The 141,055-nt window shown below is 41.3% G+C and overlaps 1 protein-coding gene across 1 annotated transcript; it reads right to left on the bottom strand.

Annotated features, from left to right (window-relative positions):
* Positions 1–54,433: 54,433 nt before the first annotated feature.
* On the bottom strand, positions 54,434–128,521 carry fbln2 (fibulin 2). The gene is made up of 17 exons (XM_035151997.2): positions 128,406–128,521; positions 124,004–125,963; positions 99,555–99,678; positions 97,641–97,770; positions 96,043–96,229; positions 90,725–90,934; positions 87,581–87,694; positions 85,544–85,645; positions 72,640–72,774; positions 69,652–69,789; positions 67,945–68,088; positions 66,283–66,411; positions 63,321–63,446; positions 62,068–62,184; positions 60,323–60,451; positions 58,778–58,901; positions 54,434–55,927 (listed from the first exon to the last, which is right to left on the bottom strand). The coding sequence occupies exons 2-17, from the start codon at positions 125,856–125,858 to the stop codon at positions 55,567–55,569; spliced, it is 4,125 nt and encodes a 1,374-aa protein (XP_035007888.2). The 5' UTR covers positions 125,859–125,963; positions 128,406–128,521; the 3' UTR covers positions 54,434–55,566.
* Between the last annotated feature and the right edge of the window lie 12,534 nt (positions 128,522–141,055).

The raw sequence follows: 141,055 nt of genomic DNA, 5'->3' as shown, positions 1-141,055 counted from the left end.
AAATGAACAGACCCATGGTTCAGTTTGATTCGGATCCAGACCTCTGACTTTTTGGTCGGACTGTGGTCCGAGGCACCTTTCACACCGGTTATGCTGAATAATCTGATATCGGTGTACTTGTCTGGCATTGGACTTAACATTTCTAAACCAGGGCGGACTTTTAAATCTCAGCTGAACAGATAAATCTATTACTCACAATCAATAGTCGGCACTGCACTGAGTTGATGTTGAGCGTTAAATGAAAGTCAGGTGTTGAAATCAGTGACAGAATCACTTCTGAATATTTTTGAAATCCTTCAAATGCACACATTGCTACCGTCTAACCTCACCGCTGCAAACATCACACGTTGTCTACATTTCAATGTGGCTTATGGCAGTGTGTACATGTAAATAACACAATGTAGTGAGTCAGAGAAGCTCTGCACCTGGTGACTATAAAAAGTTGAGCAACCATATGTGGGACCTAAGTTCATATTTATCAGAATAAGAAAAATAAAGGCAGAGTCTTCCTCCTGCTCCCTAAGATGTGCGTCCTGCTTTCCCATGGCTGCCTCATGTTGCTTGTTGCTGTCCCCCCTCAGTCATTGTTTAGACAGCTTGAGGCCTCCTCCAGAAGGGAAAGTTGATATTTATGTTGAGGCTTTCAGGCTGACCATAGGCAGGAGGACTCTTTGTCAGGACACAGGCAGCCTGCCACTGATGCATACTTTTCTTCATAGCAAACGGACAGGCTCATCCAGTGGCCCTCACATTTAACAGGTGAGGCCTTTTGTATCCCTAGGAGCACTGGCAGGTTGCATCAGCGCACACTCCACCAACACATATTTTCCATGGAGCTCCTTTGGATGCTCCTCCTTTTTTCCTATTGATCTGGATGGAAGTTCCATCTGGAGTTTAGCCCTCAGAGTTATAGCTAACGGCAGGAGCGGACCTCTGCTGCCGCCTGATTGGCTGAGAGACTAGTTCAGCGTGAGGTCAGAGGTGTCCGTTGGTGTCATCCTCTGCTCAGAAAAACACAGCTGGCCAGACCAGTGATGTCAGAGAGGATGATAATTAAATAACTGATGCTGATTGACATGGGGCTTATATAAGGACAGTGAGTGAGCATGAAGAGCTACATGAGAGAGTATCTCTCATTAACTGTTAACTTAACTGTTGGCCCTGATCAGTCAAAGGTCAAGGTCAACAATAATACACTCAGTAAAACTTATATTCTAAGACATCTTCACAAATAGAAACACATATTTGTGAACTTCTCATCTTATTGGCTTCACACTTGGCATGTTAGAGGCACAGGGAAGTGCAGTGTGAAATCTTGAACCAGTGATATGTTCAATATTAATAAACATTGAATAATCAGGCGACCGGTGCTCCTTTAGCAGTCAGTGGGGGCAGGGCCTTCATTCTGCGGACTGAGTAAAACATTTCTTCTTCTACATCCTCACATAAATTTCAGCAACTGCAGGTCTAAATCACCACCAGCTCATTATCATACACTCAGTCCTTTTTCTTCACCATATCGGACTGACAGAGATTCACATGTGTTGCTGGTGCTGATATCCATCATGACAACAAGCAATTTGTTTCCATAGTAAATCACATTTGTTATGTTGCATCAATGCTTTATATCCAGCTGAAACCTCTGAAACTGCTGACATGTAATGTATGAAACGACTGTAGTTAAGTAAACCTTGTATATAAAACACATGTAAATACTAATAAAGCAAATTCTGTTTCATTTGTATGAAGAATATTGACAATGTCATCTTTATTGCGGATAAACCAGGTAGGATGAACATGAAGTTTCCTTTCAGGGTTTCACACTCAACTCTGCACCATGGAATTTTAATAAAAACTCTGCACACAACATCCAGCACTCAAAGTGTCAGTATATTGTAGAACTGTTTGAGGAGGACTCGCTAAAAGCAAAGGATCATTCTGAAGTAGCTCCCGAGCATTAACACAGGTCAAGAGAACATTTCATTACAAACAGGCAGGTTTAAAAATGGCACTACACTAGTTAAAACAATGAGGCTGCCAAACCAAACATGACCTTAGAAATGCTAAAACTACTACTTTCACATCGCACCTTGTCATTTGCTCTATTATTTTTGATAAAAGGTTTACACAAGCATTTATTTATAGATAGTCAGTTTAAAAGTTTAGTACAAAACTTAAATATCATCTCAGAATACTAAATTGCATTTTATAAATTCGATATGGACATCTATCTCCAGAAACAGTGTCCTGACTGGATTATCCATCTCACGCTGGATAGATTACGAACTTCACCACAAACAGCTTTCACAGAAAAGAAAAGAGCTGCTCTGATCACAGTATGGGTCTCATTCCTATTTGTGGGACCAGATACCTCCAGTGGTAAATGAGAACATATCTCCTGATAATGTGAATTGTTTGGTGCAGTACATTACAATACTCCTGCAGACAAGGCCATCTAATCAAAGGTTGTATAATAAGTTGTCCCATAAACACACTTCAATGCCTTTGTGAGATTAGACACACTGTGGACTACAAAACAAACTGTACACCTGCAAGAATGTTATCCCCGGTGGGCACCTGACTTGAAAGAGAAAATCTGATCAAATCCAGCCATTTACAAACTCATCCTTAATTCCTGGGCCACATGATAGGCTGACCTAACAGAGACACAATGGCCAGTCCTCCCTCTGGAATACTGTAGCGCTGCTCTGGAATGCTCGGTCGGTTCCTGGAGGCCATTCCCCATTCAGCAAACAATCACTGCCAGGTAATAAAAGGAGCATTTGTGTTTTATGTCAGCAGTGTGTGCGAGGCTTAAAAGCAGAGAGATGGTGTGGCGAGATTGCATTCGCTTCTTTCTCCCAGAGGGGAAAGCTATACTATTATTACCAGTGGCCACTGACACAACTACAGTACTTCACTGAAACAAAATGTGGCAAGGGCACTGTCAGATGATACTTGTGCGATCACAACCACAGTAAATTGCCGTTCCTGAGGTCCAGTGACTCTCTGGTTACAGGTGGAGGTACAACAAAGGATTGTCCCCAGTCGAAATCCTTCCTGGGTCTTAACAGCAACAATTACACAGAAAACTAGACAGAGAAATAGACATAATTCAGCCATTAAATCTTATTTGACAGCCAACTGTCTCTTTCGGAACTACAGAAGTCCAATTGATCCAAGAATTTATACAATGACCCCAGTAGCAGCGCACACACTTTTGCTCAGTGCTTGAAATGTGGTATGAAGAACAGGCTACTCCTCGTTTGAACCACCATCACAGGCAGCCAGTTCAGAGACAGCCAGGGCTGAACCCTGTCTAAGGAGCGTAGTGGTCCTGAGCTGCTCGAACCACTGGTGTCTGTCTCAGCCAGTGGTTCAAATAGTGTGTGCGAGACAGACAAGTGGCAGGAGAGGATTTTGGGTGGTCTCTGAATGTTAGACAACGTGCTGGTTAAGGAGTTTAGTTTCAACATTGATCTGAATTTGAGTAGAGCTTTCCATTCACACTCACAAGTGGTTGCTGCTGGTGGGGGGGACACCCACCTTTGATTAGAGGGTGATAACTTTTTCACACACACACACACACACGTGTGTATATATATGTGTGTGTGTGTGTGTGTGTGTGTATCTGTAAAATTAAAGATTAACCCTAACCCTTTTGATAGAATTTAGGCAGACTGTTGAGACTTGGTGGAGGTATGCACCATTCTTCTTGCTGTTGTTTGTCCATTGCCCTTTCCATAAATCATCAGACTTTGTGTGCTTAGGTTTTCTTTCTTGATATCGTTGGAGTTTTTGCTGTAATTTTTCTTTCTAGCCATGGTGACCATTGCTGTTTATGCTTATGCTTACTGCTGTTGTTAAGGCGTCTCAATGGATTTCTTGTGAAACAGGTGACACTTGCTTCTCTGATTTATTATTCACTTATTATTTATTATGATATAAAGCAGCTGTTAAAATCCGAATACAATCTCTTTACTTCCTAAGTTTGTGTGAAACCTTGATGTTCACAGGCTTGGGACCCATGAGTAGTCTGAGCAGACAGGAGAGCCATAAAGCCAGTCTGTGCATGTGTGTTTTCTCCATGCTCTTCAAAACACATAGAAACACATGTTTGTTTTGTCTCATCTGCCTGTGGTGTAACCGTGAGGTGAAACCTTATTAAAGCCATTCATCATTTCACCCAGCGCAGCCTGTCACAGCGAGGTGGTAGCTGGAGGACAGCACCAACGCAGATGTGGTTTGGAACAATCAGCACTTGTTGATATTTCCTTTTATTCCGCCGTGATTCGGATGTTAATCATTCATTCTGCTGACTTCTCTCCATGAGCTGCTCTCGTGTGTGACCTTTCCCTCCTCAAACCAGTGTTTCCACTGCTTAGGAAGTACTGTATATTTGAATGTGTTGAAATGTACACAACCTAATGAAACTCTTGAGCTGCTCTGTAGATCTTTTGGGATTTAAGCTTCTTGCGGAAGAACTCTTCATCTCAGAGATCACAGGGAAGGCACATAATTTATACATATATACTGTATATATATACACATACTGTAGCTTTATTAGTCCACTGCATCACAATTTACTACTGAGCCTCCACATCTGCTAATGCCCTCATCACTCGGTCAGTCTGCATTGTGTGTTTGGCAGATCAATGGTCAAATGGTCATTGTGTTTATAACACACTCCTGATTTTCTTTACAGTTAAGTCTGACAAAGCTGTTCTGAGGCTCATACACTGTTATCAGTGGAACAAGCACATGCAGTGATGTATAGGCTGCACCCAAATCAGGATGTAGAGGTGTAGAGCGTCAGAAATTCCTCTGACACTGTTGAAAATGGGAAAATGGTCTTGAAACATCTCTACAAAGGTGGAGATTATTTACAGAATTGTGTTGAAATGTGCAACAAAATGTTATTTTACTATTTCTATTCAAGAGCGTGGTCTTCTGGTTTGAGAGCAGATTTTTTTATGTTTTCCCTCAATACCCCGTGCTTCCACTCAAATATAGATTTCCTGTGATCTAGCTTCAGCTTTTCTCCTTGGGGAGATACACATTGAAGATCCACATAATGCACCTCAACTCGGTCTGGATCTCTGGCATTCTATTGGTTGGGTAATTTTTACCAACTTGTTGCAAAAAAATATAATCCAAGCCCAGAAGAAGAAAGGGGAAAACCGAGAGCAGACTTTTAATGTGCTCACAGAATCAAAGGTGAGCGTGAGGAAGAGAGTTGAAGCTGCAGGCAGGAAATCTAAACTCAAACATTTGAGTGTAAGCGCAGGGTTTTACAAATTCTGAACATGAAATCAATAAGTCCTTTTCTCAAACTGAAAGACCACATTCAAATCTTAATCAAACATCTTTACATCATGTAACCCGGTTATTTCACATACAGCATTCCAAAGGGAGGACTGTCCGGTTATTTAGGTTGTAAAAGTTTTATATGAATGAATGTATGCAAATGTCGACCACTGGATTGTTGAAGTTAATCCTCTGAGCTCCAACGCAATGTTTAACACTGACAATGAGTCTTCCTAATGGGGCTATCAGGAGCAATCGCATGGCTGTGGAGATGCTAAACAGCCTGCTGTGTTGGGTTAGGCCCCCAAAAAGCAGAGCGCGCCTTGAAAGAGGCAATATTTTTCAAATTGTCTGGCTGGTGAGCAATGATAGAGCTGCCTGTCACATTTTTCTCCTTGACTACAGGGGTTCCCTTTCAGAGGAGCTCACAGGCCCTCCGATGTGACACACAAGCACCCTTCCGGCCTTGTTTGCATTCAAATGTGATAAAACTAAGAGGTGACTTTCCCCCACAGCTGGGCCGAAAGCGGATTAGGTCAAAGTGACAGGCTTCTTGGAGATCCTGCCTCGTCGGCTCGTCACACTAAGGAAGAAAAGAGGCCTCACTAAGCTCGGCTTTGGAAGCCAATTGAGAGGCTTTGCTATCCCTTTCACACTTCCAGTGTTCCCAGTGGCAGCTCGCCAGCCATGGTGAGCGGCTCACAGACAAGGTTAGTCATTCAGTACAATCTGCTCCCAGTGCCAGGGTGCAAACCCTCCACAGCCCCGCGATTTGACCGCACTGAATCAAGGTTTGATTTTTAGAAAAGATATTGCCAATGCGATTGCTATTTCTTTCTATGTCCGACTAGTTGCCACAGTCAAAATATGTTGCTTAATCAGCAAGACCTCATAGGTTTCTGTTGTTTCCATATGTTCCAAAAACTCTATGAGCAACATCATATAGATGAGCTGCTGTTTTATTGTATTGCACTGTTTATGTTTGCCAATGTAAAACTTTTCAAGGTGTCAAATATAATACTAAAGTCAGGGCAGAATACTGCAGAGTACTGCACTTGATTCTGATGCAGTCTCAAATATCTCAAACGCAGCTGAGTACATTTTAGTAGAAGTGTGACTCTCTGCTGCTCTGTATGTGTTTGGTCCTAACTTTTCAAGTGTGAGGAGGGTTGGAGCTCTTCTATCAACAAAACTCTTTCTAAAGAGATTCACATATTTCCTGCTCTGCTATTAATTTCATCAGATCTTTACCAAGTTTAGAACATGGTTTATTTTCATAGATATGTGTTATGTTTTAACTCCCTCAGCATTGTTCTATTACCTGTAGCCAAATAACGTTTTATGGAAATTTGATTTGGCTTCTTTGCAGCCAACTTTATATGGCACACACATTGTCATTATATATGTATTGATATATATATTGATATAAACATAGAAACACACACACACACTCTCCACAGTTGCTAATAGTTACTCATTGTGGAATCTATTGCATTTACATTTTCAAACAAATCTTTTCCTATGTTATGTTGTTTTCTCAATTAGGGAGACGTGATAATAAGACCGATTGCCACGCAGTGAGTAAGCATTTGTTTTCTAATAGACCGGACTCTATGGCTGTTGGTCCCAGATTAGAAGCAGTTGACTGTCCCTAAAGCAGAGTTTGTTTAAAGCTTAGCTCTCTGTTGACATTGGCTTAATCCACTGCAACACACAGGATGCTTCAATTTGAAAACAAGCAAACACAGTTCAATTTACATGCTATGGTCAGAAGTTCACATCACCACATGAACATCATTATTTTGTGTATTTGTTTTGTAACCATGTAAAATTCTATACCAATATTTACCTGAAGCCTGTAATAATGTTCTGACTGCAAATATTGAACAGAACTATGATTTTAATAAGAACTTCTGGGTACAATGAATATATTGATCTGTGTGGCAGAACAATACCAAACTTAAGTGACTTAAATGATCATGTCTCTATGATGCCAGTATATGTTAATGCTACAAGCTCCTCAGCACTGAAGAGCTCAGGAGCTGCAGCACCACCTGCAGGCTCATGCTATCTGACAACATATATATGGACTGATGTGTGGTTTATAATAACAACTTTCATTTGTTATGTCAGTGCATGATGGGTATGATATGCTCATTGATCCTATTTTATTTTAATTGATCTCACAAATCATGGAGACAAGTGAAGAGGATACAGCAGTGATAAGACAAGAGCTCTTCAAAAGGCTGATTTGTCAATCAACGGATCAATGATGGGAGAATTTCTATTTAAGTTCATAAACCAAATTCAAATTCTCACCACTTTATATGTCGTTGATGTTGTTCTGTGTGTAGAGTTGTTTAATGACAACATCAAGCCAAGTGAAAAGTGTAATCTTCACTTCAATCTCACAGATTAATTATGATGGTGTCTGTTTTATAAGGCTTCAAAAGGCTAATTAAACATTATTTAGTGCTGCTATTCAGGTGACATTAAATCTTAAGGGACAATCACACTGAGTTAACTCTCCATAGGGCCTGATACTATTACCTGATATAATAATTAAAATAAATAAATAAAACATTGGACCATGACTGAAGGAAACACTATTCTCCATTAACCTTTGAGACTGGAGGAGTTGGGCCTGTGTTTATTTGATTTGGGGCAGATGATGACGTGTGTGTGTGTGTGTGTGTGTGTGTGTGTGTGTGTGTGTGTGTGTGTGTGTGTGTGTGTGTGTGTGTGTGTGTGTGTGTGTGTGTGTGTGTGTGTGTGTGTGTGTGTGTGTGTGTGTGTGTGTGTGTGTGTGTGTGAGAGAGTAGGGCTATGCAAACAAGAGCTCTTCAGTTTCCTCTTTCTTCTTTGTTAAGTACATTGAGGAGGAGCATTTTGTCATTCAGACCGAAATACTTGGCAACTTTCGAAAATGTTTGTGAGTGAGTCATAAACCTTTATCCTCTGTGAACAGTGTGTAAAGGTCTTGAGTATTATCATGAGCGAAAGAAGAGAGAAAACCTTGATAGGTGATTAAATAAAACACAGATGATAGGTTTCAATCAATGTGTGGTTAACAAGACATAAGTTAATAAGTTAATAGATGATCAAATCGTAGAGTCAAGGTTTGCATGTTCATTGTGTGTCTTTCAGCTTGGAGTTGTAGGTTATGAATTTATTAAACGTTAAACACCTGCTATAACATCAAACCTGCCAAATGTGTCGAAGTCAAAGCATTGTGATCACCACCTGCTGGCTGCCTGCAGTATCTTTCATAAATTCCACCTCCTCCATGTTAATTGATGGGACATTGGACCAAACTAATGAGAAATACCACACTCCTGTTGTATGCCCCCAGCAACCAGTGCAGATTTCTGATCAAAGAAATTCCTTCAAGGTGGTCTTGAGATATTATGTTCACGGTGCCCTTGACCTTTGAACACCAAAATTCAATCAATAAATATGCGAGTTCAAGTAAACATTTGTGCCAAATGTTAAAGAATTCCCTTGAGGTGTTCCTGAGATATCACATTCAAAAGGCAAAGCATGTGTTTTGAGAGGTCACAGTGACCTTTGACCACCAAAGAGGAGCCATTTTCAACACTAAACACCAAGTGGTCGACTTCCAGATTTGGTGACTTTTATGTTGCAATTCATCAAACAAGTTCATTCTGTGATTTAAGAAACCGTATAAGTGAATATTAGCACATGTTAAAACCTATTAAAGTGAAGTTTTTACCATTTGCACACAGCAAATATTAAGTCAATATAAAAACAAGGAACGTTCTGAGAGATCAAGGTCACAGTTCACATCTGCACCTGGAGGAATTAATGACATAAATGATGTGAATTATAGGGCAAGAGTTGTATCTATTCTATCATCACCTGCATATTGCTGCGCCTTGAAGCTAAAATGTTGTCTTTATTATTGCATGTGCTGAGAGAAGGAAGCTCGCAGGTGAACGCTGTTTAAAAGGGGTGACGCACCAAATAAAGAGCTTCACATCATCCCATCCACAACAATGAGGTGTTACTCCACACCTGCTGTTCAGAGAGCAGTTAAAAGACGACATGTTTGTGGTGAGTGTCACAGTTTAAAACCAATGTTTGCCCTTCATCTGAAATCTATTAAGTTAATGATGTCTTCTTGTTCTCTGATGACTCAGAGAGCCGAACTGTCCCGCCTGGGTGTGACGCTAAACCACAGCAAACTGAGACGGACTTGGAGCACAGGTCCTGCCAGGGGGCTGATGAAAGAACTGTCACTTTCCTAAAGCTTCTGGAAGAACAGTGGCTGAGAGATAAGTGATAACAAAGACAGTGAGATAAACAGTTATCACATCAGAGCTGCGTTACACTTCATGCAGACAGCAGACGAGATAAAGGCCCAGAGCTGATCTCAATCATCAGGCATTTAGAGGCAGGTGGAGGTTCTCTGTGAAAACAGATACTTTCACGAAGATGTAGAAGGGTGATAATTAATAAGAGTGGTGAACACCAAGCAGTGGTTCACCACAAATTAACAACACAACAGATACAGCTGGGTTTGAGCTGGGAATCTGGGAGACTGACTCTGTTGTATGTTGCAGGATGAAAGAAGTTTACATCCAGAGGCAATACCTGTACTGGATGGTTGATTATAGCTTATATTACAGCCAAAACAAGGATTGAGTGTAGATAGTGGTGGAGGAAATACTTTTACTTTTACTTTTACTCAAAATACAAAACCAATAGACAAAATTGTATTCAAAGTATGAAAAGTAAAGGTACTTGCAGAGAGTAGCCTATTCCCTCATGCAACGATATACAACACCATAAACGGTATTTACTGTGTTTTTTGTTTAATACAAGGATTTTTCAGACTTATATATCTGTATTAAATACAATGAGCTATATCTAATGTCTGAGTCTCGGCCCCTTCTGAATCAATTTCAGATATTTGATTACAAGTGATGCTGCTGCTGCTGCAGGAGGCGGGGTCTAATGTGCCCGCTCTGATTGGATCAGTGGACCAATTCCCTTGTTGTTGATAACTTTTTAAAAATGTTTAAAAAACAATGTGAACATGTAATGCATTGTAAAAATGTAGTGGAGTAGAAAGTACAGATCACTGATATATGTAGTGGAGTAAGAGGGAAAAGTACCCGGAAATAAATCAACTTTAGTGTACTTTAATTACAGTAACAAAGTAAACTTCATCACATCCCACCACTGGACAGACATAATTCTGCTACATGAATTCAAGACATGGTGGTGCAGTGGTTAGCACTGTCTCCATATTCTCCTGGGATGAGGATTTTCTCTGCATGCCACTGACAACATATGCACTTCCAAAACTGAAGCAGTAATGATATACTTCCTAAAGAAGGTAAATTAAATGAAGACTAATTTGTCTTTGATACATTGGGTATTTTATTGAGTTTGATTAAGGCAAATATAGTGTATAGAATTTAGTTGAGACCGATTGGTTGAGATTGATTAATTGAGGCTGCACTTACAAAGCACTTGACCTTAAAGTTGTGGTTTATGTTTTGTTTGGTGTCCTCTAACCATGAAGATGATTATTTCTAAACCCTAACCAGGTAAATACATTTCAATAAACTTTACTATACCTCAAAGGTATAAAAATACACACTGTCAACAAAATACTGCTAACAGTGTAATTGGGAAACGTATCTATATTTTATATAGTACATTGAATAATTGCAGCTTAAGCTACTGGGAAATTAGATGTCGGAAAAAAAAACTTCCAACAATTTCAATCACTAAAAAGGTGTAGTGAGCAGTTAAGTGCTCCCTGATCAGTTCACCAAGTGAATCATTTGTATGGATGAGGGACGTCTGATTTGTTCGAAGCTCATAATACATCTCACCATGTGTTGGTTTATGGATTGTCAGCCAGCAGGTAACTTGCTAACTCTGCATCTGGCAGTTTAAGAAGTTACCACAGGTGTGTTTGTGCCATGCTCTGGACTGGCCAACTCTGATTTGCACACAGTGGTAAAAACACAGCTGTATATATGTGTCTCTACCTCTGGCTGGCCGGGCTAACCTGGAGGAGGTATTTGTGGGTAATGAGAGGGAGGGTGACGGCTGTTTCACAAGCATGCCCAGTGTCTCTATTCAGGAAGTTCAACACCTGTTCTGTGCAGTTCATTGCCACAGTGAGAGCATGCAGACGACCTCCCTAAATGAACATGTCTTCAGAGACGTCACCTCACTGATCCGACCTACCTCCACATTAAGTCAATAAGGTCTTAACCTCTCCCATGCAGGTTATTAATAGACATAATTTGGACTTAATTACATGTTTATAATTCAGCAGTAATGATAGGAAGGGCTGAGCCTCTCTTTGAAGTCAGATCCCAGTTTTCTAGAAGATGGATCCGCAGCAGCCCTCCAGATCAAGCTGATAGCTTCATGTCAGCAGCCGCAGCCATCATCAAGAGGAACGTCTGTTAATTTGTTCTCTGCTCCTTCACTTTGTAAGATCATAGAGCAGCAAATATAGAAGAAACAAATATATTGCAAATAGCACTTTTATGTTCCTGTCTTTAGATCGTTGTTGCTCTTGGCATGCAGAGCGTTAAACTTACAAACCATGTTTGAACAATGCCTGGTATAGATAATTCTCATTTTTTGATTTTAGTTTTGCTGCATGTTTGGGAGGCTAAAATCCGCTCTATGTGTAAGACTGAGTAGTTTCATACACTTCAGGGAAGCTCAGAAGCTGTATTTCCACTGTCACCAGTTCATTTATAAACACAGATATACAATATGAGTGGCTGATTCGGAGGAACAATGTTCCCTTTATGTGTCCCCTCCTGTGATCATCTGTCAGCGCCCCCCCTCCCTCCCTCTCGTGTGGGTTTCCCAGCACTCAGACAGCTCCAGGTCAGTCTGTCAGGTACGTTTTACCTGCAGCTGAACTCTGCACCACCTCCACCTGTAGCCAGCAGCACCGGCAGTGCTCTCTTATCCACTAAACAAATGGTGAATTCCAGGTTCATGTCCTCAGGCTGTAATATTTCCACCACACATACACTTAATATGTTTTTACACGAAGCTCCTAATAGTGACAAGGGAGGATTTGCTGCCGTGCTGCAGCTCCTATCTAGGAAAAGATCAGGCTGCTGGTTGATTGTTTTTTTGCTTAAAAAGGACATTTACATTCTTTTACGAGTGATAAATTCACTCTGATGAAATTATTCTTCACTGTTTCACACAACTGAAAATCACTGGTCATAGAATTCAATGTAAATTAACATTTAAGACAACTAAGCAAATTCATATTTCTGTAAAAATATATAAATTTCATTTTATAGTTTATATTTTTAACACTTAGTTTAGAAAAAAGTTAAATAGTACTGTAAAGTTCTGTGAAACTTTTTTAACTCTTCTTTTAGCTGTCCATACATGGTGAATAATATGTAGTGATATAGAAATCTAATGCTAATTAAAAGAAGATCTCTGTTTAAAGGCCCTAAAATGTTTATGTTTTTTAAATGTAAATTTACAATGATTAAATTGTCTTGAGTAAATAAGTGTGAGGATACTCAAATAAGTTTATTTATAATCTTTTTATTCATTTGGGATTGTCTGACAAGTGTTCACTAAATCAAATACTTTTGCACCTAAAAGTGTTTGAAGGCATTTTCCGTACATTAACATATCACAGACACCACAAGGTTGACACCACAGTAATCTAAGGGAACAATTTCTGCTTGGCTGGCTTCCAGAAATGTATAATCAGAAGAACAATACATCAAATCATTGGCAGACATTCCTTTGACTGGGATTCATGAATGCTCCTCATCTTCACCCAAACATCTTAACATGTCTGTTTACACAGTTTACAAGAGGGTCTGTACACGCCTGAACATTTTAGCTGCAGATCGTTTCAGTCTAGAATATATCTCACAGTATATATCTCAGAACTAGGTCATGTATATTTAAAGTTCAGACATGCGTTCAGTACATTATCTGCATTATGCAAGAGTCAGATGACTGCTTCACATGATAGTAAATTAAAGTGCTCACTGATGGATTTTATACATTGATCTTCGAGGCCCTTCATTTCACATCTGGAATTAAGTGATGCAAGGGATAATAGAGCTGTTATCCTGGAAACTCCACCAACCAGCGAGCTCATGTTCAATGCCTCTCAAAGACAAGTCTGACCTTGAACTGTAACAAAAACTGCCTTTTTGTTACAACCAAGATGGCTGTCTCGGATGAGGGGATATCTGTTTGATCAGCGATGAAGACCGTAAACCTATTAAACAAAGTAGATGATATATTTTTTCTACAAGATGAGTAAAAAACTGCTCGCAGAAGTAGTTCAAGACATTTTTTTGTCACTGTAAGTTAATGCATGACACGTAATTCGTTCGTAGATTGATGAGTTTGAACAATTGACGTTGCTCCGCTGGTCGGTGGAGCCTCCTCCTCTGTTGCAAACAGGTGAACCCACATATTTGGGAGTAAAGTAGATATATGGTACAAAGACAAAGCTTGCTAGTGTCCACCATTTTCATAGCAAAACAACTTAACATTACTGACTTTCTTTACTGGTCAAGAAGAAATGGACTGGGTCAAGCTGACAATAAGTCACAATGGATCACAAAACAAACTGCATCAGATGGTCTGATCCATTTCTAGACTGTTTAGCATTCGAACTGGTCATTACAGTTTCATCATGAACTTTTCAACCCATGTTTAAATGAATGTTCAAATTTCAAATAACAAGTAACAGCCCAACTGTAAGTTTTCATTACACACTTTGCTGCTCTGATAGGTTGTAGGTCTGTTCCGTGACTCTTTGTTTCTTACCTCGGAAACCCGAAACCTGAATTGAGTATGACGTGGCAACCCACCGTGAGCTGCTGTTTTGAAGCCTTGAATTTGGCATTTTGTCCATCGCTATCTTGTTTGTGACCATATTTGGAAGAGCTGGGGGTGCAGACTGACAGAAAACTCTTGGACACGGCACACCCACCAACACTTGTGACCTGCATTCCATCGATGGTACTAGCTCTTAATCACACGGTATCGATGCCCCAATCTATACGGTGCTTTATCCACTATTTGACTGTAAATGGAACCGTAATTTACAAAATAGACATCATGCTGTATTGAAGAAGACTTCAAACTAGAGATTGAGACTATAAACTCAAATAACAGCAACCAGTAGTGCCGCTTTCTGCAGGTCATTCGAGAGAACAGGCACTTCCAATTTGGCTTCACTTTTCAGATACACAGTTTACGTCCATTTGTATGTAGCTAAAGTCTATGCTCTGGAGAGGCCTTTGACCTCAACCGTTTTAGGCTTTTTTTATGACATCCAGAAACAAGAAGATTCCTTGGTTTTAATATCAAATAAATGGGCTGCATTTATGTATAATTTTCTCGTTTTGTGACCACTTAAAGGGTTTTACCATATAAGTTACATTCATCCATTCATACACCGCCTCTATACACAGCTCTTTCTCTATCACACACTAACAGTACAGGGATCAGTTCAGGGTTCAGTGTCTTGTGGTTTTGAACCATCGACCTTCCGCTTGGTGTACAACCTGCCCTACTTCCTGAACCACAGCCACCCATACAGAATAGTGCCCACCTCTGTACACAGAGTTTAACCGAACAGTCTTGGCACACACATAGGGACTCTTTCACGTGGAACCATTGTTACACACTGTAGGATTAAATTGCTCAGAACTGGCTGAGACCATAAAGTGTAGAGTTACAGTTGTGACACAGTTACCCAGTATGCCACACACAATGACAGGGTTCATTATATTTACTCAGACAGGGTGGCATGACAATGAAAGGAGACCAAGAGCAATTTTTTAACCCTCACAAATGATCAGCAGGGAGTTATCCATATTTAAAACGTAACACAAGGTGTAGAGATGGATACCATTTTTTACAAACTGTCCTTCCACAAACTCTGACCTTTAAAAGCAACATTTCACTATCATGTGATGAATCATCAGCATGGAATCCTGTAACTGTCTGCAAAGCCTCTAGATTTCTACCAACTACTCCTGCAGTTGCATGTTGCTTTTTCTAATTAACTCAGCCGGGGGAAGAACACCTAGATCATGTGACAGTTGGAGAAAAAGAAGATGCTCGTGCTTTGTAGGCTCCTTCCACAGACAATTAAACACATGGCTGTTTGGAGCAGAGCACACAAGCAGGTTTTACTAGTGAAGACAGGACCGCACTGGAATTCCTGAGGTGTGCACTAAGTAGGCAGTAAAAACACTCCATGTATCTATCCAGGACTCCCACACACAGTCGGCCTAGTGTAAAGTGGTCATGCATCCCGACTGATCTGTCACCAGATGCTTAGTGTGCCCCACAGCCGCTGACGGCCATGGCCCGGCTCTTTGTCTGTTTGACTGCTCCACAACAGAGCGAGTTCACATTCCCCACATCCACAGGCAGCACTCTGCACCGCTCTGTGGGAGAAGACTTTATGACGACCTGACACACATTTTGTCTCCTCAATTTGTCATCCAGTGAAAGGATGTTCATTAGCTGTGGATGGGAGCCATTTCCAGTCTGAAAAAGCAGAGGCAAGGAGCATTTGGCCTTTGTGGTGTGGTCAAGTGCAGCCAGAAACCGCACCGCTCAGCGCCAGGTCAGGCTACATTTAGCCGCACTACCTGTTCATTTAGAGGGTTTTGTCTGCCGCACTCTGGCAGTGGAGGTGTAAATCACAGGAAGACAGAGCCATCAGCACAGCCTGGAACTCCAGAAGAAAAACACTGTGTCTCTCAAGGTGAGACCCAATTCTTCATCACCATGAAGATTGTCCATTACTTGGTTTTGGGAAACTTATTGCTCCTAAAACCATTTGCATTCCAGAGCTGATTTGTTACTTGAGGCAATAACTCATTAAAAAGATGACAGACTGAGAGGAAAACAGTTAGATACACAGATAGAGAGGGAGAGAGAAGGATGTGTATGATGCTCAAAATGCAACTGTGGAATTCATAGAAGTGAAGGAGGAAAAAGGATCCTTCTGGTTTTCAACTTGAATCTTATTTTCACATATTCACATTCCAATTGTCTCCCTTAATACAAACGAGCTGCACCAAATTGCACAACATCAGAGGTATGAGTCACTTAAATGTGCCAGATTTTTTTCATTGAGTTTATTCCCTGGAACATCAGTGATAATGAGTTGTCTCAATGTCAAAGGGACAGAAGATTCCTGGATCTGTACCCTCGTTTGGATCCGCCCAGAGACTTAATGGGTTCTTTCTTGGCCCATGTCCCATCCCACTACCAAGTTATGTGGGAATCTTCTTAGTAGTTTTTTTGCGTAATCCCACTGACAAAGAAAAAAACTAACCAACCAACAAACCTACCGACAGGGATGAAAATGTAGCCTCCTTGGCAGAGGTAAAGACGGGAGAAGAAAAGTAAGATGATCAGCAAAAGGTTTAAACAAACCTTCACACTGAGTGAAAGAAAAATCTAGAGCAAACAGTTCATTTCTTAATCCCTGGTCACACTAGACAATGACTGATCAGTTCATCATTTATGTTAGACGATTGGTAAAGCTTGCAGAGCTAGTCACATTGGCTATTTGATCATGAGCAATCGAGTTTTGTCTCAACTGTCCACACCTCTTTTGAACAGGGCTTTACTACAGTGAACATGGTGTTTGTGTGAAAAATACAGATCTGTAGGATTCTTTCAAAGTTCAGCTGGTTTGTGACAGGTCCATTCAGAAGTTCACCAAACATGACTCCAAACATTTGTGAGGCTTCAAAAAGTCTATCTGTTTTAAATGGGGGTGTGGTCGTAAACATCCATTACAATTAAGACTATACTCATTGAAGCAGTGCACACAATACTCACTTGTTGTTTTACCTCCAAACTAAGTGTTTTAGTTCAAAGGTTCACAAACGTTTTAGCCCCAACCTCCAAAACATTATCCCATATTATAATATTTGAGCCACAATTCAAGAAATTCAAAACAAAGACTAAAAGATTTTATTTTTAGTCAAGCCTTTGCTGAGCCACAAAGCTGAGTTTATGTTAACCATCTATATAATTCATTTTACTTGGACTAATACTTGAATGTGGGAGAAAATGTAAGAGTAATGTGTACCTACAGTAAAGCAAGTGCAGATGGATGTGTTGTCAGGATATACTGATACTGATAGGCATCAGAAATTTATTGTAAGAGCCACTGACAAAATGTGAAGCCATGAGAAACATCTGATACTCAAAGTAAACATGGGATGAACATTGTGAACACATACGTTTTTAATGTTTTGTCTGTCTGAAACATGGAGGAGCCTCAGTGCTGATCTGCAAAATCGGACACGTTACACAGAAATTTCCGTATTATGATTCAAATGCACAAAAATGCATTCTGCGACTATGAGTAACCGTGCCTGCCATTGCTTGCTGGTTTTTGTTGTGCATGTACGCACTTGGGCAAAACCCAAGCAAGTGTGATTCACTTGTTATCCATTGGAGTCTGATGGAAGTCTTTTCACAGCCTAAATAAATCACCTTGAAACTGAGCTGATCTTGGCAGAGCCCAACAAGTAGCTTTGATTGAGGCCTTAAAGAAATGTGTGTGTGTGTGTGTGTGTGTGTGTGTGTGTGTGTGTGTGTGTGTGTGTGTGTGTGTGTGTGTGTGTGTGTGTGTGTGTGTGTGTGTGTGTGTGTGTGTGTGTGTGTGTGTGTGTGTGTGTGGTGTCACAGAAGCAGCACAGGAGCAGACTGCATGCCACACAGTGAGACAGCACTGGGATCAGTCATCGGAACCATTATCCTTTGTTGTAGCCAGACCCACCTACGTCAGGCGATGAAAGTTCAGGTTAAAGTGCACTCGGTGGAGAAAGGCTCCCTGCTCTCTGCCTTCTCAAATCCCCACGTTGATGTGGCTTGATAGGACGGAGATGTTTGCATCCATTCCATGACTGTGTGACTCACTGTGCAGGGATCCTAATGAAGAGCTTTTTAAAGTAATTACACAAGAGCTCAGGTTCATTCCCAGTTGCCGATTCCACTGCTTACACATTATTTGAAAGTAAATGAAAAGGTTGCATTGGTCTTTAAATACGTATGTTTCAATTCTATGTAGAAAATGTATTGTGGATCATCATTTTTAAAGAAAAAAAGAATCGTACCGCTCTATGTCCAAGAAGGAAGCAACATGGTTAACAGGAGTGTTAACTATTAGCTACAGACATGTGGGCAGAGCCATGGATCGAATACACTCAATTTACACTCTCTCTCTCTCCATATATATATTCTCAGATCAAATTAACTGCTTTAGATTCAGCAGCTGGCGAGATAATTTATTTCATGATTTTAGAGAACTGTGGGATTGGTAACAAGGTCAATGACCTACTGATCTTATGTCTTCTAACCGTCTGGATTATACGACCCAGCTAATAAACTACACTTACTTCCTTGGTTTGCACTCTGCAGATCTGTTCCCTGAAATTAAAGTCCATGTCATTTCATGCCTTTATCATTGTTCATTCACCCAAAGCTATTTATCGTTCTTATTTCCTGATTGTCAGTGTGGTTTTTGCTAAGTGCAATATTGTGTTAAGTCTCTACATTTCTTTAGGTGTAGCTTTTTAAAGTAATATTTCATTGCAGGGACAAAAAGCGGACGAGAACCTTGCACTTTCAAACACAATCTCTACGTCTATTTTATTTATGGACTATATTATTTATTCCCTTACAACAACAGGATCTAGGTTCACAGGAGGCTTCAGATAATTCCCTCCAAGCCTCGCAGCCCAACCACAAACACAGGAGAGGCCACCCACAAAAATGTTTCTAATAACAGCTCCAATCTGCACTGATAAGCCCAACGCCAAGATAAATAAGAACACGCTCCTCTGCCAGCCTCCTAGTTTACACTGCAAATACTGCAGGAGTGTGCAAGGCAGTTGGTCAACACTTCCTCTTTTGAATCTGCACCACCGCAAATACAGGTTACAGGTTCTGATCTGCAGGGCTCGTCGAAGCGGCAGGTAAATATCCTGCCCTTGGAGTGTTTCATAAACCTGGTCCAGTGATTAGTTCAAACATCTCCTCTGAATAATGCTGTTCTTTACACTGATGAAGTATTTATTCAGTTTGAGAAAAGGGTTTCTTTTTTTTAAATTGCAGTCATCTATCAACACTCCAAAGGGAAAACTGATCCAGTAATGGCCGATTCAACTTTAAAATCGAAGTATTTCCAATTCTAAAACACCTGCCTGTTAGATCTCCTAAAACCGCTTTCTTCTTGAATTTTGAAGTGTTTGAACTGACTGTGCACGTGCTAACCTCCTAAATTCATTATCACCTATGATTTGTACTTGTTGAACGGATGAAACAGATCCTTGAACCCGTTTTGTTTATCAAACACAGAGCTTGGTAAAATATCTGCCACATCAGAGGGGGGAAAAAAACGTCTGGCCAGTCTGAGAGGGGAATTAACAGGAAACACAAAGTCGCGTGTCGAAAGACAACTGATGGAACGGAAGCAGAGCTGTGCTTTGTTGGCCGGTCAGGTGTCATCTCTCCCCTGACCCCTGGTTAAGCTTTAAGACAGCACACACCTTAACGTGGCCGATTAGAGAACATGTTCACACACACAGACACACACACACCTGTTTCATTTGTTTGAAACATTGTTAGTTAAGACAGACAGCATTGGAAAAATAAAAAATAAATTTGTGTCATCATAAATTTAAAATAATAAAATGTCTCTGTGAAGCTGAAAGACTCTTTGGATCATTTAGATGAAGTGTGTAGCCACACTGATGCAGTAGGTCCCCTGGTTTTGGCTTGATAAACAATAAATGTTTTCCAGACATTTATTGTGTCCTGAGGTTGAATCCGACAGACTTTAGAGAAAAGTGTCATCCATCAACAGGTCAAAATGTCTAATTGTCCACTTTTACTTACAAAGCATGTTAACATGCTAACATGTAGATCCTAACCAGATCAAGTGTAGCGTAAAATGTTTCAGAAGGTTTAGAGTTCTCTACAAGCAGAAGTTGTCATCTGAATATATTAAATCAATTTACTTCTTCATTGTTTCAGGTCCCATTATTGTCACTTTATATAACCTTATAGCTATGACCTTTAACAGAGAGAAGGATTTTAGACATCAGATGTATGATTCAATTTTTTTCCATTATTTTTAAGTTGGAAATATTTATCAAGCCTTTTTACCAGGTCCATTTTTTTGGAGAGGAGTTGTCTGCACATTCAGTCGCCCCAACGATGAAAACTGAAGGAATCCTAACTCAAAAACGAGCTTAGCCCCCTAGAAACAAGCTGAGCTACTCTCATAGGGTTGTGTATATATATATTTTTTTCAGATACCGAACTGATATGTTTTTCTTAAAAAAAAAGCACAAAAGGACAGTTGACGATAAAAAGCACTTTTTTTAATGCCAAGGCAAATTGGAAGTTGAACATATTAACCATTAACAGTTTAAAATATACTTAGATATATAAATAAGTGCAAACCTCTGGATAAATTTAAATAACAAAATCACAAATATATACAAAATATACAAAATAAAACCTAACCCAACTACAATAGTTTAGCACTAAATAACAGTTTCAGTGCGGAACACAGTAAAATACTCCAGCTCCAAACCCCCCATCGATTGTCTCCCCCAGCCGGGACCAGGGACGCCCACACTGCGTCGATGTGCTCGACATGGGGTCATGCAATCAGTCAAACACGGAGCGTCCCTCTGCTTTCAAATGTTTACCGTGTGTCGGAAAATGCTTCATCAGATTTCTCGTGTTTCTCTCTTCACAGGGTATTGTTTTCAAACATTTACTTCACATCTCAGTGACAGAATTCTTTCCCAGCCACACATTCAACTGTGTAGCTTTGGCATTTTGTCGTCGTGTCGACTGCAGTTTGAGGTAGCTACTAGCTGTAGGCTAATTGTACATGCTGCCAGGGCCATACAGAGAGTATCATGCTACCAGAGTTGAGTGTTTCCTTAACTAGGCATGTGCATTTATGTTGCCTGTACGCAGGAGCTATTTCAGCAAAGAGCTCAGACACCGAGATCTGTGCTGTTATTGAGTCCAGCACGTACCAGCCTTGGAGGAACCTGTGCCTGATTGGCATTGGATTTCCATACCCAGCCTTATTTCTGGTGTCTGCTGAAGAGAGTAGCCCCACTTGAATGTGAAATGCTACATACAAAGTTAGAAAAAATGTAAATGGAATAAGAAAAAAAAACGTCCTCTAAAGTGAGCAATGATAGACAACTCTGCGTGGCAGCACTTCAATCGGATTTGTTGAGTGATAACCTAAAGAATAAATTGAATCAAACAGTTTATTTCAAACATAAGGCAGACGTGTTACACCATGATAAGTAGTTCCAAACCCTAGAGACGTAATATCAAGTAAGCACAAGCAGGAGCACAAGCTCCCAAGAAGAAGCCCTTCATCTTTTCTGTATGTAGAGATAATGATCTATAGAGTCTTCGCATCAACGCAACCATGAGTCCCGGGAATGCCCAGACTCTTCAACACAGCATCGGATGTAAGAATCAATATGAAGTTTCTCTACGGTCTGTAGCTCACTACCTGTTTATCCCCCATCACACAGCACAGTCACTTTCATGATGGGACCCCTACCTTTGTGTCACACAGCAACTCAAGCATACACCTGACTGGAGAACGCCGAATGAAAACAACTCCGCTGGACAGAATCACACATTTGATGAATTACATTTTGCTTTGCTCAAAGTATTTCATAGGAAAACAAATCCATCCATCTAGTTTCCTGACTTAAAGAAACAATCAACCGCTATAACAAAACACATCGACTGGGCTCTTTTAAATGTTAAATGGCAGTTACTAACATGGGGGGAAATGCAGAAATTAGCCTGAAATAGGGCAGGTTTACTAGGTCTAGCTGTTGAAATGAATGTCTGACACGCAGTTAAGCTGCAGATAAGTGAAAGAGAAAAAATAGGCTCACCCCATTGTGATCTCAATGAGCACACAACAAAATGAAGAGCTACAATATGATGATGTAATGTGTGAATTCTTTGTATTCATTAAGGTGTAAGGGCAGAAATCAGGATTATCAGTGTTAGGATGTCTTGTCTTGTGCTTTTTGTCGCTGACTACGATTACATGGACACCAATATTCCTACAGTTGACTTTATTCCACCAGTTTTAAAACCCCAACCCTGAATAGTTTAAAGTAGGATGTTACTATATATATTGCAATAGCTGCAACTCTATATTTTTCCATTTTATTAACACCCAGGGGATGTGTGATAAAGCAGTTGGTAACTTTTGTATGTCGATGTTGCAAAATGCCGTGAAAACTCCAATAGGACATTATTATATGATTAAGATGTATACATAATGTGACTTCAGTCATCTTAATTCATTATTGTTTACTAGGAGTATTACCTTAGTAAGTCCAGGTAATCAGTAGATGCTGTTTACATGGCAGCGTCCAATTCTACTATTGGCTTAATCATGTTAATATCAGGATATCGGTATCCATGTGAACACAGTCACTGTTTTTTTTATATATGCTAAAAGGTTTTGCTTATTGTGACAAACCCACAGGATTCTCTCAGCTCTACACTGCTTTGTAGCCTCTTTTTACTCTGGTCTTCTGGCCAATACACCCACAACAACACTGTTTCCACCAGCAGCAGGCCACTGTTTTCAGTCAAATAACTCTGATAAACCCATCATCCACTTTGTTCTTACAATCAAAGAACTGGACTTATATTTGCTTATTGACTCCAACATGAACAAGTGTTCGTCCTGTTCTGCCGGATAGCAAACATGTGAGTGCATTCACTATACTAACTCTATATATAAAGGAAAAATATGTCAGCATTGCATTTATGTGGCTAATAGTTAATACTCCTTTAACTACAAGCTGCCACAAGTGGATATTGTAGCAAGACAACCAGGTGTAAACTGCATCACTTAACTGTAATAAAAAATGTTTATGAATTCAGTTTGCAGCATGTGTTTTCAAACCTGTTTAAGTACAAAGTAGTTTACAACATTATTGAGACAAAGTTCTAGCGTATCATGCAAGTTTGGATCCTATGCTGTAGGTTGGCTTTGGCCTCGTTCTGCTGTACCTGGGTCACAATAAAGCAACCCAACACATTTTCTACACTTTATACCAAAGTGAAGGAAGGTCTGTAAGGTGGTAGACTTCCCAGACTCTGCTGACTGAGGGCGTGACAGAAACATATTTGTCTGAAAACTCAAAGTAGGAAAACTGTCACTCCGCGGCAGGGGAGGTCTGGGACAATAATTCAGGCCGGGAATTCGACTCGTTTCCAGGCCACACTTCACGGAAAGGACCAGAACCATTTGGGTTATATCACTGCCCTCTGCCATCTTTTCACTGATAAAACCACAACAGTGAAAATATGATATTTCCAAGCGCTTTTACTTTCAAAATGTAGATTGTCCTGATATTGTCTGGGTGAAAATCTGAGATGGTGAACCCTCATTGTGAAGTGAAATTAGTCTGTGGAAACACGTCGCTTCTTAATGATAGTCTGTTGTTTTGTTGCTTGAATTAAGTTTTTCTTCAATATGAAGTTATTCAGACAGTGGTAATGACAAATCAAAATAGTTTTGTGTGACTAGAAAAATATCACTATGCATCAAGAACATTAAAGTCTAACAATTGGAAAACACACAAGACATTGTCTTTGTACTCCAAAGGCTCATGGGTCAGGTGCCACGGAGGAGACTCAGCAGTGCTCACTGAGAGAGGAGGAAGAGGAGGCACAGGAGGAAGAGGCCAGAAACGATCAGTGTTTCTGACGGAGAGGAAGACGTCGCACTTCTCCCCTTCTCTCGGTCTCTCTGCCCCCACATTCATTTATTCATTTATTTATTTTACTACATGTTACTAATGTGGCTTTTTCCTCCCATAGTCTCTCTATGGATTGTTGCTGCTATCATTAATAATCAATAACATCTTTACACTCTTATTGTTTTCATTATAACTGGTCAGAGCTGATACCTGATGGTGCTCCTGGTCTCTCTCTCCTTTTTTTGTTTTATTTTCAATAAAAATATATCAATTATTTGAGGGATATAATTGTTGGTTCTAACTTTAATAAATCAAGTCATCAAAATGAACAGGATTCGATTTATTCTTTGACGGAAATCGACGGTCAGGCTCTGCTGCTTCTCACCGAGGACCACCTGGTCAGCACCATGAACCTGAAACTGGGACCTGCACTCAAACTTTGTACCCACAGCAACTCTCTGAAAGATGCATGAGCCTTTAACATTCCTACTCGGGACCAGGAAGAAGAAAACTGTTTTTCTGGCTGATTTCTGATTTCACCTGTGATCTGAAATCCTGGACCCTGAATACTGTTGCTGTGTTGTGTTGTTGTGATAGTAGCACACTAAACCATTCACACTGATGTATTTAACTCCAACACTGTGTTAATTGATCAGAGCCACGAATCCTGTATCTATATTCAGAAAGACATACACAGGTAGATGTTACTTTACTTGTTATATTTATTTACAGGATTGACCATATTTATAATATTTACGTCATTCAAATATTTCTGATATTTACATGTGTCCAAAGGGGGAACGGGGTGAGGGGTTTGTTTTGAGGAGGAGGAAAAGGGTGAGGGAGGGGTGGGAGTGGGAGGCAGGGGCAAGGAGGGGAGGAGTGGGTGAGGTAAGAATGGGTGAAGGGAAAAGGTTGAGAGGTTTCAGGACAAACTACTATCTCCTCATCCCTCTCTTCTTTGTGCAATGATTGTCTGCTGGTTCAGGAGTGTGTCTTTGTTCTAGACCTTCACTGTCGCCAGCTGCTGCTCCTCTCTCCTCCACATCCTCTCTACACTCTCCAGCTCGTTCTCTGTCTCACTCAGCTTTTCAAAGAAGGCCAGGTAGGATTTGGTGGAAGCTTGTCTCTTCTTTGTTTCAGTCTTTATCAGCTCGTCCTTCTGTCTCACTACTTCCTCGAGCTTCGCCCGTTCACTTTTCAGTTGGTGAACTTGTTCTTTTAGAGACCTGTTTTCTTTGTTGGCAGCCTCCACCTTTCTGCAGCTCAGTCCCTCAGTTGGAGTCATCTCCTGCTGCAGCTTCACCTCCAGCGTCTCTGCCCAACTCTTTATCAGATTCTTTTCTTTGGCAGTGAGCACGGCCAGGCAGTCGATGTAGGCGTTGGTACGAGTTCTCCTTTTATTAGTTTCACTCATTATGAGCTGGTTCTTGTTTGTGAGCTCATCCTCCAGCCTCCTCTGTCCGACCTTCAGCAGGTTGACCTTCTCCTTCAGAGCCTGGTTCTCCTTCTCCACCTCCACCTCTCTGCTCCAGCTTGTCTCGGGCTGAGGTGGCTCCTGGTGCAGACTTGCGTTCAGACTCTGACACTTGGCCTGCCACTCAGTGAGCTCGACCAGGCAGTCGATGTAGGCTGTGCAGCGAGCACGCCGTTTCTTGGTCTCTTTTTTTATGAGACCATCTTTGTCTTTCAGCTGGTCCTGCAGCTGCCCCACCTGCTCCTTCAGAGGCGAGTTTCCATCTTTAAGAGCCTTAATCTCACTCATGGCTCGGAGGAGTTCGGCTTTGAGGGTTGTCACAAGGTCTTGTTGCTGCATGGTTCACAATGGAAACAAGATCTACTTCTTGATGAAGCTCTATAGAAACTCAAGTTCAAACAGCTGATGCAGAGTTTTCTCTCGTCTGCTCAGTTGTTTGTTGTCTTCTTGTCGGTTGGTGGTTGTCGAGGATTCGTTCTCTCAAGAAGCGTCTGCTCTCGTCTGGATCTTGGAGGCAAATGACGTTTGTCTGCAGGCGACAACATGAAATAGTGTGTAAGATTTAGGTGAAATTGATCTATTGACAAACATTCAATATAAAACAATTGATACAGAGAGAGAGAGAGAGAGAGAGAGAGAGAGAGAGAGAGAGAGAGAGAGAGAGAGAGAGAGAGAGAGAGAGAGAGAGAGAGAGAGAGAGACAGAGAGAGAGAGACACAGAGAGAGAGAGACACAGAGAGAGATTTACTAAAGAAACACAAGAACACTAGACGAGCCGTCAACAATATTCCCACATTTGTCTCGAAAACAAGTTGGTGCAACTCAAGGGGTTTTTCCCATTTGAATTAATACATTTCACAACAACCAGCACAGAAACCAGCACATTATCAACATTTAACAGCAGCAGGTAACAGCAGCAGCTTCAAACTTTACAGTAGCTTCATTTCAAACTTAAATTATGAGCCTGAATTGTATAGGTTAGCATGCTGGATAAATACAGACTTCAAGAGAGTGAGACATCACTTACCTCACACACGGTCAGAGTGGAATAACAAACTTTAACAGTATTTAAGGCAAAGTCAAAAAGACAACCGCCAATCAGAGGTCTCCTGTTGAAGATGTCCAATCAGATTCGTCCTGTTGTCACAGCCACAGTGGAGTTAGTGATGGAATGTCACTGTCAATCAAAATCAACTTCAAATTCAAATCTCAGCATCTGGTTGCTATGGTGATGGAAACACCTACTCATTCATTTCAGTAAATACTTTCTTTTACACTAACTCATGAAGATATTTTGATGACTACATTTGATTAACATTTGAACTAATAATAATAATGTTATGAATACTGTTATTTAATACACTTTAATATGTTTAAAACTCTTGCTTCTGTCTTTGTGTGTGTAAATAATCCTTTATTAGCCCTTAGTCCCACAATTTGCCAGTTGCCATGAGGACGGTGTAACTTACTGTTCAGAAACCTAACGGCTGGGTGGATGTGGCTGGTCTTCTACAGCTGTATCCAAACATACCAACGGGACTTTCAGCTGTGTTTACCAGAGAGATCGTCACTGTGCCAGAATGAGACCGATGATAGGCCTGGTCGCTTGTCACTCAAAGTGCAGTCAGCCAATCATAAATAATTAATGTGGTAGGCGAAAACAGGCTGTTCTGTCTGGAGGGCCAGAGAGAGGCAGAAGAGAGGACATGAAAATACACATTGCAGCAGTTTTGGGACTTTAAACCACTGTTATCATCTTGGGGTACCAATACCTCAAATTAAGTCCCAGAAAGGTGTAAAATATGGGCCCTTTAATGTCATTCATCAGAAACACTAATTAATCTGCTGACTTGATTGACTGAAACAGTCAATAAACCAATTTACCATGCCCACTGAGTACTGAAAGCACCGGAGACTGACCAATACCCTGAGTAGCATTTTAAGTGTCAACACTCATAAAGCCTAAGGCATAGCTCAGAGTAAACAAGTTTTTTAGTGGGGAGATCATCCATCATAGCAACTGGAAAACTGGGTCAGGACAACCACTCCTGGTCGATCAAATGACACATCTGCACAGAATATTGAGAATAACATTTACATTTATGTTGCACATAAGTCCTCAGCCATTAAGTCAGATATGAGAGACTAAAACCATACCTGGTCAATACACTCTCATTTTTGAGTGGATCTGCTACAGGTCTTTTAACCTTTTAGATGAAATGATAAATCTTGGGCAGTTTGAAGGTGTTCAGAGAAATCAAACGACTGTTGTTGCCATCACTCTAAAGTCATCTTTCGTACGTCCTGTAAACTAAGAGCTTTTGAAAAAGGAGCAGAGGGAATTACCACAGTGCCCCGGGGGCTAAGACAGAGCTGATAATAGCTGCACTGCACTCATCATGGCATGCAGTGAGTAATTAAAAAGCTACCTGTAGTTTCTTGCTGCCGTACAAAAGGAATGAACCACTCTGACGGTCAAGGTGAGGAGCTGTTAACCACTTACAGTTTTTTCTTTTTAAGAGATTAATACATAAAAATCTCCACTTTCAGAAGTTGCAAAACATGTTAGGATATGACACTGGGCATATTAGTTGTGTTGATCACTAGTTAAACGTTTACATAAGTAAACAGATAAACAGTCTGATGTGTGTGTTTCTCAGCGCGTTTCAGATTTATTATGTCCTCAAGAGGTCAACCAAAATCAATTAGTATCCCTTTAAAGTTTGAATGATTTTAAAATGTATGGCTCCTTCAGAAATGTCAACAAGTGGAGGATTTAAGGTTTAATGCTGAGATTTGACATAATCCAGTGAATGAGTGAAGGAAAGCAAGCATGACAGGGGTGCTGGCGGGAAGCAGGTGTGAACTGACTGGTGAATTGACCGTCTGATGCTGAGGTGAGATCTACTCTCCTGCATGGAGTATAGTGGCACACATCATGTGTTACTTGTATCGTTCACTAAGTGGCGCTGGACAACATACATCAAACAATAATTATGACTCTGCACATCAAGTGTAGACCACAACATGAAAACTTAATGCACATCAAATGATGATTGTCACACAAAGTCTACTTCCTGTTCCCAGAGGGTGGCAGTATAACTATGACTGAATATTTGTATGCAAATGTCTTCTGGTTTGGGGCACAATGTTATCAAACATGACAGTATTTAGTTGTATTGCTGTAATTTCCTGTTTCATGATGGAACATGAAATTCCTCCACGCTGCCTGGGCTGCACTGGGCAATGAAAACTCATTATTTTCAAAATAACGCATCATCAAGGTCTTGTGACCAAATTAGAGGTGGAGCGGGTCAACCCACTACATCAAAGTATCATATGAAAATACGGCATTTCCTGTTTTCACCAGGTTGAGTTATAGCTGTAACCGAATCTTAGCATGTTGATGTCGTTAGGCCGGAAATCTTAATAAAAATATATGTTGGGGGCAACAACTACCTGGGTCAAGGCAAAATCCTTGAAATTTGCCATATCACCACAGACTGTGGTCAGCTGGTCAACAATAACTCAGAAACATCACAGTTTAGCACTGCAGAGGTCATATGATTAGAATTTGCCAATTTGCTTTAATTGTCTAGGAGGAGTTTGTTAAAGTACAGCACTTGTAAATGGCAAAAACTGCATCAGCATTGCATAGATAATTCAAAATAGCTGACTTCCTGTTCGAGTCAGGGCCCGAGCACCGAACAGTAGGAGACAGTGGGAGGCCCTACTGAAATTGTAAGGATTATTAGGGCCCGAGCACCTCCGGTGGGAGGCCCTATTGTATTTCGAAGGATTTGTATTTCCCTTTTGGGGCTTTTTCAGGGCCTAGACATGCTCAAATTGTTACCAAAGTCTGCAGGGAATTCAAAACCCCAAAAAGTTATTGTATTCTGGAGTAATTTGAAATGGGCGTGGAAAAATGGCTCAACAGCGCCATCTAAGGAAAAGCCCCTCAGTTAGCTTTCACCGATCTTCACAAAAATCGTAGCCCAGGTGTATCATGACCAGACAAACAAAAAATGTCAGAGGTGCAATTGGAAAAAAGCAACATTGACTTTAGTGGCCATATTGGCCATTTTCCACATTTTTACTTTGAAGTACTTGTCCCAGGGCTTTCATCAGATCAACTTCAACTTCTGGGAATGTCATCTCAACAAGATGGAGATATAAACTACCTTGGTATATTTGATTTCATCACACGGTGTGACCGTGGCGTGGCATCAAAGTTTGATTACACGCCATCAAAACACGAGGATCTGTATCTCGGACATACATGGTCCAATTGACTCCAAACTAGACATGTAAGACAAGAGTCCCGGCCTGATGACATCAACACAGAAATTATGGCTTAAAATCACAGCGCCACCTGCTGGCTAAAGGAAGTGACATGTTTTATACTTTGATGAACTGCTCCTGGCTGCTTTACAATATACAGCTCAAAAGAGCTCAGTCAAGTCATTGGACCATGGTCAGAATTGTGACATTTCCTCAAACCGTGTAAACATTGAGGTGCGGCGAAGGTTCATCCTTCGCCAAAGGAGACGATGTTGTCATAACTCCAGTGTGCATTGTCCTATCACCGCCAAACTGCTGTCTCATGATTAGAGTCCAAGCCTGAACAGCTCTATGTGTCAATATTTCCTCAGTGTCATACCGCCACCTACTGATTCGCCATGAAACAGGAAGTACTTTGTAAATCCACTCTGCCTTATCCAACCGGCTCCGAACTACTGACCTATAATCACAATCCAGACCTGCACAGCTCCATATATTAATATTCATTCAGGGTCATAGCGCCACCTACTGATCAGTGTGAAAATTAAGTTGTTGTAATATTGTCCAATTGACACAAAATTGCTCACGCTACATCAGAGCCCTTACTTGAACAGATATATTAGTCTGTAGGTAATAATAGTGATGGCGCCACCTACTGGCAACAGGAAGTAAGCTTTGTTTTACAACTATCATTCGATTTACAAAAAACTTTCACTGTGTGATCTGCAATTGATAGCATGGACCGTAATGAGCAATTAGCAGGCAAGGATCGACATCGCGTGACGGACGCAGGAAGTGAAGCGTTTATCCTTGCCGCAGTATGCAAAACGCATGCAACGCAGAGACGTGCGATTGGTCATTGATCGCTCTCTCCACCAACCGCAACAGGCTTCGAAATGCGTGTACTCGGGCCCGTCAGTGCTACAACGTAGCCCTAGTTATTTTAATTTTTTTTCAGGCAAATGAATTGGCTTTTTGAGGGCTTTAACATGCTCAACTTCCTACCAAACTTTGCAGAAAATTTGAAAGTGGTGAAAATGTACGTATTCTGGAGTAATTTTAAATGGGCATGGCAAAATGGCTCATAATTTACATTTATTTTATTATTCTTTGTGCAGGTTCCAGTTTCAGTGTTGTTTGGTAACGCACAATGCACAAAGTTGTTGTCGTGCTCATGTTTCATGCATGAGATTCGGTGCAACTTTAGACCAACATTACAACAGTGATCTGCAAAGTTTCCAGAACATCGTTATGTTAGGGAGGAGGAGGAGGTTATAAGGTTAAATTTCAGGTTTCCCCAAAACCAAGTCACAAATGTACAAAAATGTCCCAGTTTCTTCTTCTGCTGTCTGTTGAAGGCAACGGTAAAAGTACAAAATCCACGTTACCACAACGTGCGATATTTACTTGCATGTGAAAGACGTGGCCACAATTCAATGTATTTGAAGTCGGCAAAATTAAATTCTCTATCACTGAAACATGCAATGTATTCTAGTCCACCAGTAGTACCACTGTAATGCATGATAATGATGAGATTTCATGTTGGGGAATGGGCAGGATCATTTGCTGAGGTCTGAGACGTACTTGTTTTCAGAAATACATATTTTTGAGGCATTCATGTAATCTGTAAAAATCTGTATAACTTTTAGTTGTGTCAATGGTTGGAATAAAAACATTATTTAGTTATATAGTTTATTATTATATTAAATGTTATAATAATATAGTTTAATAATATATTATATATATCCCGACACCGAGACCACAACGAAAACTCGATCAGTCAACAGCTGAGAGAATCATAAGTCTACAAGACAACTGCTCCAACAGCAACACAGAGCCAAACTCAGAGAAAACAATGGAAGGCCTCCTGCAACAACTGGAAGTCTCAGAGTTAAAGAATATGAAGCTGTCACTGGAGAACAAAGCTCTTAAGGTGCTGATGAACAGCAAGAACAGCAAATGGAATAAGGACAAGACACGGATGCAGGCTGGGATTGCGTCATTGGAGAGTAAATTGAAGAATGCCAAGATGGTACAGAGAGGACTAGAGTCCAAGCTGAGGGAAAGGAACAAGAGGTTGATCGTGAAGGACAAAGATATACAGTTCCTAAACAATCCCCCCGAAGAGCCACAGGCTGTCATTCAGAGGATAACAGAGGAGTTACATGAGTACAAGCAGAAGGTTGAGGATGTCGACAGGGAAAAAGATGAAGTAATTGCCACTTTCCAAAGTGATGTTGTGCCATAATGCATCAAACGTGATACCATAAAATGGTGTGCCTTTCGGCATTCAATAAATTTGGTTATCAACATAAAATATGAAATATTAATATTTTATTATTAATATTAAATAATAACGTTAATTGATTAAAGTTACCTCGGGGCACCACCCTTCAAAGGAAGGGAAAAGATAGCCAATTTATTGATTAAGTCTCATAAAGGTACTAACTACAAATTTGGAACTCTGATTAACAATTAAATTAATAACTATAACCAAAATTACCATATAGATAGTTAGCTAAGTTGAAGGATATGGAGTTCTTGACAGTGTAGAGGTTGGCAAAATTCACTTATGCAACATTAATGAAAAAACATTTGTGAAAGAAAAACATTTATTATGAATATAATAAAGTATAAAAACACAAATTACTAACGGTGTAATTACTAAACAAAGATAGGCATGTGAGTCTACATGTGTGTGTGTCGGTGTGAGTCAGGTGTGTTTACGACCTGTAGAGATAATGAGGTGAAGAGTTATGCGTGAGTCTGTGTGTGTGCCAAATTAGAGAAAGTTGCTAGATGCATGCACGGAAGGACTGAAGAGCATAACTAACATTAACTTTCTCAACAACTTGTAACCACAATATCACAACACCACAAATCAAACTTATAAATGTCACACAGAATCGAATAAACAGTCTTGCTTAGCCTAGTATAATTAATTAGCCCAGTTGTGTTACCCATCCGTGGAAAGGGGAAAAAGGAAGTTGCTGTGCAGTTCGCAGTTTTGTGTCGTCTTGCAAGTCTGTGTGGCTCCTGCCTTAGTGATTCTGTTGAGCTGTGCAGCTCAGTGGCTGGCTGAAGTTTTCCAGCAGGACATCGAGTCGCTGCTTGAAGGGTTGGTAGAGCTTGGAGTACGAGGAGGTTTCCTTGGTGAGATGAGCTGGAAGCTGCACCTTTGTGCTCCTTTCGAAGAGTTGGATGGGAAGAGAAGATGTGAGCTGGAGAAGAGGCTTCTTCCCTCGGCGATGCAGGGAAAGAGGCTCGACAGCCTTCTCTCCGTGGAGGGAGTGTAGAAAGAGGACAGAAGAGACAGAAGAGGGGGAGAACAGGCCTTATATTGGCCCGGTGACCTCACAGGTCATGCGGTCCAGAGTGACCAATGGGAGTTGAAACCTGTGTCCCTGGGGTTTTTTTCACACCTCTGTGTGACGTTGATGCCCCCTGGGAGACTGAGTCCTGGAGGAACATGCGGCTTCAGGCTTTTGACTGAACATGTGATACCAAAGTATTGTCTCACGAAAACCAGGTCCCAACAGTGAAAAGACCGCGCTGGTCGATAAGAATGATGAGCTCATGGCCAAACTGAAGACCACACAGACTCAGATCCTCCAGAGCGAGACTGACTGTAACCTCAAAGTCAACGCTTTGGAGAATCAGCTAGGGAGTGAGCAGTTGGAGAAAGACATCTACGTTCAAAGAATCAAGGAGCTGGAGGGTCTGGTAGAAACCACAGAGAAGAAGTGGCTCAACATGCAGGAGGACTTGCAAAAGAATGTTGAGCTCACGGAAAAACTGACGACCATGCAGACTCAGATCCATCAGCTTAAGTCTGACTGGGACCTTAAAGTCAACACTCTGGAGGATCAGCTCAGGAGTGAGCAGGTGGAGCAAGAGACCTGCCTTCAAAAAATCAAGGAGCTGAAGAGTCTGGTTAAAGCCACGGAGAAGAAGTTGCTCAATTTGCAGGAAGACTCACAAATCGAATCTCAGAAGATGGATGAGGATATCAAGTTCCTCATTGTGAAGACTATTAAGCTTCAGGTAAGTGACCTGATCAGCTCAGTTTTATTTGAACAATAACTTGTTGGATTGTGAGTTTGTTTCAGATTTAGACTTTGAGAGTGAAAATAATGAAACACGTGTCATCTCTGTCTTTTCAGGAGCTGGCCCTCATGTCAGACAGCGACAAGGCCAGAAGAAGAAAGGATGAAAGAAAAGCTCAGAAGGAGGAAGAAAAGAGACTGAAGAAGGAGCTGAAAGAGAAGAAGGAGCAGCAGAAGAGAGAGAAAAAGCAAAGAGAGAAGGAGGCGAAGAAGGAGAAGAGAAAGACAACTTCTCACCTCCCTTCACCATGTTAACCCCTTCACCTCTCCCATCCTTCCACTTCCCCCTCCACACAAACTCGTATGTATCCTCACTTACAAAATAAAAACAAAAAATATTTAAATTATTGAAAAACGATTCACACGTCAGCCTGATGTCCATTTTGTCATTTATGGTTCCATTAAGAGTTAAATGGACATCGAAGCACCATATGCATTGGGGCATGAATTCTGTGATTGACAGCTAGTATCGTCCAATGGGTGCAGGTCACAGGTGTAGGTAAAGCCAAAATTCCTTCACACACACACACACACACACACACACACACACACACACACACACACACACACACACACACACACACACACACACACACACACACACACACACACACACACACACACAAATCTTCATGACTTCAGAGGCCATTACATTGTAGATATAGGTCCCTATAACACATATCCGTTACACTAGGACCACACACACACACACACACAAACAAATAGAGAAAACTCTGATCAATTATAGAAATAATTGTGTGTAGCATAATTTACATTTATTTTATTATTCTTTGTGCAGGTTCCAGTTTCAGAGTTGTTTGGTAACGCACAATGCACAAAGTTGTTGTCGTGCTCATGTTTCATGCATGAGATTCGGTGCATTTAGAGCAACATTATAACAGTGATCTGCCAAGTTTCCAGAACATCGTTATGTTAGGGAGGAGGAGGAGGTTATAAGGTTAAATTTCAGGTTTCCCCAAAACCATGTCACAAATGTACAAAAATGTCCCAGTTTCTTCTTCTGCTGTCTGTTGAAGGCAACGGTAAAAGTACAAAATCCACGTTACCACAACGTGCGACATTTACTCGCATGTGAAAGACGTGGCCACAATTCAATGTATTTGAAGTCGGCAAAATTAAATCCTCTATCACTGAAACATGCAATGTATTCTAGTCCACCAGCAGCACCACTGTAATGCATGATAATGATGAGATTTCATCGGGTTCAGTGTCTGAGACCTCGGTTTCAGGGTCACTGGCGTCCACTTCAGGGTCTGGGAGGTGGTGGTTGCATTCGTACATCTGACCTCCGTGCTCCTTGCTCTTTCTTTGCTCGATCGTCTTAAACTCGTCTTCAGAGAATCCAAAACTGACAAAAATCTTTGGCCACTCTTTGCAGAAGGCAGCTCCCACAAAAACCACGGGCTCCGTTTGAGTCTTCTTCCTCAGGTTTGATGGAGCCCTTTGTTGTGTCTTCCTTGCAGAGCTTGAAGGCTCCACCAACACAACAAGCTCACTTTCATCCAGCTTCTCCTGGATCGTTGTCTCTTCTTGTGCAGTTTGGTCCAATTCTCTGTGTGGTTTCTTATCCACAGTGAACTTGGACGACACAGCTGAGCCTGGAGCTTCATCCTTGGCCTGAGGAACATCAGACTGTTTCAGTCCTAAGAATGACTTTCTTCTTGATTCAATTGTGCTCTTCCACATGAGGGAAATCCTGGGGGACATCTTCTCTTCTTTTGCCATGACCTCCATCTGGTTATAGTATGAATTCATGACCCGCATGGCTGTTACCATCTCAAGATCCTGGCCGATAACCTTGAGGAGCTCACACAGGCTCTCCAGAGACTCAGCATCTTGCTTATTTATAAGTCCCTTGATGCAGCTGTGCATGACAGCCTGGCTCAGAATATATGTCCTATAGAGATCCCCCATGAACTGAAAGGTGCTCACTGAGCGACTGAGTGTTGTCTCCCTCTTCCCATTGAGGTCATTACTGCCAAAGATGCTGTTAAACTCTACATGGCAGTGCTCAACAAGCAGAGCTTGGAAGCTGACAACAACTGTTGGATCAGCTGTGGATGGGACTCGGACCTGAAAAGTAGAAAACCACAAAGAAATATTGTTTAGACAATTTCAACTCACATTCCTTGGGAAACATAGTGATATTTATATGATTATATATATACAGTGTAAAAGGATTGCATGACTTACCACTGAGAGGCAGCAGCAGATTTTGGCAAAGAGTCCAGAGCAGTTAGGTCTGACCATCGCCTTTTCATAGGTGAGGTTCACCACCTCCTTCAGACTCTCCTCAGTGGACAGGTGCAGTGTCTTCAACTGTGTGATCGAATCCTGAAGAGTTTCAGGAGACAGCTCACTGAGGATACTTTCAACAAAGCTCAGCCTCTTGTGCATGAAAAGAAGAATTTGGGTAAATTAGTGTCGCTGCAAATTTTGGTGGAATTTCAGGTTAACGGCTGTTCACAGGAATCTGCCAGGAATTGACGCGGGGTTCCAGTTTCTGGCAGTTTTACAAGCCTGAGAATGTTGGCAGTTGACCCCCCTTCTCCTAGGCCTAGGGGAGGCTTCCACATGTAAATGACAATACTGTGAGCTTTACAAATGCAAATCAGGATAGTTTCACTCAGTGGTGCAGAGGTAACACCTTTTTCTAAAAGGTACTAACTAAGGTACCAACTAAAATTTCTGGCATAAGTACACCAGGCTTAAAATAAATATAAAATCTGAAATTGTAGCTTATATAGATTTCCCTTATGTAAGTAAGTCTGCTATAATGAATTACATTGTATACCATGAGCAAAGGTCAATGCTATGAAAAAAATTTGAAACAGTGCAATTTATTTCAACATTTGCCTGTCAAGCTCATCCAAGATAATATGTTGGAATAGAGAGTGGCACCACTGTACAGTTTTCTAAGAGAAGTCTTTCTGCTGACACCAAAACCCTGTGCTTCACATAAAGCATATCAGCTGTGTCATCGCGTGTCAAAGTTACAACCATTTGTCCTCCCAAAATACTGGCAAACTCAGCACCATATTCACATGTCCATGGCACACTAAGCTGTTGACTCTGCTGAAACCGTAATGAGCAATTAGCAGGCAAGGATTGACATCGCGTGACAGACGCAGGAAGTGAAGCGTTTGTCCTTGACGCAGTGCGCAGTAGAGCAGCAGCCAATGAATAAACATTCAAGATAAAACACCTTGTAGGTTATAGCTTGAATTATGCACATTTTTATATTTACTTTGCAAAGACGGGGATGTAGAAGAAAATGACTATTGATGAATTCATGTTCCAGTGTTGTAAAGTCCTGTCTGACATGAGAACAAACCTATGTGTGTGTGCAGCATGTTTGTGTCTTTTTAAGTCTTTTAACTGGATTTTCTGGTGCATTATATTTTCTCACCAGTGACCAGACGAAACACTTGTGGTGTTTTGTCGTTCTAATGTGACAGGATGGGGTCCGAAAGATTTTTCCATTCTGTACTTCTAGGTAGCTTGTTTGGTTATGAAAATTATGAATACGGTTATTTCAACCAGTACTGTATATAAACCACAAATATTCTCCTGGGTTGACTGGACTTTGACAACATATTTTGTCACTGCACTATGATGTCTGAGAGAGAGGCAAAAGGGAACGGGAAAGATTTGTTGGCTGTGCAGCTTAACGAATCTGTGTATTTTACTAAACTAAAAATGAATCCAAAATGGCACCGGTCACCAACTGTGACTCAAGGTGAGGCCACTGAACTGCTTAATGTCTTTGTCGTGTTACTTCCACACAACCAGGACTAAATGAGTAAATTGATAAACTTTTATTTTTTGACAAACACTTCCCGTCCCTGTTCATTCTGCATAAAAACAAAACTATTGAAACTTCTCTTTACAGAAACAAGAAGGTGCAAACATGTGTCTGTACTCCAACCCAGCCTGCCCCTCCCCTTTGGATTAATATTACAAAATTAAAGGATTTTCAGGAGTTATATACAAGTGGAGGCACAGAGCCCATCCTTACCCAGGATGTCATAGGAAGTGATGGCAATGCGAGTTGGGGCACTGGAGGGGCATATAGGTTTGTTAAATCCAGATCTTTGAACTTCTTCCCAATCAATGACAGGGCTTTGTCCACCTGCTACTATGTACCTGCAGAGAGAGACCACTCAGTTAGTTTAGGTGCAGTCCAAAACAAGTTTCTGTGACATGATCTGCTGTTTTTCTCCCACTGACAATCTGGTTTCCTGCCATCCCAACCCCTTCACATCAGACGACATGAGTTGAAGTGAAGACGTGGTCAGCCTCATTCACCCTCTATGTGACAGATCTGGAAGTCCTGGGTGTAAGGCAGGGTGGAGATGTAGATCTTTGCACCAGAGTTTTGCTTGATGAAACTCACGACTCTTCCCTGCTTGCCGATTAACCGCCCGACAAGTTGCTGGTGCAGGAAGACACGCAGATGAGATGTGACACATCAAAAGGACCATTCATTAATACAAAACAACAAGAACGTAACAAACACCAAGAGCCAAGCCACAATACAGACTCTTCATAACCCTTGTGTTGTCCCTGCTTCCCCCGGCTGTTGGCCCCCTCACATAGCCCACCCCATATTAGGACGCACACGTAGGACAATAGACAAGTGAGCAGCCCTTGCAGATGTATTTGTTACACCCGCGGCACACGGTGTGAGTTTTACAGTCCTTTTTCCTGGGGCATATCTGACACCTCTTCCTCTTACTCGCCCCGAGCGGGGCTGCTGCTAGGGCTATGGAGGAGGCCGGACACTCGGGTCGAGCGTCGTAGTCAAGAGCTCTCTGTGCGGCAGCGGTGGTGGCTTTTACAGACTTCACAACTGCGCGGACGTGTCCGCTTGCCCGGCATCCAGTCTGGGTTGATCTCTCTCCATATCACGAAGGCGTTGTAGGAAGAGACGTCGAGAATGTTGTGAACGACGACCAGGGGCCAGCGCGCGGTCATCCTCCTGCAGCTGTACGTTCCGATCACCTTGTCTAGGTTGTCCACGCCACCTTTGTTGCGGTTGTAGTCCAGGACGATGACCGGTTTCCCGTCCTCACGGTCGCTGATGTTGGCCTCAGGGTGCCGTGTGCTCAGGAGCACCACATTCCTGTTTTTCTTTGGGATGTAGGACACCAGAGTGGCGGTGGGCGTGAATGCGAACTTGGATGAGAACACCTCTCTTCCCTTGACCACGAGCAGCCCGGTCGGGAGCTTGGGCTTGTTCTTCCGAACCGTGCTGACCACGGTGAGCTTCCTCTCCAGGAGCTGCCGCGCGAGTTCGTAGGAGGTGAAGTAATTGTCGCACGTGACGTTACGACCGTGCAGTCCCTGGCAGTCCCTTGTCCGTGGCTCGTCTCGTGTGTCTCGTCTTGCGGTCGTCGAAGCGCAGCAGTCTGGAGTACGTGTGGAAGAGTGTTAGGGGTATCGTGGCACGAAATACCGCCCGGCCACTCTCGGTGTCCCACAGGCTGGCGGCGGCCTCGCCCCGGGACCTGTACACGCCCGCTAAGATCAGCAGCCCTACGTAGGGGCGCAGGTCGGTCTCGTCCATCCCTTTCCATTCGTCGCCGTATTTTCGACGACCCTCCCGATTCGTCATCTCCAGGATGATGTTCTCTACCTTCAGCGTGATGAACAGGTGGAACGTCGAGGCTAGGTCACCGGTGCGGGACGTCGCGTGGATCGTGGGGCCCTGGGGGACCCCGCTTTGAGCCGCAGCAGAGGAGGAGGAAGAGGAGGAGGAGGAGGAGGAGGAGGAGCAGTGGCCCTCCTCTCGGCCGTACGCCCTCGAGGACCATGTTATTTCCCCGTTTCTTGACGGGAAGGTCTCTCTTTCCACGAGTCCGGTGGTGGTGGTGGTGGTGTCGCCGTGGTCGTGTCCTTCTTCTTCTTCTTCTTCTTCTTCTTCTTCTTCCAAGGATGAAGAATCTGCAGAAGCATCACCCACTGGGTCGTAGTCTTCGTCACCGTCGTCGTCTTCGTAGTCACCGGCGTCTTCTTCGTCGCCTTCGTCTCCGTCCTCTCTGTCTTCTTCTCGGTCTGCTTCTCGGTCTGCTTCTCCATCTCCTTGTCCGTCCACTTCTTGGTCTGGCTCTTTCGCATCCTCTTCGGGTTCAGAGGACGGTTGCTGGGAGAATAGCTGTTGGAGAACCTGTTCTCTGGTGAAACGCTCCTGACGCGACATCGTGCCATGGTCCGTGAGAGAGTGGCACACTGAGACTTATATGTGGGTCTAATGTACCCCCCTTGATTTCAATTGGAATCAGGTGTGGGTCTAAATGACCCCACAGAGCACCACAGCGCCCTCTCTGGCGGTCTAAATGACCCCTCCCATGACAATCGAGAATGACAATCCATTGGTCTCAATTACCCCAGGAGAATTGGATAATGACAATCCTTGGGTCACCCTAACTCTAACCCTGACCGGCCAGGGCTTGCGTATGATCACACGCACGCACTCACGCCGCACACACACACACACACACAGACACACACACACTCTGGGTCAATCCGACCCAGGAACAACACAAGGGTTAAGAGAAAACAAATTCCCTATAAATTATTAGCATCTAGTAAGTTTAGTCTTGAGACAATATATTTCTTAAAAATAGCCTGATCTTTTCAGTGAATTCTCAATCTGCAATTATATTATTATTATTATATTCCAAAATATGGGAAAGCTTTTTCTTCCAAGTCAATTTTATTAAGTGTCAGCATATATGGTTCAACCGTTGCACAAACGCTGGGAAAGAGGAAGTGAGCTTGTGTGTTTGGTGTAAAGGGATCATGTCACAATGAAGAGGTATGTTTTTTTTAATCCTGTCAGTTGTCCTGACTCACCTTTGGCACCTCGATCTCCCAGATGATGAGCTCAGAGCTCGAGGAGGCAGCGTGGTTGCTCTGGCTTTCCCCAGTACCCATAGTGCAGTCACTGTCAATTGAGTCCATACTATTCACATCAGAGCCTGGACACACACACATACATACACAGACAATAATCAGTAACCATCACCTTTACCAGCAATATTCTAATTCACAACAATGTTAATAGTTCAGGTTCAGGTGCACATTACATCCTACACTATTTGTTGCCGACACCCAGCCTTCCGACAAAAGTGGGTAACCGTTTTCCTACTAAGCGCCAAGTGAAACATTCTTGGAGGACCATAGGCCTCATGCATTTCGGGATACATAGAGTACATCATTCTAGCCTCTTTTATGTGATGGCTGGAACTGGTTCTATGGTCAGGCTGGTTTTATAAGTTAACATCAGTGATTTTTAAGTGTTTTTGCAACAGTCAGTTTTGTGTAGAATGGAGTCAAAGCAGTGGGTTGTCTAAAACACTTGCAAACTTAAGAGCACATGTCAGAATGGGGAAATCCTTGGGACATAAAAACAGTTTATAGAACTTCAAAAGAGTTGTCCTGAGCTTTGAACTTGTCGTTGCTTTTCAGCTCAGGGATTTTGTGTTGTAGGTTTTCAGGCACATCAACATTCAACAAATATATTCAGTTCCTTTTGTTTACTTTTCAAAGTAAAACATCTCGCCAAATGCCTGAAGGGCTTTCGCAAAGTCACCAGCATATTCAGATGTCATAGCAGACTTTTGTTTTTGAACAGGAGGAAAATACAGTGTTTTCCCACAACACACAATTTGACTCAGTGGAAACAAGGCCCCTTCAAAAATCCTCAGGTTTGAGGTTTCAGCTGAGGTTTCAGCTTCTTAGCTTTAAGCTCGTACACTGCAAAACTTGCCTGCACAACCTTGTCTCTGTCAGTGTGGTCTTGAGAACACTCAAACTCTGATGTAGAGTATTTACTTTGTTCAAGTGACTTGTAACTCATCCAGTTTAGCTGTATGTTTCAAGCTGGAACGACATTTAAAATCAGTCTTTTTCATCACAGCGAGCACGTTGCTGCAAACTAGGCACACTGGCTTGTTTTTTTACTTCAACAAAATAAATGTTTTGTCCATTTCTTTGGGAAAGTCTGTACCTTGTTTTATTTTCTCGAGTCACCATGATTCCAGCAATGACACAAAACAGCTGCATAGGTTTATTTCACCCTGACTGTGACCTTACAGACATGAAGCCTGAAGGCACGACCTTGGAGCGCATGTTACTCTACTATTTTACGATTATTATGGGTGCCAAGTGGCCGGCACCCCTAGGTAATGCATTGCAGGGCGCAATGCATTACATATTACTATTGCGTGGTGCTTATTATTATTATTGTCTATCATCACTATCAGGAAACAATTTTTGTATATCTGAGAGGCTTTTGTACTTTTTGCCTAACAGGCTGTATATATAGCTCGAGGATGAATATTCTTCAACCCTGCTTTGGGGATATGTTAAGCATTTAAATTAAATTTTTGAGAGGCATTAGTGTGCTGGTGGAAAGATGAGTATTTACGTTGGATTTTACATCACAAGCAGCCTGGTTGCATTTAATAGGTAATCTGTTTTTTCCTCTCAGATCTCCAGTCAAAGTGCTCACTCATGTCCTTCTACAAAAAGACAAAGACACAAACATCACTAAGGCTACGTTGTAGCACTAATGGGGCTGAGCACAGGCATTTTGAAGCCTGTTGCGGTTAGTGGAGAGAGCGATCACTGACCAAGCGCACGTCTCCACGTTGCACGCGTTTTGCGCACTGCGGCAGGGAGTAACTCTTCACTTCCTGCGTCCATCACGCGATGTCGATCCTTGCCTGATAATTGCTCATTACGGTCCACGCTATCAATTGCACATCACACTGTGAAAATTTTATGTAAATCGAATGATAGTTGTAAAACAAAGCTTATTTCCTGTTGCCAGTAGGTGGCGCCATCAGTATTATTACATGCAGACTAATAGATCTGTTCAAGTAGGGGCTCTGATGTAGCGTGAGTAATTTTGTGTCAATTGGACAATGTTACAACAACTTAATTTTCACACTGATCAGTAGGTGGCGCTATGACCCTGAACTAATATTAATATATGGAGCTGTTCAGGTCAGGATTGTGATCATAGGTCAGTAGTTCGGAGCCGGTTGGATATGCAGAGTGGATTTACAAAGTACTTCCTGTTTCATGGCGAATCAGTAGGTGGCGCTATGACACTGAGGAAATATTGACACATAGAGCTGTTAAGGCTTGGTGTCTGATCATGAGACAGAAGTTTGGCGGTGATAGGACAATGCACACTGGACTTATGACAACATCGTCTCCTTTGGCGAAGGATGATCCTTCCTAACCCCTAACCGCAATGTTTACATGGTTTGAGGAAATGTCACAATTCTGACCATGGTCCAATGACTTGTCTCAGCTCATTTGAGCTGTATATTGTTAAGCAGCCAGGAGCAGTTCATCAAAGTATAAAACATGTCACTTCCTGTAGCCAGCAGGTGGCACTGTGATTTTAAGCCATGATTTCTGTGTAGATGTCATCAGGCCGGGACACTTGTCTTACATGTCTAGTTTGGACTCGATTGGACAAAATATGTCCGAGATACAGAACCTCATGTTTTGATGGCGTGTCATCAAAATGCTGCGCCACGCCACGGTCACAGCGTGTGATGAAATCAAATATACTGAGGTGGTTCATATCTCCATCTTGTTGAGATGACATTCCCAGAAGTTGAAGTTGATCTGATGAAAGCCCTGGGACAAGTACTTCAAAGTAAAAATGTGGAATATGGCCAAAATGACCACTAAAGCCAAAATGGCGGGCTTCCTGTTTGGTCTAGCATATCTATCCAAGAGACTTATTTGTTTGTTATGAAAAGACACATGTCCCTATAGATTTTTGTACATGTCGGCCAATCGTGGTGCCGGGGCTGCCCTTTAGGGGGCGCTAGTCAGTTATTTTGCCACGCCCATTCCTTAAAACCATCTGAATGTCTGCAGGGGGGGGGGCTGTTGTTACACAAATGTAGTTTGAGGGAGATAGACCCATGAACACGGAAGTTACAGCAATTTCGTGTGTCACAGCGAGTCGATGAACTTTAACGCCACGCCACTATTATTGCGTTCGACGAAAAGTCCCAGTAATCTTATGCCTACATTATCAATGTCTTGAGACCCATTTGATACAGTTTGACATGGCTGCGGGCAGTGGATCAGGAGGAATACATCCAAGTGTAAGACATGCAAAAAACAAGACATTTCCTGTTTCCACCAGGGGGCGCTGTGATTTGAAGTCATAATTTCTGTGTAGATGTCATCAGGCCGGGACTCTTGTCTTACATGTCTAGTTTGGACTCGATTGGACCATGTATGTCCGAGATACAGAGCCTCGTGTTTTGATGGCGTGTAATCAAACTTTGAGGCCACGCCACGGTCACACCGTGTGACGAAAAATCGATCTTTGAGGTAGTTTTCATCTCCATCTTGCTGTGATGACACGCATCTCCATATGAAGTTGATCTGATGAAAGCCCTGGGACAAGTACATCAACTAAAAAATGTGGGAAATGGCCTATATGGCCACTAAAGTCAAAATGGCGGGCTTCCTGTTGCTTTTTTCCAATTGCACCTCCGACCTTTTTTGTTTGTCTGGTCATGATACACTTGGGCTACGATTTTTGTGAAGATCGGTGAAAGCTAACTGAGGGGCTTTTCCTTAGATGGCGCTGTTGAGCCATTTTTCCACGCCCATTTCAAATTACTCCAGAATACAATTACTTTTTGGGGTTTTGAATTCCCTGCAGACTCTGGTAACAATTTGAGCATGTCTAGGCCCTGAAAAAGCCCCAAAAGGGAAATACAAATCCTTCGAAATACAATAGGGCCTCCCACCGGAGGTGCTCGGGCCCTAATGATGCAAACTCCATAATGCAATACAAAGAATCCAAAAGTCAACTTCTTGGCAGATGTAGACGCTTTGTTCCTGAAGACTGAAACATATCATGGTGAGTCCAGCTTTGAGCTTTATAATCGCAGCTCTGGAGTGACCTGTGGCTGATTCCGCTGACCTGAGGATCAAAGCAGCTCAGTGTACCTGTGTGAGCATCACTTGTTGAGTACAAAGGCCCACGCTGTCAGCCCGACCCTCGGTGTGGCTGACCTGAGGCATCCGAGCCGACTCAGACGTGAACCCACCCAGCCTCAACAAACACACTGTTGGGTAACTTCAAACACAGCACTCATGAACTTCATTACCTCGCATGAAAGACAAAGATTCATCTTCCCTTTGAGCCAGACACTCCGTTTGATGCAATGCACTGAACTATAACAGTGCAGGTTTGATTCTTGACAATCAGACCCAGGTCTGTCACATTACATTATGTTATGTGTTTGTACAGTATGACACAATTTCAGTAAGCTCACTATATTAATGACATATCATGGTCTTTCTGACGAGATTTCTTTGGCTCCTGCAGGGATGTTGCTTTTATAAAGCCATCTGATAAAGGTAATGTCCTCATTACACACCGCTGTGGATATAAATGGGGGAGCCCACTTCCTAATGTTTCTGTTACAGCAGCTCTTACGAAGCAGTTACTCTTCAGTGAACGTGGGAAGCAAAACATTTCAGAGTTGGGCGGGAGATCATTTTTCTCACTTAGCCAGAGGAGCAGTGCAGATCTGTGTGGAGCAGAATGGGAGTTTGAAAATGACCTGTCAAGCCACTAAAATCCAAAATAACACTTTTTGTTTGGACGTCATTGGAATGCACCTTTCCAAGTCTTTTAGCTTCAGGACATGGCTCTCACAAACACATTAACATGACTGTATTCTGATAAAACAGAAGAAGGTTCCAAAGGCAATTGGCAAAACAGTTTGATTTGCCAGCTTTCCCTCGATCCCTGTCAAATAGAACCTAAAGAAGAAAGATTTAGGCTATAGCAAAGCATAAAACATTAGCATAACATCAGTGAAAAGTATTTTTTGCTACTTCGGGTTAGTGGAACAAGCTGCAATTTACACACACAAATGACATATAAAGTTGTTGTGCAGCAAATATGTTAGTTTCAAGCAGAAACAGAGCAATGTGAGAAAGATGTCAGTGGAAATATCTTTAGCAGCTGAATGCTTCACTGTGTTTAGTGGCTGGTCACCAAAGCTGCCAGTCAGTCCGTCTGCTGCTGGAAACAAGTTTTGATTAGAGCTGCAAGACTGAATCAAAACAAATGGTTGCAGGATGCAAAAATTTAAACAATGAGCTGAATTCCACTGTTCTGCAGACCTCAGGGCAACTGCAGGTTCATTCACAGCAAGCAACTGACTTTCACATTACATTTAGTCATTTAAAGCTAGGGTTGGTAATCCTGGAAAGGTTAGGAAGAGCACGCTACACTTTTGAAAACATGCAACTGATAGATCCCATCCCCTCCCAGCATCAAAGCTACGCCCCAAAAACACATGACTAAAAACTGCGAGGAGACAACTTTTCTGTGACTCACTCGCTGGTGTATCTCTGGCTGAACACTCTAGTCACGCGCAGTGGGAGCATGGGTCGTTTAGTGTTAGACAGGTACAGCGACCAATCATTTCAATTGGTACGAATAAATGATTGGTCATGTTTATTAAAGTCCTGGGAGGGCAAAAGACGTGAATATGATTTCAACAAATAAAATAAAATAAACAGTGTTTCAAAAACAATTTACCAAACCTGCATTAAATCCCTTCTGACATGAAGTGATTAGTGCAGCTTTAAAGAAAAATGAAAGGTAGCCACACGCATTCCACTGAAACTGTTCACTTCAGGATAATTTCTCTTGTTTATGTCTGTAAGAGTTCTGTAAGTAAAGTATCAGAATTAATTCTTCATATTTTTCTTCATCTTAATTTTTTCTCTGAGTTTTTTCTCTCCACAGTCGCCAAAATGCTGCTCATTGTGGGAACTGTTGGGTTTCTGTATACATTTTAAGGTCTTGACCTTATTATGTTATAATTTGGACCTTTTATTTTAGTTAGCACTTTGTATCCTTGTTTAGATACTTGCTATACAAATAAAGTTATTATTATTATTATTATTATTATTATTATTATTATTATTATTATTATTATTATTATTATTCATTGTAACTAGCAAAATAGTTTTTTATTTGTATTTATCTGAGTTGTGATTCATACTCTTTTGGCATACTTTACCAATGTATATGGGAGGTTTTTGTGGTACATACAGTTCATTTGAACAGCCCCGTTCATGTTGAAAACATGAAACTGAACCTAACAGTGATAAGCTACATGTCAGCCACATTCCCTGAAGGCCGGAAACAAGTATGTTAAGGAATGATGAAGTGAGCTTTCAAGTCTCTCGCCCTCTCTTTACTGTCAGTGCCGCAGGGAAAGTTAGTGCTTGGTATGTCAGGGAAAGTCTCTCCCTTCCTCTGGTCATATATCCATGTACATAATGTGTTGGCACTCATTCCTCTTAGTTACCAAAGCAGTTAACAGACAGGGATTTACATGTTTGACTCTTTTCAGCACGAACCACAAAGCCTCCACAATGTTTCATAGTTAAAGGTGCACTCAGTAATATTTTATTAGTTCCCTGCACATGATGACCATAATCATCAGCGAGATTTTGCAAGTGTTGCCGATTGTAATCACTCCTCTATTTCCTCAAATTATGGTCATTATAAAAGAATAAATTGAATTTTTTTTCAAATTGACCGCCAGTGTGTTGTAACTGGGAATGTTCCAGTCGCCCATGCCCACTCAGTTCACTTAATACTCTCGAACCAAAAGAAACATTTGTGTTACAAAGTGGAGGGTTTTGAAAAATATCTGTACCATTGTAGAGTTGGACTACAGAGTTGGATACAGTGCAGCCGTGCCTCCACTTTGTCCCAGTAGTGAAGCACGGGACTGCAAAAACAAAAAATCATCCCTGGTTCTCCCAAATATTCCAAAATGAGCTACACAAGGCTTTCTCTCTGTTATGAACCCAGTAGAATAGTCACTGTAATGGTGTACAGCTTTCTCTGAACATCAATTAGGTGGATATGTAAGCAATACATGATGCAGCTGATGTTACCTGAGACAGACAGACAGACAGCTATGTCAGAACTTTTGCAGTTCTGACAAAAACCTCAAGCAGCTGCATGGATTGTTAGTCATGTTTGTCAGGATAAAAGGTGCAAGCTTCTGCAACTGTCTACACAGGAGGTCATAATGTGAGCAGCAGCAGTAGCTTCAGTGTCCGTCAGTGTTTACACATGATGCGTTCAGACAGCAGTGTTGCCAGATGTATGATAATTTTTCCCGATGTATAATTATACATCGGGAAAAATGATGTACATTATAATGTACATCATTATCCTGGCACCTCTCTCCCCCTTCCCCGTACCTTCCCTCTCTTCCTCTGCCAGAGGTTTCTTCCACATTCACCAAAGTGCTTGCTCATTGTGGGAACTGTTGGGTTTCTCTATCATTTTTTCTTTCTCGACCTTACTATGTAAAGTGCCTTGAGATGGTGAATGCTGTGATTTAGTGCTCTACAAATAAAATTGAATTTGCCAAAATGTTGATATGTCAGCATTTTATTAAAAAAAGTGTACTGATTTGTTGGTGGTGTCAAAAACACGTCATAAAGATGGACAATGTGTCTCTACTTCCCCCCACTACGCAATTTTATCGATGACATCATCGGAGCATTTCTGAGCACTAGTGATCAGGGGGGGGGATGGTGTCAATATTCCAGAGAAACATCCGTCTGACCAACTGCAAATTAATCTTAGCTATCATCTTATCATCTGACCTTCATTTTAAAGCATCAAATAACAAATTGAAGCCAAACTTACCGGAAACATAAAACAATTTCATCCACTAACATGGAGCCACCAGGGGGCCATCCAGATGTTTTAACTTCACTCCTGGGGAGCTGTCCATCTTAATGTACTCTGAGATTACACATTGAAACCTTATTGTGATCTCTTTTATAACTTGCGTATGATGTTAAATTTCTCAAAATACAACAATTTTAGGCCTCTGGTGTGATATTTTGAACGTTTCCCATCTGGCAATGCTGTCAAGTTACCTGCAAGTTGGCACATCTCAGAAGTCACAAAGTTGCAAGCACTTAAAATGGAAGAAAATAGACCTGGCTTGATTTTCATCATGTTAAAGTGAGAACATGATATATATATGAGCCATTACGGGGCATGTGTAGACAACTGGATTAATGAAAATAAGTGCATATCTGATCCATCAGATTCATGTGGATGTTTTTCAATCTGTGCACCTTTCCACGTACACCGTATAATTAAGGAGAGCAGTGAGGAGTAATTATTATAAAAAAGGAGGATAGGAACAGGCCTATCCAAGAAAAATACACTGGCACTTCAAATAGTATTTCATCATGATTGCAGTTATGACAGAGAGGAGTTAATCAAAATGAAGCGCTGCTTGTCACATCAAGGAATATTCCAAAGCACATATTAACCTGGGAAGACTCAGATAAGTATGACTAATCGTGAGTGTGCTGACAATTACGAGGTATGCGGCGCAGTAAACAAAACCGGGATCTTGCGCAAACAGAAGCCGTTTGATTTCTGAGTTTGGTTTTATAGACAAACACGGGCCTCACACACTGGCACGGTGCGATAAAAGAGGTCTTGTGTGGCTCTATGATTAGACAGAGGTAGAACATCATATAATCAGCCAATGAGAGGCTTCATTAAACTTCAGACAAGCCCTGGTGTCACAGAGGAAGTTCTCTGCTTTGGAAGAAACACATCACACCTATCCATGGAAAAGCTGACTCATGATTTCTGCATGATAACCATCAACTCATAACTTGGACTGACACCACTACAGTGTGTATGCGATTAAAGCGGGCATGGAATCAGTGGCGTGGCTGTGTGGTGAGGAAGCCCCTGTGAGAAGATGGGGAATGTGTTTGCTCTCACGTGCTGGAATGGAAAAAGTGGACATGTATTTGATGTGCTGACGTTCAGACAGGTTACGCAAGTGTGTTGAGCAAGTGAACATTCTTTCAGCAGCACACCGTGGCTGCAGGATTAGTGCAGTGTGCTGCCCCCTGTTGTCAACCTGCAGCTCAATGGCGTTACCACAGAGAAAGTTAACCTGAGGGGGCCAGTTGCATTGAGGGGCCAAACTGGGGCAAACAAATGCAAAATGAAAAACAAGTATTAAATGATATCTGCAATTTGTAACTCCAGATAGTCCACAGCCATCGACATATTGTGACATATTAAACCACTGGACACTAAAACCTCCACCCCTCCTATTTTGGAGCGAGAGCCCCCACCTGAAAGAAACTCTGTTTATTTTGCATTTCATCCAGTCAACTTTTTGTAGTTTTAGTTTGTTTGCGTATCTTTGTCATTGTTTTGCACCTATTTACTTGCACCTATATCATTTTAAATCTAATTTAAGTCATTTTGGATCCTTATTTAGTTGTTTTGCAGCACTTGTGCATATCAGTGGTCGTTTTGTGTGTTTTAGTGGTTGTTTTGTTTCTCTTAATGCTCAGTTTGCATCAGATTTGTTGTCACATATCATCCTTTTGTAGATATTTTGCTTCTTTTTATGTTCATCATGCACCTCTGTTGTCATTTTGTGTCTCATTTTGGTCACTAAGGTTTACTACAGTTACCTGTCACCCTTACCTGACTTTGGACTTACATCCATGACTCAAGTGTTTCTGCTTTGTTACAATACAATCAGTGTCACAATACAAATACAAAGTGATGAATCATATTCATAAAGAGACACCATAATATTCATAATGAGATCATTTATTTTCAGGCTAAATGATTGTTTATCTGAGTTTCTTTTACCAGAAGTGAACAAACAAACTCCATCCACACTGAATTACTTGACTTACTGAGAATAGAGAGCTAGTTTCAGCTGCGGTTGTTGGTGTGACATATGCAGTAAAGCAGGTTGTGATGTCACAGCACGGTACACCAGAGTTACGTAGTGCAGCACCAGGCGTCCAGAGTTTGTGTGACATCACAATGATTTCAAAGCTGTTACCCCTATTTTAAGATATAACTCTGGGTCTGGTTCTCGTGGTTTCTTCCAGTTGATGAGGGAGTTTTGTGGCAACCATAACCTTTTTCTCTCACTCTTGAACCAACAGCAGCCAGCACTGCACAATGGAAGCACCAGGAAATGAGCAAGAATAACAACATACTCCATCGAGCTCATGACTACCCACCGCACTGCACCTCCCAGCCACAGCAGGTGCTGTCAGCATGCAGCTATGATGCTGAGAAGTGTGGAGTTTTGAGCCTGAAGCAGATTGAAGTTTCTCCACAGCACAGTGCTGCTGCTCCGAGCCACGTCTCCATCTACGAGTCAGAGCTGAGCTCCACTGTCTTCACGTCTCCATTTACAATCAAAGCACAGGCCTGAATGCTCAACGTCAAGGTCACTTATCACTTTGTGTAATGCACTGCTTTCATTTCATTGCCTAAGCTAAGTTTCTTTTCTCATTGGAGTTTTACTGATGTGGCTTTTGATAGCCATCATGATATCTTTGTAATAGAGCTGCCATGATTCTACAAGGAATCTCTCTTTTGCTTTGTCTTTTGCACCTTAAGGCGAGAAAAATCTTTCAGTTGACATTTATATTTCACGTATACATTCATGGTCACCTTGAGATCCTGCACTGAAACCCTCCAGTGAAATCAGACCAATTCAACTCTTTTTCAAAGGTTGGCAGCTCTATAAAGAGGGATAACCTCCTTGTACATTACATATTTGTTGTCAGATTTTACCACCTTTTTATTCTTGTTGTCATTGTGGAACCAACAACACAGGGTGGTATAGCTGAGGCAGTACCAGTTAACTTATACTGTGTATCAATGTAACCTCTGGATTGTCTGTCTGTCTGTGATACATCAGGAAATGCCTTGAGACATTTTCTGAAAATATCTTATAAGAAAACACATGTTTGCCCATAAGTTACAACTCACACACTCAGTATGACACAATGTTAAATAAATGTCTAGTAGGATAAAATGTCGGCACTTTTGTCAAAGGTCAACTTCACTGTGACATCACAGTGTTCTGCAGTCAGACGTTTCTAGCCACGATTCAACACCATATCTCAGAAACAGAAGAGGAGAGTGTGACCATGATTATAATAAGGATTATTAACCTGAGGAGGGGTAATATTGTTTGTAATATTGTGAGAAATAATTTAGCATCTGGACATTTCTGGACATTCTCCTGCCGAGATTATAAAATCTGCATTTTAGTTAGAACAAAACCTGAAGACAGCAAATACGCCTCTGTGGTGTGAGAGAAAAACGACACTCATATGATTTAAGTATTCGTGGCTCTTCTGGTTTGAAACCTACCTTCAAAATATTGTAAAGTTGCCGCTGTTTGGTGGATGTGGTGAAGTGAACCCAGGGCGTTAGCAGAATAATGTTACTGGAGGCCTGCTTGTTCTCCTGTTACAGTGACGAGGTGGGACCCCCTCACATATATTTAGTCGTCTTGATAACCTTTGAAAGCTAAGACACCTAATCAGAGATCACACCCCAACATGCGTGGGATGCCCCCTCAATCACCGGATGTGTTTGGGCTTCAGCAGAGAGGGAGGGGGCCACCCAGTGCAGACCAGTGTCACCACTGTGCTGGCTGAGCAGTTTCCTGGGCAAGCTCTGTATCATAAAACACAGCAGGCCACACCATCCACTGACTCCTGTGATAAATACCCCTCACAATGCTTCTGTACTGTCTGTTGAGGTAAACTGGTAATGATCATTTAAATATGTTCAGTTTCATTATTTGGTTACAGTCTGACTGGGACTGGGAATCTGGTAGATCACACAGGAAGGGCTGTGTTTGTTTGTAATAAAACAGAAAAACCTTGCATCAGCAGCAGAAACTCAGAGCTGAGCAACACTGACACATGATCCTAAAAGGAGCTGCCATTGGCTCTGAGAAGTAAATGTCTTTTTTTTTCTTATTAGTTTAGTTATGTTAAAGTTTTCTTTTTCTTTTTTTGAATTTTGGATTTTCATCATCCCAGCCCAGTATAACTCTAATGAGGAGGCAGTGCATGGAGACAAAACCAGAGCTAAAAGAAGAGTGAAAGTATCGCAGTGTTGCAAAAAAGACAAAGAAACACCAGTATAGTATAGTATATAGGCTAAATATTTAGTTTGGTCCACTGATTACAGATGGACATAACAATAAAAGTAGCTTAAAAGTGGAGGCATTTTTTTGTTATTATTTTTCCATTTCAGTGATTTTCTGTCTTTTAGGGGCTTTCTCCATTAACCCCTAACCCTCACAGTTAATGTTGAACACCAAATAATGGATGACAAACCTAAAACATCAGTTTGAAGAAAATAACAAGAGGGGGCGGGGGGTCATTAAAAGGTGTAATGAATTGTCGCCAAATCTGAACCTAAGTGAAAACCATTGACATTTTGGAGCAGCCTTTCAGACAGCACTCTCCATCCTCAAAATCAAATACCGGAATGTTTTTTGAATCATGGCGTCCATCCCTCCACTAGAGGAATGTGTCCCGTAAGCTGCTGGTGGTGGAGCAGTAATTTATTAAGAAACTTCATTTACCCATTCATTTGTCACCCAGTAGCTTCTGCCCAAATATATCTGCGCTGATAGTGTCTCATCAAACCTCGTATCACTCCGACTGTGGTGTTTATTTACACGGTGACCTGGGAGTGATTCAATCGGCCTATACTTTCCATCTGTTGGGATGTATTAATAGGCTGAGGCGGTGAAGCGCACACACTTTCCGGGTGGGAATGTTGGAGGGTGTAACGCACACTAAATGTTCCTTGTGGAGCAGTGGAATCTGTGATAAATTAGGGTAAACCCAATAAAGATAAGAGGTGCTCAGACTTACTGTGAGCAGGTTATTTTCAAAATAACATCTAAATTTAATTTGTTGCAACACTGAGGGGAAAAATAGTGAGTATTGTTTTTTTTACAGTGTGGTGTATTAAAGGGATAGTTCACGGAAAAATAAAATTCACACATTATCTACTTACCACTATGCCGATGGAGGAGTGAAGTGTTTGAGTCCACAAAACACTGACCTCTTCTTCAGACACAATAAAACAACAGAAAAAACCTAACATGCCTCCAAACTGCTCATGTGTTGTCATCCAAGTGTCCGCAAGCCCCGACATTTATATTCCACTGGAAACATGTTATGTTTTTTCTGTTGTTTTATTATGTCTGAAAAAGCGGTCGCAATTGACTTAAATTGTATTGGATTCTGCTGCAACACTGTTTACCCCTGAAACTCCAGAAGTGTTTGGTGGACTCAAACACTTCACCCACCCCTCCATCGGCATAGTGGTGAGTAGATAATGAGTGAATTTTCATTTTTCGGTGAGCTATCCCTTTAGGTAATGACGCCCTGGTCTGCTGACACTCTGACCACTAGATGGAGATGTTTCCTTATTGTTCAGAACAGAGATGATAAGAACAGAACACCAGCAAGCAGCATTGATGTACATATGTACTTTTACTGAGCCAGTGGCAACAGTTTGATCATGATTTATTGATTGGTTTATGGATATACATGTCATGTTACAGCTGAAACAGTACGTGTTGTGTGAGGCCAGTCTGGAGTTACAACAGCTGACTGAGTTTATTGCTGCACACGACACAGGAATAAGATCGCATGATTTTCACCCTGAGATAATTACAACACAGAAACATAGAAAGATATGATATGTTCAGTAATACAGTAAGGAATATGACAGGTAACACTACAATGATCATCAGTAACACTACGGTGCTACTCTCAGTGCTGAAGAGCACTTACAACACTTACATTTCATCAGGTCACATATCAAAAATAATATTTTATTACTATTAAACTGATCGTCTACATTCTTCTAACCACATGAAAAGTGGGTGTTGATTGCTGAGGCTCAGCATTAACGAAAGTGAATCACAAGTATTACATCAATAATGACTGAAATCATGTAAATGGAGATCTCTAATGTTCCTTTAATCGCTGATCATTTGGTAATATTACTTTAAATTATATATATTTCATTTAAAGTAAATGGAACTTATTTTACTCCCATATTTAGCACCCACCTGCCCGCACAAACGCACGCAAACACACACACACACACACACACACACACACACACACACACACACACACACACACACACACACACACACACACACACACACACACACACACCTTTCCTTAGATAGATGAAAGTCAGAGACATCCAGTTTCGGGGCTACACTGTGACAAGTGCCCTTAACTTCTAGTGCTGCAGAGGGTTCCAGGAATCATTGTAATGAAAACTGAGATTTACAAAGGGAGGTCAAAGAGTGGGGGTTTATAGACACTAGAGCAGAGCACAAACCACCAACCCAGACATGCCAACAAACAACTCCAGCAGACCATAGCAACACTGGTGCATTGTGGCATGAGCAAGAGTTGAGCTGAAAATGACTTTGGTTTATCAGGAAACATGATTGTCAGAGAATTTCTGCAGAAAAGCTGTTTTACAAGATACTTGAACAAGTTTGAATATGGGGAGGCATTATAAAAAGAGTGTGCACATACATTTTTTTTAGCACCATACGAAATTGTCTCTGTCATGTTGGTGTTACATAGTGCTGGTTGTGATGAACACGTATATCCTGGCTAGGAAGGAGGTGTGCGTCCCCTGCCTCAGCAGCTTCATCTCCACATCTATTAGAAAGTCTTTGGGCTCGCGCACCTTTCTCTGCAGGTAGACGGCGCCCATGAAGCTGTTTAGCTTCCTGGTGCTGAAATAGCCCTCCCCGTTGCCCTTGGTGATGCTGATGACAATTTGGTCGCCGGAGTAGGCGGGTGAGGGTCCAATTCGAAAGATCTGGGCTGGGATGATGATGTTGGTCTGGAAGCTGAGCTGGTAGTATGTGATCCGCACAGGAGTGTTCTGACAATCCAAGGAGTTGCTGGCACAGCTGGTCCGCTCACAGCGTCTGAAAATGTGAGAGAAAGAGAGACAGGAAGTGGGAAGAATGAAACAATAATTAGAGGCTTGGTATTGCCGGAACATTAAGACACGTGTTTGTAAGTGCATTTTATTGACAACTAGAGTTACCACCATGTGGTTCTATGCCTCCGTCAACCAGTGCATTTTCAGTGTACATACATTTTATTTCTAGGCTCATATGAGGTCACCATGGCCTTTGACCTTTGACCACTAAAATCTTATCAGTTCATCCTTGAGTCCAAGTGAAAACTGGTCTAAATTGGATCAAGATGTTCAAGAGGCCCAAAAATATATTTTGTGAGGCCACCCTGACTTTGACCTTCGACCTCTGACCTCTGACCATCCAAATCTAATCAGTTAATCTTCAAGGCGTTTCTTAAAATAACACCAATTCCAATCAGATCTTTCTTGAGTCAGAGTGAATGTTTGTAGCAGATATAATGAAATTCCCTATTGGTTTTCCTGATGTATCACATAAACAAGAACATGAGGTCACCGTGACCTTGATCTTTGACCACCAAAATATAATCAGTTGGTCTCAGTTCAAAAGCTTCTATCTCCTCTTTGTGAGCCCTGCTACCTACTGACCCACAAGTGCTGTTTGTATTCTCATGATGCTGGGCTGATGTATATATATGAGGCTTTGTTTGAAATATGAAGCTAAATAACAAACTACAAAGCAAAACTCACTCAATGCATCTATTTGAAATCTACTAGTATATATGATACCATATCAGAGACTTCAGTCTGCAGTGTAGATCCATTCACTTCACTACAGTGTGAGTGATGATGATGTGTGTTTGGTTGAGATACCATGTTTCATAGTGGAAAAAAAAACACACACAACTAGAAACATATGTATGAAATATAATTAAATGGGCTTAAACAATTTGCATCATGACACGACAACTCCCATAACTGCAGCCAAATCATCTTGATCGCCCCCTGGTGTAAGGTACAGGCCATAAACACGCCTCATACATGTTAGCAGATGGGACATGGACTAAAAAGTCAGTAACCTACACATTGAAAAAAGTTTTTCCAAAGATTTTTTCTGTCAGTTACGGTAGTTCTATCACACTGATGTTTTAATGGTTTTATTAGTTATTCTGTGTTATAAAACCAGGGTCAATGGGCATATTGACAGGACCTCTGCACAGTGTCTCCATACCATGACCACTACTATGCAGACTCTGGGATATTTTCACTTCATTTTCATACAGCGGGAGGAAGTGGAGCTGCGTCGTCCATCTTTACACACAGCCATTGATCACTGCTGCCTGCTGTGAGGACTCAGTGAAAACTTTGCTGATGCAGACAGGGAGCATCCTGCTGCGTGCAGGACTTTTCCAATCTGTCTTCCAATGCTCTGTGACTGCTTGTCCATTGCAGATCAGAATTTACAGCCTGGACTCCAACTTGATGCAGTGCACTTTGAAATCTGCAAAACTCACGCCAACATGTTTGGAAGCTGCTCTGATGAATTACATGAGTGGCAACTAAGGGCAGAGCAGGAAACGTTCTAATTCAGCCCCATGTCTCCATGGCTGCCAGGTCCACTTACTTCACGAGTGAAAGATGTCTCTCTGAACTTGGCCAGGCCACGTCACACCGAGGTTAATAAGGTGTGTCTTGATAACTCGGTGTGGGTGTGTGTGTGTGTGTGTGTGAGCGTACTGTTCCTGTCCACTGGAGCGCAGAGCGGGCAGCGCTGCAGACACAGCCCGAGGAAGCACCAGGCAGATCAAAGCCACCTGACTTCATCGCACCGCTCGATGGGAGTCATGTTCATTTACCAGCCAGCGTCTAAAGCTGCAACAGGTTCACAGCTAACAAGCCCTTCTGCAGTATGCTGCACTGTAACCACGTGGATGTACAGTATTTCTAATTGGAAGTGAGTGGAAACCCAACGAAATAAAACACTCCACAGATTCACGATGGTGCTTAAAGTGGAGGAATGTCAAGTTTTTCAATGCACAGGATACTTAACAATAATAATAATAATAATAACAATACACCACGAACACAGACTATAACTTAATCTTACTTCAGGGTCTGATCATAGACTGTGAATAAAGATGATTGACGTGTCTCCACTTCCTCCACAAATTAAGCCAAAACATCCCGTATACGAATGCTGCCATCTTCCTAGTCAGTCTTAAATGTCAATCATGACGTTTCGCCTTAATCAAAATCTTAAACTGCAGCCACCCACTAGGTGGCGATCAAGATGCTTTGGCTTCACATTTGTGGAGCCATCATGTCGTCAATATCTATATATGGTCTATGGCAGGGGTCTTCAACGTTTTTCAGGCCAAGGACCCCCAAGCTGATGAAGCGATGGAGCAGGGACCCCCTACTATATATATTGTATAAAATTGTGTTTTATATTAAACTGGGCCTAGTGCCATGTATAAACATAGCTACCCTGTTATTGTGCATTCAATACTAAGCTATTCGAATAATACACAGGTTCATATATTCATGTTTTTATTTTAAACATGTGCAAGGTATAGGAGCTGCAGTGTGTGCATTGCTGACTGAAAGATAACGTCTTCTGCCTCCATTTATCCGTTCGCTACAATATGTTGGATTCATGTTAATGTGTATTTAAAGACATTTAAATTTGTGGAAAAAAAATTGTTTGGGAAAAAAATAAAAAATAAAAAATATAAAAAATATAAAAAATTGTCTTATCAACCAAAAATTTCGCGACCCCCTATTGAAGACCTCTGGTCTATGGGTCTGACTTGTTTCTGCAGTGACAACATAACTCAGATAGGAAACAGGCAACATTGATGCTTTTGAAGATGCTTAAAAGAGAAATGAGACTCACGTGTCTGAAACCTTCTTGTAATTCTGAGGACAGTTGAAGGAGAGACATCTGAAGCCTCCCTGCAGGTTGTAGCAGGTCTGTGCATGTGAACAGTTGTGGGTTCCAGTTGTACATTCATCAATGTCTGGAAATAAAAAAAGAGGATAAATAAAAACTACATCAGTTCTGTTTTTTTTTATTTATTTTTTTTATTCTGAAAGCCCCCCCCTTTTTTTTTATAAATTAAATCATATAATTGAGTCATTTGTGCAAACAGGGAACTTTGTGTTTCACTTATGTGAGAAGAGGGGTGTTCAGTAACCTACAATCTTACCACCAGATGCCACTAAATCCTACACACAGTTGTTAAACAGTTCAGGTAAGTCGATATGTTTTTAATTGGGTCAAACCGAGGGGAGCTTTCCCCCTCCCTCCGGCGTCTGTGTTGAACTAAGCTAAGATAATAACCTCGTAGCTGGCCTGTAGTATCACTTAAAGCCTACAGATATAGAGGGGCATCAATATCCTCATTTTACGGTAAGTATGAAACTTCTACTGGTAGCTGCTCTTCTCAAAATGTCAAACTTTTCCTCCAGAGCGTTAATGTTAATTGCTTGGATGAAATTATGGAACTTGAACTTTGCTTGAATATGAACAGATGCATCTCGTTTCCATTGAGACATCTGCTAATCGAGACTGTGTGATATGACTCTGTCGAACCAAAATTTTTGTTCTGACTCGACTTCCATCATTTTCAACCCAGAGTTGACAGATATAAAGTGCGGTTTCTTTACTTAATCCTCTGTTTCGTTTCACAAGCTTCAGGGCCATTTTTAAATGATTTTTCACAGACACAGGAAACATGAAAGGGCCTGAATACGGTTGGACTTCCTCTGGCAGCTACAATAATCAGCTACTTACTGCATTTTTACCAGAGTTCTATTTAGTTTTTATTCCCTATAGAAAAAGTTTGAAAGCTTCTACTAAAGAGAAAACACAAAATAGAGCAGGAATGACATATTGCAGGAGTTCATGAAATCACAAATGCAAACTGCTGAGTTCAGCTGTACACATTGACATCAAGTTTACACTTTACATTTTTAATTTGATCAATTACGAGTTACTTTTAAACCTAACTCTCCAGTTTCCAAGTTGTGGCAAAATACAACGAGTGTTTTATTACTGTTACCTCACAGCAAGAGGGTTCCCAGTTTGAATCCCAGTTTGGCTGGGCTCTTTCTCCAGGCCCACAGTCCAAAGAGATGCAGATTGGGATGAGGGTTAAATGGAGACTCTGAATTGACCGTAGATGTGAATGTGAGAGAGAATGGTTGTTTGTCTCTGTAAGTTGGCTCTACGATACTAATGCGACCTGTACTGGGTGTACCCGCCTCACACCTTCAGTCAACTGGGATTGGATCCAGCAGCCCCCCCCATGACCCTCAAAGGATAATGGATGGATGGTGCCATGGACGTTGAATTATGGGAATTCAAACCTCTCAAGAAAGAGGTTCAGTTTTCTCAGTTTTATTCACTTATGTATATAAATGTTCATTGAAGCCTCACCTTTGCAGGTGCGTCCATTGGCCAACATGGTGTATCCATGAGGAGGACAGGAACACTGATAACTGCCAGCAACATTAACACACTGGAAGGAGCAGAGGTTCCCAATGCTCTGAGAGCACTCATCAATGTCTGTTAAAAAACACACACACACACACAGGTCAGATAGGAGCCCTGTGTGGAATCAAAGCCATGGTCAAATTAGCACTTTATGTGGGGTCTCTACACTTGTGTCCAGTCTGGGGGAAGAATGAAACAAGTGAGGCCCTGGTACCCCAGACTGAATAAAACTTGTGAATTCAATTCAATTTTATTTTATTTGTAAAGTGCCAAATCATAACATACATTATCTCAAAGCACTTTACATAGAAGGTCAAGACCTTAAAAACTAAAGAGAAACCCAACAATTCCCACAAGGAGAAGCAGTTTGTCGTCTGTGGAGAGAAAAACTCCCTCATTAACTGGAAGAAACCTCTAGAAGCAGACGCAATGTGGGCGGCCATCTGTCTCGACAGGTTGGGGTGAGAAGAGAAAAATGGGGAGGAGAGGAGAGGTGGGTGGAAAAGAGGGGAGAAAGAGAGATAGAGGGAGGGGGGAGAGAGAGGAGATAGAGACCAGGAACACTTGTGCAGCATCAGGTTTCAGCTCTGACAGACTAGTTGTTATAATGAAAACAATAAGACTGATAATTATGGATGTAAAGATGTTATTAATGATAGCAGCAACAATTCATATAATAATGATAATAATATCAATAATGTTAGAACATTCATTAAAATAATGTGACAAGTGTTTTTAATATACAAACTTGAAGCTGAACTTCATACAAGATGTTCTGTTTTCTCTAAATCTGAAGTGTACACAGTTATGGATGACACCAGACTACCAGCATATTTAGTTCACCCATAAATGAGCCAAAAGTACTTGCACATTGTTCCTCAATTTCTGATGCAGATTTTGCATCAATACTGGCCCACAGACTTCAGGGTGACACAACTACATGATAATGCATTTTGAGTCATGGGCCAGTAGTGTCTTTCATAAACTGTCACTTAGATCAGTTGATTTGCAACACACAGTGTAGGCCAGAGGGGGCCCCCATTATAACATGATCATGATTTGTTATGGGGCAGTTTGCAAATATTAGTGTATACATATTTATATATTATATACAATTTTCAAATATCACAAATATTACTATATAAATAACTACACTACATGTTATCAACATTATAAGCTTCTGCCATTACAAAGTGCTCTCCGAGGTTATACAAGAATCAGAATCCCTGTCACCATCAGCATCCTCTCTGAGGGGGATGTGGGGGACGTGGGGGGGACGGAGCACGTACTGGTTCTGGGGCTGAACTACCATCACTAACTGAGCTGCTGGCGAGCAGCACCGAGGAAGCAGCACAAGGTTGTTTCTGATGAAGTTTTTGTTTGGGGGGTTCGCTTCATGTTTGATATTTCTTCCCAGGGAGACAAACACGGACATGCCACGTCCTACTCTGCTTCTGATTGGCTTACTCAGATAGTGTTATCCTAACTAACCAATCACCACTCCTCATACCTAAACCAACCAAACCACCCAACAGCTTTCGCTGTCCTAGGAAAAAAAGGCTTGCAGGACACTACTGAATGATGCACACAATTTCCAACTGGCCACTGTAAGGCCGGTATTTAATAGATCCCACTTCAATCTGTTCTGGTCTGCACCAGCTGTGCCGTGTAACCTTGGCAGGAAATACCTTCACAGGTGTGTCCGTCCTCTTTCAGGTGGTAGCCTTGGCGACAGTAGCACTGATAAGAGCCGTAGATGTTGGTGCACTCCTGGCTACAGGGACTTTTGTCACATTCATTCACATCTAAGCAAAGAAGAGAAAAGACATGATTAGAATTCTCCCTGAGAAGACAGATCTCTGATATCCCACAGACAAGGGTAGAGATGTCAGATAGTTTAGAGAACTCCCAGCCACAGGTTTCTATTGGTTTCTAATAAAGATTATGTACAGTACCTCATTTGATGGCAATTTTCTTAAACAGCAGGGCACTGCAGTTCTTTGCAAACATGAATCAAAAAGGAAGAAATTGTGCATTTGACTCTTAAGGAGTGGATTAGTGTACATTAGTTGAAATAGTATTTCCTTGCAGCAATGTGTGTGCGTTTGTGTGTGTGTGTTACTCTACGTATATCTTTGTGAGGACCATTTTAAGCATAGACCCTACAGAGTGAGCACAGTTTTGGAAAGTGAGGACATTTTGACCGGTCCTCACTTTGTTTTAGGGTTAGAATTAGGTTTAGACTTAGGGTTAGGCATTTAGTTTGGATGGTTATGGTTAGGGTAAGGGGCTAGGGAATGAATTATGTAAATGAGTGTCCTCACTAGAAGTACAAACTTATAAACAAAAATATAATATAAAAGATTGTCACGCATGAACATCTGAGTCATTTTGGCATTGCAAAGATGATTGCCTGATGCCATCTGTTAATAAACTGCTTCAAGTGTCCGGAACAAATTAATCTGAAAAGCACTAATCAGCACCTAATCATGCTGCTCGAACAAACTTTCATAATAAACCGTGGGAAATGCAAAGCTTCACCTTTGGATCGTGAATAGACACATTCACACCTTGATTAAGATCCCTGGATTATAGCTGTGACAAGCGTAACCTAATGTGAATCATGCTCCTTGGTCAGCTGGGCTCCTTTAAGGCAGATGACTGACAGCACCTGAACCTGGACACCATTATGCACGCACTGTCCGACAAAATGACATTCCACCAGAAACCAGGCTTTACTGATAACAAAGACTTTCAAACGACTCATAAACACTTTCCATCATTATATGATCCCATAAAAGTCTATGCCAAGCCTGCTTTAGTTCGCCCCACGAGGAAACCTCCTCACCTAAGGTCAAGGAAAATACAACAGTCCATCTGAACAAGGTGGCATTTAAATCAATGTAAAACAAAAAAAGGAAGAAGAGAAAAACCAGCTTACCTTCACAGTTCTTGCCATCGAATGCTAGCGAGAAGCCAGCCGTGCATGAGCAGTGGTAGGAGCCTGGGGTGTTTTCACAGGTCTGGGCACACAGCCTGCCGTGATAGCGCCAGCATTCATTCACGTCTGTCAGTGCAGGAGTAAGAGCTATTAGACAGCAGGCAGACACCTCCAGGCCACTGAGGACTCTACGCCACTTCTCATTCACACACAAACACAGTGATGTGCGTGGAGACTTTTTCACCTGGTAGCCAATTTTTCATATTCCTGGTGTAATTGTGTGGGGAATCCTTTACTTTGACACACAACTGAAACCTCCTCAAGGTTTGAATGGCCAAGCCCTTCTATTTTTTAATAATTCATAGAAAATTTAATTGTCTATTAATAAAATTATCTGCACATTCATCAATAATCAAAAAAATAATACCGGCGTATTAATGTGGTGCATTTTTCATGCAGTGTTGTAAAGCCATCAGTCTGCCACTTCCTCTCCACCCCTGTCAGCGCACTATATAATGGATGCTTCCTCTTCACGAATTTCTGTGCATCACTACCCACTTCCTTATGAAATGACCAGATCTGTTTATACTAATGATGCCCCCTGAGCTAACAGGAGTGTTTCTTATGTTGGATCATGAACATTTTTCAACTTAACATTTGCCATTAGTGTGGTTAATGGAACAAAAACGACTTTGTATGTTGACCTAATTTATAATGTCATCATTGCAGTTTGTTTTTTCCTCCTGCACTATCTTGATGGACTTTCTCTTCCTCCTCCATGGTGATGGAGACCCACCCACTATAGCAATAGGAAATGTTAGTGAAGATTTTAGTATTAGGTAATTATTAATGAGTGAAGGCGGGGCAGACAAACCAGCTGTAAACACAACACTGACCTAATGTCACCGGCAACATTATCATTCATTCGGAGTCGATTTTCTTTCCACATGATGAATGTAACTCCATTACTCACTCTGCTTTTAGCTCCGTTTTGGTCATCACCAACTCAATTTGACAGGTTGCTGCTAAATGCACCACTTAGTTTACCAGTTCGTTGCTAATCTGATCTGTGTGCTGTTGTGAACAGGGAGTGTGAAATGGGTTTATCAGAGCTTTTAGCAGTGCTGTCCAACGTGACTAGTAATTGTGTTGATGAGAGCAGAGACACTGACCCAAACAACAAAGCTGTGGTCCTTAAAACCAAAAACAATAATCTGAAAGCACCGAGGTGAGGAAAATGATTTCTCCAGTTAAATCATGAAGACTGTCTTTATGACTCATCTATTAACAATTCTATCACTTACTCCTCCTCGCTTTTTTTGCTATTCAACTCACTGTGGGTGTAACACAATCAGATTTTGGCACGATATCAATAAGATAATCATGTTGTTGCTGTCGAACTTTAAATCTGTTCTCTCATTCACTGTCAGCTGTCATTTAAGTCATTAGCTACATGACCCCCGACCACTTCCACACTTCATATCCAGAGCCCAGCTGAGTCCACTCATCATCATATTCAAATCACATAATATAAAAAGATGGACAATGCATTTCCACGGCCTCTAGTCATATAAATATTAAGCTAAAATATCCTGGATACGTGTGCCACCATCTAGTACTCTTGAAGTCATTTGGAGCCAGAGCTTGTGTAGTAGTGATTGTGGGCTTTAGCTATGGTACTGAAGTCTCGCCAATACACAGGCTTAACCAATCACGAGTTGGTCTTAGCTGTCAATCATTACATTTCACCTTGTTTATATAGCATCAACTAACTATGGTTGTGTACTAAATTACTTCTGCCTCACCCCCCTCAATCAAGGGGGGGGGGGGTCTAATCACCTACGAGTCTTTAATATCTCATCACTTTGTCCTCTTGCTGTGCCTGGCAATAACAATTTGTTTAATTTGTCAGCTGAAGTCTTTCCTGATTGAACTGCACATTTGGGTGATAATTCCTTTTGGGTCCGTCACTACAACTGTCTTCTGTCACAAAAGACAAACTGAAGTTATTTTATTGATTGTTAATGTAACAAATTTGGTCAGGCAGCTTTCATTTGGCCTGATGGTATTTTTCACTGACTTACAATTATAGGACTATTACCAAGACAAAGAGGCATGGCCACCTCATCCCTGTGCTTGCCTCCCTACATTAACTCCCTGTTAGATTACACGTTTAGGCCTTAGATGGCCTCACTCCTAAATAGCTCTCAGATTGATTGACCTGCTATGTGCCCTCTTGCTCGCTGAGATCAATGGGGGAGCTCTGCTGGTTACTCCCAGGTCACAGCTTGTGACAAAGGGTGACCAGGATATTGCCATTAGAGCCCCAACACTATGGAGCTCTCTGCCTGCTAAATTTAGACACACTAAGTCCCAAGTTGTTAAAATGTTTGACATTAGCTTTTATTCACTCTAATTATTTCTATTGATTTCATCTTCTTCTCATTTTCTTTTGTTCGTTTAGATTTAGATTAACATTGTTACAGTGCTGTATGATCAAGTTTTTTATGATTATAATACTAATCATTATACCTATTCTTAATAATATTCTAAAGTTCTTATTCTCTTTTGTTTTTTGGGGATCATTCTTTGTGAATGGAGTTTGCTCAGGTGACAAAAGGTGATATAGTGAGACCTGTATGACAAATAGCTCCAGAAAAGCTAGGTTCAAAAGTGAACCTGGACTTTATATTTATTAATGGATACAATTCTAAAATACTTTCTTTATACATAATATTAAATATATTTGACCAATACTTAGAATGAAAGAGCACAGGATCAATAACACCCATTTTAACTGATATGATATTCACGGCTAAATCTTACATTGTTATTACTCTGTTTACTGAAGTTTAACTGATGGTTTTTGCATCCAGAGCACTTTGGCTTCAAAAACTGTTTAGACGATTGAACCTCCAATCTGTTTTTCATCATTTCCCAGACTTGACATTGGGATACGTACCAGTGCAGACTTTGTGGAGCGCATCATACTGGTAGCCCGTCTGACAGTCACAGCGGTAGCTGCCAGGGAGGTTGTGACAGATCTGGCCCACTCCACAGCGGTGCGTCCCCATCTGACACTCATCAGTGTCTAGACAGGCAGAGAAAGAGAGAAAGCACTTCAGCAATGGCCCACTCTGCAGCCATCTGGGTCTGTAGCCCAGGTAAACTCCCCTGCTCACTGCTCACCCTCTCTCTCTCTCTCTCTCTCTCTCTCTCTCTCACACACACTCCCTCTCTCAGAACCATCTCAGTTTTTACCTGACCTGTAAGTCTCTGCAACAGTTCACCAAAAAAAAAAGATGTGTCAGACACGTTGCTTTAATTCGACCACTATTAAAAAACACATATATAATTAAAGGTTCAGTGTGTAGAATTTAGTGACATCTATTGGATAATTTTTTATGTTGCAGCTAAATACCCCTATCCTCACCCTCCCCTTCAGTTCTCATAAAAACTCAAAAGGTTTTTCTTTCTTAGTTCTATATCTATGATAATTGAATATCTTTGGTTTTAGAGGTCAGCTTTAGATGCCACCTTGGGACCTGGGAAATTGTAATGGGTTATTTTTTTGTAGTTTGTAATAATCAAGATCAATTATGTACTAAATGTGTTTGACTTGGTTAAAGAGATCTAAATCTAACCTATGAAATACCTTAGGACAGACCTTCTTTTTGTATTTGGTGTTGTGAGAAGTTATGCCAAGCAATATTAGGCTTTTCTTCATTACTGAGTCTCTAGGAAGAAATAACATAAAAATGATCGCTAAGGGCTCCAGAACATGAGCCCTAGCCAAGTAAACCTATGTGACACATTGTTCCAACTTAGCCTTGTCTGAGGAGAGGCCCAGTCTCTGACACTAACAACCTCTGGACTAAACAAGTGGTTGATCAGTCTAAAAAAGACAAGAGTCTACAGTCACATGTTACCAGCTCTTTGAAGGCTGTACCCAGGCAGGGCAGTGTTTTGTGCTGAAAACTAACATCAGCATTCTAGTGGTATGGTCTGACCCAACTGAAAGAAACTTTTTTCCTGCGGTGTGATCACATATAAAACCATCGACACACATATCCACAGCAGATGATGCAAACAGAGCAAATGTATACATGTCTAAGCAAGTTGACAATGTTCAGCAAAAAAGTTGCGTGATGCTGTGTTCAGTCTATCAGGGTTGAGAACCAGAAACGGAGGACAAACTTACAGTCTACATATGTACATGTGGTCACCTGGAGTCGGACAATACAACTTCTGAAGCCAACTTTATATAAACAGAACAAACTAGGAAAGGGCTTGGAGCAAAATCTGTGGAACCAGTTAGCCAGTTAGCTAAACTTAACTACTCAGTTTCCAAATAAATCAAAAAACAGTCCAGCATCTGAAATCGGACCAGTAACACATGGCGAAATTTCACTGTTAAAGGAAAGCAAACATACATATATTTCTGTTTATCTTTTACCCTTAAGTTTAGCCCTTAGTTTCCCTCTTGTGGCATTTTGTTATTAAGTTATTTGATTATGTATATATTGAGCACTTCATAGCTAACACCAGGATGATATCAGGGTATTCACATCTTTTCCACAGTTGCCAGCATTGTGCGTTTATGAGAGTTTATGCAGAATCTCACCGACACACTTGGCTCCATCGGGGCTGGCGTGGTATCCGTGGCTGCACATGATGATCTTCTGCTGGCACGTGAAGGAGCCCACAGTGTTGATACAGTTAAAGCCGGAGCTGCACGGCTCACTCAGGCTCTTACACTCATTTATGTCTGCAGGAACAGAGAGAGAGTTAAACCTTACGACCGCTCAACATTATTACAGTTCCACAGGAGAGTGACTGAGGAGGTTTAATCCTGACTGACAGGTCTGAGTCTATTTCCTCAGAGTTACTTCAACAGGACGACTATGGAGTTGTGTATTTACTTGTTGGTGGCAATCATGCCTTCTCAGTGTGTAGTGGTTCCAATACTCTAGAAGGAGATTAAGAACGGTAGAAGTGTGGGTGAGAGTAGTCATGGGGATGATGGATAAAGAAACTAATCTCACTAAAAAAGCATTTGGACTTTTAAAGGCCCCATAAATTAAAAATTCATATTCTCGGTTTTAATCCGGTGTAAAAATAAATAAAACAAACAAAAACAGAATTTCTGTCGCTTCTCTTCCTTTAAAATGACTCATCCTGCCCTTAGGGGCATTAAATCATTTTGCGTCTAACGGTAATGCTTTCTGGAATTTTGAACTCCCTCCATGTGACCACAAATTCTGCCAGTTAGCGACCGGAGCACACTTTCTGAGTCCTCTGTTAAATCTGCAGGCGTAAGCGAGCGCAGACTGTCATGGCCGTCATGACTTTACATGTTGAGCTGTTGCTATCTACTGTGCTCCAGTGCTATCTACTACTGTAAACGTCAATCAATTTCCACTACAGTTCCCTCCACAGCTTTGTGTTCTTACAGGACACATGTAGATCAAGTAGAGCTCTGACGTCTGTTTCACAAGGTCATTAAATAACTAAAGAAGAACCACAAAGACAGGGAGGCTGAATTACAGTTAGTGATGTCCTTCAGCCTTTAAGCAGCACTAAGAGTCTCAGATACATCAAACTTTGATCTGGAAAAACAAGATGATTGACAGAACCTTTGTAGAAAGACTGATCAGTGCAATCTCCAGAGCAATACATGCAGGGAGTCATTCAGACTGATTCTATCTATACGTCAGACACATTATTTCCCCATTTCCAGACCATAATGTTTCTACAAACACTGCATGTCTTTTTAAGAACAGTGAGGTCTGAGTCTTTTGATATTTCTGTATAAAAAAGGATGAAAAAAGTGAAAAAAAAAAAGTTACTTCCTGGAGTCTGGTGACCAGGCAACTACTGAAATAATCCATCACATCCATCTGTTATTTTCACATCCAAAATGTATAACATTAAAAAGAAAATCACAAAAGCCTGTAACAATTAATTTAATACAATTCAAATAACCTATTGTCTTTGTTGATAACGTGTCACTGAACTATTAAAGCATATAGAATCATTTTTTTAAATAATAACAATATATCAAAAGTCAATTTGACAACATGTACAAAGACAAAGAGAGTAAATCCTGGACCCAGACACATGGCTCCAGTCATGCTGCTCCATGCCTGCAGGCTGTTTCTGAAAAACACCTCACAATAGAATGGAGGTGTTCAAAGAGGCGAAGCAGGACAAGGTGCACTGAATCTCCTCTGAAGATAATTTCTTTTACTCCACTCTCTATTAGCTCTTTAATGGTCAAGTGTAATGAGTTTCTTTTAGCCAGAGGAGAGCAGCTCTGACAGTCTCTTACCAATGCAGTTTCCATGAGAGTCCTGTGTGAAGCCGCTGATGCACTTGTGTTTGGCATTACACAGGAAGGAGCCCACTGTGTTGTCACACACGAAGCCCGTACCACAGTTATGGGTCCGCAGCACACATTCATCAATGTCTAAAAGAAAGAATAAACATGGCTGAAAACACAGGAACCAAAACAATCCACATTCTATTCCACTGTAAGAGTTTCACAGGAGCCCTCAGCTCACCAAGCTGCAGCCTCAGCTCCTGACTGTAGGTGGCACTGTGGCTCAAGCACAGAATGAACACACGCAGCATCCCAGAAATTCAAACTTTCACTCTGTCAGTGTTTAACTCCAGGAAAAATTCCCCTCCCATAAAAAGTATCACTTGTTCCAACTCTGCAAATAACAGAAGTTGAAGCAAACTTCTTAAGTGACAGTTATTGGATCTTATGAGCGATGGATATAGTTTAAATGGAAGATTCTTGCTTTTGTGCCGGGAGCCTATTTCTCTGGAGTTCATGTTATATTAGGTCCTGTGAGATTTGTCCCGAGGTGCAAAGGCAGAGGGGCATTAATTAGGAATCTCCTTTACCAATCATCATCAGAGAGACACATCGCAGCAGAGATCTCTCCTTTCTTTCGTGCAGCTAATTAGGTTCCTTTGCATGTTGGATGGTCGACTAAATATTACCTTCATTATCCAGCTACATTGATTAGTCCTCCCTGGTGCCGAGAACTGAAGACACAAGTCAGAGAGTTGGAACGTACTTTCCTGCCTCTCTGAGAGATTATCTTGTCATGTGCTGAACCTGGAGCATCTGCTGAAACACTAACAGCGCCAGAAAAATATTGATCTTAATGAAGCTGAGGTTGTCATGGCTGCAGACATACAAGCGACACACTATGGCAGGAATCGCAAAATTAAAACGAATGGAAATAGTGCGTATGATTCTCCATTTTCCTTCATTTCTACAGGCTGTTTCACAGGTTTTTGTAGTTTTCTGTAACTCATGTTGATTATATTCATCTGAAAAATGGACTGAGAGTGAAATTGAGCCTCTTTGAAATCAACTATGTTATCAATGATGCCACAGCTATTCATGATGTACTACACAGTGGTCATGTCCTCAGGGTTTGGTGAGTCATGGTGAGTGGGGCCTGTTCGGGACAAATTATTTGGGGTTTGCATTGATACAATTAGAAAGAGCGACAGAGGGGACGTGATGATAAACGACCAGAACAGCCTGTGTCTGCGTACAGGAACATTTATTAAACACAGCCTCAGTGACTTGTGTACTGTTCGCTGCTTTATCCTCTATAAACATTTGATAATCTGGCAACTATGAGGGAGACAGTCCAACACAACGCGCTTCGGCCAAATGTAAGTGTTGTGTGTAAGTGGTGTAATGAATTTGAAGGTTGTGACCACGACTTAATATAAATGAATATCATGGGTTTTAACTTTATGTACTGCAGCCAAGTACCACCAGGAACGTGTATAGGAGGAGGGTATATATTGGACTAATTTTGTTCACTTCCAACCTTCAGTGTCAATGAAAGAAGGAGCTTAATGCACCCGTCATATATCTCATGGGAAATTAAAGAGTGTGGAGGTCGAGGATGGTGTGTAGGCATACAGCAAGTTTGTGTCACGTGTCAGACCTGAATTTAACTGTTGCCATTTCACCATTGCGCTCATTTTCTAGCCTTAATTAAGTGTTAAATCGAACCTTAAAAGTAAAATCCCTAAAGAGGATCAGACCTCGCTTTTGATGCAATCAGCATTTATCCAGCATCTGCCATTTAATAAACTGTATGTACATCCGGTAACTTCCTGTCTTTTTGCTGCTTAAGTAAAAGATGGGAATAACACTCACATTTATTTAAATATTTAAAGAATGTTGGATCAACAAAACATCACATAACGTTTGAAAAAGAGAAAATCCACACACCTAAAGCTCTCGTCAAAGGATTTATTTGCAAGTGACATTTAAAGCACAAGGCTGTTCCTCAGAGTTCTGATAAAGAACAGGGTGGCCATTTTAATACCCAGAATCCACTGGTTAGAGTAACACCTGACACATATTTTTACTGATAACTAGACAGTTAATAGTTAGTATTTTTGACAGCTAGCTAGCCTGAACCTGTTATGGAATACCAACATGAGTTCTAAATGTTTATGTTTATATATATATATATATATACATGTGCGTGATGATAACTTATGATATGATTTGCTCAAAATGTATTATGGGTATTTTAGATGAAGACTCTGTTCTTCATCAGAAGTCTGAGGAAGAGTCTTGTGCTAAAAACATCAATGGTAAATAAATCCTTGAACAGGAGCTTTAAGTGTGTGAATTTTCTCTTTTTCAAATGTGATAGAGGTTTAGCTCAAAGTGTTTCAGGATTGCTTATTCAGCATGATTGTTTGTCATGTTCTTTCATGTTCTGTCTTGCTGTGTCACAGCTGGTTCGTGATGACTGTGGATCATCATATCATCATAAATGTGCCTTAAGAACATAAAACATCATTTTCTTTATTGAAACATCAGCAGTTTGTGAACAGACCAGTTGGCCTTTGGTTGTTTATCTGACTACTGAAGAATTCCACAACCTGCAGGAGGCCATTAAAGCACACTTGCTGTTACCAAGGTAACTATGGGTACAGCCAAATTAACCCTGATTGAGATTGAATGATTATTAAGGCATACCTTAACCATATTCAATTTGCTTTATTATGATTAATGAATAATACCTAACTAACCATGAGCAATTCATCCAAAAAGCAAGAATTAGAAGCAATGGCATTTAATGTAAGAAAAACAAACAAATCTTTCTTTCTTATTTCTTGTTGTTTACTTCTCAAAGAAAAACACAAACCTGTACTTCACCTCAAGGAAGACATCATCAGTATTTCCGCTGACTACGTTAGTGGCTCTGGAAATGACTGCTGGGTAAATTGCCTTAATGAAAAACGTCGGGAACAATAAACTCACCCTCGCAAACGCCGTTCCTCAGCTGGTAGCCTGCAGGACAAGTGACCTGCAGCTCGCATACAAATGAGCCCACTGTGTTCACGCAGCGCTCGCTGGGCCGACAGCTGTGGGTGTTGGTCACGCACTCGTCCACATCTGCAGGAGAAAACAAACGGTGACTGTGTGAAATGACATGGGGTGTGTATGTATGTAATTCCCCCTCCTCTGCACGAATGACACACTGATGGAGCTCAATAAATCAACACCAGATGGACCTAAGCAAATACAGTTTTGGAAACTAACAAACAAAGTTGTTTCTCACATCTAGGAGTTGGAGGCTTAGCACAATTCTGTGTTTTGCCTCTGCCTGTGTGAAAAGTGCCTGTTGGCTTCAAATTTCAGCTGAAAACACAAAGTCATTCACGTTGCACAGTCATAAATCATGGGATAGAGGTTTTCAAATTCACAGCTCATATTTTTTCTATTGTTAAAAGGAGAAGAAAAGCACTTTAGAGTTAATCATATACAAGCTGTTTTCAGATATGAAATCCGCACCGTTGGGTCCGGACTTGCCTCAGAGTTTTTCTTTCACACATGAACAGCGCAGCAGGAGATTCTCCGCTCAGTCTCACTCTGGAGTATTCAGATGAGGGGTTGTGCAGCAGGCACAGGCAGGGTCTGACGTATAAAATCTGCTGCAGTGATCACGTCTTCTTTTTAGAGCTCATTGACACCAGGACCAGCCCTAATCACAGAAAGCTCTACTGACATCTTCATCTGTGTCTTCTACACATGGCACTGCTTTTTCATCCTAAGATATTTGTATTCTTTTTGTTTTTCAGTTTTGCCTCCGTCGTGCATCAGGATCTCCTGTTGTTTTCTCACAGGCTCATTCGGAAAATTCTCCCAAGTACTTACTACAGGGCCGGAGAAAGTCTGCAGGCTGTGACTCGGACATTTGTGTTCTCACAAACATCCCCTCCGGAGAATGTGAGGAGAGTGGGCAGGTCAGTAGGGGGCACAGAGACAATATAGTTCTAGCTCACACAAAAAGGGCAGATATGTTTATGTTGATGCTAAAGATTAAAGCTGCACTAATCAATCCTTTATATTAACAATGGACCAAGTGACTGTGTGCAATGTAAAAAAATGTAACTCGCAGTGATGGACCCACGGAGAATTACAACCTGTATCTGTCCTCTTCCTTGAAGCCCAGCAACTACACAGCACACTGACAATGTGAGCAAGTCATTGTTTGTTAGCATTTAGCATCTAACAGGCCAGATGTTTTGTTTAGGAGCTGGTAAAGGCCGAAACGCGAAACCAATGTACCCAAAAACTCAACAAGAAAATTAATTCTGATGTTGTTCAGTTTGTTAGGGATGGGTTATTGACAATAGTTTGTATTTGGCATACAAAGACTTATGAGGTCAGTGATTATATGTCAATGACTTGTTCCATGATTGTTCTGCTGCCTACTAGCCAATAACATTGATTAAAACTGATCTGAGGACCACAGCATTTAGCGTCTATACCAATATTGATGTTCTCAGGTAAATGTTGAAGCTGTTCAATAAGTTCTAGCTGACTAACTAATTGGCAGCTAATCCTACAAGCTGATGATAGTGATTCATGTTTGGTCGTCGCTACAGTGAGCTCACGGAGACCTGTCTCGCTGTTTAAAGATTAAAAGAATTCAAAAGCTAGGGCTAATATGGATTGAGGGTTTTTGGTGTGTTGCATTGTGTAGTGCCAGAGTAAATATATGCAGAAAGACAGTATATTAAAATGATTTAATTGTTCTTGTTTCTTAGTATGCTTATTTGTGTCAGATAAAATACACATTTGTTTACTTTCTTATCAGTCAAACAGCAGCGTGGCTGTACACCCTGTAATCCCTGTTGATTAATGACACTTGTGGGCTCGGGCCGACACAGTGGATCCTCGGTCGTTCAGGCTCAACTTTATCAAACTGCTGCATTCTCTTATCATGCATCGCAGTGAATGGATGATTATCTGGACAAACTGATAGGAATGGTCTGGGATTATTGTGCATCTCTGTGTGTGCATGTAAAATATATTCAGATCAGAGGATCACCTCAAACTACAGACCAACTTGTTCTGGGATCACACCAGTCACCAGGGTGACAGTCTAAACCATGCATACTCATTACTACTTAACTACAATATTCCATACAGCGTATTTACATCATACCATCAGTACTCAGTAGTTATACTACATTATTTTATGAGTAGTCAGTATTCATCGCTAACTTATTACATAGTTACATTAGTAGTCATTAATTCATTGTTACAATAGTGCTGAGTACTCCTACTGCACTACTACATTACTACATTAGTCGGTAACAGTTGTGACCATGCCCACAAAATCTGTCCACAGATAGAGCCAGACAGCTGCTAAATTTCTCAAAACTGCCTCAGTACCACATTTTGCAATGAAGGCACATGCGCACACACACATGCGCACACACACGCACACACACGTACACACAAACACACACACATGAGGTATGTGAGTGAAAACAAAACCTGCCATGCTATGCGGCTGGTAAATATGACCCAATCCACAGGGAACCAGACAAAAAGGTTTTGAACAAATCTGCATGAAGGAGTCAAGGCTTACAGACAAAAACAAGAAGTAGAGGGGAACATATTCTCCTGTGTTGCCTGCGGATCTGCTGGCAGTCCCTTGTTGAAATGCCTTCCTCTCCTCTCAGAGCTTTTACCACAGGGAATCTGAATGAACTGTGTGCCTTATGGGGAGAAGGAGGAGGAAAAATACTGATCTGACGTTCTCAGCATGTACCTGGTGTGTGAGTAAAACCCTGCAGCTTTTTTCCCGTGAGGTAATTCAGCTCAGAAAACTATACAGGCGTCACCCCTCAAAGTACAGAACTTATTTAATTATATAAAACCCTCTGTGGAGCTGCAGGAAAGACATTTGTCTTACTCACTAAAATTAAGAGTTTTCCTTTTTGCCATTGTATCATTGTCTAGAGTCTACAGATGCTGTGAAGGCAGTGCACTGATGACACACTCTTGTTTTGGGGCCTGCCTTCTTAAATGTCCCAGAGAGACAGTGGTTGTCTTTGTTGTAGTGAGGATATTTTCAGGGGCACATCACACTGACTCCGCCCCGTCCTCTGGGCCCTGCGCTCCATCAAGCCTCGGGATGGATGGGACTGCTTCCAGTGTTTGCATATTGCCAGTGGTGCAGAAAGTCGCCTTCGCCTTCCACCACAGGGTTCTGGGGTCTGGCATTACATTCAGTGCGTCATTCAAGGAAGAAAAAAAAAAAGTATAGGAAAAAATGCCTATTGCCTTAAGGTCCCTACCTTCTCTGACTGGTCCCTGGGGACATCGACATTACACAGCTGTGAGGAGTGAAGCGATGCAATACAAAACAAAGAAACAAAGAGGAATACAAATGCTTAGCTGAACAGAGGAGGGAGATTGTGTTAAAGGCATTCTATCAAGAGACAGGAGGAGGCTGTGCACAGGGACGCGTCTAAGAGGCAGCACCATCAGACACTGAAGGAAACACAAACACTGTTGTTCTCACACACTGGACCCAGCAGACGACAAGGTTCTTTAAATAGTTCAAGCTGAGGTAGATGAAGTCAGACGTGGCTTATTAGCAGATCTGGTTTGCGACAGCAGGGTTAGGGTTACACAGATGCAGACCGGTGGGAGTCAAGTCCAGGCTGAGCAAGATGTCTCGTTCATCAACGACAAGGGATGACTTGTGTTCAGTTGACGTACAAAAGAATATATTTTTTTCAAGTTGTCAGGCTCTTTGATCCCTAAAAAAGATCTTGGGCTGTATCCTACCAGCACTTCAAAGCCTGATGTCAAGTGCAAATGAAGGAAGGGGCGGCATATAGCTCACCTAGAGCTGCACTCCAATAAGGCAAGGCCTCAACCTGCAGCGGCCCGGGTTCGATTCCGACCTGCGGCCATGTATGCTTGTCCTCCCCCACTGTCTCTCTATCCCCCTTTCACAAGCTTATCCATTAAAGGTGATAAAAAGCCCCCCAAAAATACATTTTTAAAAATGCATGGGGGAATAAGAAAATTATTTCAAGTACACATCCACATTTTCTGTATGCATGCAGAATGCACTGGCTAAAGGGAAATGCAAACCAGAAGGTGTGGTGATTAATTGTTATCCTTCACTGCCAGTCGCATTAACCACTTATTACCTTTTAAACAATGGTTGTTGAGGCAATTCATACATTAAAAACAGAAATAAAATAAATAAAGAACATAACATTGAATGGTAGACTAACATATCCTCTAGGGTGGTCCTTCTGGATGTATGCCTGTCAGGTCACAGTCAGACTATAGGAAGCACATAGCTTTTATGTGTTTTTCTGAAGAAAAGAAAAATAGAGGCAGAATGTTGCACTTATCTTTTTGTTTAAGAAATACAAGCCAGTGTGTCTAGTTGGAGAGGATTTGCTCACCGTGATATAAAGGCCAATCTCAGATTCATTGCAGCTGGAAACATGTAGCTGCAATGGATGATTGAAAAAGACAAACGCTTTTAGATAATGTTAAAACTCTCCCATGGAGTTTGGGCCCAACAATTAGCTTCTGCAGGACGCATTCTGACAGAGACGGTGCTACACAAACAAGTCTAGTGTTGAGTGAGCTGATAGCTAAGAAGCTGAAACCTCATCCAGAAGGAACCAACAAAGGACAAATTGTTCCAAAGTACCAGACACTGAATCACTATGAATTGTTTTGGCTAAAACCAGCTGTGAGCAGCACCATCATCATCATCATCATCATCAATACCATCTGACATCAGTTGCCTCGCAGAAGTAAAGCAACTCCAAGCATCGCATTAGAGACGTTAGTGTTATATGCATTCAGTAATTTAATATGATCGTCAAAGCATGTCTTAAAAATGAAAATGGTCCTAGGTGGGAAAAAGGTTCCTAAACTTTGCCCCAGTTAGTAACATATGCATACAGATACTTATAGTTAGTAGATGTAGAAGAAATGAATAGAGCTAGATGGAAATCAAAGTGCGATGTGATTGTGATCTAAATGTGTCGCCTTGTGGAGAGACTGTGAAAAGCTCCTGCACCGCCATGGTCCAACCTCACAGGCGTTTTCACTTATGTGCCTGATTAGAGCTTTCAGTGGTCTGCAGTTCTCACTGGAGCTTCTCCAAAACAAGATCATCAATTCGACACACAATACACCACTTAACCACTTATACTGACACAATAGCACACATACCTACAGCAGTGTAAACAAGACACGCTAACACGCACATATTTCACATGGCTCGTCATGGCTGAATCAAGTGGAAACTAATGCACTGTACCTTCTCTGCCAAAACTTAATAGTTAGGACAAAATGTAAGTTTGCAATTACTGCATATTCACAAATGTAGACGTGCCAAAAAAATATAACGCCTTTTGTGTATCCAGAGGGAGAAGTGTGAAGTCTGATAATCTGCCTCAACGCTTCATTTCTACTTCACCCTACATAATTTACAGCCTGATTTGCTGGTCACAGAGTTTTGCAACTTGCTGACAAAAGCCTCCAATCAGCAGTCGTTAATCACTATGTGTGAACTCTTCAAAGACGTAATCAGGGAGGTCACGTCTAACCCTAACCCTACAACTCCAGCCAATCAGAGCGCAGGATGCGGTGAAGTTGGTGAAGGTACATGTAGTGGTGAGGTACCCCCTGATTATCTTTACACTGCACATGTCTATAATCAGCGAAATCAAGCAATAACCATGTTTGAGGGACAGGACAACACAAAGTCAGTGCAGCTTTTACTAACTGCATCAAGCTCGGGTCAGGTTCAGACAGGAAACACTGAATTCCTGTTGGGTTCAGGTCTGGCTTGGTCATTTTAAACCTTTCATTAAACATGTATATTAACAATTTATAAACACTCAACAGGGGAGTTAGAGTAAAGTGTCACCAAACTGTTTCAGGTCAGAAATCAGGTTGTTAAACTGTGGATATCCAGGGTGACGTGCACTGGATGGTGGACGGTTCATAAACTCTATAATATACAATGTGCTACACACGTTTTATGGGAAATATGTTTGACAGACAATGACTGACTTTAGTCCCACCACGTGAGAAAGTGCAGGCGGAGACGAGGAAGTGCGGCTAGAGTTATTTTCTGATCTTTACAACTGTGACATCCACTGAAGTGTTTTACCTCTCCTCCAGCTTAATTTCTGTGAGCAGGATGACACAGAGGAGCAGGAGGATCAAACCGATTCACTATGTCTCTTCTCTTCTGTGTTTTTGTGATAAAACGTAGTTTGGGGACGAGTTGAGGGTTTCTCCTGGTATAAGACAGTGTAGTGTGTGACTCCTGTTGTTGTGTGAACTGAGACTGCTGACTTTGAAATTCATTTTATGTGAGCTCGCGTTAAGACGGCCTTGGTTGAGTCTGAACACGGCAAGTGAATCCCTATCACAAAGAAGTGAGTTTACCACACCTAGGCCAATCCTGCTCTTCATCCCGGCTTGAGGCTCGGGGCTCCAGGCTCCAGATTCTGCCCATTAGTGATCAGGGGATGTAGCCGCAGTAGCAAGATCCCATTGATACATGCACTCAAGCAATCAGGCCAGATTCAGCTGTTGATCATGACGTTTAACCACATTTTATAGCATCAAACAACCAATTAAATGTCAACCTAGCAAACCAAAACGAGCAGCACACCGAAATGGCAAATTGGAAAACTGAGGAGCTCACATAATTCTCAACTTCAACCCTTAAGAAAGCCTAATTAGCCATAAAAGCTAAAAACACCAACTCAAAACAAGTGTTTTCTTAACATTATTCAGAATTATTTCACAGCTGCTGTACAATTATATAAGATTTCTGACTGATGGAATCAGTATATTATCAGGGGTATCAGGTCTCTGTGAACACCAGGGCAGAGAAGTCATCAGTCGACAGCTGGAAAGATCCACTAGAGACCATCAGAGAAGTTATGATGTTCACTCGTGTCCAAACAAGTGTTCATTTTATGTTTCTATTCCAGTTCTCAATATCTCATAACATGATTTCTGCTAAATTCTATCGTGGAGGTGCCTATTCTTGCTTCATACAAAGAACAACTCAGTTGGCATTAAAGGAAATCATGAAATTTGTATGAAATATAATCTTGGACTCTTGAGGCTCCAGGGAAAATGAACACTGGTGCTCCATTCACACAATTTCATTGACTGAGGTGATATTTAAAGACCTTGAAAACCTATTTTCTCAGTCATACTGAGAGTAATTGGATCCCACATGACTAAACTATATCATAGTTTTATTTTCCATTATTCCACTTGAGAGACTTCAGATTTTCAGCTTTTCCCTGTGCCTTTCTTACTGCTTTAAAGCGGGTAGGACTCATTTAGAAAAAAGGTGATGTGTGCATGTGCGCACCATCAGGGGTTTATTACATTTACATCATAATTTGATCAGACTTAGTATGTTCTTTGATCACTGTTAAATAAAAATGAGATGAAACCACAGGTCATGAATATTTAACGTTATATACGAATGTTAACGATTTTATTGACCTTTCAGAGGCTTTAAACCATCGTTTAGTACATTAATAAGAAGATTAGGTTAATAAGGATCTGTGTGATTTAGCTCAACGGTGGACTGGATGAACACATTATGTGGTCACTTAACCAAGAAAGACCCCCCAATAAAAAATTCAGCAGAATTTTCAAAACAGAGTGCTGTTCATGTGTGAAATGCAAAGTCCAGACCTAATTCTGCGGACATCCTCTGGAGTTCATGTCTGAAAAGTATTTTACAGAAGAAGAAAAAAAAAGTGCTTTCCCTTCGTCTGAAAATATCAGCGAAACAAGTCCAACAACAAATTTCCAACATTGTCTTGAAACATCTTAATGTGGAACTCCTCACTCCTCATTCTCATTGTTACTCCACTCTACACCTTTACTCCTGTATACCAATTACAGTATTGAAACTCTTGCTAGAGTGATTAAATCAGTTTTAGTTTTATTTTGACTTCTCTCTGTTTAGCTGCATGGGTCCATTACTCTGAAAACGATGAGGTCAATCAGCCTCTCGGTGGAGCAGAACAATATTTTCCCGCAAAACAATCCCAGTCATGTAAATCTTAAGAATGTGTTAGGTATATGACCACAGAGAGGTTAACGCAGCAGGCCCTCATTGAAACTGGTCCATAGTTACTACACTGCAATAACTGAAAACTGATCTCAATGCACCGCTCTGAGAAATCAAAACAAATCCAACCCTGCCTGCAAAGGTTTGTTTAGTCCTTAGAGTCAATAACATAAAGGGTACACGTGGCACGCACATGAATTCAAGCTATAGTGTGTGTGTGGTTGTGTGCGTGTTTTTGTGTTTCCTTGGGAAACTTGAGGATATCCATTCACAGCCGACACAACATTAGAGTGCTGATTAACTGTTGAGCCCACACATTTACTATTAAGCGCGCGCATAACCCCCCCACACACGCACACACACACACGCTTCCATGGTTGCGATTGTGTGTTTATGAGAGCGCAGAGAGAAGCTGCTTTGCTTACCATGAAAACCTGTAAATTGAAATCTCACTCAGCGATCATATCGGAGTAATATCGTCAGTATATCTGATAGAAGAGCATGATAATAAATTTGAGGTCACTCCACACCAAACAGCCTATAGGTGTTTATAGATCCACAGTGTTTCCAAAGTCTGTATATCTATCATAAGTCTTTCACAGTTTACTTCACAGTCTACTTACATCTCTGTCAAAGCTACAACCCCCACACACACCACACACACACACACACACACACACACACACACACACACACACACACACACACACACACACACACACACACACACACACACACTCACATCTTGTAGCGCTATTTGCTCTGTTTGGTTCCAGTCTAAGCCAAACGTTGCCCACCCACAGTTCACATGTGGTAACACTTTAGGGGAGAAAGTGCTTCTTATGTTCACTGAACGAACTGATAGGAGGGGAAACACTAACTGTTATGTAATGCGTTTGCATCTAGAGGTATTATCCTGTCTGCTGACAGACAGATTAAATAAACGGAGCCAGAACCACACTTCCAGTGTGTATGTTCACTGGGTCTCAGTGACATGCGTTTTCACAGCAGGCCTTCAGCAGTAAGTAGCACATGATCTCATTAATATTACTGACTTTCTACCCCTCCACCTCTATAATGGAATCATATGCAGTCAACAGTGTGTGTGCTGGAAGCAGGGATTTGCTTGAGCAACACTTATTGAGCTGCTGTGTATTAAAGTCTATAGGTGAACCATATATTTAACTTGTTTTCCACAAAGCAAAGCTGCAAAAGTTTTCACCCTGTTGCAAATGAATGGATCAATTTACTAACTACTGCAGCAAATGCATTACTGGAAGACCATTCATGGAAAAGGTGGTAAGATGGTAACAATTACATTCTCCTCTGAGGAGACAGATATGCTGTGCAATGTTGACCATGAGTCAACAAGCACTTCCAACACGTTATTTCACGAGGACTGATCTTTAATTATCACATTTTTCCTTTTAACAACAATGCTGCCTCTTTGGATCTGTTATGTCTTTAAAGAGTTGTTTCTAATATGGGTAGATACAATAAACACTATAACATTATTCAACAGCAGCTCACACTATAGCCTCCAAAATGACCATAAAGTTGAATAAGTACCTCTCTGAAGCAACGACCATTACACTTGACTTAATGAAGGTAGGATTTATTGCAGCGATGATGCATTAGAGTGAAATTGTTTTGGTTAGATGTAGCTGATAAACTTCCAGCTGAGTGTATTATCACCCTATTAGGCTTTGAAGGCTAACATGTTTGCAAACAATGTCCCATTTACACATCCAGCAGACAGACAGCAACATTAGATTTTATTTGAAGTTCTCATTTTATGTGAATTCTCAGCTCCAGGGAGGAGGAGGGTTACCACAGACCTCGTAACATTCGTCCTGAGTGATCCATTCCCAAGTGGTTAGCGCCAAGTACAGGTGTGAACACTCCACAAACATGTCCTCCTGACACCCGATCACTCAGACTACATTCACCCACACAAATTATGCTTGTGACGATAAGTTTTCACAGGAAACACATTTAGGACAGATTTTAATGCTGTCCACTTGTGATCAGGGGCCTCATTTATAACCGTTGCGTACGCACAAAACGGGGCCTGAAAGATGCGATCCACTTCATCATTTACATTAAAACCAACAGCTTTAGTTGTGCCTGCGAGACATAAGTGTTCCATAAGAACCATCAATTGAAAAAGATATAAAACAACTTACAGCAAAACCTTCAGAAACCATTAAACAGCGGAGTTGCAGAGCTGAGTCATTAATAGTTTAAAATAATATCTTCTAACACTGTGCGTGTATCATCAAGGACGAGTGTGTGTAAAATCACAATTATAAGTTAAGAGAGACTATTCACTTTCATACTTCTATTTCCAAATAATATCCCAGAGTGGAGGTTAGGATCCACTGATGTGTGAAGTAATCGGTCCGATTGCTCTGAATATAAAAATGCCGCCGTGACACATGTGCATAATGCTGCGTGATGGATGCACTGGCACTGATAGAGGAGTGTGCGAATGGAAGGATGAGGAGGAAACAAGTGTTGAGGGATCACGTGTATTTTTTTTTCCCATGATGATGATTCTAGAGATCTGTGATCTTGGATCTTTGTGCTGAATTGAGTCCAGTATTACACAGACTGACCCGACGAGACCGAACCATCCCAGTACAAACACAAGTACTCACCACTCTGGTTTATCAGCCAACAGGTATGTGTGTGATGATTAACACTGTATAATATTAACCTTTCTATGTAGAGCCTCTTTTAATCATTTAAAAAAAATTATTCTGTTAAATTTCATAGATTGAGGACCTCACAGTTGTCTCGTAATTTAAAAATCCTGAAGTTCCCTCACAGTCCGACAGTGTGAAGTGATTCTTTTTTTGCTTCCACCTTTGAATTAGGTCTTTTTTTTTTTTCAGGCTCCGTTCTCTCTATCGTCCTCAATCTCACTCACTGGATTATCATCAGCAGCAGCAGCAGCAGCAGCAGCAGCAGTGTATCAGTGTATTTTCTTTATTAATGACATCACTGCTGTCCCATATAATCGCTCTTCACCTCCACCTCAGTAACAAACACCACAATGTCAGTGTCAGAGAGTTTCACTTCCTCTTCTCATCGCTTGATGCCATGACTCACCGTGGAAACCCATTGGTCAGCAGGATAAGGTAATATTCATGAGGTGCTTTGCATTGACCATATATGGTTGAATGTGGGCGTGTAGAGAACAGAATATGAGGCAGATCATATCTCACTTAACCCTTTTTTTGGTACGCCATTTTCGTCTTTTGTGCTCACGTACACTTTTAGTATGAAAAAAAAAAGATTGCGTGGCCATGAAATAATAATGTGTCGGAACAAGATAATAGGCCACACTGTCATGTTTGCAATTACTGGTCAATAAAAACATTTCCGTGCACAATGACTCACCGTGCAATGCGTGGTTAAATGACCAGTGTGCAGAGAGCTTGGCTGTGAGCACATGGTATTTTCCCACACTTAATATCTTCTGGTCATGACTTATTATCTCGTTCCCAGCATTATTATTTCCTGGCCACGTAATATAGATTTTTACCCAAATGTCACCAGAGGGGCTCTGTAGAAAATGGCCATCACATAAGACCAAGGAAATAACACAAGATTGTTGAGTTTATTATCATAGAAAACTGGTAAACTAGCAAACATTCAACTTAAAATGAATGAAAGTAAAATTAACAAAATTGTTTCCAATGTTTATTATTAAAGTCATTTTTAATAAACAATGATTAATAAACTTGGTTTGTGTATACCTGGGGAAACAATATGCCATGTATAGAGGACCCAACAACAAATGTTTGCATCAGGACCCTAAAGAGGGTTAATCCGACAATGGTCTTTAACCAACTCAGCTAATCAGTTTCTTGAGGACAAACCTCAATGTTTCACTTGTAATGTAATATTGTGCACGTTTGTGTGGCTACGTTCACTAGCTTCTCCACTTCCGGTAGAGGACATTTAAGCTTAAAAACGGTGGAAATGACCTCTTTTCCAGTCCAATTTGAATGTCGGGGCTTGCGGACACTTGGATGACACCACACGTTGATTTATTATGTCTGAAGAAGAGGTCACTTTGGCTGAAACACTGTTCACCCCTGAGTTTCCTCAAGTGTTTTGTGGACTCGAACACTTCACCCACCCCTCCATCGGCATAGTGGTGAGTAAATAATGAGTGAATTTTCCTTTTTCTGTTAACTATCCCTTTAAGTCTGATTTGGAAGCACCAGGCAACACAGGTTCCAATCAAATTATAGTCATTAAAGGTGCAACAGGCCACAGTTGTGAGTGAATGCTGACCTCCTGTCAGAGGAGCCACCGTTGTGTTGAATGAAGGAAGGGAGCAAAGTACACAGGCACTATGTGGAGTGTTTTAAAGCCATTGCTGCTGTAGAGTAATTGGCTATGGCCAACATATGCTCCCGGCAACCGGCCTCCAGGAAGTGTGAGCTCAATCAGTCGATGCATTGTTGAGTATCATAAGACCTGCATTTTCCTTCTTCATGAGTGACTGCATCCAATTAAAATGTGTCCCAATCTCTGGACAAACTGCTCCACTGCACGGCAGTTGTGCTGCCTTGGCTGTATGTGTTTGTTGTTGTTCATTTGTGCAAGTATTGTTGGTGGTGTCAGCTTGTTTGTCCCCTTGTGCAAACCCAGCTTGAGGAAGACAGCTTAAGGGACACACATAGACGAGCTTTGTGAATTGCTCCAATTACCGCCAGGGGTAACATGACAAGAGGAGGCGGCAAACCTTACCTACACACATGCGTCCATCTGTCATCAGTGAGAAGCCTGGGAAGCAGGAGCAGCGAGCCTGGCCTGCCACTGCTGTACACTGCTGACTGCAGGGACCATTTTCTACAAGAGAGACGAAGAAATTATGAGCAGCATGACCACAGTCATCTTCGGATTGCACGCAGCTACGCCTCCAGGACAGTCTTTGCTTATAATGTCTTCACTTTCTAATCTTCATGCTGTTTCCCTGCTGTCCTGCTATTTCATGACCTATCGCACTCAACTCAACAGAATCAATTCTCGCTATTAAACAGCTCCGTGGTCCTGTCACAAAGAGGCATGGACCAGGAGCTGTTTCAACCACCATTTCTCACACATCCCTCACAAAAGCTCTGCAGCGGTGAAGAGCCTGAAGGCCGCTCCATACATTGATCAGGATATTCGTATGAGTAACAGTCAGAGACACTTTGAAGGAGCGAGGCTTTTGCACGATCCTGGTGTACACTCCAGGGGATTAAGGGTTTCTGGGCCTGATCCCCTCCTGACTTTATCACGATTCAGCTCATGAAGCTACAGCAGCGTAAACACAGCAGATTAACTATGGCTGGACAGTTTATCAGTGAAAGTTCATGCTGCAGTTGGTTTTACTGCAGGAGGGAGCATTCACCTCAGTCAGGCAGCACTCGGACACATGTCAGCCCAGTCTACTTGCTTTGCTTCAATAAAAGCAGCTGATGTGTTGAGCAGATGTATCCGGCCTACTGGGCTCTAGGCGAGTTACAGTCTGGAGACACCAGTGACTGCTAGCACACTTGACTGCCTTAAATTAAAAAGCCCAAAACGCTGTCATCACCCATTACACATAAAGCTGTAACACACAGTTTTACCTAGAGGAGTGATCCACGAAGAAGGAACTCACAGCGGGAGGTGAATATCAGAAGCCAAAATCTACAAATCATATTTAATAGTTTAAAGAGAACCTCCAACCTTGTTCACAGCTACCTTTATATAGGTAAAGTGATTTTGGCAGAATCTCTTAAAGCCTGAAAATGACGTCCCCGGGGCTTCATTGAATACAATACATCACTTATTATTTTCAATGAGGTCAATTAGCATGGCATCTGGAGTTCAGTTATTTTCAAAATTCAAAAAGTACAGTTCACAGTGGCTTCATTGATTCACACACTTTACTGTGTTGTAAAATTAAATGTATATGGATAAAATTGCTATTTTTGTTGAGGTCACTGTGCTCCTGGGATCAGTCAAAGCTTTAGCTGTGGTTTTATAGCCTTCCCCTGGTCTATGACATGCCACAGCCTGATCTCAGAGGTCTGGGGGAGTTTCTGACATGCAGGGTGCACTGTGGGACTTAACATACACATGTGTGTCCTGAACTATGTCCAATCCAACCAGTCAGCCACAGTCAGCCAAAGAACAGTTACGTTTCCGACACAGAATTAATGAAGAAAACAGTGGAAGACAACAAAGGGTCTGAATACTTTTGTTAATGAGAGATTTTGACTTTAAATACATTTGCTAAATATTCTACTTTTTGTCACAATTCCACTTTGTCATTATAACATGGGAACTTGAGCGCACATTGATGGCCACTGTATGTACTGCAGGAGCGACTGGTTGTTTCAAACAGCTTGAAGAGATGTTTATACCTGACATTACATGATGTGCATTATACCTGGGTATTTGATCTTACTCGCTGAGATCAGTAACCCACCAACTTAAGTGTCATTATCACACAATCACACTGAGTTATTATTTACATTATTCCTGTATTAAGAAGAGTAAATCAGTTTGAGAGTTATACATATATATTTGTGTTTCTATATGGATTGTGTTATGAAGCTATACTATAAGTCTTTCCAAATTTGCCATGGTCATGTATGCGCAGGGTTTAATGAAGACCCAATCCAAAGTCACTGCCTCGTAGTTGTTGCCTCCATATTAATATATATATATTAATATATATATATGTTTACTCTAAATGCACACATTCCCTGCAAACTGAAAAGTGTATGCATTATAGTGTAATGTTGGTAATACCTGTACAGGGATTGAGGCGGACAGGGCTGCTGGTGGTGGTACTGGTCGTAGTGGTCTGTGTTGGGACCACAGCAGGACTGTCCTCTCTGACTCTGTTGTCCTCATCAGGACTCACTGCACAAAGAAACACAATATCAGAAAACATAACAAACATGACCGTACATGAAGGACCACAACTTATGGAGGGATGTTAATGTTTCTGATCCATGAAACCAGTTTAAAAAAACAGAAATTACCCTAATTATATTTTCCCAAAAAGCAAGTCACATTTGACCTGAGCTGGATGCTTTTGTCGTTATTCTCTTTTATAGAGCACAGAGAGGTCTGGGAATAAATTATCTTTCATTTGTGGTTGCAGGGAATTTTGATGAGCAGGTTTAAATGGCTCTCGTTCAACTGCCATGAGAATGATGATGAACTCGGCTATTGGTTTAACCACAGCATAGTCATAGAGAAATTACCATATAGGATAAAGACTCATGTAGTTAAGCTTTTAATGGAAGTAAAATACTATAGAAACTCCTTCATCTCCTTTGAGTGAGTTCCAATCATCATCTACTTTAGTATCACTGATGAAACACAAGGTCAAGTAGGGGACAACATTAACTGCATTTGAAAAACTATGAAGATGACTATATACAGGCTAAAGCACTATGTGCAGTGGCCTTTCTAAACCTGCCTGTTTGGAGTGGGCTGTTTTCTTGTCCTGTGTTAATGCTATAGAGCTACTTCAGAATTATTCCTTGTCATTAGACAACCCCTTCCCTTACAGTTCTACAATATACCGTCACTTTTATAGTTTGTGTGCTGGACGTTGTGTGCAGATCTTTTTATAAACAGTCTATAGTGCAGAGAAAAGTTAGGGAACTTTGTGTTCACCATACCTGGTTTATCTGCAATGAAGATTTATAGTCAATGTTTTTCCTAACTGAATTATCTTTATTACTGTTCATGAGTGTGGATTTTTATACATGTTTAAATTATTTACTGAACTGGTGTGGTTTTTTCATTAATTACATATTGGCTATTTTACAGGTCTGTTAAGCAATCGGCACAATGTTCAGACCCACTTTCAAATTGTTTCATAACAAAAGCTCTGTAATTCAGCTCAAAATAAAAGCATTACAGCAACAAAACACAAATAATGCCTTTACTTTGAAGACAACTTGTTAAGGAGGAAGTGATTCTGAAAATGTTGTTGCTATGACGGAGATCAGCACCAGTGACTCCCATGATTATCTGTGTCAGTCTGATATGGTGAAATAAAAATAATCTGATTATCCATATCATCTGCCGCAACAGATATTATTCTACTCAGGCTGCCAGTTGCCAACCACTGCTGTAGTTTATCAGAGGATGTGGAAGAAGACATGTTCAACTTGGTTAGCATGTTAACATGTTGCTACATTACAGAATCTGAACGTTGAAGAGACATTAAAACCATTGCAAACATATAAGTTTCTTCATATTCACACAAATAATTTGACAAATGGCTGGAAAATCGCCACCAGAACTCTTCCATCGGCTCTGTTAAAAATGTCTGCTGAAGAAAACTCAGATAATGAAGATGACGCAGCTGAATGACCCTGTAGTGAAATGACGACAAACAACACTGTCAGTAAGTGCATGCACCTGTCTGTGCAAATGGGCCTTTTCAACATGTGGATAAAAAACCCTGAGTGAAAACACCAAAAATGCAATATCACAAAAAACCTTTTAGGCTTTACTCAGGTGAAAAAAGCCGGCGTTGTGGATAAAAGCTAAATGTGACAGAGTGCAATGGAAACCGATTCTAAATAAATGATGAGATACATGAAACATACCACAAGTGACCTAAACGTCATGCAAGCTGAAGGGATGAAAAGAAGTGATGGACAAACTCATCATGAAACTGATATGTCCATTGTTTTTGTTTGTCTAAAGTTTGATTGATTTTTACCCTTTTAAGTATGTTACCTTACCATACCCTCTTCTTCCACAATGGTTTAAAGGATATAGTCTTGCTATCGCTGCATATAGCCATTGTAAGCATTAGCTACTTTTGACAATCCAGTGATGCTGCTGGTTCAGCATTGAACCTTTGGCAGTCACTTTATGCCGGCACGTTCTGCATATTGGATATTCACCTTCTTCAATGATACCCTGGTCATTTTGTACATATCCCAAATGCTCCCACACTGCAGATTTATTTCAGTTTTTTTGCTGGATATAAGGCTGGTACATCAATTCCCTCGCACTCAACAAGCGCATTGCACACACCAACAACATGACTCGCGAGATGCAGGACAACAAAGTTAGATATCATAGTTTTTATGGTTCTTACGGTTATGAAACCGTGTTGTCATGAAACAGCGGTTATTGTAAAACCAGTTAAAATCCCAATATGTAGCAATAGCAAAACTTACTAATACCTTCTATAGTAGCACCAAACTGAAATAGTGTCAACAAGTATTTATTGAAACCAATGAACTAACTCCTATAGACACGTAACAATAGTGATCAATGTAGTGTAAACCTGCATCCATTCGTTTTTTACCATCATTCAGGAAATCCTCTTTAAAATATCACATTTTAATGGAAACTTAAGATAGCCTGTGGTACAAACTACAAGCTTCAAATTTGATGTGGTCGTACACCAGACAATGAGCGTTAAATAAAAGATGCTATAAAGTTGCATTATGAGAATTGGAGGATTCAGCAGTCTAGGAGGTTAAGGCATAAAAAGGTGTTGTCTGTGGGTATCCCAACTTTAATTAATGGAGTCCCCCTTTGATGGTCCATAATCGAAACCTCTTAAAAGTGGAGTCAAAACACACCTAGAGCTAAATTTGGTAAACTGTATAATGCTAATAAAAACAGGAGTTCAGCAGGTGTACTGCTCATTGCCAGGTTTTTGTTAACTTCAAATGCATGAATAATGAAAGCATAATGAGGGACCAATCGGATGACGACAAGATAACTTTAGGGAACGGATGCATTTATGTCCCAGAAATCTGTTAAATACCGAAGTAAACCCCACTAGTTCACTGGGTTTTTCCAACTTAAAGTAAGAGTGTGCCAGGCTTATTCCACCAAATTCTGGAATGTATAGCAAGAACAGGTGATGTGAAAGTGGCATTTCACTCTGAAGGTGATTTACAGTACCTGGTGCGCAGGAGTGTCGGTCTTTCTGCAGGATGTAACCCTGGTGGCAGTCACAGAGGTAGGAACCCCACATGTTGGTGCATTTGTGCTGGCACAACTGGCCGGCGTACAGCTGACACTCATCCACATCCTCCTGCTCATTCACCACGTTGGCAGCTTCATCTGTGGCACTGATGGAATAGGCCTCTTTGGGGTACTTGCTGTCTGAGACTGGACGGAATGAGAGAAGGGGATTGGTCAGGTCTCAAATTGGAGACAACAGATGTGCAGGATAAATTATCCAGCCAATGTACCTCGTGAAACTGACTTGAAGACACAAAACAACATCTGTTCCTCTTTAACATTTACATCTACAGTGTTTTAAGTGGCTCTTTTATCCAGAGTTTCAATACCCAAATTAGCATCATTACATGAAACCAGTGACACTTGTTACTGGGTAAGGGTCAAACCATAATGCATTTATAGAGCTCTTGTGACCACAGCACGTTAATGTGAGAGTGAAGTACTGGGAAAATAAATACACAAGATGGTAAGTGTTTTTAAAAAGCTATCAGATTTTCTCAATCTGATAGAGGGAATGGTATGACGTATGTACTGAGTGAAACAAACTTTTGTGTTTACTGCTTATATTAGTGCACATATCACACCATCTCTATCACACTTTTAATGTGAGCTGACCAGGCACTGAACCCTTTATTCACCTGGAACATTGCATTACCTCACTCTTCTTTAAAGCATTGCCAAGCTTGGCCACCGGAACTAGACACAATAAGCTTGACAAACTTTGAATTCCCCCTAATGCCATAACAATCTCCATGGGTTTCTTAAACTTGAGCCACAGTAAAGCAATACACCATACCTACATAGTTAAATGACCTTCAATCACGTTTTTAAATAGTCAAAGGAAAATTTGTGAGGAATGGATTAAATATGTTTTATTAGCTCTAACCCAGGTCGCAAAAAACAGCATTGCAAGCTTCCAGAACTGACCGTAAGCTAACTGTATTATGTAGGGTCACTGGCTATATTAGAATAATTACTGTTCAGGACTGAATCAACCACTGTCTTGGAGCCAAGGTAAAAGTATATTAGATTTGAAAGCAACAGTAGCTGCTCTTAACTGCTCTTTGTTTGGTTCAGGGAAGAATACACCTGCTATCAGAACCAATGAGGAACCAGAAGTGCACGCTTATCTGGGTATGTTTTTATATGATAAGTATTCAAATATTGTAGGTTTCACTTTGATTATATTTGAATAACAATAGGGCTTAGAGGCTCTACACTGCAGTACACAAACAATGCTGCTCCTTTATTTTCATGTCCTCTAAACAGCTGGTGAGGGTGTAGCTTTAGTGCATGTACAGTACTGAAGACTCTACTTTACTGCTTTGTTTTATATATATCACAGCAAAGTGAAGCCACAAAATGTAAATGATGGGAAATCACACTGAAAAACTGCTCGCACTGCAAGACAGCAGGGACTAATTGCTGTCATGCCATGAATCCAACTGGAATTCCAACTGTCAGATCATAGATTATTTGTGCAATTAGTCAGGTGTCATGACTCCCCTCTAAAACGATTTAGCATTTTACTAAAAGGGGAATGTTCAAAATGAAAAGAGCGGAGGTTGAGATTTCCTGATTTGCAGTCTCTAGTGTGAGTCAAGCACCACAAGCACTTGGTCCTACATTTCCCATCACGCCAATAGATCAAGTCTTTCATTAAACCTTTCCTGACTGGTATGCACGAACCTGACATCCCTGGTTTATAGAGTTTCTCTTACACATTTTGGCTTTGTAAGCCCAGACCTCAAGACCTTGTTACTTGTGTCATTTCCTCAGACTTTACGAAGCTCCTTGCAGAGCCACAGAAGGAACTATACTAACAGTGAAGTGACATCGTAACCACGACTATTAAACTGATTTTCATGAGTAACATTGGAGGAGTATCCCTTTAATCTGTCGAACATAAGTAAAAACCAAATGGCAAAAATAAACCACCCTTTTTTGTTGGTTTGCCTAATCAAGACTATCGAAAAACACACAGCACCGTGCATGAACATGTCCATGCTTCACATACACAGTCAAAAAGTCAGGGCAAAAAGTTTACTGAAACAATAATGGTCCCACTTGTCTGTTTTAAGATTTCTCACAGTCATGACCTGGAGTTTAAATTCAGAGGAGCAGGGCGATTAAATGTTTTCTGTTTTAATTAAAAGGCAGTGAATCATAGGACTAAAAACATATCCCCCATGGAAATAATTACAATGCATCCTCATCCATTTTCTCATCCATAAAACACTCACAAGGTAAAGGCATACTTCATGCATCTTGAGTATGTGTGTGTGTGTGTGTGTGTGTGTGTGCCTGAGCGCTTGAACAGTTCTTTTGCAGCTCCTAAACCTTTCACAGCTTTCAGCAGGTTAAACGATTCCCACTTCAGAATGACATCATTCAAATTTCCCATTTTAAAGCTGAAGGAAATGAGCTGCTGTTGATGGTTAGAGCCGAGTCGATTAAAAGGCAGGATTAGGAGGAATTCCTCTGATGTTGTGAACGAAATAACAGCAGGGAGGCAGTGTGGAGACTGACCTCACCTTACCATCATACCCACATTCAACTATTCCCAATAAAGCACAACCACGAGGGCTGACTCATAATGAACTGCCGATCCATGCTGTGCTTCCACTCCAAGACATAAACTGGAAAGATGAACAAAGGTTTCTCAAATCACATATCAGTGATTTGGGGATGATACATGTGCTTCTCTGGGGGAGACTGATACTCAGAGAAAAGCACTAACTGACTAACAGACTTATAAATGTGTTGTCATACCATACCAATCCATAATAATAAGTGTTTTTTTCCCCCATCCCCGCTGTTGTTATTGATCAAAATCATCCCTTCTCATGGAGCTTAAAGCTGCAAACAAGATATATGCATCAAATGCACCCAACAAAAGCACAAGTATTCAAACCACTGTTCTGTAGATGTACAAACAAATGGATATTGGAATAATTTGCATGAAGCACGTTTATCCTCAACCTCATTTTCTTAAGAATTCATGGATGCAAATGTGGCCGGCATTATGTACGTGATGGATCAGAGACAGAGGAAAACTTTGCTGGCACAAGTAGAGAGATGACAGCCTGAGCAGCCATCTGTTCCTGATTCATCCCAGCTTGCATATATCTTTCCCCATTACTCCGAATGGCAACATGACTCCTGACCGATCAACCAAGAGCATCTGTCTCTTGGAAGATCAAACTCAGCCCCCGCTCCACCTCTGACATGCACTTCAACGAGGACAAAACAGCATGGCTCAACCTAAGACAGTACCTGTGCGGTGCAAAGTCTGTTGAAGCCACAACAAAAGTAGTTTGCAGACATGCTGAGGAGGCAAGTTAAAACTAGTGCTGAAGAAGTTCTCATTATATGTGTGTGTGTGTGTGTGTGTGTGTGTTGGGGGGGGGGTATATGTGGACACATGCACATATAAGCCTTTAGGGGCCCCAGAAGGAGGTGTGTTAAATCCATAGCTTGTCACCAGCGTGCAATTATGACGTCATTTGGAGCCACAGCCCCAGTAGTGATTTTGGTTTCAATTCATGGTATGCAGGTGCTGCAGCCCCTTTTCTATTACACACTATTCATATACTGTTAATCAGGGGCAATTTGAGGTTCAGTATCTTGCCCAAGAACACTTCAGAATGCACACTGGAGGTGCCAGGGATCGAAAACACTGGTCTTCTGGTTAGTGGCCAACCCTCTCTACCTCCTGAGCACAGCTGCCCATAGAGCTACATAAAATGATGCTCACCATCTTTGAGAACAAAGTATTAAATGTGTACTTTGACTTTTTGGTCAATGTCCCTTCCGCTAACATTGAGGAGGTGGTGTTTACGACCTGTTCTGCACCCAGCCACCAGGAAGAAATCAAGATCAAACTTGGCTTCACTTTTGGGAGCTGTCATGTCGTCCTTCTTTACATACAGTCTATAGGGAAATGTGATAAATGTCCTCAGGTGACGTCACCTGAGTCAGCGTTGATTGGGTCTGAAGACTACAAGGTTGCAGTTAGAATGAAGTGACACCCCTTTATCTTGCTCGAGTCTATTGGCTCCAGTCGTTTTTATAGTGTAACATACCCAGATGCATTTTACAAGGAGAAAGAACATGTGGTTTACGTTGCTTTACATTGATGCTTATCTGTTTTTATTTGTTTATCGTGAATTGTGAGACTGTTATTGGAGTGCAATGCTAAATCAGTAGTGTATTCCTTTAACTGCAGCAGAATATTATTGAAAAGACTAGTTCAGAGACATGTGTATTTGTCCCAGTTCCAGTCTACATACTAACTCCAAGCAGGTTTTGTGTCTGTAGGATATTCACAAAGAATCCCTGTCTGCAATGGAGCTGTTCACAGCTGCAAAGTATCACACATTGGGCCAATTGTGGTGAAGCAGCTTGAGGAAGATCCTTGAACACAAAGTATTAAATCTCTTCCTTTATCTCACTCTGAAGAATGTTTGACCTTCTTTTTGTTTGACATCAACTCAAAAGGTGTCAGTCAGGTTTTGGCCAGACTTTGACAACATCACGAAATGGAGGTAGCTGCAAGTTCCCCTTGTTCTCTGCCAACGGTAAAACCACACTGCATGATGGGAAAAGGCTGGCTTTCCATGAACTAAGAGCTCACTGGCTCAGATGTGTGTGTATACACATGTATGTATGTATCCTTTGGGTATATGATGGATTGAATGGATGTTGCGTGGTTAAGGACTTTGATTAGTCTAGAGAGGCTAAATAATCTACATACAGAACTTAACTGTGCTTAATTCTTGAAAACATTTTGGTAACAATTTGGAAATGAGGATTATTTTGTACAAAGCGTACAAATGAAAGTGAGTTCTTCTGGCTCTTTTAGTCACAACACATGATTTTCATGGGCAGATAAAGTTTTTCCAGATTTTATAGAAAAGCTGATTTTGAAATTGTTTTCTTCTTTTGAGCACTTTAAAAATCCTCTTATTAATGCATCTTAAAATTTGACCTTTTTTGGGAACACCTCCATCTAGTTGTGAAGATCATGTGATATGATATAAAGCTTCAATACATCTTCTAAGTTTTGTAAACTCTATTTCTGTTAAGTCAGCAAATGTTCTTTTTCTAAGAACAGCTCTGACTACAAAAAGATGAACTGAGTTTTATAGTTTTCACACAGTTAATCCTGACAGTACCTATGAATGTGATGATTTTGTTTTACATGTCAAAAGCTCAGTGTCGAGACAAATTGCCGTGCGGTGGATAACAGGTACCTTTTTTTGGCATAGGAGTTGGTCTGGGTTTCTGCTTTCTCTTCAGCGGCATCTGGCTGGGACCTTCTTCTTCCTCGCAGCAGGTGAGAAAGACGTGACCACACGGGTAGCTCAGGTACTGGTGAGCATCACAGCCCCTTCCTTCGCCGCGCACTCGTAAGCCAAGGGCACAGCAGCTGCAGCACACCTGGACATCCAGACGCAGCAGCAGAGCCTATTAGGAGTGTGTCAGTAACGTGCCCGTCACATCTCTAATCACCACCTCTCTTTATGGCCCTCCACTTTTAGCCCTGATTAGCAAACAGCTGAGGAGGGGGACAGGTAACTGCCAAACAGGCAAGTGGGCAAATTCAACCCTGTGAACACACTGCAAAGGATTTCAGTTTCAAGTTGAACCACATGTCATGCAAAGCAAAGCAGACTTCCCCCTTTTTTAACTTTCCTTAAAACACAATGACCTGGCACAGTGGTTTGGCTCGGCCGCCCCAACACATGAACAGTTGGCTCGAGGGCTAAACCACCAGGTCTCTGCTCGGAGAAACAATGAATGCTTTTTGAGCCATCTCTGACCAAAGGCGTGACTCCAGTTTCCACATGAAAGTATTCACAGGTCTGAAGGGCACAATGAGAAACAGGAGATTTGTTGGCAGTTCTTTGCCAAGAGTTTGAGCTGTTTGCCAATAAACACAAATAAGCTGTCTAACCTTTAGGAAAGCCTCCCTGCTGGTATCTGAAACTGAAATCTCACTGGCCGAAACACCAAAACATTCAGGGATATTTATAATTAGTTTAAAGGCTAAAATACAGAGACAGTCAGTTTTTACTGAAGCCATTTTTCAGACATGAACATTCTCCAATTGTAGGGACTTTCTTAGGAGTTTGCCTTTCACACAGCAGGAGAATCTCCACTCAGAGGCATTCACAACAACACAGAAATCTCCAGAGCATTCAGGCGAGGGCTGGTGCAGCAGACAGAGGAAGGACGTAATGTTTTAATTCTGTTGCAGACATCACATGCTTTCGATTACAGCCCAGATTTTACGGTCCTTATCACAAAAAGCTCTTCTGACATCTTTCTCTGTGTGCTCGACATGCGCGGCTCTGCTTTTGCATCCCGTGTTAGAAAGGACATCAACATACGCTCTAGGTGAATCCTGCTGAGGATCTCCTGTTTTCTCACATTGGCTCATTGAGACTTTGTCCAGAGACATTGTCCATTGTCCCTCTACAAGGGGGCTGGCCAGAGAAGGTCCAGCAAGTCCATGTATAAAAGCAGGTCATGTTACTGTGGCAGTTCTACAGGATTCACAGCACTCGACCACAGATGATGATTTACTCTTTTGTTGTTTTGAACGGTCTGAAACAGTGAGTCACACTCAACCTGACTCACAAAAACAGCTCATCGTCTATTCAAGAGGTAAAAGTAACAACCTGTAATCAGCTCAGTGTTTTCTACAAACCTTAGAGGGTAGACAATGTGGGCATTATCATCCCTGATGTCTCAATCTTCCTCCCACACTCTTCGCTGCGTGCCATCTAATTATAGCACTACTCTGTGGCAGACACCCTAACTGTTGTAAAACAGCACAGTGATGTACCTGGAAGGAGTCGCCTGAGCACTGATCCTCCTGATCCACTTCACACGTGTCCCCTCGTCTGGCTGAAGTCATACCTGTGTCACACTGGCTCTCCTTCACTGAGCTGAGACAGCAGTGATTCTGTACAACACTGACACACACGCACACGCACACACACACACACACACACACACACACACACACACAAACACACACACAGAAACACACACATTAACATTCCGACATGCACATTTTCATAGACTTTACTGAATAAAAATCGTGTGAGACAAAATAATGTTCACAAAATAGGAGAAGAGTTGAGGGTTCCTTAATCCTGCAAATAGACTGGTTGAGTTCAACTCAGAAACCACCAGGTCAGAACCTGGTTTAATGTTGCAGTGAATCAGAAATTCGACAAACAAATGAACCTTTACAGTCACTGTGCATGTGCTGTATCAAGCCACATACGAGGAACAAAATAGTAAATATAAATATAAGTAAGGTTTTGTAGGACCTCTCTCTCTACTTTTGAAAATTATTATAACTATTCCTACTATTATTATGGTGTTATTATTAATGACAAGATTATGACTATAAGAGTCTCTACTATCATCATTATAACCAGTCTGATGGTTCTTATATAAAATCCAAACAAATGTTGTTAGGCTACATTCATAGCACTAAGTGTACGTTAGAAAACAGCATTTTATAACTAAATGATCACTGTGCATATGCATATCATGTGCCCGATCATATGCACTAGGCATGTGAGTGAGTGCCTGTCTTAACACGAATTGGGTGAACAATAGCTCATATTTTAAGCATGTACGCAGTTGCATTATTATAAAATGTAGAATTTAACAGCTGTTCGCAAAGACAACAGGGTCAGCAACATATGTTATTGATTAATCATGTTGCGTTTTACACTGGTAGCTGAGGCAGATATTGGTTGTTTTCTTCCGGAGGGGGATCACGTGATAGGAGACTGACGAATCAGAGAAGGCTAACCCTAACCCGAAAAGACCCAATCAGCAAGCTGCTGTGAGTGTCTACATCATTGTTTCCAAAACATCTCTGTTTTCCGCCCATCCAGACTAAAAGCATTGTTTTCAAACTTCTCTGTTTTAGCCGCTCTTAAAATGGAGAAGTGTGGACTCCAGGCGTTTCTGTAGTTGATGTGCTTTTCAAATGAAAACGTAGTAATGCGGATGTAGCCTTAGTGTCTCTCTTCATCCTTCCTCCTCTCGCCTCTCTCCCTAATCCCCCAAAGGCAGGCTGCCCACCCTGACACTCGGGCCAACCTGGCTGTGTGAGTGGCATGTGTGCAACAGGGATTATCTTGCTTTTCATTTAGACGCCAATGTTATCAGGTTACAGCGGCCACACTGCTCTCACGGGAGCAGCGCTAGTCTTCTTGAGATTTGAGGTCTTCTCTAGTGTCTCTGCACATGTCTCCCGCATTTGTTAAGGTCTTGACCTTTTCTCCCTAAAGAGCCTTGAGATGTAGAGTGTCGGGATTTGGCACCATGTACAGAAAATGCAGAGCAAGAAGAATGTTAAAAATCAAAGCAGATGTAGAGATATCCTGACTGGGCCACACAGTGTCCATATGACACCCAAATAACTTAACTGACTAAATAAACCTTACACCTCAAAACTGTATGTGCTTTCTTTCTCTGTAAAACTAAGCGGGATTCTGCTCAGACTTTACAAGTACAAGGACTAATCTGTTGTGAAATTGGTGGCAGGCCCCTTCAAAATAATCTCATGTTAAACTGTATTTCACTGGAAAAGTAACTGGGGCCTAGCACTTATGCTAACACCTGGGATGGTGGACGTTTCATCCTACCAATTCAATTATTTATTTCCTCAAAGCAGCTTCCAAGGGTGTCTGTATAGCTCAAACTGTTTGACACCTAAGGCCACGTCACTTACCTGCATACAGAGTGCTTGTCATTGGTCAGCAGAGGCATGAGGTTGCAGTGGAGGTTTTCAGCGAACCATCTCTGACCAGCAGCGCAGCAGCTCTGCAGCAGCTCCTCAGCAGGAGCACCTGGACCTGCAGCACAGAGACATGAAGGTATGCATACATCAGCACACACAAGACTGATGGAATAAAAACAGTTGTGCAGTAAATCCTCCATGTCTGCTCTGCTACAGTGTATGGAACAGACGGAGGCCTGAGCAGTGCAGAGAGCAGTCCGACAGAAACATATGGTAGACTGCACCAGGCTGTAAAGGCGCCTGTAAGACTTCCACAGCTGAGTGAGGAGCTGCAGCCCTGTCACCAGAGTACAGTAGCCCATTTTATGATTGGAAACTTTTTTACTCAGGTCTCAGTTTCTTCTATAAATAGTTCACACAAGTTAAATGTGAGTCCTCAGTGTGACAGTCAGTGTTTAACTTCAGGTGCCGAGCAGATGAATCACCTCCAAGGTTTGGACAAACATGAAACTCTCCAGGATGAATCATCTGAATGAACTGAAAACGCCTGCACTGCATATGCTCGTGAATTTTTAATAAAATGTATCAGAAGTTATAATTTCTCAGGAAGGATGACTTTATTTAGTGATTAAATTATTGTATCTTGACGGTTATAAGAGGGATGCAGGCCAGCAAACTAAAAATACATAGATAATGCCACTATGAGATTAGATTGTAAGACCTGATGAATTGCGTATATTTATGTATGGGTATATGTGGTGTAGCTATTAAAGCAACACTAGGTAGTTTCAATACCTTAAAATAATAGCTTCAAAATCAGTGTGATGGTACACAAATTAATAATAGGCATTTCTGTCATTGCCAAAGCGCCCCCTGGACCCCTAGAACTGGGACTATGTAACTCTGGTGTACCATGCTGGAACATTATGACCTGCTTTATGACACACATCACACACAAACAACCAGAGCCGCTGCTACCTGCCAGCTATAAGAGACAACTCGCTCACCATTCTCAATGAAGACATCCTGAAATAAGGAAGAATAAAAGGAAAGGTGGCAGAGTAAGAGAGCTGGCGAGCGCTAAAAGAGGACAAAGGATGCAGGACAGATGTAGACCTGTCGTTGTTGGACAAGAAACTTTTACTTATTATTATGGGCCATAACATGATCCTATAGTTTGGTTTGGTTTTGACATAATGCTTTTCATTTATTTTATTCACTGAAACACAGTTGATGATGCATCACCGTGAAGGTTCGACTGAATGGTTGATGAAGCTGGCATATGAAAGCTTTATGAACGGCTCTGTGAATTCAATCAACTGTCATTATTAAAAGGCCTTTTCAGTCGTTCAGTGAAATGATTACCAAAATAAAATTGTAGCAATGGCTTCTCTTCAAAACCATATCCAATTTGCCATCTACTTAATCACAGGAAAAATGGCATCATTTCAATGTCATCAACGCAAAGAAACGAGCATAAAACGTTTTAAGCCGGGATCCCATTAAATCTCCAGGAATGAATGAATGCATTTCATATTTCTAAATCTCACATTTCTGCAGATGCTTTTCAGGAAAATCCTTGTTGCTTCCAATTATGCAATTTGAAGCAAACCTTGCCTACGTCAAGTGCTGATGTGGCAGCCGTCATATAGCAATCACTGACATTCTTCACTTCTCTGCAGGTCCCACAGACCAAAACGCCCCCCCACCACTGCTCAGTGTGTAACAGCCTGGCTGGCTGCTTCGCATGGAGCTCAGTTGGTGGATGAGCAGTGTGAGGAAGCTGCTGCTGCCTGGCACTACTGAGAGCCACACGCTCGTCAGCTTCCCCATCACCTCCACGTCAGACCCAAAGCCGTCTCACCCTGCTGCCTTTATCCACACACACACACACACACACACACACACACACACACACACACACACACACACACACACACACACACACACACACACACACACACACACACACACACACACACACACACGCTTTTGTTTTCATCTCAATAAACCATTGCTGGCTTATATACACAACAGAACATTTACATATTGTTCAAACTAGTGCAGTGTTTGTTCTAAACATGCCTGTTCTCATGTCCTGTGTTAATGCTCTGGAGCTACTACAGCATCATTCCTTCTCATTCTTTGTCTTCTTCAAACGGTTTTACAATATACTTTGTATTGTTTGTGTGCTGGACGTTGTGTGCAGAGCCAACAGTCTATGGTGCAGAGTGAATTTTGACTTCATCCTACCTGGTTTATATCCAATGAAGGTTTTATAGTGAATGTATTTCATAAAATGAAAATGGATTTGCTTTTTTACTGATCACATGTGGGGTTCAAGTTTGAACTATTTACTCAACTGCTGTTAGGTATAAATCATGGCTTGTCAGCTAATTCAGAGGTCTGTGAAGCAACTGACACAATGTTCAGACCCGAGTTCACAACTTTTTAAAATAAAGCTCTTTATTTCAGTTCAATATGAAGCATTGCAAAAACAAAATGAACGTTGTGCTTTTACTTTGAAGAAAACCTGCAAAAAAGGATGTGATTCTATAAATGTTGTTGTCATGATGGGGATTATCCCCGACATACTCCCCTGAATGTCTGTCAGTCTGAAATTAAAAACAAAAATAATCAAATTTATTAAAAAAATTAATCAGCCGGCGATTTAGACTCCTGGTTTGACCCAATTTCTGCAGTTTAACCAAGGACTTAGAAAAATGTTCAACTAGGTCCACAGACTGACCAATCAGGCAAGCTGCCCCCCCCCCCCACACACACATACACACCGAGTGCTACAGCGCGCTGGTCACTTTGCATTAATATTGAACGCATCATTGCATGTCCAAATCACCAAATTGACACTGCACTTTCTCAGGCAATTTACAATAGACAATTAGATGAACGGTTCACAATGTGTGTTCAACAGACAGACAGACGCTTGTGGAATTAGGTAGATTCACACTGCTCTGAAATGAAGCTATCTATGAAACTCTCTGCCATGACTCTTTTAAAGCTAAGTACACAATCCTTTATTATAACATAATATTATCGAATTATTATTGTAGAACTCATGTGCTTTGCTGGTAATGTAATTTAAAACATTTTCAAAAACATTGATGTCAGACACTGACATCAATGTTTTTCTGTTGATGAGTCACACAACATCTCAACTTTACAAAAACTTAAATTTCACAGCCTCTGAAGCACATTCAATAAATAAAACATTTGCTAACTTAAACATTTGGCTTTTACTGTGAATCATTGTCCTTTCCCTAAACATTGTGAACAAAAAATTTGAATCTTATTCATATCTATATTCATCGTTGTTTTCTTCAATCAAACTCTGCTGAAAAGGTATATACACTCATGTTGCATCCAGTCTTAATGGGTTGATGCTGTGTCAGCTTCCTGAAATTGGCCCCATAGTCCGAACTATCCCAAAACAATCTTTTCACACAGTAAAGAAAGTGAACCGTGGTTTGTTTGATCCAGACCCAGACCACCTATTTTGGCGAGACCAATTTTGTTCCATTGGTCTGATACGCGGTCCCAGGCACCTTTCACACCTGTTGTTTTAGCTTGAACGACACCGAAACATTCAGACCCAACAAGGTAGGTGTGAGAGATCCTGAGAAGCAGAAGCATTATCCGTGTCTGAATTTGTACGGAGGAAAAGGAAACTGTGGGGCTTTATTTCAAGTCACAACTGCACAGGGTTTTTCACATGGAGCCTGAAAGAGAAAGTTAGAGGTGGTATATTTTCTCACTGTTGTGTAAAGTATGTCCCATGGGTGATTGCCAAAGGCCAAACATGCGGTTCAGCCGTAGTGTCCGACGGAGCCGAACACTGAGGAGTAGCCTGCTGATTACCTGAGAAACAGTGGAAACACGCAGATACATTTATATTCCAGAAACCTCACTTCTGTCAATAGCTATTGTTGAAAGAGTCAACACTGTTTCTGGGATGGCAGCACTGCCTCCCTTCTAAATTGGGCTGTTGTGCAGCAGACAGACCAAACACAAGACACATCCTCCCACTTAAAGAACTCCCATGGGGTTTGTCTGGACTGATTAGCCTGGCCTCACTCCTCCTGCCCATCATTACTCTGCTAAACACAGACATGTCTCACACCACACTGAGACACATGGCCGGCACATCTGCGCCTCATGGGAGTGCATGACAAAGCACCAACTGCAGCATGACAACATAATGTTTGCAGCGAGTAATGTCTCTGTAGTGTGGATGCTCTAGGTACAAGTTAGGTGATAATAAACTGATTCATTTTGCTGATTTATCACATTGATAAGAGCTGTCCAAATATATTTTCCAATTAGTGTTGACTATGATGGACAATGTTCTGAACTTACATGAAGTAAAAGAAGGTAAAAACTGCAGTGACCTTTGCAAAATGCATTTACAATATTTTTCACTTAAAGACAATGATGTATTCCATTGTGCTTCTGCCATTAAAATAAATGGACTGGATAAGCCTTTAAGTTGTGCAAAACTAAATTTCTTTATATTTTAACTATGGATCAAATGACAGTGTGTTGAAGGAGCTGGTTGTCCAGCCTGTAAACAGCAGTAGATTATTATACAACATTATCACATTATATAGTTGATAAGTTGGTTTAATTATCAGTTGCCATTTTCCATATCCAGTTCCAAGTCCCGTAAACACTTGCCTTTAAGCTCAGTTTTTGGTATCCTCCAACTCCTGAAAAAATATCTTTTGGCCAGTGAAACCAAAAATACAGGACTTAAAGTCACTCAAATGTGTCGTGGGTTTAAGTAACATGTTTTACGTAACATGTAGTCCATATTAATTACAGCATTTTTAAAGATCGTTCTCTGATCTTATCGGTGTCTTATCACTGCACAGTTTCAGGTGTTAAATAATCCTGTGGACTTTCCATCTTGTTAAATATAAAGTTCTGGGGGAAAGGGAAACTCAATACTGGCAGCTTCAGTCCATTCATTTCAGAATTGTAATGACCATCCAACCGTACTCAGGGTAAAATGCATGGAATTTAAGTACAATTTCGAGAAAGAGGTATAAAGTGAGGTGAGAATTCTAAGGATACCAGCTGAATAGAGACAAAACAACACGGCCTCCATTGTAATTGAGAAGAAAAACTCCCCAAGTTCCTCACAGACGAACAACATGATGGATTCGGCCTTTCCTGGCCCTCAATGTTTTCTGTTTCGATGTGTTTATTTGTGCAGCCAGTATGAATGGAGTGATGAGACACTCGGGGCATTCAGGAAATAATATGAGCAGGCCAGAGCGGGTAATGGTTTAGAACAATGCAAGGATGCTAACTTTCTCAACTCCCACCGCTCTGAATCTGTCACAAGCTTTTCTCACCCAGAAACACACAGTGACGGCCATTCATCAATATGCCTCCTAACAAAATAAACCAGACAGAGTGGAAGTCACTTTCTCTCGTCGCAGCAGATTGGCAGGAACAGCGTTCAATATTCAGAGGAGCATTAAGTCACTGAAATACAAAAATCTAGTAAAGGATGAAGAACTCTTTCAGTGTACAGTGACTTCGACCTGTTCACTCCAGCATGACACAACAGAATGAGTTCTGGAGATGTGACAAATATCTTCAATTCTATTGAGATATGAGCATAACATAGGAAAATGTGGATTACATCAGTTGTGATTCAGTTTCTCTGTGTCTCTCATCTTTGTCTATATATGTTTGGTTGTATCCATTATCTTTGCTTTGTTTTGTCTCTGTTCATTAACATACTGGCTCAAGTCCAAATGGCATTTGTTGTACTAAATCCAAACTTTCACATGAATGTGTTTTGCACAGAATGGTCTGAGCTATGCGTTGATGGAATTGAAAACAAAGCCCCCCTCCCCTCCCTCGTGGAATCTTTTTCGCTCAGCCCATTACAGATGTTGGAAGCACCAGCAGCGTGGCCAGACTCGATGACTTTCTGCTTTTTATTTAGTATGTAATTTGGGTGGTTTCCATCAAGAATCAAATTCCAATAAACCAGCCTTTATTGTTATGAGTCATTGTGATTGAGACCATTGGTTAGCATCAAAAACAAATATATTATTAATTTAAATTAACCACAATGAAACTATTTTTATTGTTCTAAATGTTACTCTATTAAAGCTTTGTGGTAAAGCACTTTCCTTTATGACAATTAAAAAGGTAATTCTATATCAATAAGGAGAGTTTAAGGTGCTGATTGATTTACTTTGAGTCAGTCCAATATGAAAAAGAAGTAAGCAAGTAAAGTAAGCTACAGTGGTGCAGAACTAAGCTGTAATTCTTTAATTAATAATAAAGTAATAAGATAGTTATTAGTTACTAAAGTAACTAATATACTCCTAATATGCATGCTATATGCACCTACTTAAAGGTGTACCTTAATATGGTGTGTTTCCATATTTTTATATTGGATCAAATCATGAGTAATGCACTAGTTAGCCTTTAGCTATAAACCATGCTCATGTTAATCCTCATACCAAAGGCTGTAAGAAGAAAAGGCTGCTGCAGCTGCACACACGGGCAGCATTTCACTCACTAAGTTTTAATTTGCAGTTTCCTGTCAGTAAATAAACTTTTCCAGCCACAGATCAAACCCGACAAAGCCATTTCATTTTTGCCAACAGGCCCCTTTTTTAATTTTGCCTGGAAAGACAGGTGTATTTTTACATAAAAGATTGCTCTTCCTGCTGCTGTAAAAATAGCCGAAGTGTTAAAATAATAGCAGGGTACTGTGGTCTCTGGTGGACTTGCAGTATCTCTATAAAGTCATCTGGTGAACAGCAGCCTGTTTTCAGATCAGCCCGAGCATTGTTGAATTTCCCAAACCCTTACGAGGTTTTAACATGACCACATCGATATGTGAGCATCATCTCCATTTCGTCTCTGCCCTCCTTCTCCCCCTTCCCCCCAGGGTCTCATCTGTAAAGCAGATGGGAACATAATGGACTGAAGGCTTGGAAGGACTGTCCTCACCCTGATTAAGGGTAAAGGGTTGACCAAATAGAAAAAGAAAGCTCTGTACAGTACAGCACTTCATCTGTCGCCGCATAGCCAGTAAATTAATGATATAGAGTATTTTGCACTCACTATTTTCCCTTTTGTTTGTGACACAACAGGGCTACCAGCTTTGTTGTTGCTCTTAACAGTTAAACCTCTTTGTTTAGCAATGCCAGGCTCCTGTAATGCCCAGTCAGCCCAGCTCATACACCAGTCAGACCAGCTCATATCTGGCAATCTGTCAGCTCCAGAAACCTGTCAGCAGCAACCTGTCTACAGAGACACCCCTGGGCCCAGCTCATGCTGTCTTATGAGACACCTCTGCCACGGCTTTCCTCCCAAATGACACAGTGGCGCAAAAAAATCTTGTCAATGTTCCAAATTAGGACTGAGACTTTTTAAAAACTTTTTAATAAGCATGCAAGATTAATAAGGTCTTAATCTGATTTAGCTTTATAATAACATGAAATACTACCATGCCTATATAAAATCAAATTTGTATTTATATAGCCTCATAGGGCTTTACAATCTGTACAAGGTACAACATCCTCTGCCCGTCACTCTTTACAAGAAAAAAATCCAAAAAACATTTAACAGGGGAAAAAAGCAGAACTGTTGGGTTTGTTACACCAAATTTACACCACATTAAGAGTAATGAGTCATTTCCCATATTCTGTGACACCCTCTCTCTTCATACTTCATTATGTTTAAAGTTGTCAGCATGAGGCAAATTGATCGTGGTAAGAGTCCACCAACAGCAGAAACAGTTTGGATGAGATCTGAGCTGTGGCCCAGACACCAGAGTTTAACAGAGCTACACTCCTGGCAACAAAATCCAAGAGACTCTCAGACCGACATCTCTCCTCTGCCAGAGTTGAAAAAGTGAAATAAACCCTTTTTTGAACACTTTTCCAACAGAAAGAAGAAGAATCGATCAGCAGTCAATAGACACATATCCTGGCATGCCCTTGAACTCATATTATTACTAATATAAAGCGGTTAATATTGCGTACTGGGAAAGAGAGAAGATACATGAGAATGATTTCTATGACGGGAAACTGGTTACAAAATAGGATTATCAATTGAGAAAAGCAGGAAATTGCATGAAGGTCCCAGATGTCCCAATATTCCCCTTGTCTCACCGAGAGTAAGATGTGAAAATCAGTATCAATCCAAGTTGGCTTAGCTTAGCATAAAGACTGGAAGAAGCTTGTATGTGAACCTTCCAACAAACCTCCTTTCCAGTGTGGATCTCTCTTCGCTGCAGCACCGGCACCTTTTAGCTTTTGTTTAGCCTTTGCTTTATTTCACTCCTGCAGATGCAGTTCATTACTCTCATCAATATAAACAGCCCCTTTTTACACTGTCATTCGATAATGCTTATTATAACAAGCATTGATCAGAACCATTTTAAATAAATCTATTCTTAATCAAAATTCCCTTAACTACAGCCTAATCGAGAAGGATTGGATGTAATGAGAAAGACTGGGAGAAACTGAGGGATCATCTCATTTGTCCAGTGCAGAACGCTGTCACTCCACAGCTGCTCCCGAACTGCACCGGTATCGTTTTACTCAATTTCAAATCACATACAGTTTGCCCGACATCCATACAAAACATTCTACAGCTATATTAATGCACCAGTGGGTAGGATTCTGGGGGATCTATCAGCAGACATGTTGCATAATACCCTTAATGATGTATTCATTTGTGTATAATCAGCTGAATTAAGAATAATTATTAATTGTGTTTTTGTTACAGTAGCTTGAGCCCTTTATATCGAGTGTGTCCTCTTCCATGGAGACTGCCATGTTGAACCACCATGTTTGTATGTAGCCTAGAATGGGAAAAAAAAAAGGATCTGGTTCTACAGAGGGACATTTCTATGTTACCCGACTCTACCACCGTAGAATACCCTTTGCTCTTTGAAGAGGAGAGTGATGGGAGGGGAATTAAATTGGTTGCAATATACACCTTCACCTCTAGATTTTACGGTTCACAATTCAGGACATATGGTTCGAGGCACTTTTGAATTCCTTCAGTCCTTCGTCTCTTCTAAATTCTGTATTAGAAATGAGAAATGTAAATAGTTGAGTAAGTCTCCAGCACAGTAATTGTAATATTCTCACATATTTATTCTAAGAGCTATAGCTAGTTTGCTCCCAGCCACTATAAAGCTGTTTCCAATGTTTTTGTCATGGTCTTTATGCATTAGACTTTGGGTTGGTAGACCAAGGGTTGTTTCACCCAAAATGATAGCGAAACCTACTGTGCTATCTCACAAACCTCCAGTGGTTCAAGTGTTTTACTTCATGCAGACCAAAATATTTCCAATGAAAATTGTTCACTTCTTTTCTTGCACTATTCAGAGTAACAAAAACATTGTTTCTGGAGATGTTGTTGAGGTTTTATAAATTCAAACAAAATTCCTCTGACCTCCATTGTATTCTGGTAAAGGCAGAAATGTCACTGAAAGAACTAAATGGGCACATAAAACCAAAGCTATATGCATACCACATACCAATAGATAAAAGAGAGAAAGGATTTACTTGTTTGAATTTTTGTGAAGTGACCCTAGTTGCAATATGATACATGAGATAGTTTAGTAAAGGCACAAAATGTCTCACTTTGTCTCCACTTCAGTTCAAACTGCTCTGGCAGCAGAATTCTCTTGGCTTTAAACCTCGACTTCCAACTCTTTCACATGATCCACTCATAAGACTGTTATTACAAGAGGCCTTGTTGCCTTGATTAGATGCAAAAATAACATTCTTTTGTTTCCCTAATTACGTCCACTGCTCTTCAAGAAGAAACAAAGACTTTTTTTTAAAAACACGACAGCATATCCAAGTGTTTGTTGACTTGACTCAAGCTTAACTCCTTCAAGCACAGATACAAATGTTGTTTTTTGCACGATTAGCTATTTGATGCTCCACTTTACTGTGAAAGCAGCGTGACTGGGGTCATAAGAAAAAGCAGACAGCCCGCGCTCATGACCCAGCTATCTCTGCACAGTCGCAGATAAGAGGAACAACCTCTGTGACAGATGAGGGACCCACTCTACATCATCATCCGCTTTTATTTGGAGGATTTGCTCCCTGCCAACGAGCCCCATGAGCAAAATGGCTCTGACATCGGCTGAGAACAAAGCAGGAGATGAGCGCTGAGAGGCTTCCACAGATCCAGTTAAGATATGTAAAAGAAAGCTATCAAGCGGAGCTATATGCAAGAAATATAACAGAAGATGAACATCAATCATCCATTATTAGACCATATCTATGCTCGTAGATTTTAATGCAGACATCTTAAGAGACATTTTCTCCATTGTTGGGAATAACAAAAACAATAAAAAAAAAAAACTGTCTCTGATTTTTACGCACAGACAGATAGTGAGTTTCATTCCATTCAAAGCTGAGGAAAAACGCCAAAGGCAGTGGAAATAAAGGAAGTACACGTTCTTTTATGTGCCAAATTCTGCTCAGAGACAACAATACAGTGACACAAATGGGATCGGTCCAAGTTAGGATCAGTGCGTATTTCTAGGCCACTATGTAAACACTGGCGTACGCCTCTGGCTTGTGCACTGTGCATTAAAACACCAACATATGAAGTCATCTGAGGTTCATATTTCCAGGTAGTCAACTGTGCAGTCTGTGTGTTTAGCTCCCTTCTCAGAGAATGCAGTATAGTTTTTGTGATTGGAGTGATACAGAAGGCAGACCTTCATACCAACAGAATTACCTAGGGACAGGTATGCAAGAAGTGTTGAGGCATGAGGGGTCAAACTAACTTCCCTTAAGGTCCAAGGTAATAATGAAACCCTCCCATGTAGCACACGTTACACTGCTTTCACACCCAGTTAGAGAAAATATATCAGGCCACTTGAAGATTTTAATGTTATATCACAGGACTGGAGAGGGAGAGGGAGAGGGTGCAGGCTCACCTGAGGGCCATCCATCTCGGGCTGATAATCAGAAAGAGCTTCCTCTGACATCACAAATAACTGGGATGTGTCCCATTGCTCTGCCTATGAGTTACTGACACCCTGTCTCGGTCAAGTTGATACTGTTGGCAGCACTATTACACATCCTGATGGTTTGGGCCTGCTGCTGAGTCTGGTTGACACAGTGAGAGTGCACAGCAAGTAATAATATTTAAATAACAGGTAAGAAGTTGATTGTTGAACGATGACATTTGCAAAAACAGTGTGGGTGACACTGCGTAACATGCAATAAACCAATAAATTGGCATCTCCCATTTCCTTTAAAACCCAGGTGTGCTTCCACCTTGGTGACTTGTTATTAGAGGGGCAGTTTTGCCAGGCAGTAAGAGAAAGCTTATCTCAAACACGTATTTTGTGCTTAACATGTTTGCATGCCTCGTGCACCTGCCTCTGTAGGCACATGAAGACATGTTACTATCTTCACAATACGCCCATAACATGGCCGCTGGAAAATAACAACAGTTTCTGTCTTAAACTAAATTGGCAGATAACTGCCCCATTACCCTGAAGACCTCTAAAATATAAAACTCACTCCCTGTTTGCACCAGAGGTTTATTCCAAGAAAAACAAACTGGCAACAAGTGTTTTGAATAGATAATAAAAAAGCTTTCCTTCTACACGTGTTGAATCAACACTGTTTTACATGAACTAACATAAAAGAGAAAAACTGACTTGGAGTTGTACAAAACTATCACAGATGAGTGCTCTAAGAAGACAATTCAAATATTACACCCGTCTCGAAACTTCTCCCTCACAACCTCCTGTACTAATTAAATTGCCCTTCTGAGATAGTCATTATAAATAATCACAATGAGAATGCTCCTAATCTATATCGGTAATGGAGGAAACATTTGGGTGATAGAGTTGGAGTTGGCTAACATTGCACACAGCAGAGCCAAGGACAAAGTACAAATGGCTTTAGCGACTTTAAATCCTCTGTTTGCTTGTTCTTGTAATGTAAAAATAGCCCTTTGAAAGATTTTTAAAGGTGACCTGGATGGGATCATTTAAATCTTATATAATTAGAAACTGGAAGCAGAAGCATTCAGAGCAGATGCCAGGGCTGTGCTGGGACAGGAGAGCATTATAGACATGATGAGTTTGTCTTGATGACATGGAGCTGGGCCAGAAACTCTCTGTGTCTCTCTAAGACCAACTGCAGGGAAATCTCTGCCACCTCGTCCTGTCCCGACGATGGATCTGTGAGCTAAATGACACCAGACACTGCTGAGCTGATGGAGCAGCTGGTAAACAGCCATGCTGAGGTCATTTAGTGTAAGAAATACCACGTCTGTCCCAATGAACAACATTTGCTGTGTTTGGCACTAAAAGGGAAATTATGGTTGATCAGAAATTAGGTTTTTATATCTGACCATCATTTCTATCTGTAATAAAAGCAATGCACTAACCAAGTTAATGGGTGGCAACCTGATATGAGACGACTTTGCTACATTTCACAGCAGGGCAAGAAACAAGTGACAGCTACAGGTTCGTCAAAACATAGCAAAAGTCTATCTATAGACACAGTTTACACTACAACATCCATACTACAATAGTACATTTACCATTTGTCTACACTTTGAACAAACCAGATATGTCTTAATTCTTCAGCTTTCAGAAGCAAGATGGCTGCTTCCCTGGCTCCAACTTCATACTTAGCACACAGAGACTAGAGAAGACATTAAAATACTCCCTCAGCACTACGGTGAGCAGCTGTCACAAGATGAAGACAAAGGCTTGCTGCTCGGCAAGTTAGTAAAAGTAATGAAGTTTGATGCTGAACTTTCAAGATTTCTGCTAGGCTTGTTGATAAACAGCAGTAAATGCTAACATCAGCTATGTGCGGATAGCAAAACGTACAAATAGTTACGTTAACTTTGGCCTTCTGTGCATTTTATGGTGCACATTGTGCCATCAAAACTCCAGTTGAAGTTCAGTGGTCACTTTCAGTTTTACCTTCAAATTAAATAATTGCTTACATGTGTTGCCCCACTAGTCCTTTTGATGGCAAGGTTAATGCAAAAACACAGTAGCCTGATGCACACTGATCCTAATAGGGTGTCAACCCAGTGTTTAAATTATCAGACGTAATACTTGTAATTATCTTTCAGATTTGTAAAATGTGATAATTATGATTTTAACAAAGCAAATAAATTACAAGATTTTTGAGAGACAGTGATTTTTAAAACTGCAACAAATTGCTCTTTCTGATTGTCAATATCCCCCAAAACTCAGTGACACAAAAATTAAACTGAGATTCACTGTATTCTGTCTCACACAGTTAAAGGAAAATGCATTATCTAAAATCACTGTTGTTCTCCGCTCCAGGAAACCCACAAACTATAAATTAAGGTGACTCAGATAGTTCCTTAATGACCTTGGGAATTAGTAGTAGAAAGTAGTGAAATCCCCAAAACATTGATGTGAAAAGAACCGAGACACCATGAAGACTTATCAAAGCTTCATTTGTTTGTTGAAAAATGCTTCAACACAAATCTTATTGTGGATATTACCATCATTATTATTCTGTCAAAGGCTTCTGTGATACAGAATCACAGCCTGGCAGCAATTCAGAGATAGTCCTTATGTTCAATCAGAGAAGTCAAAGGTGGGACGTCATGGCTGTCAATCAATGCATGAATGCACTTCTGGCTAGCAAGCTCCAGATTCCTGGATAAGACGTGTTGGTCTTAAAATGAGGTGTGGTCAGGCCAATTGTAGGTGCAGATGGTCTGCTAGTACCTGAAGTGTAAGACACAATCCACCAAGGTACGAGAACACCGAGCTTTTAAAGTGAATGGGAGATGGTACCCCAGAGTCCTGCACATGTCCATTATTGCAAACCTGCATCTGCATATGACGCACCCCCACCTGAACTGTCACCTGTGATTAAACACATGCTACATACACAGTCACTCATATCAAATGGATTACAGCCTCCTTGTACTTCCGTTTTTGTGATTGTGTTAATTGTGGCAGCACCTGTGCTCCTGCAGCTGTCAATGTGTTTCCTCAGTGAATACATGCTGAGGCAGCTTGTTTATCAGAAGCTAATACTATTTGGCACTTTAAAGAGCAGCACAGCATCTGACAACATCTTCACCACTTCCTAATGTAATCGATTTTGACGTCCAACTAATTTCGCTGTCGGCAGTGACAGTTATTTGGGCGGACGATTTTACCTGTGCCTGCGCCGTAAATATTTTTTACTCGTTACACATTTTGTACCCGTTACACAACGATATCCGACCAGGTATAGGACACTATGGCACTCTGATTGATTCCTTAGACCAAGCAATTAACTGTGAGTGGCAGACCCTGTATATCTAAAATGAAAAAGTGGGCAATGATATGAAGCATAAGTAAAACCCACTGCAGTGGATTAGTGCTCTGTATGTGCTTTGAATCCTTTAATGTACATGACAAGTGCTTCAACATGATACATGTGTATGTGATGTGATATAAGCCAAGAAATCCAGTCACTTGACCCAGCGTCATATGTGCTGCAGCATTTCATCATTATACACACAGCTCACTTTGGCCTGTTTGTATGATAAGTCCTTTGAAGCTGTAAATCATTTCACTAATCCAGACATGCAGACACATGCTTTTTAAGCGTTGTGTACGTACTCCCCTGCTTGGATTGGCTCCAGATTTCTGATCAAAGTCTCGTTTTTCCAGCTCAGTGTTTGCTATTGTACAGTATATCCCAGAGGAAGCAGTGATTATAGATGAACACATGGAAACTTTTGTCCTGCGTTTACTGAACACATGCAGACGACTTAAACACAGGTCTGCCAGTCTGCTCGATGTTGATGGACTTGAAAGGGACACTGTATAAATGATCATTTGAAAATGTTTTCTTTTTTTCTATGTCTCTTTGAGGTGTAACAACATAGTCAGCCATTAGCTGGCAGTCCACATTGTGTAGGGCAGATTCCCCCGACCATCCTATCTGTCAGATCCTGAAAGTGTGACAGGCACTTCGATTGCACTTTTCCTCAGGGACTTTGTGGGACCTTGAATCAGACAGTTTCCAGAGACACACAGAATCCAGATAGCACGCAGTACTGTGTGGTTATGCCTCAAATTCTTTACGTCCATTACAGTTAGTTTTGCACATACAGTACTATAGGTAATTTTAAAGGTTAACCCTAACCCTTTCTCAGCTACAGCGTTCATATTTGTGCTGTAGATAAATCACTTGTTTTATGTTCTCCTTATAGAAAAATATTTATTTATATTTTAACATTTTTGGTTTCTTTTGCTTTCATGATGGTTCCCCTGAGTTTTGAATAAATTCAAAGGGATACCATTCCAGTGTTTGTTCTCATAGACCTAACTCTAAAGTTGGTCTAACCCTTCAATATGGTTTCATTGAGTGGACTACTGAAGTTAGCTTTTCATTAGCTGAGGGGTTCACATATTTTTCCAAACGACACTGTAAATGTTTGTCTGATGTGTTCAATATGCACAAGAACAATGAACAACTACTTGCGTGTCTCACTGTTGTAGCTACCACATGTACAACTTGTTCTTTTGGTTTGACTGATGTGTTTTTTCAAAGGTCCGCAGAAAACAATTGACCATAACTGTCCCATCGTGACTATGAAACTCACTATGAAAAATGTAACTATAAACATTAAAGCTTGGTCATACATCTGTCTTGTTTCCTTGTCCTAACAAATACTGAGTTCTTGGCATAACTCTACAGCCACATACATTAGATCCAGTAAGCAGCTTATATGCACCTTCATTTGAATGTAGATGCATTCACTGTCCTTATACCCGTTCATGTGTATAATATATCCAACACATAAAAAGCAACAAAAATAACGTTTGCCAATTAAAGACATTAACAAAACAACCCCTATAATGTTCCTTCTGACAATTGATAACATGTATCAATTTAATTCCATTTACAAAAGGAAGGTAAAACATTGTATCATTATCATTCTGTAACACTGAGGTAAGTCTATCTAGGGGTGGGCGATATATCTACTATACTTGATGTATCGCGGCTTGTACCACTTGTACCAACGAGTATACATTTTCATGTGAATGTTTTAAGCTGTCAGCATGATATTCTCTTTGAGATTTGCTTCTGTCTTCTCATGGCCCTCTCACAGCAGAGTGTATCAGTAGAGGAGGGAAGAGACTCATATATATATATATATATATATCGTGTATCGCGATATAACCTAAAAATATTGCGATATTTGTTTTAGGTCATATTGCCCAGCCCTACGTCTATATAGTTATTTTGTCTGAAGGTGACATATTGTAAACATTGACAAAAAGAAATTAAAACGGTTCACTTATGTTTTCTTGTCCAGGACCCATCTGGCAGGTGTACTCTTATTATTTGATGTGTCAGGTATAACAGTGTAGTGGTTTGTGTCACAGTTACAGTAGATTCTGATATAAAAACACACAATATCCCTTTCAAAACAATGAATGCATCAAAAATGTAATGAGTGACACAGAGAACAGCATTTATTTTTTATCCATTTTGGGTGAACGGTAAATGTCTATAAACATGTCTTGAGCAGAGAGATGTAACAGATGGAAATCTGGGCCCCACACAGGCCTCAGACAGCTGTTGCCATCATGGCTGATTTATTGTGACAGTAACTTCAGGACTGACTCACCTAAGTCCAGGGACAGAGACTGTGAAGCAGCCACCTGACAGATAAATCATCCTCTTTAGATTGAGCAGCCACTCTATCACCCTGACAGACTGTTTAAGGATATCTGACCGGATGAGTGCCATTTATTATAACACCCTGTGGGCAGGGGAGGTTCTACACTGCAAAAAGTTGTAGAATCTATACAAAGTGGTGCGGAGCATCATAATGTAGATTCATGGGAGGGTTGACTCGCAGCATCTGAGATTCCACAATTTCCAGACAAAATCGAATAAAATATAACCTGCAGTAATCTGACACTTTCAAGGCAAATTCATGGTTTTGAAGTCTGCCAGTCCACTGCGGTCCGCTATAGTCCTCGTGACTTAAAGCTTGTAATCCATCCATGTCTGATGGATACGCACTGACCCCTATGCGGACGTCTGTGTGCTGCCAGAAATTTGTGACTGCGCTGACTACGCATCGCCTGTGCATGCTGCAGGAGCGAAATATCCACCTACTGGAATGGAATGTGGGATCAGGTAAGCATGCCTGGAACACCAGTATGACTGGAACCATGGTTATGTTTGTGTGACCGGAATGAGAACGCAACTCTCAGCGGACACGGAAAGTTGAATATTTAGTCAACCCTTCATACTGCAACAGCCGATTTCACCAGCTAAAGGGCAAAACTACCCGAGAGTGACGTGGGTGACATGGCTTTCATAATACTGCCATACAAGCCAGTAGTCAGTCAGATTCACCTTAACCTCAGTGTACCCTCAAGGTCGGCCTGTATCATTGATCACGAGGCCAAAACACTTGATGACGCTCAGGTGCACAACTGAAGTTATGTCCCTGTCATCCGCTGGTGGCCACTAACACCTGCTAAATATCTACTGGTAGTTGGTAACCTAAACAGTTATTCAACATTTGTCCTATATTCTAAAGATATATAAATATCGCTTTAGGTTCCACCAGCCCATTCTCTTTTCATCCAATCCCAACCTGACACGCTCTCCTTGAGCCAATCACACATAAGCTGCTTTAGTGTAAATGTTCTCTCTTTCTCCAGTCATTCAGCTGTCAGTTCGTCTCTGCCCTTACTGAGTGACCCACCTCCACTTAGAATACCAGGTCGTCTGCTTCAGTCATCCAGAAGCCCATCATAGACGTCCCAACTCCACACTCCATCCCTCATCAGAACCAGGGAGGGTCTCAGGGAGGGTCTACACCATTATTTCTACACACTATTTCTATTACAATAAATTATTTTTCATTCTATTTTTACTCTTTCTCATTAGTTTCTCCTTAAATCTCTCCTGATTGAAATGAGAAAGAGGCCAAAAGACACCTAAAATAGATCACCAAATTTTCATCCGCCCTCCCCAAATATATCAGTGCCAGGATACTTTGACCAACGTGCACATGTCTCATTGTGTCCTGTGGTGCTGTGAATTTACCTGCTGCAACTGATGCTGTCATCAATGATATATCCCTGTTTGGGCTGGTGTTTGTCTTAAACCTACACTGTCACTTTTACAGTTTGACCCATTCCATCCCAATGTAAACATGTAATTCCTGGGTACGCTGACATTTAACAATGACTTACACACAGGTGGTGCAACACGCTGCTGATCTCTCCCGTACTCTCCCTTTAGGATTTTATCATCCTAAACTTAACTATATTGAATCTCCCCCTTTTTTTTTACTGTAAAACATGTGACCTTTGCTGTGCATGACTCCTCACACCTTGTTTCCTTAATTTGACACACTCAAAGTAAGCAAAAGGAGGGCTTCCTCTAATGATTAGGTAATTAATCTGCTGATTATTTTTTCAATCCTTCAATTAATTGCTTGGTCTATACACCATATGAAAATATGAAAAATGCAGGTGAATGCCAATGAAAAAGCTCAAGATTCCCTCATCAGATGTCTTATACTGTGTAAGAAACAGTCTAAAACCACAAATTATCTAATTAACTATGGTATAAGGTACTTTTCCAATTAAAGAAGCTACAACTGTAACACGTTAAGCTGTTTGGATTAAAAAATGACTATTAATCAATTATCAGACTACTTGCTGATTAATTTCCCTATAACCCTAACCCTATTAACCAGTTTGAACCTAGCAGGCAGAGAAAGCACGATTTTTCTAACTGTTGCAGTCTACGTTCTAGTTCTATCTAAGCAACCATTAATAAGCAATGATTCCATTTTTCAACATCCTAAAACAATAAAAGTATGGTATAATGCCCGAAGGGAAAAAGACACAAAATATATTTCAGTGCGACTTTATAAAAACTTCAAAAAGAGTCACTGAGTAAAATATAAGCAGGTAATTGTAGCTGTTACCTGTGAGACACACTTTGCCTATTGTCTCCTGAAAGATAAACCCGAGGCCAGCTTCAGGAAAACATTGGGAGGTTTGTATTAAGATGTTTAAGAGTTGACAAATCCTGCATAAAGCTTTGCCAGTGCTGCTCCGAGATGATGAGCCAGCACTGTGACAAACTGACAGACAACTCCCTCTGAACTCTTCCTCCTGCATATGCTCCACAACACAAAGCAATGTGTCATATTGGGGATGAAGCTTTGGGATCAGGTCTTGATCCTCCAGCGGCTGAACAGAGGTTTCTCCTCATGTATCAATGTGCTAACGGCCTCATAATAAATCAAAGCGGGCGGGCACACAGTGATTATGTAATTACATTATCTCATTAAAGGATTAATTGATTAAGACCAGCCTCCTAATAGATTAAGAAGTCCTAATAGATCATTTATCATCCACATAATGTGTTGAGCGTGTATGTCCCACATGATTTTACTGGAGGGCCGGACACACAGAGTAAAACAACAGCTGTACAATCTGTGATTCAATACAACAGTGGTGCATTAGGTCCTGCATTTACAATGGTTCAGATACATTGTAAGATGCCTTTTGTATACTGTGTTGTTAGAAGTTGATTGAACTCTATGATCAAGGTCATTCAAAACCAAGATAAGCCCTTTACATTCTGGCAACATGATACTATGAGAATGATGAATGAGCTACTAGCAGGTCCTGTACTGACAGCTGACAGCTATCACTTATTCTGAAAGAAAACATAATGAATCACGATGATTTTCAGACAAGCTCTGGAGTTTAAAGAAGCATCAGAGGGTGACTGTGGGACAGGAGGTAAAGCGGGTCATGCTCAAACAGTGTGATCCCATTCTCCCCCTATTCTACATGTCAAAGTGTCCTTGAGCAAGATACTGAACCCCATATTGCCCCTGACAGCTGTGCAGTGTGAGTGATGTGTGGTAGAGAAAGTGCTGCACAACGATGCATTGTATGAATTTGTGTGAATGGGTAAATGGTAAAAACTGTTCTGTAAAGAGCTTTGAGAGCTCATCAAGACTAGAAATATATAAATACAGACCGTTTACCATTTTATTTCCCGTGATTTGAGATGGATATCAGAGATAACAGTGCCCTCCATAAGTGCAAGTCACCCTGGAATGAGTTCTGACACTCATTTTAGCCATCAGACGCCTCCATGGGCTGCATGTCGAAGTCACTGCTGCGGGTACTGATGACAGTATTAGTGAGGAGTCCAAATTAAAGGGCTGACCTACAATAATTGAATTCCTGGTATTAGTAGAATGCTGGCATGCACCTTTCTCTTTCCTTTCTTTGCTTCAAGTCTCTCCTTCTGCAACAATAAGATGTCGCAAAAGTCAAGGGTCTGGATTAACTGCTTGACAGTGGACATGCCTGGCACTTGGTGCTGATACGATCACCGTAATTACAACATCCAATTACAGTTCCCCACTTCAGACACACAACATAGCTAGCTGTCATGTTAACATGCCATGATAGCTGTCCAAGTAATCCTAAAGGAAAATGATGATGATAAAGAACCAGATAAGGACAGGCCAGCTGCAGCAGCTCCTCTGTGTCAGGCAGGACCTGTGTTTGCATTATCGGGATCTGATTGGCTGGTACCTGTGCTGCCACCTTAACAGTTGAACTTTTAAAGCAACCGAACGACGATGAGGTTCGGAATTGTGAGACATCACCACATTCAAAGTGAAACTGCAGCTTTCCAATTGAAGCCTTCAAGGCGTGTGTTTGTGTTCTCTTGCAGAAGTAAACAATTTACATCCAATTTTTGTCTTAATCTCTCTCTGCTCCCCCGACAAATATTTGTTTGTAATTTAAACTGAAGCTTGAAGCCCCAACATGTGAGTATTGCTGAAGCCTTAGCCTTAGTAACTAGAGTGTACAGTGTAACTATGTATTGCATATAGAGGCCCCCGGGGCACCAACATCTGGATCTGCTAATGCCTCATGTTGCACACAGTCATTTCTTATGCATCCGCAATGGATCAAATAACTAATAGCTATTCCATTTAAAGAGCAATGGCCTGTTTTTCCTATTTAGAACAATCGTTAGTATATTGACATTTTCAGCGTAATAAACACTCCTTTTGCTTCACTCTACAATCAGTGTGTAGAACTCCCTCACACGTTCTGCTGTGTACTTCCGGCTAATGACAGATTTTACATGAGCTGATTTAAAGAATCTAATTCTCATACATCTGTACAGGTGAATTGTGCTTTTCCAATTTCTTTTAAATAAATAGAAGAAATTTGTATTTATCATGAACAGTGACAAATCCCCCCCCCCAACCCATGTGACTTTGAAGATGAAAAACCCTCTATAAATCCAAGAAGCAGATATCACAGCACCACTCACGATGTTTGACACTGAGGGGCAGTAAAATACAATAAAATATAGATTCTAAATCTTTCAAATGAAAATCTTTCAATCTAAGACCCACCTCTGAAATAAAACTAGCTGAAGGCTGGAGGCCAGACAGAATTTACTGCTGAATCCTAACTCAAGCCTGTCTCCTCTGGGAGAGCTGAGGCAATGTGCAGTAAAAACAGTGGCGAGGCCTTGTTCGCTGGGTGAGCGATGGTGGTGACTGCTGTGAGAGGATGTTCACTGCCGGGGCTTACTATTTATGTTCCCGCTCAGATACCTAGAGACTGGCGAGTGTCACCACTCCTTCCATACGCTCATGACATATGGCCTGGCCTGGTGTTTGCAACAGGACAGAGAGGGGAGAATTGGTCCTCATTCACCAGCGGTTCTTAAGAGGAAACTTCTTCATAAACCCCACTTACGCAGTTTTTAAGAAGATTCTGACATTCACCAATGTTTTCTTATCTGGGATTTGTTGTTATGTAAGAACAGAATCTACTCAGTCTGAGGAATACTCTTACGCACACTTGACAACTGAGATGCTTGTAGAAAATTTTTTTTTTTACTTTTAATTCTACAGTTGAATTATAAGATTTAAATTACCATATTATTTTATTATTTTTGTCTTAAAAAAGACGGACAAGTTGGAAATGTTGAACACACGCAGAATATTTGGTCTATACTGCAAAATAAATCACTTTTAAATCACATGTTGAAGAGGAGAATAATTAGCCACAAAAATAGTCACCCATCTTTAGGTTTTACACACTGGTGTTTACATATTAAATGTGTCACATGTTGTATAGTTTGACTGATTCAGCTTTTAGTTAAAAGGTTCCATCCAAGTGAAGCCTGTTAATTCTGAAAACCAAGTTTATTTCTGTTCTGGGATGAGAGATGGCTCAGGAGATGCAACCGCACCACTCCGAGCGGGGCCTGAATCCGAATATTATTCAAAAGATTTTGTCTGAACCAGCATGTCCAGTCCTGATGTGTCCGTCAGGCTCAGGTCGAGTATCCACAGGTGCTCAGCTGAGGGTTCACCTGCAGGGCTGTGTTTCCAGTGAGTCGCTACATACAGATAACTCTGTGCACCTTCCTTCTCTCTTTCCTTCCCCTCTCTCTTCTGTGTTTTTGACTAAATCTCAAATCAAACTATTTTTTTCTTCAATTACGTCACTTTCTCCTAATAAAGCTTTCACTGAATGTGTAACTGTATCCCATGTAACGTTTTTGTGGTAATTTATGTTCACTGCTGACAATACAAATTATTACAACTTTTTTTACGGTTTGAGTCCGGTGCAGCGCTGTCTTTAGATTTTCATTCATCTCAAACTTTAGAGCAACACAATTTGCTCAATATTATAACACATATGCGAAGCTTTCAGCAGTTTAAGAACGTGACATGAATGTGACGTAGAGATTTATTAGAAAACTTCTTAAGAACATTACGAATTCTTGCTAGACTGAATCGCAGTCTAAAGCAATGCATAAAAGAAAAAGGTTTAATAGTTTCAAAAAGGGTGAAAACCCTCCATACTCTACCTGCCTTTTATCAAAGGACAGAATCTGATGAACATGGAAAAACTTTACACAGAACCACAGATTTGACCCAAATTGATGCAGCTGTCAAAAAATATTTCCAAATAACTCTCTCTGCACTTCTGAGCCTCCAGCGTGGGCGGATCTCAGACTGCTCCTTCCCGGAGCCTCTGAAACTTTAACACTGCAGTCTTCAAAATGCAACATTATCATAAAACACGCTGGGAAAAGTTGCTAATTTAAGAAGGTCTGTGCACTGACATTAAAGTTAGTGAGAGTTCACCCGCACAGCATTACTGAAAATAACAAGTTCAGAAAGATGGCACTGACCCAGTATCCAATCTAACAGCATGAATGTGGAAAATCACAGTATGCGGTGTCATGATTAGTGTCATTTTTTGCAGCTTTTCCAGGCTTTGAAATACGAAATGAGGAAATCGTGTATCTATTTTAGTCAAATCCCATCACGTGTCTTTGGGTACGAATGTAGCTCACTTTTTATTTTCTTGCACTTGATCATGAACTGTGTATCTGTGAATCAGCTGAGGGGGAGAGACAAATATAGTAACTATTTGCTAACTCTTTATGGGTTGTCATGCTAGAGCTGTTTATCTGACTGCCATCTAGTGGCCAAATTAACAATTAATACATGTTTGAACGAGTTTGAGCGATCTGTTATTCTTACTTTTGAATCACTGTCTGACACCATTTGTTATGTTTTTCTTGATATGTCCATAATCTACCTTTATTTAAATATATCCAAAACCTTCTGATACATCATGGTTTTACACATGGGTTGATATGCAATATGTGCCCTTGTTTCAACCAGTTAAAATCTCAATATCGCACCACTTACATTTGTGTTGTAATGTGAGTGTACACAAGCAGAACAACAAAATATTACTCAAAATACTAAAAAACTATAGCTTACAGAGTAAAAACACAGGTGGATACACTTCACTACTACACACACTAGAATTGGACAATAAAACACTAAGCATTTCTGTACTGCAATTTCAATACTGTAAACTGGCCAGGTCATTTATCAATTTATTGCTTTACAACCAATAAAAAGATGTTGTTGTGCTCCATGATGCCTCTGGGATATTATATTTTTGTGCATTTTACCCGAGGCCGTTAAACAATGGACAGCATCATGACATGTTTTCTTCCACAACTGAAGAAGCAGAGGCAGGTACAGCAGTGTAGAAGTAGGTCGGAAATAATTGTTTCTATCAGCCTTCATCACATCTTTTATTTTTGATATGTCCATATTTCAAACTCAGCCAGGTGTAACAACTACTTTTGGAAATTTCTGGCAACGTTACTTAAGTTTTAACTCGAAAACTGAGCGTGCATGGATGAGTCAATCATAATCATACCATCATATCCTAAATAACTGTCTTTGATTCAAAATGAATAAATGAAAAGAAAAGCCTGTTTGAACTGAGCGTGATGCTCCTGGTGTGAAAGCATCTTTACACTTACCTTCATCAGGTATGTTGAGTAAAACAGGTCGATCACTCTTCCCCTCCTCCTCTTCCTCCTCCTTCACCTCCTTCACCTGCTCTCTGTCTTCACTGTGAAGGTCAAACAGCCTTTGACCTGGCTCTCTGCTCTCATAGAGACTGACCCCAACCGGCAGCTGCGTAGTGGTGGATGTGAGATAACGGACCATAGGGGTTGTATGGTCTACAGGCCCCCTGGGGGAGATGGTGCCGGGCTTGGGTGTAATCTTCTTGTGCCTGTTGGTCGAGTCGCTGCTCTCGGACTCTAGTGCTGAGTTTGTCTTGTAGGGCACATTCTTTCCTCCAGCATCAGTTACACTCTGAAAAGTTATCTTTTCTTTTTCTTCTCCTTCTTCTTCTTCTTCTTTTTCTTCTTCTGCTGCTTTCGCCCCTTCCTCACTGTCTGGTGCGACTGTACCCTGGAATTCGTTCTGACCATTTGAACTTCCCCGGGGACGGATTGGGCTCTCTGGACTTTTGACTGTGTACATTGGAAATTTCACTTCATCTGATCGTCTCTGTTGATTGGATTGAATCTCGGTAGCTCTGACTGGATGACTATCATTGATGTGACCGTTTGAACCTTTGGGCATAACCCTATCTAATGCATTTTGGCGATGCGTCTGAGTCTCAGAGCGTCTCTGATTATGTATTGGACTCTCTGAACTCATATCAGTGTACTCTGGGTGTTTTTTAACCTCAAATCTATGGTTCAGTGGAAATTCGTCACTCCCAAAACTCCTGTGTGCATGCGATAGATTCTCTGATTCTGTCTGTGTATTCTGATCCCTGAATGAGACACTCTGCGCACTTGTCAGACCCTGTGAGGGCTGCCAAGAAGTAGTGGTGTCCTCATACATATGTGGCCTGACAGTGCTCTGCGGTTCTCTCAGGGGATCATCTGTCACTTCCTCTTTGTATGCAGGATGGTCATGGACTCCATATCGCTCTCTCAGCTCCAGCTTGTTTGGTCTGTCAAAACTCGGAATGGCAGAGGGTCTGTCAGGCGTGTCAGAGCCTCCAGACTTAGATATGACCTTGTCTGAGAAGAACGACTGGGTGGGGAAGACCAGAGATTGAGGGAAGGCCTGTGGAAGGTCTGTAGGACCATAATCATAGTCTTCTGGCTCCTCCTTATCAAATGGTGATGGTTTGAAGAGAGGAAGATTTCCATTAGGCAGAAGGTGGTAGGGTGTTGAGAGCTGATCGGTATGGCCTTGTTGGTCGTACTTGTAGGGGTAACCGTCACGCCTGCTGGCTGTGTCCTCCTCTGTGGTCGCAGCTGACATGGGTTTATGGTCTTCCTTTGGATCACAGTCAGGCACAGGGTAGCAGATCAGCTCCCCCCCTTCATTGGGGCAGTGGCAGACCCGGCAGGGGTCAACGTGGAAGGAGTGTCCAGCCTCGTACTTTTGCCCGCTATGGGCACACCCGATGCGTTCGCACTGCATGCAGCCATCTGCAGGCTCTGAAACATCGATGCAGTTTGGTGGCATGTCAGGACAGCTGATGAAGTGGCAGATGATCCGGCCTCCTCCCGCAGGGCAGGAGCACTCTGTGCTGCCGTAGTCCACAAAGTAAGAATCTCCCTCTGGCACTTTGCCATTCTTGAATCCAGCATTGATACAATCATAGTATTGGTAACCCTCGCATGTGCATCCTTTCTGTAAGCATGAAGCGCAACAGCTGCCACTCTCCAGCGCTTCTTCAATACAGTTGTCCAGCTGGGGACAGTCCACGCCAGTGCAGTCACGCTGACACAAGCAGACACTCAGGTAGAGAAAAAGCAACGCACACCTCAGAAGTGCTACTTCAGCTCTTATGAGACAGGCCATGGCACCTGGTGCACGAACAACAATCAAAGGAGATCGGGTATTATCCAAGGCCTTCAGTCCGTCTTCAAGGATTCTGGCACATTCTGCTCGTCTGAATCACCTCAACTGCAAGAAATAGGAGACAGGGAGAGACAGACAGGCAGACGGAGGCTTAGTTCTCAAAATGAAAGCAGACCAACATCTGGCTCCATAGTTGAACACAAGAGTGTCCAATGCAAACAGCCTCATAGTTATCCTAACATTAAGACTACATCTCCTCATTAACATCCACTGCAGTACTGTTTAGCATCATTATGGAGACTGCCATCATGAAACCTGGAACCGGCTCAACTTTTAAATTTCTACCACATCCACGCATATCTCCATAAAACCTCTGTAACAATCCAGTGTGTCCAGTTTAGATACTGAACATGAAGGGGATGCTTTGTAATGCTTCAGCAGTTGAGCTTTGCTGGGAACTAAATACACTTTATGGAAGCAATTAGTGGAGCACGGACCAAAGGGCACGGTCTGCTTTGACTACTGTTCCCTGCTGTAAATGATGTGTTTGATAAGCGTTGCCGTTTCAGACTCAATGGAATTGGATTCACACAGTTCCGTTCTGGATTGTGTTCATAAGATCAGTTCACCACCAGAAAGTAAAAATCAAAGAGGATTATTCATTAATTAAATGATAAAATCTATTGCTAAATGTGTAAATAAAACCAACTTAAGAATCAAAACCTCTAATTTGACACAGATCTCTTGCTGCTCTGTGCAGCTATGAATATTTAGAAATGTGACAATATTTACAAAAATCCCCCCCCCCCTTTGGACAGATCTAATGTAACATCCACCAGGTCGATCATATATAACACATGCTGACTTCCCTGCAGGTCCCCTCCGCAAGTAAACACACACCCCCACATCAAACTCTAGCTGAGCAGATATTCATGGAGTATCTGAGAAGTGCGGGATTTGACGCCACTTTGTTATGACCACTCCTGTCAGACGTCAGTAAACCTGCCTTAAAAACCTCGGAAATAGCCGACATGCAGTATATGAAAAACTGACAGCAGTTCAGTAAATCATTCAAACTTAAATATAAACCATACACATTAACAGTAATAAAGCAAATTCAGTTTAATTTTATGAAAAATGTAGACTAGGGAATCTGTGGGGGAAAAAATACTGTTTGATCATGGAAGCTTCATGCAGATAAACCAGGTACACAAAGTTTTCTAACTTCACTCATGCATCATAGACTGTTTATAAAAGCTTCACACATAACATCCACCAAAACAATTAAAAAGTATACGTGTATGTATCGTGTCATTACTGTTGTTTAGAAGTGTTTAATTTGAAAAGACTTTTTGGTCATGTTTCCATTCTCATAAACATGAAACTGTATATAATCTCTGCAAATTTATACAGCTTTAATCATTTGCCCTACTGATAATAATGTCCACAGCAAATTTCTTAGCCTCATCCACATGTTGGAGAATGAAGGTGAAAAAAACTGTGTTAGACCGCAAAAATCTTCACAAGCTCTACAACAGTCTTCTGTTGTGGAGTTGATCATTCTAATAAGAGAGACTGGTTTTGATATGTCAGAGCCAAAGAGTCTGAACCACAAAATGTAGTGAATGAAGAAGGATAGTTGGAATAGTTCACCTTTCTTCGCTCTAAACCTTTAATTCTCAGAGTTGGAGCTGCTGTGACAGCCTGCCTGAGGGGACAACCGGCCCCTGCCTGCCCCCAAGGTCTGCTCACGTTTCCAACCCGAGAAGTGAACATCTCCACACTGCTCTCAGGGAAAGTGACATGCATCATTACTGCACCACACATAATAAAAGTTGGCAAGGTGTGGCTGGAACAGAATGCAAACGGAGAAGTATTGAGCTGCCTGGTGTTTCCCAGAGAAGTGAGGAATGGGGGGATTCCTCTCTTACTTTCTCCACACACACACACACACACACACACACACACACACACACACACAGACAAAGCTGAGGTCTAAACAGTCCCTGATGTAAGGCAGCTCTGCCAACATGCACAGAAAGGAGAGGATTTGTTTAATGAAAACAAACTGTGGCAGAACAACTTTTCTGAGAGGAAACGTGTCTACACAAAAGACTCAGTGTGGAACACAGGCAGGGACACACATCCACACATGCAGGGAGAGAGAGGAGATGACATTCTGTTGTGTGCTGTAGACAAGCTGGAGGCAACAACACAAATATTACAATAACTTTGAATACGTTTTTTTAAAGGTTTTTTTTCTAGCTTTTGTCAGAAATGTGTGCAAACAGGGGCATTTACAACTTTCCTGTTGTGCACAAAAGTTCTGCAACCTGTCACCTCCTCCACCTGATCACTGGAAACACTTCTCCTCTTCACCTCTGAGCACAGGGCTGAGCAGCCAAAGTTTGAAAAAGTAACTCAAAGTAAAAATGACTCATACAGTTCTCACCACAGCACCCACGAGTTCATGTTTTCAAGCAGGCGAACACGGTGTCCGGTGAACAACAGAGACCCAGCTGTGGGCACTGTAGCGGTGTGTGTTACCTTGTGCTGCGCGCAGTGCCGGGCTGGAGAGCCGCCTGCTGTCCGTCCTCGGAGCGATGTCAGTGGGAACCTTGTGAGCATCGCAGCGCTGCTGGCAGCGGCACCGGCGGAAGAGGAGGTCCGAGCTAAGGTTTCCCTGCTGGAGACTCCGGAGGAGATCCAATCATGATCCATGATGAAGGACAGGCTGCACCGCAGGGCCGGCCCACGCCTCACACTCCACAAGATCTGAAGAACTTTAAAACTGAAATACAAATCTTAGGTTTCAAAAAAAGATATGGAAGTGTGTAAGGTAAGTGCCAATGAAGACCAAAGATATGGTTGAAAACAGCATTTACAGCTCGTGCACAATCTGAGTGAGACAAAAATAAGACAGAATATACTTTTTTTAAATTACAATTAGTGCTGCACACTAGAGGATTTCCAACTCTGGACCGTTATTTAAACCGTGGGAGACACAGCCATAGTGAAAGATTTAACCGATTTTTAAACTTGTAATCTCCAGAACACACACACTTGATGATTTTGAACGTTGCCGTTTGTAGGAAACAATTTCACAGTGGCGATTCCAGAGACTTGAAATCTCACAGAATCTCACGTGATTCTTCTTCTTCTTCTTTAGTTTTTCTTAGGATCTGGTTTGTGACGCTTCCTGGTAAACTTGCTCTCATTTGCTATTCTGTCAGAGATGATTCGAGTTCGGAGAGGCTCCGACTCAATGGGATTATTTGGGCAGATAACTGGCACAGTCGGGAACGCCCCCGCGATTGTCGGGAAGGGTCAAATCGGGTCTTAAATCTGCCCGATTATCCTCTAGTGTGCAGCAGCATTAATTGACTACAAGAGCAGTCTACTCAAGTGGCTTATGGTGCATTCACACCAGACGTAAAGTGAATTTTTGAGGCATTGAGATCAAACACAAAGTCAATGTAAAGGCACAAATAGATAGAAATTCCGCATCAGTCATGCCAGGTGGCGCAGACGGCTTCACTCACTTAAGTTAAGATATTTGAACTTAAGCAAAATAGTCACGTAATGCGTTGTCTTACCGGAGACAGATCCTGGCACAGACCCGAGCTGTGATCAAACCGACCACTGGTTTCTGCCTGGAAACAACAGTCATCCAGATACAGCTGCTAGATAAGATGGTGAAATTCCCTGAGCTGTGTGCAGCTCCGGATGGTACTAGACTAAGAAGGCAGTGAACTTCCAAGAGTCTCTGCAACAGTTTGGCCTCTAAGAAATTGATACAATGTGTCAACCATGAGTTCAAATTGTGTATTCAATTTCAAATTTTGCATAAAGCCAAGCTAGCTGTTCAGCCTGTTTCCAGTGGTTATGCTTATCTATATTCAATTTAGTTTTTTTCCATTAAATTCCGCACACCCCACTGTGGTCAACTACCTTAAACTCACATAGGGTTTATATCAGTATACAGTCATGTCGCCAGAGTCATGGTGCTACTGCTCTCTCTTATATTTCCTTTAGAGCCATGTCGTCAGCCCCCAGGGTAAACTCATGCTGCTGTCCACTGCTGTAGTTTTAAGGATCTTGCATGTACCTCGTAAATGGAAGGCCGTGACCTTGGCTAAACAACAGCCTTGTGCTCACATCATTAGTCATGCTGCTGTCTGCCTCTGCCAGTTGCAGCCCATGCGTGACACAAGGCCATAGGCTATCTCTACAGCCCACAGAGACTAAAACTCAACTACAGGCCTGCTTTTAATTACCCGTTTGATCCCACACTGAACACTACTCTCTGGAGGGCTGAGGATCCATGACATTTAAGTGAGCATGTCTCTGCATTCTCATGTAGTGAAGAAATAATTCATCCTCAGTTATTTGAATATGTTTCCACCTTTTGGAGGGATCTTGACCCCGTAACCACAAATGGCAGAGTGACTTTACGACTTCAGAACAACCCTGTGTCTCACTTTCACAACACCCTCCCTGAAGTGGACCCTTTGGAGGGCATCGTAAATCTGGCACAATGCAGCTCCTTCAGAAGACGTCTGAGTTCAAAGAGTTTGGGGAGGGTGACTGCTGTTTGGGATAAACTGTAGCATGCTCGAGGTTTAAATGGACTCACTCATCATGTTGGAGATCCAGACTGACCTGACCCACCCAGCAGCCTGCAGAAAGGTCCTAATGAGAAGCTGCATGGGCCTGGGGTGAAGTGGTGGTCGGTGCTGTGATAAACATATCAGCCCTGATCGCAGATAAGACCACAGCCAGGGGAGTGGGCCAGCTTTCGGCCAGAGATGAGAGATGAGGTAAAACAATAGAGAGGACTCGGATTCAGAGTGTTCAGGGCTGGGTCAGTGGAAGGACAAGTCAGAACTTGCTTGTAGGCCTACGTGTTTTATTTAATCGACTCTACTGAGGGCCAGCTGCCTTACAAAAATAGTATTTGCGGTCACAGCACGGCTCCCAGGAGTTAACTGCAATTTTAGTTTGAAATCGCACTGATGATACAGTGTGAGATAATACCATCAGAGAGGGGTTGCCATGGTGTAGTGAACAAATTTGGGTTTTGCATGTGCATAACAAGATCAGACTCAGCCCCACTATAAAATACAGGGTGAGACTCGACAACACATGGGTGAGATTTGTGGAATCCCAGTGCGATCTCCGGGGAAAGCCGTCACACAGCAGACAAGGCTTTGAAATAGCCGGGGAGGCCTCAGGGAGTCAGGCTTCATGTGTGGGATCACCAGGGAGCATCTGGCTAAAGACTCACTGCTGTCCCTCTTGTACGGTTCACTGAAGACAGGCTCGGAATGGGGTCTCAAAAATGAATGTATCATTACTGTATCAGTTTCACATAGCTGTAGAATGATCGCTTAGGGCGGGTGTCAGTTCAGAATACGTATAAGAAAAGTTAAGCATGGAACAAGCTGAAGATAACTTGTGTTCCCAGTTTTGGCCCAAAGTTTAGACCGCTATCACCATCCTCACCAGCTCCAGCTGGAACTGGAGGAAAGTGAGATCATGTTAGTGTATGTGCAAGATGTACTTGAAGTTAATCACATCTTTGTCATTCGAGGAGCTGAGGTAAACGTTATCTCCTAAATCAAAAGTTCTGGAAGTACACAAGCTGTATCCTGGCTGCAGTCTCCAGACTATGATCACAGTTAACAGAAAACAACATGACACGGCCGACAGAAGTATCAGTTTCATTGTTTAATGAGCTTGTCACAGTGTTGGCAGAGGAATTGTGGGTTAAGAAAATTCAGAAGGTATTTTCTAGGTGGTTAATACATCATATCATAAATTTCTTATATTGAAAACATATTGATCACCTTTTAATGCATATGTATAGATGCTGAGTCTGATGGAACTTTAATGTTTATTCTTGCTAAGCTTGTTCTTGGTTTTGGAAACTGTAGAAACTAGAATGTCACTCAGTAAAGGTGATACCTCCACCAAGGCCCAGCAGTACCCCTAAGTTTCTATCTATCTAGTTTTCTATTTAAATTCTCTACATCCAGATTTATTTAGAAGTGCACACACTCATAAGCATCAATCCCCTAAATATATTGGATATTTTTCATAAAGAGCCATGAATAATTCCTTTGGGAATTAAGGAGAATTTCAAAAACCTATCTTATAATGTTGAAATGTAAAGAAAGTATAATAACAAAACTTTTCCTGGATCTGCTGCTTTGTCTGGATCCATGCCAAAATGTGACGGGTTCTTCCTCGGCCCATGCTCACAAACAAACCAACAAACACACAAACAAATAACACCCAGTAGAGCGCATACGACTCAACAGTCCCCTGATGAAAACCCATTTAAATTTGCTGGGTCCAGATTTTGAAAAATGAATAAAAAAAATCCTGGATCCATTCCTTTGTTGAAATCTTTGCCAAAATTGAATGCATTCTTTCTTGACCCATGTCTCATCCGTCCACCAATGTATGAGGTAATCTGTTTGGCAGTTTTTGTACAATCCTGTTCACAAATCAAACAACAAACTAACAAATGGAAGTGAGTGGAAACATAACCTCCTTGGCAGAGGTCATAATTTTGATTTCTTTTTTTGCCACTTGGGGGCGATGGAAACAAGTTTAGAACCTTAACACACACGTTTAGTTGAAATAATGAAGAAACAGTTGCATATTCACACATCCAGCAAACACAGAGCAACATTATGATTCATCATAGTCATGTATCTGCTCACCTGACAAATGTATTGTAATATTCACTCTATTTTACCTTTTGGTTTAAATAAAGGAAAATATCTGACTCTTTAGCTGCTAAATGCTCGGCTTTGTTCACCACCTGTCTGTCTGCTGTTTGCAAAAAATAGTCTGACACTAAGATAAAATCCAGATGCTTTCCAATACACTCTCATTTAGTCCACACCTCATAAATGCTTCTCCATACACCACATCACAACTCTGATTGCAACCCCTCTTGGTTTTAAATGTAAATCAGCTTATCCCTCCAGTCCAGGAGAGCTGTGGTAATGAGCCTGAAGCTATTCATAAGCATGGCCGGAAAAAGGATAACTGCAGCAGTGGAAGTAGCAGTAGGACTTCAGGCAGCTAGCTCATGATCAGGCAACACCTAACAACAGGACACTTGAATTGACAGGTATAAATGGCTCTCTTCTTCCCTCTTAAGATGCATGGATGTGACAAAGTGTAATGGGGTAAATAGAGTCGGTTGATGAATTGGTCAAATAGGGATAACGGGCGCACACCTTCGCTCTCTCCTCCGAGTCATTCATAGTGTTGTCATGTGTACGTGCAAAGGAGAAGGCTTTGTGAGGAATGAAAACAGAGCTCGTGAGAGGAGCTCACTTACTGACCTCTGTACATTTGCTGCATAATGAGTGACTCAGTTCAGAAAGGTGTGGGATGAGAGAGCTTCATGTGCCATTTGAAGATCCAGCCTGATCCAGCACTTAGCTTGAGGCAAACTGGGACCTTTACTGCAACACAAACCACATCTCTTTGTCCTGTCTGGTAATGTTTGCGTTCGCCTTGTGATTCAGAGTCCAACTGGCTAAAGTCCTGTTACAGTATTTTCCTATTTTGTTTGACTGAGCAGCAGAAAACAGACAGAACAGGGCACATTAGCCACCTAATGACGCCGGCCCCTCATTACACGGGGTTGGCCGCACACACATACCACCTCCATGTGCTGAGCAGTTCACACACGGGTCACAGAATATCCTGTCTGGCTGCAGGTGAAACGATTAGCATGCAAATGATGTGCACACCCTATCTTTTTACATATGCTGCGTTTCACAACAGTTATTTTCACAATGAAACACAGTCTATAATGCACTGTGGTAGGTGGGGGTATCATAATGCAATGCTCTTCATGGTAGCCTATTATTTAACTGCATGATGAAATAAACGATAGTGAAATTTATTGTCTGGAATGTTCTCGATTCAGTAAATGTCTTATTGGCCAAAACATTCAGGTGAATAAATACATGAAATTACTTCCAGACTAACTGTATTCAGATGGGAATGTGTACTGAGTGTATAAGTAGAATATTTTGAGCAGTTTTTTCCCTAATCACTGAGTAACTGGTAGACTAAAAGCCTCAGACATGTCTGCCTCCTCTCTGTGAACGACTATGATATGTTCAGCATGTTGCAGTTAACTTTTGGAATCAGCTCAACTGCAAATTCTCATCTCCTGCAGAGCTCTGATAGTCCACAGAATGCACATCCTCTGTAGTTAATGATTTACAGGAGACGTGAATACCTGGTCAAAGCATCAGCGCACCGGCACTCATTCATTTTGCCAACAGCACAGAAACATACCAACTCCTGTAAAAAGAGAAAACTGTCTCTGGTGCACTCTTCCATTTCATAGGAGAGGAGTGACCTTCACATGGGCCTCAGTCTGTCAGGTTATCTGAGGGATACAGAGCGGTGATTTGCAGGACAAAAGTGAACTCTGAAGAGAGAGAGAAGGGGAAATGGGTGGTGCCGTGCTCTGGAATCTCCATTAGGCCGGCACTGTAGGGGACAGAGCTGCCCTGCCCCACACCACTGATTCTCTTAAAGCTGGGTCCACTAACCAAGGGGTCTTTTTATAAGCAAATGCAAAACACACTGTCAGTGGAGTGTTTTATAACAATAATATATGTCTTGATTGAATATATGAAATCAAGACTTTAAAAGACTCAGGTAAACCCCTCAGTGATCTAACACATGCTGCGTTCCATCTGTATTTGCCTGCGCACACATGCACTGCCTGTATTTCATCTCTGTCTGAGAATGTGCTGCACGTGCACCGGCATTAAAGCCCCACTTAAATCATACCTGCTACTTACAGAAGCACTTATAAAATAAAGCATAATCCCTCCATCGCCTTTTTGCCCCCAGATTGTTGTTTCGTATAAAACTGAGTGAAACCTTCCTCGTGGATAGAATAAAAACACGGACTCACCAAACCAAATCTGAACCTATTTTGAGAGTATCAAATTTCCCAAATTAGGCAAAGAAGCATCGCAATGCCTGGACTGTGTTTGCCAGGGTGCAGCTTGTCTTGGTTACTGGCTGACTTGTCTTGTTTGGCAGCACTATGTGTTTGGACAGAGCAGCATGAACAAAGAGCAGGACCCTGACTGACGTGTGTTCTGACCGCTGCCTGTGCCAGTCAACAGGATGCTAAAGACTTTTTATCACTGCATGCTCAGATTAATAGTTTCCTGTTGACTGCTGAGAAATAAACAAGCGAGAAAGGAACTCAACATTAAATCAGAATGATTCATCTTTGTCAGTATCAAGTAAAACAGTAAAATAATTGTTAAAATAACTGCGTATGATTTGTTCATTGATGCAAGGTATATTAGGGACATAGTATTAATAATCTGTGGCCTGCACAATGTGGAATTGATTAAAGTGCCTAGCAAACAGCAACCTGTGTTTCTGTCCACCACATTTACCTTTTTACCTGGGTTACTAAAAGCTCCTCTGCTACTCTGGCACTTCCACACCTGGTTGCTAGCTTTGTGTGTCTGCTCTACAAGAAATGTGATGAACACTGGGTTTATCAGAATCTTTTTTTCAAAACTTGTTTCAAGACAAAACTGCCATAGAAAACAGATGAGAGTGAAAGTTTAATGGAGTAAAACAATTCTAAATACTCCAGAACATCTGTGGTCCCTTGTAAAAAATATTACTACACAGTTTATTTCTTGAGAATACCAATGTGTACCAACACAAAAGTGGCACCTCATTTTTGCCCCAGGGCCACATATTGGGTTGCTCCAGCCCTGTAATATTGAGGGAAAGGGTCTCTGTATTTAGTTTGACTCCCTTGTTAAAATAAAAACATTGTTTATTGAAGCTTTAAAGAAATGACCCATTAAATGCAGATGTAGTGAAGTTGTGGAACGAGTCTGAGGTTTCTCCTTACAGTAAAAAGACACACAGAGCTAATTCAGTTTCTACATGGTGCAGTCATTACTTCCCTTTCCCTACAGATTGAAAAATAGCAATTAAAAGAAAAGCATAGACCTTATAGGGTGTGTGGTCATGTCTTATTTAAAACTTTATTCCACCTTTTTTTAAGCTAAAAAACTGACGTTACTTCATATTGAGTGATTGTTTTGTTGAACGCAATTATTTGCACCCATCCAGTTAATCAGCTCCTGATTTCATGAAATATGCATTGGCTACCAGCAGGCGCTCGGCAGGGAGCTTTGGTTTCCAGGGGATGTTGCTCGATTCGGAGGAGGCATCCAAATTATGCTCTGCTCCAAATTGGCTTTCTGTGTCTTCAACCCTCTACACTGCAGCAAAGAAACCACAGTCACGGCATTACAGAGCAGAAGTTTCCGACTTAGAAACTCTCACACCAAGAGCTGCACGTTGCCTCAAATGTTCCTTCACAATGTTAACCCTTGTGCTTCCAAAGACGTCGATCTAACCTCCACTGCTGACAGCGGGACACATTCCTGTCCTCAGTGCATTCCTGTCCTGATGACGGCACCTTCAAGTAAAACGAACACCCAAGGCCTCTGTTGTCATTTCCCTTTGTTGTGTCTGTGCTAAGCCAGTGGACAAAGCCAGCCTTTAAACATAAGAAAACCAAACCAGCACCTGGAGTAGAGTCAGCTGTTTTTTCTCTCAGCGAGGCGCCCTGCTTCAGGAAAAACAACACTCCACTGCAATGTGGAACAGTTCATCATGTCATTATACTCCCACCTTTACCTCGAATTAGAAGGAAGATCAGTAAGTTATGCTGTTGGACAAGCTGTGTAAATGTCACATATTATGCTGTTTGCTTTGGAAAACTCCTCCACAGTTTGCAAAATCCTCATCCATTTATTTGAATGTACTACTGCCCTTCCTGTTCTAAACCGGCCAGTTCATCATCTGGTCTCTTGTCCTGTGTCGATGCTCCAGAGCTACTTCAGAATGATTTCTTATCATTAGTGAGTCCTCCTCAACACTTCAACAATACACTGTTTGTGTGCAGCGCTTTTTATAAACAGTCTATGGTGCAGAGTGAAGTGTGAAAACTTTGTGGTCATCCTTCCTGGGTTATTTGTAAAGAAGATTTTAAGGTCGATGATTTTTATAAAATTAATCATTACAGTTCAGGTGTGTGGTTTATGTTTAACTTTGAATGATTCATTTAATACATTTTTTGTCGGCTTTTTTGTGCGTGTCGGCTATTTCAGAGGTCTGTTAAGCAGTTGATGCAATCTTCAGCGTTTACAGCTTTTCAAAATAAAAGCCCTGTAATGCCGCTCAGTATAAAGCATTGCAACAACAAAATAAATGTTGCGCCTTTACTAGACAAACACAAACCACATCCTCAGGGAATTTAAAACAGACATGGCAAGTGTGAAGTCGATTAGTTGAGTGGTTCACAAGAGACCCATTCCACATACAGTACAGACATAAGTTTGTGGACTTAATAGGTAGATACATAGGGTACGGTCTACAGCACTGAGTAGAGTATAATGATTTGCTAAAAATAGGTTAAGTTCTCAAATTAAGACACACCATTTTGTCTTACTTGTAAAAAAAATCCTCTCTCTGCCTTTGTTTTTTCTTCCATCATTTAATGATTAAACCTATACAAATGAGTGGCCCTTGAACTCAGTAAATGTCAACCCAATCAGCAGTCCCGCTGAATGTCGACAGTGCACCATTGTTTTTTTTTCACTCCAGGAGGTCGTCTGATGGAAGCAGCGATTGTGTTTAAAATAGGACAAAGGATCTCTTCCCATATGGACAGCAGATCCACATGAGCTGGCCCCCAGCGCTACACCTCCGCCTGCCACGGAGCATCCAGCAGGATCTGCAGGGAAGAAAAATAACATAGCTGCTTCAAGCTGCTGCTGTTAGCACCACACGTCATGTTATTACACCAGCATGTGTTGCTGCATCACTTTTTCTTTTCCCCAGACAGCACAACGCCAAGTCCCCAGAGTACTTGGCATTCTGCATGTCCCCTTTTCTCAAACTGTTTGGGAATGTGCGGTGCAAAGTTTGGCGTTTGACAATGAAACCAAATGGGGCAGATCGTCTCTTCCTGACCGGTCCCCCGGGCCACAGTTTGTCTATGCTCCTCGTAATGGTGTGTGAAATTAGCAGAGCTGTCCCATGTCATCCCTGATGGATGCAAGTGATGTGAGATGCCTGCACAAAAACATCTGTCTTATTGTGCTCATACCATTAGAATAAAGGGCTTTTAGTGGTAACTGTAAATTCAAAACATGTTGATGTGACGTCTTTGCTCCAGGACATTTAAACATGATGATTAAAAATGGGCTTTCGGATGACATAATGCAACCCCAGGTGGTCATAGCGAAGGTCCTCAGCTCTGGAGCAATAAAACACAGAACATCTGCTCATGTCTCTGCACAGACACTTGAGTTTTCTCAGCAGGATTACAGAGATGTGACTGAGATTTCCTCTGGTTTATAGTGGGAGCTCATTATTACTAATGAGACACAAGACATTTTAATGTGTCAGCAAATGAAAAGGTCAATTCACCAAATATAATACAGAAATGTTTTGTCGCGTTTCATTGAGAAAATCTTCGATTTTATGTGTCAAGGATTTCAGTGGCAAGTAAAGGAAACTTGTTAAAGCCTCTAAAAACATTGTTTTAAATATTAGCACTTCTTGATTACTTAATATTAAACATTAAATATACAAAACTGAGAAAAAAGCATTAAATATACCTTTTAAGAAGTTAACACTTATTACTAATCAGTTCTGTGTAGGTAAGGTTTTAACACATGTGATCAGCGTGGCATCTCCCTCAGGCTGGTAAGCAAACCAGCAAATGGGGGTGGGAGCATGGAATTGATTCACATAAGAATCTAGATTCTTATCTTTTACTATTCTGCATAATGTGACTAACAGTGCAGGGGTACACTATTCGTAAGAACACCGACTGCTGTTTCATTTAAAGACATTTAGATCACTGGTTCTCAAACCTCTGCACCTTTAAACTGACGCAAACTAGACTACGGACCTTTATTTGACAAGATTTGTGCTTTTGGATGTTTTATTACAGGAAGTGTATGAAATTCAGAAGCAAAACAGGCATACATTGTGTCAGTGTGCTAATAATAGATGACATTTTTATATCTTTTTGCGACGGACCTCAAGGACCTACTCAAGGACCTTTGGAGGCCCCCAGACCCCAGTTTGAGGACCCCTGATTTAGATGCTGATGGCGTCAGGAAATGACAATTTCATTTCAAAACTCTCCTAAATGTTGAAAACTGTAACATGGTTTCAAATAAATAAAACGTTTTTATGATTTAAAGGTATTGTAACTTTTTTTGTGAAAGACTCACAGTCAGAGGATGATTGAGAACATGGGCTTTCAGGGCCTTTGAAATATGATGTGTAAAAATTGTCTGGAGCAGTGTTTAAATTACTCTGGGTAATTCACAGACCTCACTGTTGTGAGGTGAAGATTTCATTGGGACTATTTTGGTATTTTGTGTAGGTAAAAAGTGGTTCCACTTTGTGTGTGTACACACTTACAGGAACACACACAATGTAAAAAAAGTTGCATCTGGGCCTTGTTCCATCGGCCCTCACTCCTGTGAATGGGCTGACTGTCCACTGAGCTGGAGACACGAGCCTGAGGCAGAGTGCCAACCATGTGTTACATTACGAGCTGAGCTTTATACATTACTCATATGTCACTGTATTCTGCTGGGGCCGCCTTGGCAGGCCTGAGTATCTGAGTCAATTTCAAACATTATGAATTGGCTGTGAAACCCTACAAATCGCTGTGTGCATTTTCATGAAGAATCACCCAATAAAATTCAAGAGTAACAAGGACTGATTCAAGGCACACATCCCTGAGCACTGGGACAAAGGAAACAAGCAGTGTTGTATTCAACATGTGTTTTCACAGCAGCTTATGCAGCAGCCTCTCACAGGGCCTCGGTTCCTAATGGAACTGCTTGTTCTGATGGGGAAGAGCTGTTGACAGCACTGGGGTAACCAAGGTTATTCAAGCATACAGACCTGCCTCTAACTGACATGTTCATCTGTATATTTGTGTATCAACTTACCTTTATTTGTATAGCACTTACACAACACAAAAAACAGTGCCCGTCAAAAAATAGCACTGACAATAACTATGAGAATGTAATGAAAACAAGAAATAAGACCAACAAAACCAGTAAAACAAACTGTAAGTGAAAAAACAAACGGAAACAGCTTTGCGTTTGGAGTAAAAACAATCTCACGGATGTTAGAAAGATTTTAAAGCCACATATAGAATCATAATATTTGAGACTTTGGCCATTTTCAGACATGTACTCCCGAGGATGTCCGCACAATTGGGTCAGGACCTTCCCTGGAGTTTGCCTTTCACACATTAACAACTCAGCAGGAGATTTTCCGCTCACAACATCACAGAAATCTCGGCAGCGTACAGGTGAGGGGTGGGGCAGCAGGCAGAGGCAGGACCTATAGTCTATTCATTCTGCTGCGGGGATCACGCGTTTTTCTTCACAGTAAAACAGACACGGGGGTCGGTGCTTATCACCAAAAGCTCTGTTGACATTGTTGTCGCTGTTCTAACATGTATGGCACCACATTTTTATCCTGAGATATTTGTATTCTTTTTGTTTTGAATTTTCTTGTCTTTCACATATTAGAAACGTCATCAACACTCCTACTCGCTCACGGTGCTTCCTGGGCATGATCTCCTGCTGTGTTCTCACGTTCATACATTATCCAGAGTTTTATGTAATGTAATGAAGGGGCTGGCAGGAAAAACTCTGCCCGGATATTATATGGAGTTCGCCTGAAGTGCCCCATGGTGGCAGCGTCAAAAAGACAGGCAGCCATGTATGCCCCTGCTTTGGAGCATGTTATTTATTTCACATTCATCAGCTGTTGGTTGCAAGTACAGTATCTTAGCAGAAACGGTGCAACATTTAGTGAACGTGTGTCTGATCTTTAAAAAGAAAACACAAAAATAGTTTAAAACCAATTAGATTTACTCATAAATGTTTGATAAGAGACAATCTGAGCCATCCCTGGAGGAACTTTGTGTCTTCATCCATCCCTCGTATAGCAGGGTCTGTTTGAAAGACATAAGCTTGTACAAAGTGCTGTTTGACAACAACAAAAGTGTTAATATTTGGTCCAAAGAGCAACACTGGAAGGCGTTTTCATAAAGA

Source organism: Hippoglossus stenolepis, chromosome 3 (genome assembly GCF_022539355.2).
Source record: "Hippoglossus stenolepis isolate QCI-W04-F060 chromosome 3, HSTE1.2, whole genome shotgun sequence".
NCBI lineage: Eukaryota > Metazoa > Chordata > Actinopteri > Pleuronectiformes > Pleuronectidae > Hippoglossus > Hippoglossus stenolepis.
The sequence above is the reverse complement of the archived record's forward strand: the minus strand, read 5'-3'. Positions and strand labels throughout refer to the sequence as shown.

Coding starts and splice junctions, on each gene's coding strand:
- fbln2 (XM_035151997.2), bottom strand. CDS start 125,858: ATGGCCTGTCTCATAAGAGCTGAAGTAGCACTTCTGAGGTGTGCGTTG. Junction 85,646..87,580: donor CCGCCTCAATCCCTGTACAG/GTATTACCAACA, acceptor TCTCTCTTGTAG/AAAATGGTCCCTGCAGTCAG. Junction 69,790..72,639: donor GAGGAACGGCGTTTGCGAGG/GTGAGTTTATTG, acceptor TCTTTCTTTTAG/ACATTGATGAATGTGTGCTG.